The sequence below is a fragment of the Lactuca virosa genome, chromosome 8 (genome assembly GCF_052849685.1).
Source record: "Lactuca virosa cultivar CGN04683 chromosome 8, Lactuca_virosa_CGN04683_v6, whole genome shotgun sequence".
Taxonomy (NCBI): domain Eukaryota; kingdom Viridiplantae; phylum Streptophyta; class Magnoliopsida; order Asterales; family Asteraceae; genus Lactuca; species Lactuca virosa.
Genome location: NC_136433.1, coordinates 134,234,460 through 134,370,073, shown reverse-complemented (window position 1 = coordinate 134,370,073; position 135,614 = coordinate 134,234,460). Strand labels below are relative to the sequence as shown.

General features: G+C 34.6%; 9 protein-coding genes across 10 annotated transcripts in view; 4 read left to right on the top strand and 5 right to left on the bottom strand.

Annotated features, from left to right (window-relative positions):
• The window catches only part of LOC145132972 (uncharacterized), a 2,297-nt gene extending 902 nt beyond the window's left edge, over positions 1-1,395 (bottom strand). The window contains exons 1-2 of the mRNA XM_079067927.1: positions 1,094-1,395; positions 517-609 (exon numbers count right to left, since the gene is read on the bottom strand). Of these exons, the coding sequence (XP_078924053.1) occupies positions 517-609; positions 1,094-1,327 (327 nt within the window). The 5' untranslated portion in view covers positions 1,328-1,395. The remainder of the gene's footprint in view (positions 1-516; positions 610-1,093) is intronic.
• A 26,338-nt stretch (positions 1,396-27,733) lies between these two features.
• On the top strand, positions 27,734-28,346 carry LOC145130867 (uncharacterized). The gene is made up of 3 exons (XM_079065623.1): positions 27,734-27,826; positions 27,917-28,184; positions 28,300-28,346. The coding sequence occupies exons 1-3, from the start codon at positions 27,734-27,736 to the stop codon at positions 28,344-28,346; spliced, it is 408 nt and encodes a 135-aa protein (XP_078921749.1).
• Positions 28,347-54,037: 25,691 nt separating this feature from the next.
• Positions 54,038-57,098, top strand: LOC145129385 (protein GRAVITROPIC IN THE LIGHT 1-like). Its single transcript, XM_079064078.1, has 3 exons — positions 54,038-54,098; positions 54,173-54,310; positions 55,420-57,098. The coding sequence occupies exons 1-3, from the start codon at positions 54,049-54,051 to the stop codon at positions 56,897-56,899; spliced, it is 1,668 nt and encodes a 555-aa protein (XP_078920204.1). The 5' UTR covers positions 54,038-54,048; the 3' UTR covers positions 56,900-57,098.
• Positions 57,099-57,227: 129 nt separating this feature from the next.
• LOC145129386 (DNA sliding clamp PCNA) lies at positions 57,228-58,773 on the top strand. Its single transcript, XM_079064079.1, has 4 exons — positions 57,228-57,638; positions 57,848-58,000; positions 58,110-58,207; positions 58,281-58,773. Exons 1-4 carry the CDS (start codon positions 57,320-57,322, stop codon positions 58,503-58,505), a joined length of 795 nt encoding a protein of 264 aa, XP_078920205.1. The 5' UTR covers positions 57,228-57,319; the 3' UTR covers positions 58,506-58,773.
• A 1,370-nt stretch (positions 58,774-60,143) lies between these two features.
• Positions 60,144-63,667, bottom strand: LOC145132531 (cytosolic enolase 3-like). The gene is made up of 12 exons (XM_079067342.1): positions 63,285-63,667; positions 62,989-63,143; positions 62,730-62,904; positions 62,465-62,653; positions 62,292-62,372; positions 62,134-62,210; positions 61,953-62,056; positions 61,765-61,863; positions 61,610-61,695; positions 60,937-61,023; positions 60,588-60,785; positions 60,144-60,397 (listed from the first exon to the last, which is right to left on the bottom strand). The coding sequence occupies exons 1-12, from the start codon at positions 63,387-63,389 to the stop codon at positions 60,329-60,331; spliced, it is 1,425 nt and encodes a 474-aa protein (XP_078923468.1). The 5' UTR covers positions 63,390-63,667; the 3' UTR covers positions 60,144-60,328.
• A 1,227-nt stretch (positions 63,668-64,894) lies between these two features.
• Positions 64,895-69,098, bottom strand: LOC145131399 (neutral ceramidase 2-like). Its single transcript, XM_079066088.1, has 10 exons — positions 68,863-69,098; positions 67,943-68,326; positions 67,605-67,813; positions 67,205-67,525; positions 66,874-67,138; positions 66,510-66,768; positions 66,303-66,428; positions 66,145-66,208; positions 65,888-66,033; positions 64,895-65,582 (listed from the first exon to the last, which is right to left on the bottom strand). Exons 2-10 carry the CDS (start codon positions 68,275-68,277, stop codon positions 65,034-65,036), a joined length of 2,274 nt encoding a protein of 757 aa, XP_078922214.1. The 5' UTR covers positions 68,278-68,326; positions 68,863-69,098; the 3' UTR covers positions 64,895-65,033.
• A 26,375-nt stretch (positions 69,099-95,473) lies between these two features.
• On the top strand, positions 95,474-97,676 carry LOC145134592 (tubulin beta chain-like). Its single transcript, XM_079069431.1, has 3 exons — positions 95,474-95,968; positions 96,451-96,720; positions 96,799-97,676. The coding sequence occupies exons 1-3, from the start codon at positions 95,575-95,577 to the stop codon at positions 97,476-97,478; spliced, it is 1,344 nt and encodes a 447-aa protein (XP_078925557.1). The 5' UTR covers positions 95,474-95,574; the 3' UTR covers positions 97,479-97,676.
• A 3,658-nt stretch (positions 97,677-101,334) lies between these two features.
• Positions 101,335-103,956, bottom strand: LOC145134590 (serine/threonine-protein kinase BSK6-like). Of its 2 annotated transcripts, XM_079069430.1 has the most exons (10): positions 103,608-103,956; positions 103,293-103,519; positions 103,086-103,221; positions 102,855-102,988; positions 102,634-102,739; positions 102,459-102,544; positions 102,283-102,372; positions 102,013-102,195; positions 101,806-101,919; positions 101,335-101,693 (listed from the first exon to the last, which is right to left on the bottom strand). In XM_079069430.1, exons 1-10 carry the CDS (start codon positions 103,690-103,692, stop codon positions 101,451-101,453), a joined length of 1,404 nt encoding a protein of 467 aa, XP_078925556.1. In that variant the 5' UTR covers positions 103,693-103,956; the 3' UTR covers positions 101,335-101,450. The 2 variants fall into 2 exon arrangements, with proteins under 2 accessions (XP_078925556.1, XP_078925555.1); XM_079069429.1 differs by having other exon boundaries at positions 102,013-102,372; positions 103,608-103,955.
• Positions 103,957-117,484: 13,528 nt separating this feature from the next.
• LOC145132859 (uncharacterized) lies at positions 117,485-121,043 on the bottom strand. The gene is made up of 3 exons (XM_079067801.1): positions 120,559-121,043; positions 117,934-119,316; positions 117,485-117,863 (listed from the first exon to the last, which is right to left on the bottom strand). The coding sequence occupies exons 2-3, from the start codon at positions 119,245-119,247 to the stop codon at positions 117,618-117,620; spliced, it is 1,560 nt and encodes a 519-aa protein (XP_078923927.1). The 5' UTR covers positions 119,248-119,316; positions 120,559-121,043; the 3' UTR covers positions 117,485-117,617.
• Positions 121,044-135,614: the final 14,571 nt, after the last annotated feature.

The following is a 135,614-nucleotide window of genomic DNA, read 5'->3' as shown; positions in this document are numbered from 1 at the left end:
AACTTAAAGGTTTTTAATGCGATATCCTTTTTTTGTACACATTACCAACTTTTTTTGTATAGATATGACCATTAAATTTTTTTTATTCATATATGACCATTAAATTTTTTTTTTTCACATATGACTATTAAACTTTTTTTTGTTCACATATGACCATTAAACTTTTTTTTGTTCATATATGACCATTAAACTTTTTGGTCATACATGTAAAAAAACTTAAATGACTAAATATGTATACGTGATAAAGTTTATTACCCTTATAAAACATAAACCCAAAACTTTATATGTCATCATAAAAGGAAAAGTTTATACGAAGAATAATTTGAAAGTAATAAAAAAGAAAGTACATTGCTATGATAAGGATTAAATAGAAAGTATGTTGATTTTTATTGTATTTGGACCTTTTAATGGTTATATAGGGATAGAAAGCCAAGTATAATGTTGAAGAAAAGTTAATGACACATTTTTATTAAGATAAAAAGGGAAATATATTATACTTATTATAATATTATATACCGTGTGATGTTGCTTGTCAACACCATTAAGATCCTTGTAATATTCCGTCTCCACAAACTCATCACTCACTTCCTTACCTGTATAAACAATTTTCTGCAACAACAAAAAATAAAAAATCATTCACAGAAGAAAATTTTCCTTTTCTTGTCATTATTAAAAGGTTTTTTGAACATTTTTTTTTGAAAGAATTTAAAAACATGCCCAAAAAAGTGAACTTTTTATAGCTATTTATGCACCCCTGGTAGTAACTCACCATGCATTAGGATAAAGTTTCAACTATTTGACAAGTCTAGTTGAATCAGGGGTATTTTAGACATTTGGCAAAATAGTCTAAGCAATTTCTTATTTTTATCAGGGGTGTGTTTAATTGAACAGAATGGAATGGAAAAAACAAATTATTAAATTGCGTGATCTTTGGGAATAAAATGAAATTGAATATGATATTGTAAATACACCTTGTAGTTCTTCTAATATCTAATTATATTTATACAATTGACTATTCACGAAACTAAAAAGTCGAACATAATAAAAACTTATTAAACCCAAATAATATTAGAATAAAAAAAAAAGAACAAACCTCAGAATTCTGTTCAAGATGTTGAAACTCTAAATACTCAGGGCTAACACCATCATCTTCATCATTGGGCAAACCATCAACATATTTCGTCGCATACTCACTGCGTTGTGGCTTCGTATGACGCCTGGGTGCTAACCCATCGAAATAATCCCTTGTTTCCCCTTCGATCTTCGCCTCTTCCTCTTTCGACAAATGAGCATCGCTCCTGTTTGGCCTGTTGTTACCCTCTTCCATTTTATAAAATGCTAATTGAGTTGTATTTTTTTGAAGATTTTATAGAATAAAAAATAGCTTCAAAGATATTTTGTTCAATCAAATATCGACCCATCAGAGATATTTTTTGGATTGCGGGTGGTTGTGCGTTTTGATTGATGAAAGTGAAAGATCTGGTGGATAATGAGTAGACCCTTTTTCTTTCTTTAAGTTTTGGCGCCAATAGCTTGTCCTGATAATAACCATGTGAATTTGGGTCCATGTGGTACAGATAATTCAAGAGATTTATTGCTTTAAGTAACCATTTTATGAAAACATTTTAAAATAAAAACACCTCTTATATTTTTACAATGTAAAAAAAATCCTATATGTTTCGCTTGTCTAGTTTGTCTATTATAACTGATTAAACTATGAAATCAACTACAACTATTAAAAGGTATCACAAAAGTTGATAGATCTATCAGCTTTTTGAAAATAATTTAATTTGAAAAAACTTTTTCAATAGATTTTTCAAAATTTTAAAGTTTTTCGTTTGAAAAACTCACGTTGTGGATAATATAATTTGTCATCAATGGGTGTGATTCTATGTGTTATATGTTTATATTTATGTGAGAAATTTTCAGAAAACCTGACTATATTTTCAATTATGAGTGTGGAAAACAACTATTTTTTTAGTATTTTTTAAAATCATTTACATTTCTAAAAAGAAAAAATATTAATATCTAAAAAGCTAAAAAAAACTTTTTATAAGAAAATATATATATTTTTCAAAAATATAATGCAATTTCAAACATAATTTGTTAACCAAAATGTATGGGTTCATGTTTTTTTTCTCTAAAATTAAAACGCGTTCGGAAATTTTGAACTTTAACTTTGAAAAATACCAAACTAGTTTCTTTTCTTCTTTGTTTTTTGTTTTTATTTTTGTTTACATAAGTTTTTTCATCACATGGTAGTATTCAACAAAGACCAAGGTTCTAAAAAGCTCGTCATGGCTCCGTCATGACGCGCCATGGCTCCAAGGCTTGTGTCTGCCGCCAAGCTTTACTAAAACGCCGTCTTAACTTATATATGTGTATAAAATAAAATAATAGTTGAAAATACATATAAAAATATTAATTATGTATAAAATTGCCGCCTTAAGTCACGCATTACAAACGACGTGGCTCGCCAAGGCTCGGAAAAGCTTGAGGCTTAACATTGCCGTCAAGTCACGCCTTACATTATTTAGAACATTGACAAAGACACATAATTTCTTAAAACATAATACATGACGAAGCCAAAAACATGTGTCATTCTATATTTCAATCGAAACCATTAATTCATAATAATTATTCTATTTTTCAACACATTTAATCAATAAAACATATGTCTAAATTGACATAATTTTTGGTATTTTGGTTATGATTGTTTTTATATAAAAACCAAACTCAAAAGAATAATAAAGTTTATATAATAAACAAAACCAAATTGTTGTTCACATAAGACAGTGTAGTTTTCGGTTTCAAAATTTTTGATACATTTTTTTTACATCCCTGCTAAATACCATATTTATTTTTTCTTTCAATTGCAAAGCATCCCAATATACCCAATAAAATAGCATTACCGTGATTTCAATTTAAGGAAATAGACTTATTGAGGTAATTAACTTTTCAGTCTGTTCACATCTGAGTAACTAATTTTTTTTGTACACATCTAGATACAGACTTTTTGGAAGTGTTCACATATGACCATTATGACCGACTGTAACATATTACATCCGGTCATAACCGATCATAATGGTCATATGTGAACACTTCCAAAAAGTCTGTTACCTAGATGTGTACAAAAAAAAATTAGTTACTCAGATGTGAACAGACTGAAAAGTTAATTACCTTAATAAGTCTATTTCTCTTTCAATTTATATATAAAATATCTTTTTGAGCTATATAGAAACTGCCATTTTAAAGAATTTATTTATATAATTAACTAGGTTATAACCCGTGAAAACCACGAGAGGTAAGTTAAAAATTTTATATAGACCAAAAAAATTAATAAATGTAAAAAAACATTTGACTGTGGATGGTAAGTAACTACAACTTTATTTGATTTAAAAAAATAAACATAAAACTTCAACATAGATTTTGAAATACTTCCTTGAACACAACATTGGAAGTTTTATTAGTCAAATTACCATTCTTATTTAAAAAATAAACATAAAACTTCATATGACGGGGGTGTATAAAATGTAATAAAATCAAACGATTATAAAAGGGTATAATAGGAATTTTTATTATATGTTTGTTTGTTAGGGTTAGGATGCATCTTTGTTTGCATTAGGTTGAGAAAAAACTACCACAGTATAATAATTTCACTGTTAGTTTTCTCGAATTTATGTGTTTATGAGCATTTAGAAATTTCAACTTATTGTGCTTCAATTAGTTCACTATCATTACACAAGTTTACACAAACACTTTGTAGTTCACAAATTTCCATACGTATAGCTTTTTCTTGTTAAGGTAGCAAATAAGGTTTTCCTTAGGCTTTAAATATGGGTATCTATGGGAGAATTTTAGTTAGATATAACAATATATCTGTATTAGAAAATCAAAAATGATGATTAATATAAGCACTTATTCCCAAATGGCAGATCTTTCACTCCTCTACGCATAGCTGGCATTAAGATGCTATTATATGCAAAAAAAAAATTAAAAATAAAAATCACCAAAATGACCAAAAATAAATAACTAAAAAACAAAAGTAGGATGCTATTTTCTGTCCAACACAATCAGGAAAATGTCACCCATCTACCCATATTGCCCTCTAGAAATAAGGAATGAACTTTATACTTTCGTTTTTTCCAAAAATAATTAAAAATGAATAAAACCTCTATTTTCTTTAAATTTATTTAAAACATGGACATCATCAGTACCAAAACTGAAAGGCATAAAATACAAAAATGAAAGACATAAAATACATTGCATACAATGATAAACTTGATAATTTTAAGAAAGGCATAAAATTTCATAACAAACATTTAGGGACAAAAATAAATTCATATCAAAAGAAAATTAAAATAGTAGTGAATTGTACTTTTCAAAATACAATGTCAAAATACTTACGAAATGAAAAAAATAACAATATTCAATAAAATTAAAAACAAAACCAAACATAAATGTCTTAAAATCCATCAATGCAAAAGAGTAGTGAATTGTATTTTTCAAAGTACAATGTTTTAATAACTTATTCACCAAGTTTGAAGAATTATTAAAAAAATCATGGGTACTTATAAATAAGGCTAAAGCAAGAACCGTTTCAATAAATGTTTGTCTTCTTATTTTTCAACTTTTGGTATCAAAAGTTTGATCTCCTCTCCAGTTTCAGTTGAAAGACGTTGTGCTTTTGTTGATGACGAATTCGAATACTGTTCCACATCATACACTTCTTCAAACTTGCGTGTTAAATTCACCGGAGTAGTTTTCACATGATGAGAACTTGTTGGTGTCAAAATATCCCCGGTAGACGGTGTAACATTTTCATCGGAATGTGAAACCCAATCCTTAAAACAAAAAATTAAACCATATTATGTAAAAAATGAAAAAGTAAAATACTTATAATGGCATTATATTAGTGTTAAATTATACCTTGGTAACTATTTTTTCCTGGGAATTGGAGTCGGATGGTCCATCGTTTAAAGACTCTAAACTTGCAGGCTATACATGTGACAATATATGTTTTATATGTGATATATGTGCAAATACTTTAAGATAATAGTAAATGGTGTTTTAAATTTGCATAATAAATTTAAATAATAGTAAATGATAACCTGCAACTGAAGTAGCTTTCTCTCCAAAGTCTCAATTATTTGCTTTTCCTCTGTTACCCTTGAGATTGTGTAGACACTGTTTTGAAATTTCACATTATATTTCGTGACACTCAGTTTAAAAGCTAAATGCTTATTTTTCAAAAAATTGAGTTCAGGCGGATATATGGCCAAACTGAATCCAAGCTGAAAAAATGGTAAAAATAACTATTACATTTGGAGTCAAACGGTAAAAATAAATAAATTTGAAAATGTATATATAAATGTACCCTAGTATGTTTTTCTGCTAAATCTCTGGCTGAAATTCCCAAGAGCCCATATGCTTCCCGATCAAACATAGTTAAGATTGTAGAAGCAGAATCGTCTTGTACACAAACTGGAATAATGTATCTAAAAAAGAAAGTTATAACAATTTAAAATTGTTTAATTAAAAAGAAAAAACATAATTTGTTATTTAAAATGATTTTAAAAAAAACCTTGGGATAGGAACTTTAGTGGACTTGTTGCATTCAACATTTGTACACTTGTAAAGTTTCACATCTTCATTGCTATCCGTAATTTCAACTGCCTTTACGTGACAGTCGGGACAACTTTGGTAACACCAAGGTTTGTCTTGGCGGATTCCTATTATAGTACCGACAATGATGAACTCTTCAATCTGCTTCAAAAAAAAAGCAAGATGTTAATAAACATAAACATTAATATATAAATATATGTTTGTATAAAAATTGATTTAGATGGTTTTGTCTGTATAGTATTAAAAAAATTTAGATGGTTTTGTCTTTTTTTTTTTAAATATGAAGCGAAATTAGAATGCTAACATGTACAAGAAATAAAATTACAATGCTATTTTATGTTTTTAAATTTACAAAATTTTCAATAAATATAAGTGCAATGCTATTAATAAAAATTGAAGTAAACTGTTATTAATTAAATTATGGTTATTTCTGATTAAGACTACATTTTTATAATGGTTGTAATCTTTGAAGTAGCCATATCTGTAAAAAAAATTAGAAAAGTCGATGAAATGAGAATAAATATTGAAAAGACTTGGGAATTACAATCAATTTGTAGTTCACTTGAAAAGGGAATTACAACTTCTATTTTCTCTGTCCCCTCAAAATTTTAAAATAGCATATATAATCTATAATAAGTTTACTTGATATATAAGATGAACAACAAAATTCAAAAAAAAAATCAATTATATAAAATCTGAGAGCCAACAATCAGGAAATTATTAATTAACTGAGTAATGTGATTTCACTAAAAATCACCAAAATGACCAAAAAGGTAAAAATAATCGATTTCACTAAAAAAAATTTACCTTATGTTAGGATTAATTAGATAAAGTACCTGTAAATGATGTAAAGATAAAGGAGTTATTTGTTAGACAAAACAGAAAACAAAAAACTCAATTAAAGATTAAAATACACCCGTGACCATTTTCTGTCCAACACAACCATGAAAATGTCACCCATCTGGCCATTTTGCCCTCCAGAAAAAACAAAAGTAAAAAAAAACAAAAAACAAAAAACAAAAGTAGGATGCTATTATATGCAAAAAAAAACAAAAACAAAAAAATAACATAAAATCACCAAAATGACCAAAAAGGTAAAATTTATCGATTTGTTCAATTTATTTTATATTTATAGCTTCAATATCTTCAATTTCTTTTATTGACCAAAACTAAAAAAAAAAAAAAAAAAAAAAAAAAAAAAAAAAACTCTTCTTTAGACCTTTGAGGGGGTAGTTTTATGACATTCGTTAAAAATGATATCTTACATTAAAAAATTAACTTATTTGCAAAAATCAATAGAATGGAATTACAGAAAGATCGTCCATTCCAGAACTTTACCAACTTGTTTGCAAAAATCAATGAGGGTTTGATTGGAACACCATTGAAATTTGAGGGTTATTTTATGTAATTTAAATCGAATTTATACTTTTACACATTTCAATTAACTTGAATCATCCAAAAAGTGGATACTTCGCCTACTGTTTTTTATTTCTTATTTTATGGGTCAAACAAACTATTTGAAAATTGAAAATTTACAACAAATATGTTTGAATTTTAAGAAAAATAAAAAAGATTAACTACACTGATTATAAACATGCAAAAAAAGGTTATGTCAACGCCATGAATTCATAAACAACATTCAGGTAATGTTTTAATAACATAAAATTTGACATCCAAAGTAAAAATAAAAGGACCAGAGTGGTATTTAGTGTTGTGGTATTTAGTGCTGGAACTTTCAAAATTAAAGTTGTCACCAAAAAGGTAATCTGTGCATCAAAACACACACATTCAAATACAAAAACAATATCAACATTGTTGATCATTAGCAATCATACTGATCATCAATTTCTTGTTGTTGGGTACACTTTTAGTAACAACCCATCACACTTCAAAGAACATCAAAACACAAATAACGAAAGTAAAAAAAGTCAATAAAAGACTAAAATACCCCTGAGACCATTTTCTGTCAAACACAACCATGAAAATCACACTTCAAAGAACATCAAAACACAAATAACGAATAATGATTTCACAACAGATATTTTTAGCAAACATAACTGCATTGGTATTAATATATTTTAAGGTTATAAATTTTGAGTTATGAAGATGAACTCACCAGATTTCTTATGTCGACAGTATGCAGAAATCATAATATTGAATATGAGAAAGAAGAATTATAATTGATAATGGGAATGGATGTTGAAGACGACAAAGCACAATATAAACGGAGTTAGAATATTATTTTGAAATTCCTGATTTCTTGGGATTCATTTAAATCTTGAAAAGAGTTTAAAAAATATAAGATTTGTAGTCAATGAAATTGAACTTAAATTGTTATTGTTTCCAAAAAAACATGGATTTTTAATTTGAATTTTGAAAGTTATATGATCCGAAAATGAGAAAGCTGAAAATAAATCGGGATTTTTCCTACATTTATGTAATTTTTTTAAGTTTTATTTATTTTATAAAATAGGATTAAATGCATTAGATGACACGTGGCAGGTTTGCAGTGTAGAAAGGGACATATGGCAAATTATAGGCTTTGTTTATTAGATGAGGTAGATTTCAAAACATGATGATTTTATTATATGAGTGATGTGGAATGCATTATGATTGAAATAATTATCAACAATGATGTAAAAAACCACATAAAAAACAAAATGGAAAAAAATTGAAAACGAAATATCAAACTGTTTTGAAAAAAATAACAGATTAGTTTTTGGTATTTAGATAATCTAGTTTTTTTTTATTCACTTTGGTCTATTTTTTTTATCAAAACAGTAATAATAATAATAATAATAATAATAATAATAATAATAATAATAATAATATAATAATAATAATAATAATAATAATAATAATAATAATAATAATTTGAGAAGGAAAAACTAATAAAGCATTTTGAAAAAACAACGGTTTGATTTTTGGTTTTTTGGACTAATCGTTAGCCCCCTCCTAGTGATGCCTTGGGTCATAATCGTGGCCAAGGTTGCCTATAGCCAAGCCCAACTTTGCTAACATTGTGTTCAGTTTAAATCATAGAAGTTTGAAAGAATTTTTTTTATTGTGATGTGTATACTTAACTTGTGTTTTGGTGTTAATTGTTACTTGTGACAAACAATAATTGTTATTTTGGACTTTGAAACTTATTTTCCGCATGTCAAAACTTTGAATATTTTGAAACATTCAGAATTAGGATTTTATAAACCATTTTAAAATCAATCATACAAAGAGTAGAAGATGTTTCAAATATGCATTCCGTATCGTCTCGTGTTATATTATCACTAGTTGTAAGACCCATGTATTACATGAGTTTATTAAAAAAAAATAAACAAACATTAAGATCTAACAATTTAGAAAATTTAAATTTATAAGAAAAAAATAAAATATTTAATTATTAAAATTGAAGTGCTTATTTATCTTATAAATTTAAACTAATAATTTAAATAAATAAACAACTAAATAACTTGATTCAATTTAGAAATTTAGAAATTATAAGGAAATTGCATTAATGAATTAGATACACATTTATTATGATATTTAAGTATTATATGGAATTTAATAAAATAGAAAAAACCACAAAATGAAACATGGATATAATTTAATCTAAATTTATTACAAAATGACATGTGATATAGTGATAAGAAGATGACAAATGGTAAAATTATTTTTATTTATTAGGAAGGATTGTCTAGTCCCTTCAACCGTCGGTAAAAATTCATATCACGTAAATGGTCCTGCAAAAGCATCAACACATGAAATCAACTTTTGAGGAATACTTATCCAAAATCTCACTTCTCCTAAAAAAAACTTTAAAAATGTCTTATCTAAACTATAAATATAATATCTCCATCAAGTATTATTCACCTCTACATTTACTTCCTCAAAGTATTCCGAAATAAAATCTCAAACATTAAGATGTTAAGAAGAGCTAAAGAAACATTATGTAACGTCCCATTTTCACAACAAATTTTTTTCATTTATATTAAGGTAAAATTCTCAATTTATTAATCCATTATTTAAGAAAACTATTTATTCAAATTTACATTTATTGATATCAGAGTATTATAAGAAACACAGAATCTTCAAATTTGTTGATCAGTGTGTACAGTCCCGCCTTTGCGTTCCCGCAATCACTGATGATATCTGAAACAATAAACAGCTGGGTAAGCATAAAGCTTAGTGAGTTTCCCCCAAAATACCCCATACGATAACCATGTAAGCATGCATAAATGCCGCTCTTCGGCCTTCGGCCTGACTGGATCGCCTCGCAGGCCTTCAGTCTATCCGGGCCAGAATACCAGGGTTTATTGGCCTACCGCCTCAACCCAACCGCTCATCCCGAGTCTCCGTGCCTACGGCTTACAGTCGGCCTGCACCGAGTATCTTGGCCTACAGCACAAAGCAAGACCGCCTCAACCCAAACCAAACACAACATGTCGACATATAAACAATCAGGATCAAGTAGGCACATAATATAGGCAAACAGCAACCATACAGCTCACTACCGCCTACTAGCCCTCTCACAGCATACAGTCCTGCTACCAGCTAACCTCCATAGAATACATAACCATAAGTAACCAGAGGTGAGATAGCCACCCGAACTGGTGATCCTACTCTAAAGCCACAACCAAACAAGGAAAATGCAAGAGAGCCTAGACCAAGAGTTCTCAGGTTATCCTACATAACCACAGACAGTCCCTAAGGGCACTCCATAGATGATAACCAGCAAGCACATATAACATACAGTTCTACAGTTTACTACAACATAGCAACGTACTCAATACCAAAACGTAAATCAAACATATCACTACATCATAGCAGCATACTCAATACCTGAACACAGATCTAACAGATCACTACATCATAGCAGCATATTCAATATCAACGATCCAAGGAATGCATGGTCGTATATACTCAGAGGTGAGATAGTCATGTGGACAAGTGATCTTACTCTAGAACCACAACCAAACAAGGAACATATAAGAGAGCTTAGATTAAGAGTCATCAATCTATCCTACATGACTACATACAGTCCCTAAGGTATCCTTCTACTAACAGGTAACCAAAACTAGTAGGTCGGCATTGGTGCCTTCGACCCACGGGTACAATGAGGCAAAACTCGCCTCAATATACGCGTAGGTAACCACAGTAGCAATGAAGAACTCTACCAGCTTCAACTCACTTTCAATCACCTACAGGGAGATACTTGAGTCAATACCCGATCCCAGGTCATAGTCACTTGCAACAGTGACTACCTTACACGAAATGACGATTAGGGTTTCATATAAAATGACGATTAGATTTAAGTGAGAACACTTAACCCAATTAAGGACCTAATCACCTAAGGGTAGGATTGATTAAGGTTTGAATTAGTCATTATTGGTTGTAATAATAATCCAATCAATATCCCAAATACGCGCCCGATCATTGCCCAAAATAGAGCTCCCCCGTTATAGGGTTTTCCACATTAAATCATAACTAGGGTTAGTGTTCCACCTTAAACCCCTGAAGGGATTAATTCATTAAGTCCAATATCGCATTAAGTTAATTCTAGGGCATTATTGAGTATTATTTAAACTATAATTAATAGCTTTTAACGCGGGTCCGACCAACTCCAAAACTAGGGTTTTTCTTGATATTAAGGTTTTCTAAACCCTAATTAGGGTTTCCAACCCCAATCTTGTGCCACTCGGGCCAAAGTTAACTGTTTAGGTAATTTAATGCTTAATAAGTCGAGCACTACCCAATGCCACCTTGGGCAATGGTCGTTGGCGGTGGTCCGAGGCGACAGCCACCCACACGGCGGCGGCGGCGGTTTCAAGTGATAATTACAATAATCCAAGCACACATAAAATTTCCTACATCACACATACACACTAACACAAAAAGAACAAGGAAAAATGCCCAATACAACCACCAAGATGGTGGCAGATGGCGGCAAAAGGTGGCAGCCACCACCTCACGGTGGTGGTGGTGGGTTTTTCTTTGATTTTCCGGCCAACAACGTCCATACAACATGTCCTCATAAAACACGCACACACACCATATTACACACATACAGCCACCCACACACGGTGACTGGTGGTGGCAAAAAAAAAGCAGAAAGGGCGGCAACCACCATGGTTGGTTGCCATGGTGGTCCTTTTCGATTTCCGACCAACCAAGACGCATACTCCACTAGACGACCTGCAACGGCTACACACAAACACGAAACACGAGTATCCAATCACCGAAATACGCACCCAAACTCAGCCATCCTCGTGGTGGAGTGTGGCAGTCGGAAGAGGTGGCGACAACGGAACAGCCGTCGGAGCGGCGGCGGCTACGGAACAACAGAAAGAAAGGAATGGATAAGAGGAAAGGATTGTGCGACTCCAACCAAGAACAACAATATCAACCGCAGCCACGACGTCGGCTTAGTCTATCCTTGTCTTCGTCGGCAGCGGGAGCAGCGACGGAGAGACAGTGGTTGCGTCTGCCACCGAGAACAGCCGCAACAACCATGAGATTTTGGCTCAATCCAACCCTTCCCACAACAATCTTGGCGCACGGTTCTCGACGGTCCACTATATCGCCGACAACAAGGTCCATCGGTGGTCTTCGGCTAAACGGAATAGTAAGAAAGAGGGGTGGTGGCGACTGGAGAACAAGATATGGTTGTAGCCATTTCTAGGGTTAGGGTTTTGAGGCTGCACTCTTAAACGAAGAACAAGGGGAGGGTGACGGGTCTTAACCCATCTTTGATTGAACTTATGCCAGTTTCCACTTTTAGTCCCTTCTTCCCCAATATTTTTTCAATTCAAGTCCAATATTTACTCTATAGTCCCTTGCTTCCAAAAATCTATTCAATACTAGTCCATATGTTACCATTTAATCCTCAATATCCAGAAAATATAACTTTTAACTCCTATGGATAACAATGATAAATTATTACGGATTTAGGGCTAAAGTAAAATAAAAATATAAAATACATCTCGGGGTTTTTAGAATTTAATTATTTATTTTATTTTAAACGGAATGTTACACATGGTAAAAATGAGCCATGCTTAAATAAGGGAATTTGATTTTTAACGGTTTAAAAATGTAAATTTTTTTTGTTATTTAAATAGTTTTTGATTGTCACCTGATAAGACAAAAAATATTCTCTTTGAAAGGCCAAGAGTTTAGAAGGTAAAAATGAGTCATGCTTAAATAAGGGAATTTGATTTTTAACGGTTTAAAAATGTATTTTTTTTAGTTTCCTATTTATGTAGATGTGGACTTTTATCTACGAGATGCAAGAGTTGTCAGGCCGAGAAGTTCGCCTTGGGGAGCCCCGGTTCTGTTTGTGAAGAAGAAGGATGGGTCCCACCGGATGTGCATAGACTACCGGGAGCTGAACAAGGTAACGGTGAAGAACCGTTACCCACTCCCGAGGATTGACTACCTCTTTGATCAGCTACAGGGGGCATCTTGGTTTTCCAAGATCGATTTGCGTTCAGGATATCATCAAATGAGAGTCAAATATAAGGATGTACAGAAGACTGCTTTCCGGACTCGTTACGGTCATTACGAGTTCGTGGTGATGCCCTTTGGGCTCACCAATGCTCCTACCGCATTCATGGACCTTATAAACCGCGTATGCAGACCGATGATGGATCGGTCTGTGATAGTCTTTATTGATGACATCTTGGTTTACTCCCAAGACACAGGAGCAGCATGAGGAGCACTTGCGAGAGGTGTTGGATACCCTGAGGAGGGAGAGCATGTACGCCAAGTTCTCCAAGTGCGAGTTCTGGTTGCGCGAGGTGCAGTTTCTGGGGCACCTTGTCAACTAGAATGATATTCTGGAAAGTGGAGGTCGTGATGAGATGGGAGGTTCCGAAGTCTCCATCTGAGATTCGGATTTTCTTAGATTTAGCATGCTATTATCGGAGATTCATTCAGGATTTCTCCAAGATAGTTGTACCCCTGGCCCGGGTGACGAAGAAGGCGGTTGTTTTTCGCTGGGGGCCTGAGCAGCAGGAAGTGTTCGAGACCTTGAGGCAGAGGTTGTGCGAGGCGCCGATCTTAGCCCTGCCAGAGGGCATTGATGACTTCGTGGTATACTGTGATGCGTCCATCTCGGGTTTGGGCGCAGTGCTGATGCAGAGGGGGCACGCCAGCGCCTACGCTTCGAGGCAGCTGAAGCCTCACGAGGCGAACTACCCGACGCACGACCTAGAGTTGGGGGTGGTTGTTTTCGCCCTCAAGATTTGGCGACATTACCTCTATGGGGTCTGTTGTACCATTTACACGGATGACAAGAGCTTAAGGTACCTCATGGATCAGCCGAATCTGAACATGAGGCAGCGTCGGTGGTTGGATGTGGTGAATGACTACGACTGTGAGATCCTTTATCACCCGCAAGGCATTCGCAACCCCGATCAGAGACATCTGTCTGAGGATGACAATAGTGACTCCGCTTTTGGAGCAGATCCGGGAGGCCCAGCAGGAGGCTATGAAGGAGGTACATCGGAAGAGGGAGCGTATTGTGGGTCAGGTTCCTTCCTTCGACTATGATAGTCGCGGATTGTTGACACTCCATCGTAGAGTGTGGGTTTCGTATAATGGAGGTGTGCGCCAGGTTTTGGTGGAGGAGGCGCACAAATCCAGGTTTTCTATCCATCCCGGGGCGACGAAGATGTATAGAGATCTTCGTCCTGATTACTGGTAGCCCCGCATGAAGCGGGATGTAGCATGGTACGTTGAGAGGTGCTTGACCTGCAGGAAGGTCAAGGCCGAACACCAGAGACCTCACGACAAGACACAACCATTGGATATCCCTATGTGGAAATGGGAAGATATTACTATGGATCTCATCACGAAGCTTCCCAGGACCGCACGGGGAGTGGACTCGATTTGGGTCATCGTGGATCGGTTGACCAAGAGCGCCCATTTCATTCCGATCCAGGAGAGCATTTCGGCCGAGAAGTTGGCCGACATCTACATAAGAGAGGTAGTAGCTCGTCATGGGGTGCCAGTTTCCATGATTTCTGACCAAGACGTACGGTTCACTTCCAGATTCTGGAAGAAATTTCATGACGAGTTGGGTGCTCGTCTGCACTTTATCACGACTTTTCACCCACAGACGGATGGTCAGAGTGAGCGGACCATCCAGACCTTGGAGGATATGATGCGGGCATGTGTTATAGACTTGGATGGTAGCTGGTATACCTACCTTCCCTTGGCAGAGTTTTCCTACAACAATAGCTCCCACGCCAGCATCGACCGTCCTCCCTTTGACATGCTTTATGGGAGGAAGTGCAGAACCCCGATATGTTGGGGTAAGGTTGGACAGAGGGTCATGGGGAGTACCGAAGTGGTACTCAAGATGACAGAGAGGATCCAACAGGTCCGGAGTAGACTCCAGATGGATCAAAGTCGGCAGAAGAATTACGCCGACAGACGACGATCAGACTTGGAGTTTCAGGTAGGAGATATGGTCCTCCTGAAGGTGTCACCTTGGAAAGGTGTCATCCGGTTCAGGAAGCGGGGCAAGTTGGACCCCAGATACATCGGACCGTTCAGGGTTATAGCCCAAGTGGGCAAGGTTGCGTATCGACTGGATCTGCCAGCCGAGCTTAGTCAGATCCACAACACCTTTCATGTCTCCCAGCTGCGGAAGTGCTTGGTAGATGACTCTGCAGTGGTTCCCTTAGAGGATATTTAGGTAGATGACAGCTTGAACTACATCGAGCGACCGGTAGCCATCCTCGACGTGAAGACGAAGGATCTGAGGAACAAGAGGGTAGAGTTAGTGAAGGTGCAATCGCAGCGCCGCAAGGGCTCGGAATGGACTTGGGAGTCAGAGGATAAGATGAGGGAGCATTATCCAGAGCTATTTCCAGACGCATCAGACTTCGAGGACGAAGTCTAAAATAAGTGGGGGAGATTTGTAACGCCCGGTTCCCGCTTGTGAAGGAAAGAGAAGCTTGGGGATTCAAGAGGAAGCCAGTAGATCTAGAGTTGGAGCTGCATTTCTTACGCATTTGAGGTTTGAAGTCGATACATTGGCTTTCTATTACTTAGATCTTCATTTAGGGTAGTATGTTGTCACTTTTGGGCCATATTGAAGTTATTTTCGGGATTTGAGTATATCACGAAGTTGTGACTTCAGATCTAGGCACTCATGATCTTATGAGGCTTAAAGTTGCCAGCTTTATCAAGCCTTGTCCCTTCTCCATGCCCTAGATCTATTATATAGCTTAGTTTTGGTGTTTCTAGCTTCATGACACCATGCATGGACGTAAAGTTAGCAACTTTACGTGGTAACTTAGCCCTAGAGGACCATATCTATGGTTTGGAAGCGTTGAAATTGATTGGAAGTGACTAAATGGAATTAGACTAAAGAGAACCCGACGAGTTGTTCATCCAACTCGGTGAGTTGGATCGTGGTCCCCCAACCTTTTCTGTTATTAAGAAAACTCGGCGAGTCTAGGAGATGACTCAACGGGTTGGTCATGGTTTTTGGGTTTTGAAGATTGAAGAACTCGATGAGTTCAAGGAGGATCTCGACGACTTGTAGTGAAATGTGATGATTTTGTTGATAGGAGAAACTCGACAAGTTCGTGCAAGGACTCGACGAGTTGGATCACGATTTAATAGGTTTATGATTTATGGGACTCAACGATTTGATGGACCAACTCGGCGAGTTGAGTCAACCCAGAACGTTGACTTTGACCAAAAGGTTGAGTTTGACTTGGACTTTGACCAGAGTTGACCCTTAAGGGGGTTATGATTATGAAAGGGTAATTAAAGGAGATTTTTATGTGTAGGAGTTTGGGAGGAGTTGATTTCAGAGCCGAGGACGGTTCAGCTACTTCACGACGTTTGATGTGAGTTACCTTCCAGTAGAAGTGGGTCTAAGGCACCAATGTCGGTCCACTAGTAGGAGATATAGTAGAGATGAGTGTCTTTGTGATAATTGCCTGGTATGCAACTATTTGTTATGCTTTATGTGCTGGTATGCTATGATATTATGTGATAGTGGTAGGAGAGGTAGGACAGACCCCGTTACTGGTCGAAAGGACCGAAGGGGTAGGCCAACACTCTGATATGTTAGGCAGTATGTGATTTATGTGTTTTTGTATCAACATGATATATGGTAGTAGTAGGGGGTGAAATAGTCCCCGATACCGGTCGAAAAGGACTGAAGGGGTAGTCCAACACCCTGATATGCTAGGCAGTTACCGGTTGAAAGAGACCGTAGGGGTAGGCCAGCACCCTGATATGCTAGGTAATTACCGGTTGAAAGAGACCGAAAGGGGTAGGCCAGCACCTGGATATGCTAGGCAGTATGTGTATTGTTTAGTATGTGGTATGATGGGGGAACTCACTAAGCTTCGTGCTTACGGTTTATAGTTTTGGTTTCAGGTACCTCTTCTTCGAAGGGAAAGTAGTCGGCATGACTGTAGCACATCACACACTCGATTTTCCGCACATGAGACTCTTGGGATTTTTACTATGACATTATTTTATTATGATATGTTTTGAGAGATATTTGACTTATGATTTTTATGATATGAGATAACACTGGTGGCATTTTCAGTAAATGTGTTTTTATGAATCTTTAATTTAAAAATGAAATTTTTAGTCTTAAATTTTGGGATGTTACAGTCTGTTTGTAAGTCTGTGTATAATCAATGTTATATCCTCTATTCGCAACATTCCTGAAACTTGTGTAATTGTAACATCCATAAAATTTTGAAAATTTTAAAACTTTCTAATAAATCCAAAAACCATCATTTATTACATATTGTTTTCAAAATAAGTTTCACATCAGAGTTTTCCCAGAAGCCATAACACAAAATACGAGGAGGTGCACGATCAAGCCTTTGCCTTTATGCGATCATCTGAGGTACCTGAAACATAATAAAAACCTGTACACCCGAAGCTTAGTGAGTTTCCCCAAAATACCAATTACAATACAAAACCAGAATAATATCACAAACAACATGCATTGATAGCCTTCAGTCTGACTGGAACGCCCTATCGGCCTACAGTCTATCTGGTACACTCACAGAACCTACAACATGACTGGTACGCCACCTCGGGCCTTCAGCCTATCTGGAACGTTCTTCGGGCCTTCGGCCTGACTGGTACGCCCCACTGGCTTTCAGTCTATCCGGGACGCCCTGAGTCTGTTGGCCTTCAGCACAAAGCATGTCCGCCTCAACCCAACCACACATAACATGTCGACATAGACATAACAATTAAACATACAACCAGTCAATCAGACAAACAGACAGATCTTACAGATCACTAAGCATAGCATAATCCTATTATCAGGATACAGATCTAACAGATCACTACAAAACTTAATCATGCAATAATCAGGATAACAATCCAAAAGGGTCGACCTTGGTGCCTTCAACCCAACAAGTACAGTGAGGAACACTCACCTCACAAGTAGTGCTGAACCGGTAAAATCCACTCCAAAACTCGGCTCCGGACTCAAATGCCTACAACCACCATGACAATTTCTATCAAAACCCCGAAATACCCAAAATGCCCTCAAAGTCCAACTTGGTCAACCATAGTCAAAGTTGATGGGTTTTAGGTAAAACAAATAAACTAGAAAACAATTCCTAAGTTCACATGCAACCTACTTTGGATCTATGTTTTAACTATTGAACATATAACTTTGAATTGCAAAACAAGAACCCTAGAGGAGAGAGGCTAATTTCGAAATTAACAAACTAGGGTTTAGGAGTTACATACCTTTCAATTGTTATAGCAAACAATTGATAATCCTCTTGATCTTGATCTTGATCTTGATCTTCTTGGAAGCTTAGCACCACAAATGTAATGCCTCTAATGGAATCACACCCAAGAACTAGCAAGAAGGAAACTTGGAGGAGAGAGGATGGAGAGAGTATGCAATTTCGGCCTTAGGGTTTCTTCCAAAGAAATCAGTACCCAAAATGTGAGCCAGGAGGCTCCTTAAATAGTTGAGGGAACTAGGGTTTAGGGAAAACCCTAGTTATCCTTTGCTTAGGGCCTAAGCAAGACCCAAGGCCTTATCTTTGACCCCTTGGACGAATTCTCTAGGGTTTCCCCTAGGGTTTTCGTCCACCCCCTTCCAAGGGAGTTCTGGATCCTTCCATTCAACTATCAGTTAATTGCAAACTAGTCCCTGCACTTTATAATTAATTCTTTTAACCCCAAAATCAATTCTGATTAATTTCTGGCTAACAATTAATTAAACATAATGATTTCTAATTAATATATTAATCCATTAACATATTAATAAATCATTTATATATATTAATTTATTAATCTTATAAATTAATATCTCTCCTTTCATAATTTCCTTGTCCAGTTGCTAGGTTGAGGGCAACCCAAAAGGAATGTGCTGCTATCAATTCAAGTACATACCAATTATAGTTATGGGCTTAGACACCTAATCCAACAGTCTCCCACTTGGATAAGTCTGTAACTATAATTGCTAGTATGCCTTCTAAATTAGACCAGCAAATTATAGCTTCCAAAAAGCTGTTGCCGAACTCTGACCCAGTCAGTTATGTGTCCTAAGATAAGTGATCATATAACCCTTCGTTCTGCTTGATATCCCCAGACAAAAGACATGGAATGTAATCAATCTCTTTGTCCAGAATCTATGTTTCCCGATTCCTGATTTGTGATGATGAAGGACTTCTAATCGAACACATCAATTTAGTCCTGGCTGGGCCCAGCACATAAGTCAACACCAAATCATCGAGGGGCCCACAGATATCGCTTTTCCTGTTAGGGCAAAAGGAACGAATAAACGTTGACTCATATGCTTGTATCTTTTACTCATCAAATTATGCATGACAATACGTTTTATAACACCAAGTTACTGATGCGTTTTCGTATCACCAATGCACAACCGACTTGTAAATTACAACTCATATATCTTCGTTTCAAGATTATAAGATATTATCGTCTCAGTATTACTCGTGATGAATTCCATGAAGTAATACTCTGAGCGAGGGTTTATCCAATACTCAAATCTCAATTTCTGAGTACTCATGAACGTTGCAGCAATTCTATTGCCATGTCTATCCTTAGACAATCTGCAATCCAATTCATGACAGTCTTAATTCACTACTTACTTCCAAGAGTACGAGCGACTGTGGAGTTTGAATAATCTCATTATTCAGGAAGTAAAACATGCAAAAATGAAACACAATAATAAACAATTGACAAAAGGTAGTAGCCAAACTTATAAATAATACTTTATTATTTAATCACCAAAAGTCAATTACATTTACTTTGTTACAAGTTTCAAAAACTAATCTAACTACTAAAACTAATATCATCTTTCAGTCCTATGCTCCGAGCATGCTGAATATGCTTAGCCCTACTCAGACCCTTTGTGAGAGGATCTGCTGGGTTATCTTCAGATGACACCCTCTTTACTATAAGATGGCCTTCTTCTACTCTATGTTTGATGAAATGGTACTTTCTGTCGATATGTCTGGTCTTACCATGATCTCTCGGTTCCTTTGTCAAGGCAACCGCTCCTTCATTATCGCAGAACAGTTCCATAGGCTCCTGGATGGTTGGAACAACTCCGAGATCTCCGATGAAGTTCCTCAACCAAGCTGCTTCTTTCGACGCTTCACTCGCTGCTATGTACTCTGATTCACAAGTAGAATCAGCCACCGTATCTTGCTTGGAACTTTTCCAAGTAACTGCTCCTCCATTCAGTAAAAATACCCAGCCTGATTGAGAACGGAAGTTATCTCTATCCGTCTGAAAGCTGGCATCACTGTAACCATCTACTCTCAAAGTATCACTGCCACCAAGCACAAGAACCCAGTCCTTTGTCCTTCGCAAATACTTGAGTATATTTTTAACTGCTATCCAATGAGCTCTACCTGGGTTTCCCTGATAGCGACTGACCATGCTCAAAGCAAATGCCACATCAGGGCGAGTACATGTCATAGCGTACATGATCGATCCGACAGCGGAAGCATAAGGTACACGACTCATGTCATCTATTTCAACATCTGTACTCGGGCATTGAGTCTTACTCAATTTGGTATTGCTCTGGATAGGTAGCTCTCCCTTCTTGGAACTTTCCATATTAAACCTCTTTAGTACCTTATCCAAGTATGTGCTCTGACTAAGTCCAATTAGTCTCTTCTTTCTATCTCTCAATATTCTAATCCCAAGAATATAGGCAGCTTCTCCAAGGTCTTTCATGGCAAAACACTTTCCAAGCCAAGACTTAACCTCTTTCAAGGTTGGAACGTCGTTACCAATGAGTAATATGTCATCGACATACAACACCAGAAAAGTTACTATACTCCCACTAGCCTTGATATACACACAAAACTCATCTTCACTTCTAGAGAAACCAAACTCTTTGACTTTCTCATGGAAGCAAAGATTCCAACTGCGAGATGCTTGTTTCAATCCATAAATGGATTTCTCAAGCTTGCACACTCTATTGGGGAACTTTGCATCAACAAAACCCTCTGGCTGACTCATGTAAACATCTTCAGCCAACTTCCCATTAAGGAAAGCAGTTTTGACATCCATCTGCCAGATTTCATAATCATGAAAGGCAGCTATGGCGAGCAATATCCTAATAGATTTAATCTTAGCTACTAGTGAGAAGGTCTCATCATAGTCAACCCCTGGGGTTTGAGTGAAACCTTTTGCAACCAGTCGAGCCTTGAATGTGTGCACATTTCCATCCATGTCTGTCTTCTTCTTGAAGATCCATTTGCACCCAACTGTCTTACGACCTGGTGCACTATCAACCAAATTCCAAACTTGGTTGTCATACATGGACTTAATCTCGCTGTCCATTGCCTCTTTCCACTTGGAAGCCTCTGGGCCTGCCATTGCTTCCTTATAAGTGACTGGTTCATCTAAGTTTACCAGTGTTCTGTCACTTATGAATGTGTCACCATCTGAAGTAATATGAAAACCATACAACTCAGGTGGCACACTCACCCTAGTGGATCTTCTAAGAGGTAATGAGTTATCGATTGGTTCAACAGAAACTGTTTCCTCTGGTTGAGTGCTAGTGTCATCTAAGGTTCCTTCATTGGCTGATTCTTGAATTTCTTCAAGGTCAATACTGCTCCCACTGTCCTCTTTGAATATGAGCTCTCTTTCAAGAAAGACTCCTCTTCGTGCTACAAAGACCACGTTTTCACTAGGCATGTAGAACAAATATCCAAAAGACTGCTTTGGGTAACCAATGAAAACACATTTCTCACTTCTAGCTGCTAGCTTGTCGTGAGTCTCTCGTCTTACGAAAGCTTCACAACCCCAGACTTTAATATGTGCTAACGAGGGAACTTTCCCTGTCCACATTTCGTGAGGTGTTTTGGCAACCTTCTTTGTAGGGACAAGATTGAGGATGTGGGCGGCTGTCTCTAAGGCATACCCCCAGAAGTGAATAGGAAGCGAAGCCCGACTCATCATAGAACGAACCATGTCTAACAAGGTTCGATTGCGCCTCTCAGCTACACCATTTAACTGTGGTGTCCTAGGAGGAGTCAATTGTGAGACTATCCCACATTCTTTCAGATAGTCGTTAAACTCGATACTAAGATACTCCCCGCCTCTATCAGATCTAAGTATCTTTATCTTTCTTCCCAATTGATTTTCGACTTCATGCTTAAACTCTTTGAACTTTTCAAAAGTTTCTGACTTATGCTTGATCAAGTAGATATATCCATATCTGCTATAATCGTCAGTGAAAGTCACATAGAATCGATTAGCATCTCTTGTAGTTGATCTGAAGGGTCCACACACATCCGTGTGTATGAGATCCAACAGACCTTCACCTCTTTCACAAGACCCTGTGAATGGTGATTTTGTCATCTTTCCCAAAAGACAAGATTCACACATATCATCTGACTTTAGGTCAAATGATTCCAACACTCCATCCTTTTGGAGTTGGGCTATGCGTTTCTTGTTAATGTGTCCAAGACGACAATTCCACAAGCATGCCTTGTCTACACTATTAGACAAGTCAATATTAAGTACACTATTTCCTAGGCTATCAACACAAGTCACTGTTTCATACACACCATTACAAGGCAAAGCTTCAAACATAAAAACACCATTCTTATAAACAGAAATTGAACCATTCAAATCATTAAAAGAATATGTAAAACCTTGTCTGAACAATGCATGAAATGAAATAATGTTTCTCGTCATCTCAGACGAATAGCAATAATTTATTAAATCTAATCTAACATCATTACTAAGCAGAAGCTGATAAACTCCGATCTTGGTTACTGGTGAAGACTTTATGTTTCCCATGATCAGGTTTATCCTTCCTCGCTCTATCTCCTCAATTTCCTTTAGACCCTGCAAATCAGAACAGATATGAAAACCACATCCTGTATCAAGGACCCATGAACGAGAAGATAATGAGTTATTAGCAGAAATAGTGTAAATACCTGCCGAAGATGGCTTCACTTTTCCATCCTTGATATCTTGCAGATATTGTGGGCAAGATCTCTTCCAATGTCCCTTTTGGTTGCAGTAAAAGCAAACTGCCTCTTTTGGATCAGAAACATGGGGAGTGGAACCATTGGGCTTAGCCTTTGGGCCATTACTAGATGACCCAGCTTGAGCCTTGCTCTTCCAGTTTTGCTTGGGAGGACCTTTCCTCTTTTTCCCCTTTCCCTGTCCAATAGCCAAAACAGGGGCATTCGTAGGTGTGGAGGGTATACTTTTACCCTTCATCCCTGCCTCAGCTGTCTGCAACAAGTTGTGCAATTGGGCCAAGATCTGCTCAGTATTGTTCAAATGGTAAGTTAGAATAAACTGACCATAACATTCAGGAAGTGAGTTCAAAACCATGTCAATGGCCAATTCCTCATCAAAGTGAATATTGAGCTTGACCAAACGCTCTATGTAGCGTTGCATTCTTTACACATGTGATATAACCGACTCCCCTTCTTTCATCTTGCAATCCATGAGTGACTTGACTACTTCAAACTTTTCTTGACGAGCTCGCTTATGGTACTTTTCCATAAGGTCCTTGTTCATCTCAAAAGGCCAGTAGTCCTCATAGTACCTCTGCAGTTCTGGGGACATAGTTGCCATCATGATGCATGCCACTTTGGTAGCATCATCGTAATGTTTCTTGTAGGCAGCAAGATCTTCAGGAGTAGCTTCATTCTCATCAAGCTCTTTGAGCTCCTTTTCAAGAACATATTCTTTGTTCTCGAAACGAAGAGCCATCTTGATGTTGCGCATCCAATCGTTATAGTTTGAGCCATCCATAACGACTTTGGAGCATATATTGAGCAAAGAGAAGTTTTGGTTGGAGGAGGACGAAGCAGAAGTGTTTCCAGGAGTAGACATCTGAAAAGAAAGAAAGTTTTAGTTAGATTTCAAGATACCTTAATAGAATAACCCAAAGATATAATATCAAGGTTAGGATCCAACTATGAAGATTCACAACTTAGAAATGGGATGCCGAGATCCAAGTGCAAATTTCATAAAGGTAGGTGAATGACGATTCACCAATTCCACCATTAGACGAAACAAACGAAGTGAAATTCCTAATTCTTTTGAGATACATTGAAACTATTCAATGGCATGTTTTATTCTCAGATTATGCTCTTCTATTTGTGACTGGGATGCCGAGGATCACAAACAAGATGTGAATAACCATGCAAATGTGCTTGGTAACCTCATTGTCTTTATCATTAACTATTGATGTGCTGGTAAACCACACACGCTCCATCAAAATGACAATTATGAGATACCCATTGCTACTCTTTATTAGTGCCTTTTAGTGTGCTGGTTAACCACACACGCTCCACTAACGACCAATAAAGCATAATGTGCAATTTCATGGATTAGCATACTTTTCACATTTTTCCTAAAGTAACTAGAGTTGGGATTTTGAAAATAATGTTCTAGTACTTTCTTTAATATCATTATACTTTTAATGAGAAGTAGTTGTCCTATCAAATCCGTTCTGCTAACGACCCTCCACTAATCAAGGAAGCGGTGGGTGAGAGTGGACACCCATTCAACTACCATTTTATAGGCAGTTTCCTTATACCCCCCTTATAGATTAGCTTCGTGAATGAGGCATACTAGCGATTTGACTGACCATATTCTTATGCATATATAATATTAAACTTTTAATTATAATATATATATATATATATATATATATAAGGTGTGTTTTAAAACATTTTAAAACTTCAAGGGTTTATAAATTTCGAAATTTAAGCTATTAAATTTAAATTTAAATAAACCAATTAACTAGATTTAATATTTATCTTTTAATTAACTATTAATCAAATTATTAAATCTTGTAAGGATTATCTAATTAAATTAATCCATTAATTTAATCCTAATCCTTATCCCTCTAAATTTCGAAAAATAGGGTAAGGATAATTATCCAATTAATCTAATTAAGTAACAATTATCCAAAACAAGAAACCCTAGTTATCCTCTAGCATATTTCGAAATTCAGAAGGGAGTAGGCTAGGGTTTTCAAAACCCTAACCCTAATTTCGATTAGGGTTCTTTGGAGGCTAGGGTTTTCGAAAACCCTTCAATCCAAAACCCTAATTGCGAAAATTTGGCCTTTAGGGTTTAATGGCTATAAACCCTAATTTGCAATTCAACTATTATAGCAATTCAATTTAAAACAAACAATGGCACTGATACCACTGATGGGTTTTAGGTAAAACAAATAAACTAGAAAACAATTCCTAAGTTCACATGCAACCTACTTTGGATCTATGTTTTAACTATTGAACATATAACTTTGAATTGCAAAACAAGAACCCTAGAGGAGAGAGGCTAATTTCGAAATTAACAAACTAGGGTTTAGGAGTTACATACCTTTCAATTGTTATAGCAAACAATTGATAATCCTCTTGATCTTGATCTTGATCTTGATCTTCTTGGAAGCTTAGCACCACAAATGTAATGCCTCTAATGGAATCACACCCAAGAACTAGCAAGAAGGAAACTTGGAGGAGAGAGGATGGAGAGAGTATGCAATTTCGGCCTTAGGGTTTCTTCCAAAGAAATCAGTACCCAAAATGTGAGCCAGGAGGCTCCTTAAATAGTTGAGGGAACTAGGGTTTAGGGAAAACCCTAGTTATCCTTTGCTTAGGGCCTAAGCAAGACCCAAGGCCTTATCTTGGACCCCTTGGACGAATTCTCTAGGGTTTCCCCTAGGGTTTTTGTCCACCCCCTTCCAAGGGAGTTCTGGATCCTTCCATTCAACTATCAGTTAATTGCAAACTAGTCCCTGCACTTTATAATTAATTCTTTTAACCCCAAAATCAATTCTGATTAATTTCTGGCTAACAATTAATTAAACATAATGATTTCTAATTAATATATTAATCCATTAACATATTAATAAATCATTTATATATATTAATTTATTAATCTTATAAATTAATATCTCTCATTTCATAATTTCCTTGTCCAGTTGCTAGGTTGAGGGCAACCCAAAAGGACTGTGATGCTATCAATTCAAGTACATACCAATTATAGTTATGGGCTTAGACACCTAATCCAACAAAAGTCAAAGTCAACATTCAAGGTCAACAGTCCATGTTGACCCAACTCGTCGAGTGCACTTACCAACTCGTCGAATTCCTTCAGTATACAGAGAAGCGGGAAAATCCTAGCCAACTCGCCGAGTTGTTAGGACAACTCGTTGAGTTTTCCTAGTCTTAACACATTCAACCCCTTCTTGACAAATCTAATGCTTTAAAATGTAGATCTGAAACCCAAGGGTTGGAAACCCTCGTAAAGTTGCTAACTTTACGTCCATGCATGACACAAGGAGGCTCCAAGACTCAAGAAAGGCTTAATAAGGGACCTAAAGCATGAAAGAGTCCTAGAACTTGATAAAGCTTGCAACTTTAAGTCTGATGAGACCATAAGACGTCCAAATCTGAAGTGATAACTTCATGAAATACTCAACCCATGAACAATCCCAAAGATGAGCCAAATATGACAATAAACTTCAAAGAAATAGATCTAAGCAATAGATAAGTAAGTTTTTGACTTTTTACCTCAAAAGAGTAGCTAAACTCAAGGAGATTCTGGATCTATAGCTCCCCCCTTCAAGCTAGGTACCACCAACTTCAAGCTCTTTAAAAAATGAGACCAGAAGAAGCAACTTATAAGCTCACACACTCAACTTGGGGTAAGATGCACAAATTCTAGGGTTTTTGGATAGAGGAGGCGATTAGGGTGGCCAACAATGGGACTTAAGGCCTTTAAATAGGGTGCAACACCCTAAAAATTAGGGTTTCATATTCAGCCACCAACTCGTCGAGTTTTCCTCTCCAACGCGTCGAGTTGGTCCAAAAAGATCCGCGACCCAAAAACTTTAAACACGTCGAGTTGAGGCCATCAACTCGACGAGTTCCAAGGAAAAAATTGCCTTTTAATGAAAATTCTCATATCTGAGAATCGGAATGTTATAGTAATCGATGTTCTTAATATGTGAGAGTCATCAAATGTAATCATGAATCAAATACAATGGTATATATCAATGAATGGAACTGGTATATTTCTATACACCACATAAAAAATACTCTTCTACATTGAATACTATTTGCATGATGAATGAGGGCAGAACAACATCTATTTATACGTTCTCTTTACCTAAAATACCACTGCCAGTGCTGCCCCCCTTCTACTGCTTGATATTTTTTCTTATGAGCATCAGAAAGAACTTATTATACCTTACTTTATTGCCAGGTTTTCACTACGAGGTTTTTTAAAAGTATATAACATCATTCATGTTTGGATGATAAGAATTTTATTTTATTTTTATAATTTTGATTTTGTTTACATACAAAAAAATTTCTACATTATATGTTTTAGACTAAATTACATCCGGCGTCCTAGAGTTATGTCAAAAGTTATAAATTTTGTCCCTAAAACTATATTTTCACTCTGAACCTATGATTTTGAAGTGTTCCTGTTTTGCCTATTTTACCCGATCCATATTACTTGGTTGGGTCACATGTGTTTAACAATCATTAGTTTTTTCACAAACATGAACATGGCTCAAAGCAACATTACCTTTATATACCAACTTGATGCTTTAAAATGTCAATTTACCATGAGAGTAAGAATAATTTGTCTCATGAAACATCTTGCTTATGGATCTTCAACAAAGACTTACAAAATTGATATGATTATCATTGATGAACAGGTAATAACAACTTTTTTTATTTATGAATTTTCTTACAATTTCATTCTAACCACATATAACAATATATAAACTGGTTTTTTGTGCATTTAGGGAAGGAAGGTCGAGGCAGAGGTTACTAATAGATGGGTTGAAAGATTTAAAAGTTTGATTCATGAGGATGGTTGTTACTACATCCAAAATCCACAACTTGGTCTTAATCAAAACAAAAATAGTTTTGTTGATAATGAAAACAAAATCAATATTTATATCACAACCAAAGTTACACCATTCAATGAGTGGACTGGATCACTTTATGGATTCTCTTTTGCAAACTTCAACGCCATTTTGGATGGTGCCTTTGTTAAGAACACACATGTTGGTTAGTTTATATGTTACAATCTAACGAATTATATAACAATATTATGTTATTTACCATCTCTCACCATACCGAAACTTTTATACTAATTTTCCATTTTTTTTATCTTATATAATAGATGTTATTGGAGATGTTGTGAGATGCTTCCCAATGGAACCCTTGTGAACAAGAAAAATAAATTATCAAAGAGAGTCAATTTGAGCTTGGAAGATCTAGAGTATGTTTACTTTTCAAAATTTTGTGTCAAATTTTACTTTAGAATGTCATTTTATATTGTATATTTATTTATTTCTTTGGTTTTTGTAGAAGCAAACAAATAAATATAACACTATGGGATGGGTATGCATAACAGTTTGCTAACTATTTGGAAAGTAACAAACAAACTCCTATGGTAGTTGTTATTCAATGCGGAAAAATATCTTATTATAGAGGTATGTTCATTACTCTGATTAACAACTTACACCTTGAAAATTTTCAAAATATTATTCTTCCTTTTACTATAAATGAATATACATTTATACTAGCTTCATTATGCATCGTTTTAGAACGGTTCTCCGTTACAAAATGCTTCACCATGACTAGGATCTTCATCAATGATCCTATTTTAAAGCAACAAAAATAACATCTTCTTTATTGTTAAGATTTCTTGCCAAAGCCAGTCCATAAAGCAAATCCGCTAATTGTAGCAACACTTTGTCCTCCATCATCTACTCTGCAAATGACGATTTCCTTCATAAGTTTGATTTTCATGCTATTGTTGATCTCCAACAAGTAGATGAAGTTTACATACTTAACTTTCATTTATGAAATATACATTATGTCAAATAGTTTTTGGATTATTTTTACCCTCATATTTCATTTTACTTTTTTTAATTATATAATTTAAATTTATATCAATATTTCTCAAAAAAAATATTGATTGTTGACGGTACGATTAAGCATGTGTGTACTCTATAGTTCTTTCATGTCACAACAATAGGGTAGAAATAGGTGTTAGTAACTATTAAAGATGAAAATGTAAGATATAATTTAAGAATATTATATAAAGTGTAAATTGTAGATTTGAGATATTTATTTCTATGAAAAATATGTTGTTTGATTGCTAGGTTACATATCTGGGTTTTTTTGTAATTTGATTTTGACAAGTTTGATCTAAATTTGATAATTGAAGCAGGTAGGAAAGATGTGTTAACGATTTTGAATTTTTATTGCCCTTCAGAAACCAACCATAGCCTCATAGTAGGGGTGAGCATTTGGACCTGTGGACCGGACCGGACCCCCCAAGCTGATTCTCGGTTCTAAGCAAAACCGGTCCGGTCTGCCCGGTTCCGGTTAAAAACCGGTTTTAGACCGGCTTATTTAAAAAAAATGTATTCTGTGAAATTCTTTAAACAAGCATGTCTCATTCGTTTTAAGTCGGATTGACATGCGGTTTTCTCCAACGTGTAATTTAAAGTTTGTAGATGATTTTAGACTATAATTTTGTTGTTTTTGGTGTTATATTCGATGATTTACAATCCTTCAAACATGAGATATCAAAGCTGAAATATTTCAGCTTTTCAGCAAAAATTTAAACTTTTGTAATCTGTGAAATTTTTTAAACAAGCATATCACATTTGTTTTAAGTCGGATTGACATGCGGTTTTTTCCAATGTGTAATTTAGATTTTGTAGATGATTTTAGACTATAATTTTGTTGTTTTTGGTGTTATATTCGATGAGATACAATCCTTCAAAGATGAGATATCAAAGCTGGAATATTTCAGCTTTTCAGCAAGAAATTTAAACTTTTGTAATTTGTGAAATTTTTTAAACAAGCATATCGCATTTTTTTAAGTCGGATTGATATGTGGTTTTTTCCAACGTGTAATTTAGAGTTTGTAGATGATTTTAGACTATAATTTTATTGTTTTTGGTGTTATATTCGATGAGTTACAATCCTTCAAAGATGAGATATCAAAGCTGAAGTATTTCAGCTTTTCAACAAGAAATTTAAACTTTTGTATTTTGTGAAATTGTTTATACAATAATATCTCATTCGTTTTAAGTCAGATTGACATGCGATTTTTCTCAACATGTAATTTAGAATCTGTAGGTGATTTTAGACTATAATTTTGTTGCTTTTGGTGTTATATTCGATGAGTTACAATCATTCAAACAAATGGTATAAAGTATAAGCAATCAAACTTTGACCGGTCCAAATGGCACAAGAAACGGAAACATATTCATTTTTACGAGTTTTACCGTATCAAACCTAAAATGTATTTATTTTAACGAGTTGTGACGTATCAAACCCAACAACATATTCGTTTTAACGAGTTATATCAAACCCAAAAACGCGTTTTAACAAGTTGTACCGTATGCATGTAAAGTTGTATCGGTCCAAACGAGTCCAAGAACCGGAAAACCCGGACATAGACCTAAACCCGGTAAGTATCATCCGGTCTGATCCACGGTCCACAATATTCTCCTAAAATGTTCCGGTCCAAGAGCTGGTCCGATCCGGTCCAAATGCTCACCCTTATCACAAACCGCTTCCTCGTTTTCAGTAGGTCTTAAGATTTCCCCAAATTCAGCTACAAGAAGTCATGGATGCACTTCTTGAATCAATCCTCTAAACTGAATTTCATTTGTTAGTTGGATGTGGTGACCAAAATGCAAGATTTGTGAAAGTTCATTATTATTTATTAGTGTTAACATTTGGCAAATTATGAAACTAATATTATATTTTTGTTCATAACATGTTTTTTTTGTAATAATTTATTTGATCTAAATATATGTATATGTGATTGGGTGTAGCCTGAAAAATCATATTTTAAATCTTATAAGGAAAAAATACTTTAGAAATTGACCAAATTACAATGTCTCAATTTGATGTTTATGGTAATGGCAATACACTTTAATTGTAATGTTTATCGAATTTCTTTCCAGAATTTAAGGTTGCTAGTACATATAACAACTTATTGTTGCTTTTGGTTTTAGATGATCAATATGAAAAGAGTCATATGAGCCTCCATGGGGGTTGGTACACCGAATAGAGTCAATTCATAAAGCTACTACACAACATGTTTTAATCAAGGAGTCGCATCATGTCGTGATAAAACAAAGATCACGTGGATCATTTATGTTAAAAAATATTGTATTAAAAAACTAAAATTGCTCTAATATAAATATTTAATATTTTTATTTAACAAATTTGGTTCAAAAACTCTAAAAATGAATCTAACTAACATTTTTTATTGAAATTCCACCAAAGACAATGTCACCTATTAATGTGATATGTATTTAATTTATGTTCTCCACATTTAACGCGAATCATAATCTAGTATTGATATAAAATACAAAGAGAAATCACACACACTGGATAACTAATTTACAAAAGTTGGGAACCTTATATATATATATATATATATATATATATATATATATATATATATATATATATATATATATATATATATATAATGCTGATTAAAACTAAAATCACAAAATTTTGAAAGTTGATAACTTGGAATAAAATTCGAAAATTTTATCTATTTCCATCTTTGTAATAAAGTGATAATGAATTTGGAAACACTATAATCTCGAAAGTATGAGAACTAATTTATAGGGAATCATTAATAATTATACAACTACTAGATTTAATTTGATTCCTGATAAATTTATTTAAGTAGCCTGTCTCTCTATTTATTTTCGATCTTCAAAGCTCCTCTAAAAATAATTGAAGATCTTGAAAGACTCAGACGAAACTTTCTTTGGTGTGGAAAAGATTCAAATTCTAAAATTTGTTGGATTGCGTGGGACAAAGTTCTCACTCCTAAGAGCATGGGTAGAGCATCGAATATTGCTCTAATCGCTAAATGGTTTTGGAGGCTAAATCGGACCCAAACTCTTTGTGGACAAAAGTTATCTACTCTTTGTATGGTTCAAATCGAATCTGGAAGTTTATTCTAGTTAAATTGGGGGCTTATGTTGTTTGGAAAAATATTGTGAGCTCCATTTCAAGCTTCTCAGAAGTTAGTATTAATCTGCAAGATTTCTTTAAAAAGATTATGGGATCTGGTGATCAAACTTATTTCTAGTTTTATAGGTGGTTAGGGGCAGATAGACTCAAGGATAAATTTCTTATTTTGTTTGGTCTAGATTCCAATAACCATTGCAAGGTGGCTGATCGAATTAGTTTCTGTGAGAGTAGATTGAATTGGAATTGGTGTTGGAAAAGGCGACCGAGAACAGATTGTGAGTTAGATGAACTTCAAAGGTGTATTTCGGATTTAGCGAGGCTTGTGTTTCCCCTTGTTGGGGATAAATGGGTATGGGTCGCCGATACTTCTGGATCTTTTTCACTCTACGCAAGCTTTGGGAGTCATTAAAAGAGGGGTAGTTGTTGATTCTAGTCTTTGCAATTCTTGCAATCTTGTAGATGAGAATACGAAGCATCTGTTACTAAATTGTGTCTGGGTTCGGGAGGTTTGGAATCTTATTGGTACTTGGTGTGATATATATATATATATATATATATATATATATATATATATATATATATATATATATATATTTGTACCTCATCACTAATTTGGAACATCTTAAAATGGCCCATGATGTGTTCTTGGCTTCTCTTTGGTTCATATGGAAAGCTAGGAATAACAAGGTTTTCAACAACGTTTCCTTGTTCCCCTCTCAGGTGGTAGAAGAGATTAAGGTAAATTCCTTCTTATGGATTAAGAATAGATGGAAAGAGAATTCTTTGAATTGGCATGTTTGGTGTAACTTTCCTTTTGCAGTGTTTTAACTCTGTCTTGTTTGTTATGTTTTTGTCTTTAGCTCCTTGCTATGAGTTTTGTATAAAAATTTTGTCATCCAAAAATAATAATAAAAACAAAATTTAATATAGGAAAATTTGTGAAATGATCAATTGGAAAATGAAGGATAAAATTCTAAAACTGAATATTGGTATCCTAATTTATGTAAATCAACAAAAATTTTGTACACATTTATTACATTAAATGTTAATAACCAATATTAATCAACCTATCTATAAAAGCAAAAAATATAGATAAGGAAGTAAATTTTGAATAATAATTTTTCCATTATCTATTTTATATTTTTAAGAGAAATTAAATATCCTCCTACATTTTGTTCCTACAAATCATTTTTACCCATTAAATGGTGACATGTGTAACATTTAATGCTCATTTAATGAAATTTAATTATATTTTAGTATATTAACGTGACACATGTCATCATTTAAATGGGTAGAAGAGTTGGTAGGAAGAAAAAATAGGAGGATATTTAATTTCTTTATTTTTAAATAAATTTAATGGGAACGAATTTTAACAATACCACAAGACATCATTAGAATTAAAGAGAAAAGATAGCTGTGTGCCATTTGGCATATATATATATATATATATATATATATATATATATATATATATATATATATAATAAAATGTAGAATTTTATATATGCCCTTGCTAAACATCTAAATATCGTATATACCCGGCCTAAACTCTAAATATCGTATTTGCCATTCTCAATGTTTTTTAATATCATATATACCAAAATCGATTTTTTTTGATAGTTTTTATTGATTTATATTTTTTTCATAATCTTAAATTATTATAATTAAAAAAAAAACATTTTGAATGGACAATATTGCCCTTGGTGCTCACGTTGCCCAGTCCATCACACCCTGTTATGATCAACCTGTGTGATATTTCATATCTCTGCTTCTCCCCCCTGTGTCGCACACACTCACGCATCACGTAAATAAAATACAACTATTCCTATTTTCCCTTTCTTCAATTTCATGTGATATTCTTTGATTTGTTCATGTTAATGTGTTGTTCACATGAAAGCATTGTACATTCAATTACATCACCAATAGAAACTTGAATTTTCAGGAACAAAACCAACCAAAGCTCCATAACATCAAAAGTAAAACATAACAGCAATGAGTTGAAATTGTTGAAGGGTAATCTAGGCGGTAAGTTTCTTGCATTAATTCATTTTGATCCAACAGAAACAAACATTAGAATTGAACTTTCAAAAGCAAACCGAAATTATACATCTACTTTCAAGAATAAGCCAACACCAAAACCAAAACATTTTTAAAGATGAGAGCCAAAATTCCAAATCGATGTACCCCCAAAATCCAAACGATTTACCCCAAAAATCCGAATCGATTTACCCCAAATATCACTTTGATATGAACAATTTCAAATAAGCAAAATCGATTTACCGCTCAATCAATTCCATAAAGGAAGAAGATCTGCACCTAAATGAAGAGTGTGCGCATGAGATGTGTGTAGAAGACGTCAACCAGACCAGAAGGGGAATAGGAGGCTGCCCGTAAGTTTTAAGAGGTTGCAATTGGGAAGAAGTCAGGTGCAAGTGTGTGCGACACCGGGGGGAGAAGCAACGATCAGAAGTATCAACAAGAGCAGGGTCGATTGTGATGGACTGGGCAACGTGATCTGAGGTAGTAAGCAATTGGTGAATTCCTTGTAGGAGAACTCTCTCGAGCCATTGCATGAGGGCAATGACTCCTTCAGTCCCATTAAAGGACAATGGCTGGCAATTGGTGAAGTCCTTGTAGGATAACTCTCTTGAGCTCACGAGGACCTCACCTCGAGTAGAATCAGTAGGCGTTTCACCTCCGCTGGTACTGATGGTGTGATATTGAGCCATGGCTGTTGCCACAGCCGCGGCCACTGCAGCGTTTATAGCTGCCATATCTATTTGCGAAGGAGGTGGCGTTGGAGTTATCGGAGTAGTGCGTCTGTTTGATCTGCGAGGAGGCATCTTTGCTAAAAGAATACAAAGATGAGACGGAATAAGTCTAAAGCAATGGACACGAGCCGAAAGCTGAAAAGAAAAGGTTATCCTAGTTCTGGGTGTATCGGGTCCTGACTTCCATAGGGTTCTAGAAATAATTCATAAAAGAGTCTATACCTAATAAACTCTATGAATTTGAAATAACTATCCTCGAATGAATATATGTTTCCTGAATAACTGTTACCAGCTGCATGTAAGAAAATAATCTTAACATGTAATGTGAGCAGTGTTTCCACTCGCTCATTAAATTAACCAGATTATTATTTATTAGTGTGACGTGTAAGACGTTTTGGTTACTTCGGTTGATCCCTCTTTGAAAACTTCTCATGAAATTGTTCTTGTTCCTCCTGGACTCTTCTGTTGTCTACTATGAGGAAGTGGTTACATCTATCTGGGCTTGTCGTGCAAGAATGAAAGTGACTAAAGAATCTATGAGCTTTAAGGTAACTTTATGGGGTGATCCTTACGGGGTCCTCCTATAATTGTACAAGGTATACAAGTCTGTATATAATTGAAGATTAAAATAGACCTTCGAATAAGTGATCCTACTCCAAAACTACACCCTTAAGAGGAATGGATAGCGAAGCGTAGACCACAGATTCTAAGTCTATAAGATCTTGATTATATATAAAACTTTAGGAATATACCTTGCAAGATTATAGACCTATCCGTAAGGGTCTCTTAAGTTATCACATAGGTTATTTATATGGACTAAAATACTCCTATAGTATTTTACCGTAATGTACTTGGTATGTTCTAAACTCGTTATCGCGCTATCGTATCATAGAATACTCATATGGTATTCTAACTCTAAATGTACTTGTTCTGGTGTTCTCTTGACTGGTGTTCAAGTAAGTTTTAACACTGTTGCAACACCACATCATTCCCAAACACATATCGGTCACATCTCGAATGAATATAGTTGATCAGGCTATATTGATCCTAGCTATGATTAAATACTGTTCAGGTTGACGACAGTGCCCAACCTTTAAATACTTTAGTTCTGTTCTCCTCGTGACACTAGTTCTATTATGTACATGTATAAGCAAGTAGTTATATTTTTATAACCCATAGTTATATTCTAAAAATATATCATTATCCAGAGCACTTAAGCCCCATTGTATTTATAGTTGTATATCTTTTATCGGTTGATATACTTAGTTCACTATAAACAATGCTCTGATACCAATATGTCACACCCCAAAACCGGAACGGCGGAATCGTTCAGGGGTGGAGGACGTCATGTTTAGTATCATGAGATATGTATATGGTAAGCAAGTAATGAACAACCATTTCATTTCGAAGGAAAGTGTTTACAATGTGTGTGTTCACAAAACATAGAATTCATACACAAATAACAAAACAAGACTTGAAGCTATAATGCTCCATCTTCTGAATCCCCAGCACGAGCACCTGTCTAATAGTCTCCTAAGAATACAAGTTATTTGAAAGAGTTGATCAGCAATTAAGCTGGTGAGTTGATAAGATTTTAGTGATGTGAGTAAGTTGTAAAGTGTTGTTGAAAGTGTAGATGTAAAATGGTGTTGAAAATGTAGTTGTAACATGTAGTTGTAAAATGTTGTAAGTTGTAAGTTCTGTTTTGAAAAGTTCGTCTGTTCCTCTAGAAAATCCTATATTTCTTACTTTGATGGAAGTTTAAGTAAAATGACACTACAACCCTTTCTATGGGTACTAAGCGGATACGAGTTATATAAGACTCAGAGTAAACAAACAATCGATTGTGCGCATCTGCCCTAAACTCACAAACAAAACGAGGAACAGAAATTAAGGCGGATATCACACATCCCATTGGTTGTTAGATCATCGTCGTATATTAGCCTAGTGTAAACACTTGTTACTCATGGAGTTAGTTGTAATGGTTCCTTTATATCTAATGAAAAATTCTTTAAGAAAACCCATATTTCTTATAATAAAATGGTGACCACAGTGACTACTTTTATAATAGCTTAGTTTATACTGCTATATATAATCTAATATCGGATAGAAAGTTAATTGAGTGAATCTGCCCTAAGCCCACAACCAAACGAGGAACAGGGAGTAAGGCGGAAAGCACACATCCAACTACCTATTGGGTATTAGTTTTATATATAAACATGGTGTATAAACTAAGGTATCATAGAGTTACTCACCTAAGGTCCTTTAAATTGTACTGGTTTAATAAAATGGATTAAACCCTTTACTGGGAAGTTTCTAGTTTTGAATACCAAAAGTACTGATTTTGGAAAGTATGTTTTGTACTAGAAAACTGTGCTTTGACTCTGTGTCCTATAACCTGACCCATACCTGGTACCCTTATGATGACTTAATGTATAATAAGCATACATATATATATAGAATCGGGTAGAAAATAGATTAGGTAAATTCGTTCCAAGCCCACAACCAAACAAGGAACAGGAAATGAAGCGGAGAGCACACATCCTATTACCTGTCGGACTCTATTGGTATATATATATCCTGTGATGTATACATTAAGGAATCATAAGACTAGCATTATGGTCCTTTCTTTTAAACGTAGCCTTCTACCAAGGCATCTTCTGTTACGTGCTAGACTCGACTGTTCCGTTTGTCGATTGTAAAAATGTATATTTTCCCTAGTTTATAACTATCTTGACTCGAAAATAGTTTGAGTTTGACTTTCAAGTGGTACTGTCACTTTATGAAAGTAATGGGAAATGTAAGTACACAGTTGTCATTTATAATGACATGCAGATGTACTAATAACCTAAAAACATATTTGTTTTATTACGGTTATAATGTGAAGGCTAGAACCCCTACTAAACGCTCTCCCTGTCAAGAGATTAAAGGAACCAAACGCGACCTCTACAAATTCTTGCAAGCCGTGTAAGTCATATTAAAGTATATGATCATGTATACCCAATATAACTATCACCTTTTGTTTAAAACAATGAGTTAGTGGTTCATTGGTATAATTAGATCATGTATGTGTTCTCATGCTATAGCAACCTAACTTGTTTGTTTTGTACTGTATATTGTACGTTCTGTTTGTTTCTCGTAATTGTGTGTTCTCTCTGTATGGTATTGTTTGATTCTCTTCACTATATGTTCTGTATGGTATTGTTTGATGTTTGATTCTCTTCACTATATGTTCTGTATGGTATTGTTTGATTCTCTTCACTTTGTGTTTGACTCATGTATGAACTGACTCTTTGTGTGCTTCATTGTACTAGAAGTAATGAATAGCATTCTCCTAAACTATACCTATTATAGTTTACTAATGTTCTACTTGGACTGTTATTGAAAAGACTCCTTTATCTACTAAGTTATGCTTGTACTTTAAAAATGGAGTTTTGTATAACTATAAAGTAACATAACTTTAAAAGAGTTTTTGAAATGTTTTGACAACTTATAAATGACATAAGTAACATTTTGAAAGATGTTTAATAACAAACATTTACACAATTATCATTGTGTTCAACTTGTATTCCCCCCTTAAAACAGTTAAAAACAGTTAAAAGATTCATTACGGGGTATGAACTCACCTGATGTGGGTGATTCAAACGGGTATGCGTGTAAGGATGAGAAGTTCCACGAATGAAGTCCCGAGACACAATAGGTCCTAAATGACATATAATGACACATATTGGCATGAATATAGTGTTTATAAACAACTATATGAAAGGAAACACCTTCCGGGACTAGGAAACACCTTGATCAAGTGTTGGAATCACATGTGATTCAACAAAGGAAGGTAGAATGACACTCACATGAGTTTACGGTCATGGGTTTACGGCCCAAGGGAGTTTACGGCCGTAAAATCATGGTCAAACATGGCTAAGTGTTGGTTTGAAAGCTAAGGAAACTTTAGGGACTTTTGTTCTACACTTGTATGAGGAAGACCACCTCAAATGAGGCTTTTGATGAGTTTACGGCCCAAAGGGGTTTACGGCCGTAAACTCATGGTCATTATGGATTTGAGTGAAGTTTAAGGTCCTTCAATCATCAAGGAAGGGTTCTGGGTCACTTTCCTTGCATCTTATAGGGTTTATGGCCCATGCATGCTTCAACATTGAGTTTACGGTCCTGGAAGATCTTGGACCGTAAACTCAAGATGTCCTGGGGAAATGCATGTTTCAAGTCTCTAAGCATGATTCCTAACTAGATATGAAGTATAGGGAAGAGTACTTACGATCTAGAAGCTTGAAATGATTGATACTAGCCAAGAACACTGGTGTGTGTTCTTGGTGAAACTTGAAGATCTAAGAAAACATGATTTCCATGGATGAATCATGAGGATGAAGCTAGTTAAGAATGATTAACAACTAACTGGAGAAAGAACACTTACGATTTTTGAAGATCAAGTATGAAGATCGGGATGATACTTGAGAGAAAACTCATGTGTTCTTGAGGTGAAATTGAAAGAATGAAGAAAAGTGAAGGAAATGAGGTTATAAGGTGGAGTTCACGGCCTACCTTGGGTTTACGGCCGTAAAGTCCATGTTTACGGCCGTAAACTCCACATGTTGGAGTTTAGGGCTTTAGTGTTGTACAGAGTCTCTAGCAGGTGCTTTCTAATACTTATTTCTTAGGTGTATTAGGCTCAAAACTCCTTAGAATGACCTTTAACCGGGCTAGAACTCAGTACTAATGAGTTTGACACTCATTTGAGTTGATTGACTGGGCTTTAAAATCAAAAAAATTTCCGGGTTGTCACAGATGGAAAGAAGAGAAATCTGGATCAAGTTCTTGTTTTAGGACAACAATCATGCAAGAAAGAAAGATTGGGCAGATCTAGATCTTGAGGTTGAATCACCACCACTCCGCCAGTTATGGATCTTGAGGTTGAATCGCCACCATAGCTCCTCTGCCAGTTCTGGATCTTGAGGTTGCATCATCACGGTGGTCCAGTGGGTTTTCTGTAAAGGAAACAGATTTTCTGGTGGCCGACTGAGAAAGAGATCGATCAGATCTTAAGCTTGAATCGTCATCACCACTCTTCATCCAATTCTGGATATTGAGGTTGAATCATCACGGTGGTCCGATGGGTATTCTATGAAGAAAACAAGTTCTCCGGTGAGAAGGGGAGAAGGGGTGGTGTCCGACTATGTGGGTAAGGAAGTGATAAGGATGGAGGTGAGGGTCACGGAGGAAGAGTTAAGAAATGTGGTGGGCCACTTATTTCTTATTTTATTTGCTAAATGTAAAATATTTATATAAATAATTAAAAACAATATAAATAATTTCTCAAATAAATAGATAAGGGTAATATAGTCTTTTTATGTCCGTGAGGGACGAAAAACGCAAGAAAACCAAACCACGGGGATGATCCGAGTGCAAAATAAAAGTTAGGGACCAAACGTGTAATTTTGACCAAACCATAGGGACGATTTCAGTAATTTACTCTTTTGAAAAAAGTTTTTATATAGAAAATATAAGATTTTAATGTGAAAATACATTTTTTTTTGTATAAATATGATGTTATAAGGAAAAAACATATTAGAAACAATTTTTTGAGAAAAAAAGTTGTAAAAAAACTAAAGTTAGGATGAATTCATAATAAAATTATAAAATTTGGGCAAAAAGGGTAAAGTTTGGACCAAATTAGTAACAAAATTTAAAATAAGGGCCAAAAGTGTAAATTTTGGACCAAATTTGTAATAAATTTTGAAATCTAGGCCAAAAATGCAATTTTTGAAAGTTGGATAACCTGTTGACCGGGTCAAAGGGTTAAAGATAATAACTTTTTTTTATTTAGACAATATTATCTTACAATCTGTCACATCCCAAAAATTCGAGCCAATTTAAAACTTTTTAATTCAGTTGAAACCATTCAATTATTACAATTTGTTTTCAAAATAGTTCATACATTAGAGTTCCTAGAAATCATAATCGTAAATCGAGGAAGTGTACGGTCACGCCTTCGCCTACCCGCGCCCTCCGCTGAACCCGAAACAATAAACTGGAACTGTAAGCCCTAAAGCTTAGTGAGTTACCCCCAAAATACCAACCTCATATAATCATAATCATATTATATCAACAAATACAGAACAACCATGCATCTCGAGTATACAGTGTGACTGGTCCGCCCGCACCGGGCCTTCAGTCCACCTGGTCCACTCTCTGAGTCTACAATATGACTGGACCGCCCGCACCGGGCCTACAGTCTATCTGGATCTATCCCGAGCCTTCGGTATGACTGGACCGCCATACGGGCCTACAGTCTATCCGGACCGCTCGTACGATATATTGGCCTTCAGCACGAAGCAGGACCGCCTCAACCCAAACATCAAGCAAATGACCATGTGCACATATAACAGGTAATCCCACAACAGCCCATAGACAGACAAACCGATCTAGCAGATCATATAGTATAGCAACATCCTAACCAGGATACCGGCCTAACTGGTCACTAACATAGCATCATCCTATATACCAGGATACCGACCCTAACCAGGTCACTAAACATAATACCGTCCTAATTACCAGGACGCCGATCTAACAGATCAATAAACATATCAACAATCCTATAACCAGGATATCGACCTAACCGACCACTAACATAGCATATCACCATCCTAACCACCAGGATGTAAATCAGTAAGCATATCATGCAATGATCCAAATACAAACCATAAAGGGCCGGCATTGGTGCCTTAGACCCTGTTGATATAGTGATGATAACTCACCTTGCAATGCCGGACTGAACCATGAAAACACACTCCCGAAACACTGCCCCAAACTCCAACACCTATAACCATCAATGATCCAATCATAAATACCCATAAGTTCCCAACCTTTCAAGGTACCCCCATAAGTCAGCTAATCAAATCCTGGTCAAAGTCAAAGTCATCAGTCAAGGCCAACAGTCCATGTTGACCCTAACTCGCCAAGTACCCTCGGCTACACGCCGAGTTCCTTGAAGTACTTGCCCACTCGCCGAGTCATCGGGGCGACTCGTCGAGTCCCTTCGGTTTACGATCGAAACTCTATGGCCACTCATCGAGTTTCCTTCATGCAACTCGACGGATATGCACGCATACATAACTTGGGGAAATCTCATCCGACTCGCCGAGTTGTTCATACGACTCGTCGAGTCTATAGAAATCTCCAACGGACTCGCCGAGTTGTTCTTCCAACTCGTCGAGTTCATGCCTATCTTCATATGACTCGCCGAGTCGACCATGCGACTCGCTGAGTCCCTTCAGTCCTTTTTGCCATACAGACTCATTTGAGCCATGCAGCGACTCCAAACTACAGATCCAAGCTTCTAAGGCATGCTTTTCACGTAAAGTTGCAAACTTTACGTGCATGCATAGCTATAAAGGCTCCAAATGTCTAATCCAAGCCCGAAATGGGGTTTCCTACCCAAGGAAGGCTTCATTCACGCCCAAACCAGAAACTTTATGACTCTAGGACTTAAGAAGGGTCCAGATCTGAAGTTACAACTTCAGATCTAGCCCATAGTCCACCTTATCAACTCAAAGATCCATAAAAGCCCCAAACTCAACCAAAAAAGAGATCTAGAAGGGAAAAGAAGTAAAGGTGACGACTTGATACCTCTGGAAGATGCTAACTGAGGTAGATTCTGATTCCCACACTTTCCTTGCTCCAATTCCCTTGCCTTCCAAGTTCCTTTTCTCCAAAGATCTCCCTCCCAAGCTTAATACACACACAATAGAGCACCACACGAATTAGGGTTTCTTAAGAGCTCTCTAGAACTGCAAAGAGGCCAAAGGAGGCATAAGTCTTCTTAAATAGGGTGCAAAACCCAGGGATTTAAGGTTTCATCTGCCAGCTCCTACTCGTCGAGTCCCTTCTTGGACTCGGCGAGTAGGTCACTTAAACTCGCGGACTAACCCGCTGCTACTCGACGAGTCAGGCCACCAACTCGTCGAGTAGACCTTGAAATCATGAGAATTTATAACCATAAATTGATACCCGACAATCGGGGCGTTACACAATCATTTTAACCATCTTCTGTTAAAAAATAAAAAACCAAAATAAAATTATGAATTTTTTAAGTCTCATTTATTAGTACAGTATTATCCAACATTGACAATCATACTTCAATATAATTTAGTATTGAATTTTTAAAGTTCTCTTATTTTATCAATCTATTTTCATTGTCTACCTTATAAATCATTGGTTTTCATGGGTCTCTAACCTAATATATATATATATATATATATATATATATATATATATATATATATATATATATATATATATATATGGTGAGGTTCAATAGAGAACCATAATTAACAAGGAACAAGGAACCAATCGTGAGCGTCAGAAATCATAATGATCAACGACCAAGGAAATAGATGTACATTTTTATATTGGACGCACACACACCAGATTATACCAAAAAATTCATCTCGTTACCAAAAAATTCACCTCTTTTTTTCGTTTAAATTTTTTTTAGGCCGCATTTTTTATAAAAAAAAAAAACCGAATATACCGTTGTTCTCGATTTTTCGTCCTATTTCCATAGAGATTCATGTTGATATATAAAAAACATTTTTTTTTCGAAAAAAACCACTTCATTTTGTTAGTTTTTTCAATATTTAAGTTTATTTTTATAAAAAAAAAATTATACCAAAAATATTAATTTTTTTACTCTATTAATAAACATCAACACCGACTCTAAAAAAAAAAAAAAAACTCGAACAGTGTAGATTCACATTGTGAATCTAAACTGTAAATATTTCAATTTTCAACATTCACAATGTGAAAAAGCTCGATCAGTTCAGATTCACATTGTGAATCTGACTTACTATTATGCACACTGTGAATCTGAGAATGTTCAAAAAAAAAAACCTCGATCAGTGTAGATTCACACTGTGAATCTAAACTGTAAATATTTCAATTTTTAGCATTCACAATGTGAAAAAGCTCGATCAGTTCAGATTCACATTGTGAATCTGAGTTACTAGTATGCACACTGCGAATATGAAAAGGTTCACAATGTGAATATGAACAGGTTCACAATATGAATATGAACAGATTCACAATGTGAATCTACAATGTGAATCTGAACTGAAATATCGTTTTTTTTACATGAATATGAATCTATGTTTAAAAAGTACAAAAAAACATGAATTTTGATATATTTATTAATTTTTTTATATAAAAAAATAGACTTTAACTTTTCAACAAAGAAAATGAAGTGAATTTTTTTCGAAAAAAAAAAGTTCGTTTTTTATATATCATCATGGATCTTTTTGGAAAGAGAACGAAAAATTGTGAACAACGGTATACTCGGTTTTTTTTCGATAAAAAACATGGTCTAAAAAAAATTTTAAACGAAAAAAAGGAAGTGAGTTTTGTTATAATCCGGTGCATGTGCGTCCATTGTAAAAGTGTACAATCATTCCTTTTGCCATTGATCGCTTTAAATTTCGACGTTTTGGATTAATTTCTTGGTTCATTGATTAATAATGGTTCTCTATTGAACTTTTATATATATATATATATATATATATATATATATATATATATATATATATATATATATATATATAACAATTAGAGCTCAATTTATTAAATTATAGTGACAATCAGATATTATGTATTTTCTAAACAAACAGATTTGTATAATGTCTAGTCCAACCACAGGAGAACAAAAATGGCAATTTTAAAAAAGTAGATAAATATCTAAGTTCATTTAATTCAGCTCTTGTTTAAAGCAAAATTATAAAAAAAAACATATATAAAGGGTTATGCAAAATAGTCCACATAAATAAATTCATAAGCATCACTACAAAATGGCATGGTATGTGACCCCAAAATTCAAGATTTAATAAATAATTCATTGATATTTTTTTTGTTAGTTTCCTAATGTTTATGTGGCTTGTATTTTGACATGTGACATGTTAGCGACTTAAATAGATGTAGAATATAACGCATGATTTTACAGCTGCTTTAACGTGGTCAAAAAAAGAAATATTTGACTGATAAACTATGTAAAAAAAAACATCCAATATGAATAAAAACTTGTTTATATGATTGCATGAGTGATAGAATATCATGTAACAGTTATGGTATTATATATGATGATTTTTTATCATTTAAACTTATTACATAAGTTTATAAAGTATTAAGTTTTGGAATAATTAGTGTTATTCGAGTAACACAGATAACCACTTAATAATTGAATTTTTTATGTTAAAATTGTCTAAATAAAGACATACCATAACAAATATTCATACGAGAGCATAGATCCCAATGGTAAAATCATTTACTGGACCTCTTTTTTTTATTAGGGCGAAGTATATATTCCCAAGGACGGTTTTAAGGGGTTCCCGGTGTGGCATCGACAATACTTAATTTTTCTGTCTGCAATGGAAAAAATTTCGACTTTTTGATTTTTTTACCTATTTTTCATGTATCGACAATATTTATTCATCCCGGCAACATCTACTATGAACAACTAACACCACCACAAGCCATCATTGTGGTTGCCGGTATACTCCCAAATAAGAAGAAGAAAAGAGAAAGGAAAGAAGAAGCAGGTTGCAAGAGAGAAGAAAGGAGAGGAAGGGATAAGAAGAAAGTGGATTCGTCCATGCCGTCTCGTGCCACACTCTACGAACCACCATAACAGTGGTAACAGTGGCACATGAGATAGTGTGCACGACACCACACCCTCCAACTGGTCACAAGTGTGTCACGTGACTTATATACCCTTAAGCCTTATAATAATATTTTCATTTCTTAAATGAACTTCGATAATATATGACATATATGTTTGTATGGGGCCTATACACACTAGGGTGGCAATTAGGTCGGGTTTGGGTTCGTGGGTCACAGGTTGGCTGGTCGGAATATATCAACCCAACCCAACCCATATTTGTATTCGGGTTCGTGGGTCAAAAACTACAACCCAACCCAACCCATATAACTTGTTTAGTTATACAAGTTCACGTGTAACACTTGGATTTCTGGTATGTTCCTTATTACCCTTTTATTTTGAAAATGTTGCATTTTAGCCCTTGGAGTAGTATGCGGGGTGTACCACATGGTACGCTTAGCGTACCAGCTGAAAAGCTAGTACACGGGGGCGTACCACATGGTACGCTTAGCGTACTAAGTGAAATGGCAGTCGGGATTGCGAGGCCTCATACGTAGGGCGTACAAGGGTTACGCTTAGCGTACTCAGTGTTTATGAAACCCTAATTTTAGGGTGTTGTACCCTATTTAAGGACCTTAAGTACCTAGGGCTAGCCTCTTTACCAGCCCCCAAACCTCCTAAAACCCTAAAACGACCCTTAAGCCTTCTTTGTGGTGTTCTTGAGCTCTTGAGAAGATTTTGGTGGTTATTTTGCCCTTTGTGAAGGAAGTAAAGAAGACTGAAGGTGCTTTGCTTGGTGAGGAGTCTATAGATCCAGAATCAACACCCTTTTTGCAAGAATTTGGAGGTATCAAGTTCATACCTTGACTTGTAAATGCTTAGATCTCTTTATGGCTTGATTTGTTATGCTTTTGGTCCCTTTTGGGTTGGTGGATGAGTTAAGATGTTTGAAGGACTTGTTCTTTTAGATTTGAGCTTATTAGGAGTTCCTTAAGCATAAAGGTGCCAACTTTATGGGGTATTGGGCCGCATGCATGCATTAAGTCACATATTAAGTCCTTTTTAAGCTTAAGAACTTCATTTAGCCATGCATGAATGTAAAGTTAGCAACTTTACTTGATAATCCAGCTCAGGGAATTCAGATCTACGTTTTGGAGCAACGTCTTAATGGATTAAGGGTTAAAATCGAGTTTTGGGTGAATGGGTGAGTACGTTGGGCGTACAAGCAGGTACGCTTAGCGTACAAGCCCTCAAGCGAGTACGGTGCGTGTATGTGCTGAGTACCCCCTGCGTACTCAGTCTGATGGGCTTCGTGTTTTGGGCTTCGGGTTTGGAACATTCTCTTATGGGCTTGGATGCTTAGGGCCTTGTTGAGCCATCTGAGTGCAAGTGTTTCGGACTAGGAAAATTGGTGAGCCTTAGGGTAAGGACCATGTATGTGTTTAGGGCCAATTTGGAAAATTGGGCCATATATGGGCCTTGGATGATTACTTGGTTTTGGGCCTTTTAGATTGTAGGTTTGGGCTATGTAAGGGGTAAAATGGTCTTTTTACCCTAAGTATGGTTTGATAGATATAGATTGGAATCCAATTGTTAATTGGGTGTTATTTGATATTGATAGCTCGAGGATTTGTCGGACCAGCAACCAGGGATTTATCAGTGTGATTCAGTAGTGCGATGTGAGTTTCCTTACCATGTTTAGCGGGTCGAAGGAACCAATGCCGACCCATAATCTGTTATGTTAGAATACTTGTTGTATGTGTGACACTAGTATGTGTGTATGCTTGTATGCTTGTTATTCACTATGCTATTACATGTTATGCTTATATGAACTGTATGTGTGCAGGGCCCGTTATGCGAGTTAGGGCGGGGCCCATTATACTTATTCGGCCGGGCCCGTTATAGTAAGTGGGTGGGGCCCATTATGTGAGTTAGGGCGGGGCATGTTACACTAATTTGGACGGGGCCCGTTATGTGTTATATACAGTGTTCTAAAACTCGCCGAGTTGGCCGATTACTCCTCCGAGTACTCGCTACTCGGCCCCTTACCGAGGCGAGTTAAAGAATCCCGAGTACTCCCCGATCGGCCTCTTACTAAACTGAGCAGTGTTGTAAGAATCGTTCAACTCGGTGATTAATATATATAATATACTTAATTATTTGTTATTTAACACATATACATGTGATTATTACTACATATATATCGTATACTTTCAGTAATTATTCACGAAGTGAAAATATTATGTGTTTTTCAGTTTTTGTGTATTCACATGTATCTAATTTTGTTATATATTCAATAAATTTATGATTTTGACATATATAATTTCCTTAAAATTATTTCTTCATGAATTACCGAATCCGAGTACTCCCGAGTACTCGCTACTCAGTAGTCGGCCGAACAGGTACCGAGTAACGAGTTCTACAACCTTGGTTATATATATGTATGGTATGTGGTGTCTTGGAGAACTCACTAAGCTTTGTGCTTACAGTTTTCGGTTTATGTTTTAGGTACTTCCAGTTTTAAAGGGAAGGGCTCGCGATGATTGCAGGGCACACACCACCTCGTTCCATATTTTCTTGATTTACTCTGATATGTCATGATGATTGATAAATTTGTTTATCTGTATTTGTATGACAATGTTTTGGAATACTAGTTTTATTAATTTTAAAAATAAAATTTTGGGTCTTATTTTTGGGACGTTTCATCATAGATTCACGAGTACATTTCATTGACGGTGGTGATTTAGGGATAGAGCGACGAGCGATGGTTGGTCGGTGGAGCGCAGTTGTACTGGTGTTTGTGACTTTATACGATGGGATAGTGGTGTGGGACGCCAACAAGAGGTGGTACCGATGGGTTTATGGTCTTTTTTGAGTAACAATGAGTCATGGATTGAGTATGACACATCACACTCGTATGTAATAACTCATAAATAAATAATTTTTTTTTATAAAAAAAACATATAATATATTTTCACGAGTTGACGGGTTGGCTCACGAACCCAAACGCATAACCTAACTTAACCCATTTATTTTCATATCAGATTAGAAATCTCAACCCAAACCCAAACCCGTTTATTTTCATATCGGATTATGGATTGTATCAAGAATTGTCACCCCTAATGAACACATTAACCATCAATGGGTACCAACACCCTTATAAAATCTTCTTCATACAATAGAATCCAATATTTTCAAATGCTTTTGTAAAAAAAATATATAATTGATTTCTTTAATAATAATAATAATAATAAGCCTTACAATATTTACCTTTTCGTAGATGTTTAATACATAGCAGAGCAAGTAAGGCTAGTTCAATAATTTACATTAAGTGTTTACTCTTGAATCATTGACATTTAACTACTTTTGGTATTTAGTTGCTTCATTTAGAACCACAAATAGTAAGTTTCATATAGCAATTTCAGCTTAAAACTCAAAAGCTCAACAATCTTAAAATTTTATCACAATTATTTTAGGGAATTGGATTCGATTCCAAAATATTAACATATACATAGTACACTAATTACTCGATAAAATTGCATTCCATCAAATTTGAATCGTCAATATGGGACTAGTCCATTTTGTAGAGATAGAAGTCTCTTAGATTGGAGGTCCCTAGTTCAAATCTAGCCATAGAATCGTCAATGTGGGACTAGTCCACTTTGTCTTATTTTAAATTATTTAATAAACAAAAAATCTCTCTCTCTCTCTCCAAGTTCATATTCTCCAACCAAACCACCCGATTAAAGTCCAAAAAATTAATTATGGTCATAAACAAAAAGAAAACAAAAATGTTTGAATGCCCATATGAGCTTACTCTTCCGGATCCATCGATTCCTTCCTCCGGTCACTGCTGTCCACCACCAAATTCACCAGTTCATGTAGCCGCTCATTTTTCACGTACCACTCCACAAGTCCACTCAAGTTCTTCATGTTTTCCAATCCATCCATAGTGAATGATGCATAACCAAAAAATGATGAAGAATAGGGGATTTTCAGTTCCAAAGACGATAAATTGTATTAGTGATTGCCTGTGATGGTTGTTGATCGAGATGGGTAAAGAAGGTGGACAAGACGATGAACAGTAGACGTTGTCCGAAATTTCTTCACCTTTCATCAGAAAAGCCCCATGTTTCAACCGCTTTCTTGACCTTCATACACAATTTCGAACCCAAATAGAGATGTAGATGTCCTTGGATGAAAATGGGATACAAATGGGTTAACATCGGATTTGAAAAGCATTGGTGGTGATGCAGGTGGTAAAGAGCCACCATAGAGGGTGGGGATTTGTTGTTGGTTTTTAGAAAACTCATCGCCTCCTTCTTTTTTCTATTAGAAACTCCATCTTCTTCGTTTAAACTAAATTAGGCCTAGAGTACAAGTTCTGAAGGAAAAGGGGGCAAGATTGGAAGAGGACCAATGAGAAGATTGAGTTAATGAGAAGCTATAGAAAAAATGAAGTTATAGTGGATGTTCTTGCATCAAGGTTTGATCTTCACATTAATATGTTAGTTTTTTATATATATTATTTTTGAAAACTCTATTTGTTGGTTTGGATTTGTGAAATACGCTTAATTTATGGTCGTTCTATCATTATAATCAAGATTTTGTGTTCTTTTCTGTTGAAAAAAATGTAATATTCATGTTCGGGTATGTCTCTTCTTAAACCTAAGTGAAAATTCCTCTCTTTTGGCCTTTAAGCTAGTACGCGGGGCGTACAAGGTGGTACACTTAGCATACTAGCCCGGAGTGATTGCACCTTTGGTCCACGTATGTTGGGCGTACATAGAGTACGCATGGCATACATGTGGTTAATGAAACCCTAGTTTTTAGGGTATTGCACCCTATTTAAGCCTTATGATGGCCTCATTTGGTTATGTTTAGACAACATCCATCCTATCCTTTCTAGAAATCGAACCCCTAGTGAGATCTTGAGAGTTTTGAGCCATAAAGTGTGTTTATTGGTGCTTTGTGAATGTGATGAAGAAGTGAACAATTTGGAGTTGTGCTTGGAGCTTGAGGATCTGAGATTAGTTCATCATTTGCTATCTTTGTGAGGTAAAAAGCTCATATCTTGCTAATCTATGATGCTAGATCTAGTTTTGGTGCCATTTTGTGCTTTTTGAGTCCTTGGAATGATTGTTGAGCCTCTTCATTCACTCCATAAGTGATTGATGGTAGATATAAGGTTCTTTTGGTCCCTTTGTCCATAAAAATGCAAGCTTTGAGGTGTTTATAGACTCATGCATGTGTTAAGACCCTTTGTTAAGTTCTTTTGAGCCATAAAACCCCATTAAGCCATGCATGCACGTAAAGTTGCTAACTTTATGTGATAATCCACCTTAAGGCCCATGAAGGGATTTGGTCCCAATGGAAATTTGGGCCATAGTTGGGCTTTGGGTGATTATTTTGGAATTTGGGCCTTTTAGACAGTTGGATTGGGCCTTGGCCTTGGGCAAAGTTGGATAAAGGGTAAAAAGGTCTTTTACCCTAGTGTGGGCTCTTAGTGTGAGTCGAGATCCAATCATTAATTGGATGTTATTTGTGATTGATAACGCGAGGACTTTAGCGGGCCAGCAGCCAGAGATTTATCTGTGAGATTCAGTAGTCTGAGGTGAGTTTCCTCACTGTGTTTAGCGGGACGAAGGCACCAATGTCGGCCCATGATTACTATGATAGGATGCTAGGTGTTTGCATGACTCTTGCATGTGTTATGTGCTGGTATGTATACTGAGCGAGGCTTGATGTCGGGCAAGGCCCGGTGATTGTATTGTTTTGTGACTATCGCATGTGTTAACATGATTATATGTTATATGTTTATTATGTGTACCGGGCGGGGCCCGATGTCAGACGGGGCCTAATGAATGGCAGATCTGTAATCCGAGCAGGGCTCGATGTCAGGCGAGGCCCGAGGCCGAATGGGACTCGATGTCGAGCGAGGCCCGATGTGGGGCGGGGACCCAGTATGTGTTTATTATGTATGTTATATGGTATTTTGGGGAACTCACTAAGCTTTGGGCTTATGTTTTTCAGTTTATGTTTCAGGTACTTAAGGATCGAAAAGGAAGAGTCCGGTATGATTGCAGAGCACACACCACCTTTTTCCGCATTTGAGATTTACTCAGATATGTTATGATGTAGTGACATACTTTGGTCTTTTTGGGTTGTATGAAAATGTTTTGGATTACTGTTTTATAAAATTAAAAATGAAATTTTTGGGTCTTAGTTTGGGGACGTTACAACAAACATGGAGATTATTGAATGATCTTTTGTTTAGATCACGTTTTTTTCTATCTAGTGATATATGGATAAATTGCACCAGTTCCAGATTGCACAAAGTCCATAACCATGTATCAAAGTTTTATTTCTTTCTTCTATATTTACAACCAAGGTAGCATGACCCACGACAGTGATACGCGTTTATAGGTAACTTGTTGATTCGATAACCTATAATAGGAGTTAATTATCTATCTCATCTATGGTTGGTAAAAAAGAATCAAGAACAAAGGACCGACTTTTTATTTGTGTGTGTTCTTCAAAAAAAATTCACAAACCTCATTTTATTGGATTGAAGGTGTGGTTCACATAGAAGATGGGAGAGAGAGAGAGAGGGGGAGTGAGAGAGATAGATAGAGAGAGAGAGAGAGAGTTTGTTTATTAAATAATTTATTTCATTTTTTTTAAATAAGACAACCTCAATTCATAAATGGTCAATGTGGTAGTGAAATGACGAAAAAGCCCTCGTATTATTTTAATAAAGTGTGAGTTAATGGCCAAAAACTAACGAAGTTAGCCAAAATGACCTTTTACTTATATGTTTATACATTTCAAACATTTACCACAAACTACGTTTGAACTTTAAACATATGACATATTTTCATAAATTCTTGATATCGGTATCCTAAAATTCTTTTTTTTCTTTTAAATTAGATAAATTTTCATAATTGGTTCTTGTGTTTGCAAAATATCGCACTTCGCGAATTTTTATGGAAAACATTATGCCACTGGTCCTTGTGGTTTTAGTTCTTGCATGGTTGGTCCTTCAGTCAATTAAAATGACTTTAATACCCTTTTTTTATTAATTACATTTAAAAATAAAAGAAAATAGTAATAAATATACCCACCTAACCTAATCCCACTCATACTCTCTCTCTCTCTCTCTCTTTCTCTCTCTCTCCCTCTCTCCCTTTATTTCTTAATCGGAGAACTAATCTGCCCAACCCCTCACCTTCACTCATATTACCTTTCTCCCTTTACAATGGCTACCGATCACCACCCATGAACATCCACCCCTTCCATTGTTGCAATACCACCATGAACCCTCTTTTCACCTTCCTTTCTCATAAACAGAAAGGAATAAAATGTCACCTTCTTCCATCCCCTTCCTCTGCTCCCGCCATCACCCTTCCTTTACCACCTTATACCATATAGAGATGGTGGTTTCAACATCACTTAAACCAATAATCATTGTCCCCCCTCATTCGTCACTCATCTATGCCATCATTTTCCGTATTCTTCGGTGTTGAACCCGATCCACCGCCATTGTATTTCTCTAATTTTGGGTCGGTCGCTTCCATCCCCAAATCCCTACGTGATGGCTTTAGCAATGGTCTCAAGATGAAGGCCCAATCTGCATAAAACTAATGTTGAACCTGAGAAACAACTTTTTGTTTCAAGATGTCATGAATGTTTGATGATGGAGGTACACATCGAGAATTATGTTGAACTCATACATGAAGAGGGTGAATCGATAACGAACAATTACACATATTCTCATCTTTGTATAAAAGTCAATTTGTATAAGAATTTGAGTCTCCATCGATTGTTGAAGACGTAGGCAGATTACCACCCTTCCGACAATACTGTTGCCTAGAGATGAAGGCGACGATGAGAGAATGGAGAAGGGAGGTCACCGATGATGTTAGAAGGAGTAAAGACGGAAACAAAGGTCCCTTGTGGTGGTTCTGGGGATTAATTCCAAATGAGGGTTAACATTGGGAAGATGAATTCAATGAGGTGGGAGCCAATAGAAGGGGGGGATTTGGTTTAATAGGTTTTTTCTGTTTTAAAATAAAATGGGGTTTTATTTAATTTATAATAAAATATAAAAAATAGAAACCAATAAATATTTAGTTATGGGTAAAATAGTAATTTTATATCAAACATAATCAAACCACAGAGACAAACCATGCAAAAATTGAAACCATGGGGACCAATGGTGTGATATTTTCCATCGAAATTATACAAGTGTTATATTTTGCAAACCACAGGGACCAACTATACAATTTTGTCTAAAAATTATGTATGAAAATCTTTTAGAATGTAATATTTAAAAGTGGAAGGACTTGATTGCAAGTTTTCTTAAACATAAAGGTCCTTCATGCATTTCTAAATTCTAAGCATTACTTCTTGGTGGTCTATAAATAAACTCCATCGCGTTTGATCTCAAACAGCGTACACATAAACCGAAGGAAATATGTTTCCAAGCATGTTATGTGGAGCATGCAAATCTCATCATAATCACAGGTGCAATTTCATTATTTTCTCGTATAAACATTTATTTTATTTAGTCATTAATGCAACAATAATTTTTGTATCAGGAATTTGAAGATGAATAACTTAAAATCATTGGAACCGATATCAAATATCCGGTTTCAGCACTCCATTCCATTGGACATGGATCCCGATAACATCTTGATCACCACTATTTCGTCAAAATCGAATAAAATATTAAACAAGTAAGAGTTAATAATTTTTTTGAATATTCCCTCTATGCCAAATAATAAATGATTTGTATATAATTTAAAGCAAGATTTTACTAAAATATAAAATTCACAAGCGCTCATGCATGTAATGTAACATAAATTATCATTATAAGTTACAGTTCCAAGTTTTCTTTCATATAATATTAATTTTTTTATTTTATTTTATCCGGAAACATAACGATCATGCAAAACATGTGCTACTTTTGATATCGAAGTAAATTTTATAACAAATTTTAACATTACAAGCTTCATAAATCTACATCTTTTTGTTTCAAATTAGATTTAAATTTTCAATTTTTGGTTGAAGTGCATTTTTCTAGACAACTTATGATACGGTTAAGCTATTCATTTAGTGAAAATAAAAAACATACAATTACTTTATATATTATACAAGTAGAATGTATGTATTAAATTTACATAAACTATTTTTTTGACATCTTTAGGTTTAAATTTATAGCATTATTTAGTAAAAAGAAAAAAAGCATACAATTACTTTATACAAGTAAAATGTATGTATTAAATCCAATGTATGTCTAACTGACAGTGGATTAAAAATCTCACTGTGAATGTTTTGTTGACGTTCAACTAATATTGAATTGGATAGTTATTGAGCTGTTCAATAAGAAAAACGTAACTTTTAGATTATTAAATACTATGATAAAATATACTGTATTTTATAAACATATTTCAACAAAATATATAAATAAGTTATAAGTAAGGAATGAAAACATGACGTTTCAACAAAATATATAAATAAGTTATAAGTGTCGTGACATGCCGTGTGTGGCTTGTACCGTATCCAGGGCCGGTCCTAAAAAATGAAATATTCTTAAAGGCCCAGGACGAACAAGAAAAAAAAGGGCCTTATTTTTATTATAATTTTATATTTTTAAATAAAAATATATAATAAAAAAAATTGAGCCCTGTGCACTGTCCACTTTGCCCCCCAACTTATCACTATCAACAAAAGTTTACATCGTATGATTTCTGAGATCGCGATACATGAATTGATAATCTTTTTACAACCCAGTCGAAATCTTCAACTACTCCGAATTAATTGCTTGATTGGTTGTTTTTGACAGAAACGGCGGAGGGTTTAGGAAGATGGCCAACAAGGTTTCTAATTTCTCCGACATGATCCACCGTGTCACCGCCTCCTGTTTGCTCCACCCACTCTGTTCCGGCAGCAACAACACCGATGACATTTCGGAACACGATACCGGAGAAGACGGTTCTGAAGAAGAAGGCACGTACAAGACTGAAGAGGGAAATGAAGAAGAAGATGCAGAAGAGTACTTGGAGGCTGCGGTGGCGATGGTGGAGGAGCAAAGTGGTTACAGAACCAAGAAGGAGATTGAAATGGTGTTGTTAATGGGTGAGGTGTTTGAAGCGGTGTCATCTATGAAGACTGCGTATGTTAGTCTACAGGAGGCGCATTGTCCGTGGGATGCAGATAAGATGAGGTTATCCGACGTGGCGGTTGTGGCTGAGCTGAGGAAATTGGGGGTTTTTAGAGAGAGGTTCCGGCGGAGTTTCGGGATGAACATTGACAGGTCTAATAAGACGGTGTCGGGGCCGACGCTGAGGGACGTGGTGGCGCCGTATGAGGCGGCGATGGAGAAATTGAAGATGGAGGTGAGAAGCAAGGAGGCGGAGGTTGATAACTTGAGAGAGAAATTAAAGACGGCCACCACCATCAACGGCAGCGCCGGAAGGAAGTGTAGGTCTCATTCGCATCAATCAAAGAGAAGAGTCAGCTGCAGTAGTCAATTCCAATGTCCATCCACCGTTCCAGTTTCTCCGGCGCCGATGGTGGTGCCGGAGCTATTCGAAACATGTGTGAAATCCGTTAAAGAAGGATCGAGATCCTTTGCGTCACTACTCCTCTCGCTCATGAAGGCGGCACATTGGGACATCACAGCCACCGTCAAATCCATCACCGGCACTAACTCCGCCATAACAGAGTCCATTGTCGGACCAAAACAAGCCAAATACTCACTCGAATCATATGTAAACCGAAAAATCTTCCAAGGATTCGACCACGAGACATTCTACATAGATGGGAGCATATCTTCTATCCTAAACCCTAACCAATTCCGATCAGAATGCTTCACGCAGTACTCCGACATGAAATCATTGGATCCGATGGAGCTACTTGGGATCCTACCAACATCCCAATTCGGAAAATTCTGCTCGAAGAAGTACCTTTCAATTGTACATCCAAAAATGGAGGAATCGCTGTTTGGAGATTTAGAACAGCGACGGCAGTTGTTAGCCGGGAACCATCCAAGGAGCCGATTTTACGGCGAGTTCTTGGCGCTGGCGAAGGCGGTGTGGCTGCTTCATTTGGTTGCGTTTTCGTTGGATCCGCTGCCGAGCCATTTTGAAGGGAGTAGAGGGGCGGAGTTCCACCCGGAATATATGGAGAGTGCGGTGAGGTTTCCCGGAGGGAGGGTAAGTAGCGGACTTATTGTTGGGTTTCCGGTGAGTCCAGGGTTTAAGCTCGGAAATGGACATGTCGTAAAAGCGAGGGTATATCTTGTACCTAAGACTGAACTTTAGGCGAAGATTTGAAATATTCAACAAAACAATAAACAAAAAAAATAAAAATTAACATGTATCTTGAATAAGTATTTAGTATATTTTAATTTCTGTATTAATTGTATTTTAATTAGCTACTTTGTGTAATGTCTTTTTTTTTGGTGCTATTGTTGTCGAATTTAACAAGTATATTTTTTATAGCACAATCTCAATCAATTCATATGAATGTATTATGTATGATATAGTGCGTATTTAATATTTAGCCCAAAAGCCCAATATTCCATAACCCACCGCCAACGATGAAAAAAATTGTGGCGGGAATACATTTTACTATAAAACCCAAAACCCTTGCTACCCATCTTGACATTTTGGTTTCCCCGCGTTTTTTATTGAGCCCTAACCCTAGTTTCTCAACCGGAAAGTTCATCTGTCGCCGGAAAAATGTTGGAGCTAAGGCTAGTTCAGGGGAGTCTCCTGAAGAAAGTGATGGAGTCGATCAAGGACCTGGTCAACGATGCCAACTTTGACTGCTCCGCCACCGGGTTTTCGCTTCAGGCGATGGACTCGAGTCACGTAGCGCTGGTGTCGCTCCTTCTTAGATCCGAAGGATTTGAACACTACCGATGTGATCGTAACCTATCTATGGGCATGAACCTCAGCAACATGTCCAAGATGCTGAGGTGCGCCGGTAATGATGACATCATCACTCTCAAGGCCGACGACGGTAGCGACACCGTTACTTTCATGTTTGAAAGCCCTAGTAAGTTGCTGTTTCAATTCCTAATTGTGTTCACCATCAATTTGATGGTTTTGTTTGCATACCTTTTAATCAGAGTTATATAGCTTGTATGAAGTTTTTGTCAATTCTCTGAAGTTATATCATGTCAATGACGAAGATTTGGATTTATAGATGCTAGATCCTGATTATATCTTATTTTAGAAGCTAAAATTCGAGAGTATTTTCTGCAGCTCAAGATAAGATTGCTGATTTTGAGATGAAACTGATGGACATTGATAGTGAGCACCTTGGAATTCCTGAAGCAGAGTACCATGCCATTGTTCGAATGCCTTCAGCTGAGTTTGCAAGGATCTGTAAAGATCTCAGTAGTATTGGTGATACAGGTAGCTCTTTCGTCCTTACTTGGATGTGATTCGTTGTCTCTACTCCTGGTTCTTTGAATCAATCAAAGATTACAAATGTATAAACTTAAGAAGCTGATTTTGCTTGCAGTTGTGATTTCTGTGACGAAAGAAGGTGTGAAGTTTTCAACAAGAGGTGATATTGGAACTGCAAATGTTGTTTGTAGGCAGAACACTACAGTAGATAAGGTATGTATACTAACTACTCTTTGTATCATAAATAGTTTTAGAATGAAAATTTGTTAAAAAGATGAATTTGCAGCCAGAAGAGGCGACAGTTATTGAGATGAATGAGCCTGTGTCTTTGACATTTGCATTAAGATACATGAACTCGTTTACAAAGGCAACTCCATTATCGAGTACTGTGACAATCAGTTTGTCTTCAGAGCTTCCTGTAGTGGTGGAGTACAAGATTGCAGAGATGGGGTACATTAGGTTTTATTTGGCTCCTAAGATTGAAGAAGATGATGAAGAGAACAAATCTTGAATCAACAAGACACAAGTGAGCTGTGAGAACTAAAATACTAAATGCTTTGTTAGTTGTTTGCTAGTTGAAAGTATATTGTGTACTATGTACTCGCCTGAACTTAGCCAAGTTTTCTTTATGCTACTTTTTTTTAATCATTTTGTTAGGATTTTTCAGGCTTATATGAGGTGTATGTTTTGTTTTTTATAAAATTGCTACTTGGTATTGGTACTCTTATTTCTACCACATTTGAATCTGTTTTTGTAATTGAAGCCGATTTTTGTATTCATTGTTTGGGATTAAAGCGTTTTAGATGAATTTGTTCTAAGTTTGACTTTTACTTCAAGCTTGGTGTAAAATTCACATGAATCAACTTATCTCATTGATAGAGCCTGTCAGCCTGGCCAGGGTTGTGCAAAGAAAACTAAACACCAAAAGACTGAACCTTTTTAATAAGCAAGAGTTATTGTTTTTTTTTTTTTTTTAAAAAAAACAAATAACTTTTAGGTTTGACTTATTATATAAACCAAAAAACCTAATCAAACTAAAATACCCAAATGATGTCGTTTTATATACAAAGCTCAATTGGTCAAGTATGTTACAAATAATTGTCATGTATTTATGGTTTTCATTAAAAAATAAAATAAGCATTGTTAAATTGTTGTGTTATTTTTTTTAGTATATAACTTGTTTCTTTTTTATGAATTTTCAACATTTTTAATGAAGAAACCCAAAAATAAAAATAAAAGAACAAAAAACTTAAAATTGAAAAACGAAAAATAAACCGAAAATGGGCTTTAGATTGTAGATCCAAACAAACATCTTCCTTCTAGCTATGCACAATAACCGTGGTTCTAGACCGGTTTCGGTTTCGAAACCGTATGGTGTTTTTAAAACGGTCTTGTAATGGTCTGGTATTTTTTCAGACCAGTCTCACGCTAATTTTTTTTTGGCCAAATTGGGACTGGTCTCGCGTTCTTTGCATGCCCCTTTTCAGTTTAGTTTTGGTGGGTTTTCGGTTCGGTTTTGAGTTTTTTCGAAGTCAGATAACGTGTTATTAAAAAATATGTAATGAAAAACAAAAATTATATGTAAATAAACTTTAGCTTCGGTTTTTTAGAACGGTCTCGCATCGGTCTTGGAATGGTCTGATCTTTTATTGAAACCGGTCTCGGAACGGTCTATTTTTTTTTCAAATTGGTCGGTCCCAGATGGCCTTGGGCTGATCCGGTTTTTTCTTTTTCGAACCTATCTTTTTTCGGTCCAGACTCAGTTTTTTTTTTGGGACCAGTGCGAGACCTGTCTTTTTGTTTATGTCTATGTTTCTTCTGTCATTTAAGCCGCATAAAGATTATTTATTATTATTATTTATAATATTATTGTATTAGTTGCAAAAATTATTTAATTTTTAAAAATCAAGTCAAATTTGTTCATTTAATTAGTACCTGATTTGACATACCCCATGTTTAAACTCAAATGTGCTATATAAATTATATAGCCCGGGAACCTTAATAATAGTCGAGTCAAAGATCCAAAAACATTAAACAAAGAAAACAAAGAATACCCTAGTTTCTGGTTTAATCAATCGTATTTTACACATATTATATCATTTATATGCTTGTGCAGGGAAAGGGTAGTAGTATAATGAGTAATAACAACTTGAAGGTAACAACATGTGCAATTTATAAATGACTAAGATTGGTTTCAGTTTTACATGAAAATTTTGTTTACACAATGATAACACAACACAAAACACTCCTCCATACAAATCAGATCTAGAAAAGAAAGATTATGACACAACAAACTGGTATCGGTATTACCTTTGCATTGAAAGTTGAAAGTGTTCAGGAATGCCTCCAGTCGTCACCAACATATCTTGCTTGATCCCCAATCTCTTCTTCAATTCTAATTAACTGCACAAAACTTGAGATTATTATTAAACCCCACATATCCTCCTAATATTCTGGAGACTCTGGACTAAGTGCTTGTTTCTTTTTTACTCAATGTGTTAAGCACTTAATCTCAACAGCTACACATGGCCATGGGTGTTAATTTTTTTGACTTAATTTGGACAGAATGACTAAAAAAAAAAAAAAAACGAACCTGATTGTACTTGGCTAAGCGCTCTCCTCTACAAGGTGCACCTGCTTTTATCTGACCCGTGCCAAGACCCACTGATAAATCAGCTAAAAAAGAATCATCTGTTTCTCCACTTCTTTGTGATATTACCACACCCCAGTTACCATCTTTTGCCATCTTCACTACTTCAATGGCTTCTGTCACACTCCCAACTTGGTTCACCTGCATGTGTGTGTTTCTTTACAAATTATTCTTAACACTTAACATTCATTTTTGTATACATCATTTTCCCATTTTGTCCTTGTTGAGACGTGTTTTTACTTTTTACATATTTAACTAATACTCATTTAGGATTTTTTTTTATTTATTTAACCTTGAGAAGAAGTGCATTGCAAGCATGTTCTTGGATGGCTCTTTCAACACGTTTAGGATTTGACATCAACAAGTCATCTCCAACAACCTGCATATAAAATAATAGTCATGTAAGACATTTAATGGTGTGTTTGGTTCGTGGATTCCGATGGAATTGGAATTCAAGATTCCATTTAATGGTGTGTTTGGTTGCCAAATGGATGCAATTCATTTTCATCAAATTCGTGTTTCATGGAATTCAATTACATTCTTCCTCATTGTAATTTGTCACCGAGTATTAGCTGTTTTTTTTTTTTTGAGTTCTAAAAAGTTTCTTCTTGCAAATTTGGTCCGTATTGAGTTTTTTGTAATGTTATTGGTCCCTGTTCCAAGAAAAATGACTATTTTTGGGACAAAAAGTAGTCATTCTCACTTGGAACAGCAACCAAAAACATTATGAAAACTCAAATAAGGACCAAAATTGTAAAAGTCAACTGTAACCAGGGACCAAAAATGTAATCTACTTGAAATTATATTAAAAGTGAAAACTTTAGAAAGTTAATCAACTTTTATTGTTAAATTCAGTTCAGTTTCCTTCCAACCAAATGTGTAACAAATTACAATTTCTTCATAATCCAATTCTTTCCAAAAACATACTCTAAACCAGCCAACATAATAAGGATTCATAAACAAACCTGGCAAATTCCAAGCCCTGAAAAATACTTCACTTGTTCCCAATCCTCCTTGTCAAATGGATCCTCGATAGACACAATAGGATAGTCTAAAAAACCAAAATAAGTCAAAATTAATGAATCATTGTCTCATAAAACGTGACAACATGTTCATATACCTCTACATAGTTCCTTATAAATCTCAATCATATCTTCTCCTGATTTAAAGTTTTGTCCCGACTTTCTTGGAGATTTGAAATCTAAGTCATACTTTGAACCTAAAATCAAGAGTAATATAGATGTCAAGTTTTTTTGTTTTGTATTTTCAAAAACTATAGTTAAAAGAGTTATAGATTTGTAATATTACCTATGCAAAAATCAGTAGCAGCAATGTCAACTGCAATCTTTAGTTTATCAATATACCCTGTTCTACCAATTGCCTCCATAACAAGATCTAGTCCTTCTCTAAAGCTGCAAAAATAGAATACCAAAATCATAAATTGAGGTAAAAAGATCACATCATATTAATCAGAAGACAATAGACATGCCTGGTGATATCAGGAGCAAGGCCACCATCTTCACCAACATTACATCCATGTGCACCATATTTCTCTGCAATAACAGCCTGCATTTCAACAGATAACAATTTTTTAAAAAGAAGATAGGATGAGAATGACACAATGGATTGGTATGATGAGCAACTCACCTTCAAATGATGATATGTTTCAGATCCCATTTGCATTGCCTCCTCAAATCTTTGTGCCCCAACTGGAAGAATCATAATCTCCTGATCATATTAAAACAAAATTCTCAGAAGATTTAACTACATTGAGAAATGGGAATTGATCACATATATTAATATATAAAACATCAGCTTACTCGTATAGCCAAATTGTTCCCAGCATGTTTTCCTCCACTTATTAGAGTGAAGGCAGGAACAGGAAGAACATTGCTTCCTCTTCCAGAAAGTTCAGCAATATGTTTGTAAAGTGGAACATCCTTTTCAGCAGCTCCAGCTCTGCAAGCAGCAATTGACACTGCTAATATTGCATTTGCTCCAAGTTCACCCTGGATACATCATAAATGATTAAAACATATAAGATGATACCAGAAAAAATGTTATAATTGCAGTTTGGATAGCTACCTTTTTCTCAGTTTTGTCCAGATCTATCATTGCCTGATCAATTTGGTTCTGAAGGATTGGATCCATGCCAACTATAGCTTCAGATATCTTCTCATTGATATTCTTAACAGCTTTGCTCACACCATTTCCAAGATATGTGGATTTATCTCCATCACGTAACTCAATAGCTTCATACCTGTATTATGTAACAATTAAGGATCATATATATGTATTTACCATCTTGTATTTAAAAAATATAGACTAATTATAAAGAATTTACATTCCAGTAGGAGCACCACTTGGAACAGACGCTCTGAACATTCCTTTATTGGTATACAAATCAACTTCAACAGTTGGAATTCCTCTACTATCAAGAATTTGCCTCGCTTTAACCTTGGTTATCACCGAAGGAACAGCTTTCCGCATATGATTAGACTATACATAAACAAGCAAATTAAATGTTTAGGATGATAATCGACGTGGTTTTAAGGTTAGTATAATCTTCTTATGACAATAATCGAGCTGATTGCAAATTCAAAACTTAAGAAGTGATTAGAAAGATTAGAAAAAGCTCACAATGAATAGAACGGGATCGGGAGTTTTTGCCCTAACAGCAGCATTGACAGCGTCTTCAATCTTCCGAGAGAGCGTGTGCTTATCTAGATAGTCCTGAACTGACATTTCAGCTTATGGTGTAACTACTATGGCTACTGCTACTGCGTACACCTCGCTCAATGGACCTCTCTATTCGATTACTCTTGGACTAAATCGGATATGGCAAAATTTGCAGAGATCGGAGAGAATAACGTCTGGGAATGAAGAATTTTTCCGGCAGGTTAAAACCTAAACACCATGCTGAAATTCGAATTGTTTCCGGAGAGTTGTGCTTGTTGGATTTGACTCACAGGTCAGAGGTGCAAAGAGTATTCCTGTCTTTCATGTTCTAAAATTATTTTTAAGTTTTCCTAAAAACTTAAAAGGGGAAACAAACATATATTTATTTTTATTATAAATTTATACTTTTTTTTGTTGTACTTTCAACTTTTTTATCAGAATATTGTATATTATTTATAAAAAAATATTATAATAATGAGATTTGAATATAATGACATAATACAAGTTAAGATATTTTTTAGGCAATGTTTGCAAAAAGAAGCTATATTTTGGGAGCAAATATAGTCATTTTATTTGAAACTCAAAAACTTCAAATATGGACAAAAATACAAGAGAATCTTGAGACACCAAAATTACAAAACGCACCTATACTTATAGAAATACATGTAATTTACTTTATTTTTTATAATAAAATGTCCATATCATATGAGATTTACACCATTATTTAATACAATCATGACATAGAAGAGTTAACGTGTAAAATTCCATATAGAAGAAGGTCTATGGTTCATTAGTAGTGATTCATGATTTATGGGTTTTGAAAAATATTCGGTATAGACCGTTCATATAGTACACTTTTATCATTTTTTTAGGACATGACCCAAGTTGATATGTTTTATATAATGTCATGTAACTTTATAGCGGAATGTGGAAGTCCTAATCTCTTTCATATCCTTTTCACTCACTTCTAACACTTTCATACTCCATCTAATGAACATAATAACAATCTTTTTTTTCGAAAGAATCCAAAATAACTAACTTATTTGTGAGTAAACATCAAGATTGCAAAATGGTTGAATTCTATTTTTATATCCAATTTGTCCATTTTTTTGAAGTGATGGAAGTTACAATTAGTGATGAATGCAAAATCATCTGGCTTGTGCTTCCTTTTTCTCATTTTGGCTGCAATTACTTTTTAAATATCCAATATGGACAGTTTTTATAATAATAAAAAATACACTTTCTATCACATAACAATGACATTACATAAAATCATGCTAATTTGTGTCATGTCAGGATAATTCAAATCTCAATGCTATAATGGGTAAAATTTTGTTGTAATAAGGAAACAATGCTATAATTAGGAACTATAAGAAACTACATTGTTGTTTCTTGCATTTTGCCCAACATTATGCCCTGTTGTTTCATCAAGAATTTATTGCCAAGTAATTTATGTTCCGCCGAATAACAATAAATGACCATTATAACATTTGTTTAGAATGAATCTTAAACACAAACAAGTGTAGAATATTTCCCCTTTCTTTATGAATATTAAAAAATTTGTAAGATGATTTTATAAGAAGTGGAGATCTTTATGATATATTTAACTTAGTTGTATGAACACATAAATTACATGATACATGAGCTCGTGTACAATGAATTTATGGAATAACAAGTTTTTAATCTCAAATTGTTAAAACAGTCCAAAAATTACTTAACCACAAAAGCACTCGATGAGCCACTAAAATGGCTAATGGAACCGAATAGACTTTTAGATGCACCAAAATGGCTCACCCTATAAACCCCGGGAACAGTTGATTGTGGGATCCGCCATTCTATAGTAGCATGACTTTGAGCACTAAGCTTTGAAGGCCTTGACCACTTAAACCGAAGGCAAATATCATCATCATCATAAACCGGGACCCACGTGTCCTGCCCTTGAAGCAACTCCACTAAAGCAAATGTCCCTTCAGTCATGAGATCGTTTCTAGGGCACGCTGACCAAAACACAACGGTCAGCGTGTCACCTTTTTTAAAGGTGGAATTTTGAGGGACGTCAGTACTGACATCCCCGAATTTGACTCCCAGTGGGGTTGAGTCCACCACCACGGGTGGTAGCAAGCCTATCTGCTTGCTTAGTAGATCCGGTGGTGGTGGGCCCGCTTCTACAGTTTTTCCGGTGACAATAGCGGTTGCGAGCTTTGTGAACTCCTGAATGTAGGCGCTTAGAGTATGCGGACCGTATAGCGTAGAAGCTCCCTTATAAAAAAACATAAAATATTCATGGTCACTTATGCACATACAATTTTGTACTTTGTTTGACGTACATTAGACTGAAACCGATGTCAATAGATAAAAATTGTCTGAAACAATGAGACAAAAAATTAAAACTTTTTGTCCTACCCAAAAAGGCAAGATTTTTTGTCCTACCAAAAAAGGTGGGATAGGTGTGCAAAATACGGGAATACCCTCCTCATTCTGATCATGGAAAATAGTCCTAGAAAGCTTGTCGAGTCCCCTTGTAACAAATGTAAATTTATTGAACAAATCATCAATTAAGTTACCTCATATCTTTGCATCTCATACTCCTCAAAAGTGGTAATATATTGAGAGTAGGTATTAGTTAAACCAGCTATGACAACATGAACTTTTCCTTTAAAAACAGCACTAACAGCATCACGCAATCGCCTCCCAGCCATAGTTGTAAATTCTGTTATTTTTCAACAATGTTATAATTAATCAATTTAGATTTAAAAGTTACAAAAAATTTAAAAGTGTTTGATTATTGTTTAAATATCTAAATTGTTCATCTATCATATACCTCCAGGTACACTGAGAATCACCATCTGCCCTATCTTTAATATTTGAACTGGGAGAATTGATGGCTGTCAAAGACAAAAAAAAAAATGTTATATAAATTCAAATGTTACCATTTTTGTAATTTTATGGGAATTTTGAGAAAAAAAATATGATACTCACCGCCCAATCATATGGCACCTTCATTTCTCCTGTATCAAGCAAAATAGGCTTTGGCTGTTGACAGTCTTTTTGCTCCTGACTTGGTGTTTTTAGCAAGTTCCTCACCAATTTCCAAAATGGATTCCCCTAAAAAGTAATTTAAAATTTTCAAATATACTTGTAACAAAATTGAAAAAACTCATAAAACCATGATTCGTTTTAACTTACAGTGTTGTCCCCTTGCTTAAAATCAAAAGCCCCAGGCCCATCAGTTGTTCCAGCTGCAAATGCAAATCCCATGGCAGCAGGACATGTTTTAACACTCTCATTCCCTCCTTTTTTCACCACAAGCTGTGAAAAATCCAAATAACTGTGACGAAAATCAATCTTTCCATTTAACTTTTCAGCAGCACTGTTAAAAAGATCAGCAGCTTTCTTGAATTGTCTCTCCCCAATTATACGCGTGCTTTCAAATTCATCTGGGTATCTGTCATTAATTGAAAAAATTCAAGATTCATACATAAAATAAAATAAAAAGTTAAAAACACATCAAGAGAAGGATTATAATGTATAAAAAAATAAAAACACAAACCCTGGTCCTCTTCCATAACACAACTCATTCTTCCCACCACAAGTACTATGATTAAAATCACAGGGTACCCCAGTATCTGTGCAAAAAGCCCCAAGCACATTTGGACTCACATCCCCACAATTCGATTGACAAAAAGCAGATACAAATATCGGCCTATCTGCAGATCTAAGAACACTTCTAACACGTCTTGATATGCTCAAATACTTGGTTGTTGGTTGACCTGAAGTTGACTGAAATGAAGAAGCGAGTTCCAGCAACTCATGGTCTGTATAAAAACACCATAAGATTAAAAATAAACAATTTTAACTGGTAATTATTTTAATAAACTTACGGTTTGTTTGTGAAACTTGAACAATATTGGAGACTCTTCGTGGGTTTTCATTTTCACTAACACGTTTCTGATTGAACCAATCTTCCATGAGGCGTGCAGCTGTTCCTTTATTGTCCCCACTGATTAACTCATTTGTACGACTCATTGAAGTCCCATGAGTAGCAAACCAGTTAAAGGCACCCACTGGACCCCACTGATCATCTACAAACTTCAAAAGTGTCATTTCTTTATCCACATCATACTTGTACTTTGCCCTTTCTGTTGCAGGATTGTTAAGATAAGAGCTAGGGCTACGATTCACACCCGCATCCAAGATCTCTCCTGCAAGTTTTATACCAAAATTATCATATAAATAAATGGCCCACAGTTTATAATGGTAACAAAAGTAAGATATTTTTACCTTTGTTTACAAAAACTGATCCAGGATGAAGGTTTTCATGAGCACGAATGATGCTTTGTTCAATGCCATCAACTATTACATCAAAGGATTGGCGTACGAATCCTAAAGATGTAACAATATACACCACATATTGCAGATAACCTCCAGGGCCTGCATGGGTGTGTATACCACTAATGGCAACGTTCTTTTCTGTGTATAAATCCCCATACCTATAGAGCAAAAAAAGATGTTTTATTTGTAACTAGCTATAAAGACTATAACTTCATCACCAATTATAAGTTTTAAGAAGTAAAGATAGAAGTATAGAACATTAGAACTACAGTAAAGTATTAAAATACCTTGCCTTCAACCTCTCTAGGACTTTGATGGTTATAAGCTGTGAGGCCATGCAAGCATCAAGATTTACAAATACCACACGGTTTCCCTGTGGCTCTGCAACAATAAATGCACGAGCTCGCAGCCGAAAATGGATGCCAGATGCAGTTTGATCTGAGTTTGCATAGCCCATCATGTTGACATCAGCAGCAGGCCCTGTGATGTCATAGCTTCCAAGTCCTACTAAGTAATTAGAAGCTGAGATTGTTGTTTTCCCATTCAGTACACAAACTAGTAATAAGATCCAAAACCATGCAATTGAATGTTGTTTCTGGATGAGAGCCTGAAAGAACTCCATAACAACTCCACCAACGTGTAGAATCTAGCTCTCTCTAGGTATTTCTTCACTGAAGATAACAAAATAGGAGTAAAAGTTATTCACATAATTGAATGGGTGAAACCAATCTTAACTTGATATACATGCCCTAGATTGGCTAGATATCATATCATACGTTCATAACACATTTGTATACATATTCTCAAAAATCAATATATCTCGAATAGGTAACATCATGAAGTCACAGTAAAACCAGAGGAAACAATTAAGTTTAGTACCAAATTTGCAAGTTTCCACGACAAACAACATCAAACAGCATGAGCACTGAACGGAATCTATTAACAACAATATTCAATCATCCAGATTTCCAAAGAACAACACCAGTCAACCAAGGCAATTGCACCATGAAACCGTTATAATTTTTGAATCATCATCGATAATCTCCGAATAACAAAAAAAGAAATACGTCTCAAATCACTATAATACTATATCATCTGCAACCGACAGATTATTATAACCAAAAACATTAAAATAACCTGTGTATTGAAATGGCAAACCAGATATGTCAAAATTGGAGGTTTAAACTAGAATAACTGAGATTTATACCTGAAATTTGACAGATTCAGCCGTGTATAGTGTCTACTCCATTAAATTGAGTGTGATTGTATCGTGTGAGTCTGATTGAGGTTTGAGTGGGAGAGAGGGTTGGAGTAATGGAGGAATGCGGGTATGAATGGAATTTATACATAGAGTGGCGTTGAAGTGAAGAGTGGGGAACATCGTTGGCGTTATTATAGTAGTAGGTGGAAGTCTGCGATGAATTAAATTAGGAGTCCACACATGATGCGTATGATTTTCAACGCTTTAGGGTCTAGATTTGTGATTATGATTATGATCGCAACAATATTGGGTTCAAACGTGATGTATATGTATCATATATTATATATGTTTGTTTCCTTTTTCTAGAAAACAATTAGAATATCTTTAGTTTAAGTTATAGTACTATACGGTAACGTTTATGGAAAGCTTTTAATGTTTTTTACTTGTTTGTTTTTGGTTAATAAAATGTAAACATTACCAACAATTATCAATTTTGACAGTTTTGACTTTGGTTAACTTTCTTTCACTTAACAGTATGATGTCTGATCTATAAAATAATATTTTTATTAAATCATATGCCAAGCGTTGTATAGTTTATTAATTGCAATATTATTCTTAATTCCATTACTGATTTCAAACTAGTTGTTTGTATGCAAGTCGTTTTAAATATGGTGTTCACAACTTCACATTGACTTAATATATTGCTATGATATTTTTCTTAAACTCAAACGTAAACTGGAAAATTATATAAGTTGATACCAAAACTAATCGGTTTTTCAGTTTTCCATAACGGAGACATAACCCAAAATCTTGTTGCGCAAATATGAGGTCTAACAAGATGCAATTTTTTTTGAAAATTCATACGTTAAAGAGATTTGGGAGTTTCAAATCAAAAATATATTAAATAAAAAAATTCCGTACTCCAACTTTATCTTAATCCAAAACAGGTTGTGAGATAATATTATAGGGCTTCGACACATTTTTTCTTGTTTTTACTGAAAAAAATAACATAATACAATGAAAGTTAGCCTAGAAATAAATAAGTATACACGAAAAAAAAAAACATATCACATAGTATCTCATTTTATCATTTTATAAATCATGTAATTTGTAAACTCTAGATCTAGTATTTTCTTCTTAATCTTATTAAAAAAACTATAAGTATAACAGAGCTATTTTTTTCGCAAAACACGAATCAATTGATCAAAACTGAAATACACAACTAACTATGGTATAATCAACAAATCCGATCCTTCAAGTTTTTTTGCTGAAAAGATTTCATTTCAACAACTAATAAGACAATTCCAACTACACATTTATTCCATTTAATCCACATAATCATTAATACTCGTATGTTAGTTGACTAATCTTGTCATGTGAGTGAGTGAGTCCCCTAATATAAAACCATAGATAATTTATTAGGAAAAAAAATTCACAATTGGTCCCTGTGGTTTATAGAATATCGACTTTGAGGACTTCCTAGCAAAAAGTCAAGCGACTGGTCCCTGTAGTTTGTAAAATTACATGAAAAGTCCTCCTTCCGTTAAATCTAACTTTTCAGCTGTTAGGTTTTAATGAAAAGACTATTTTGCCATTATACCAATATTGCAATACACTACAAACCTCAAAGACCATTCGTGTAATTTTCTAAATTTGAAATTTTATATATATAAATTATAAATTTCGCATTTTGTACATATATAAATTATAAATATAAACTATATATATATATATATATATATATATATATATATAATTTCAACCATTTGATAATTTTTTTTTTATCATTTTGACATTTTGTTTTCTATTTTTATTTTATAGTTTTAGTTATTTATGGTTTTTTTTTGTTATATTTTTATTTATTTTGATTCAAGTAAATAAACTTAAATTCGATAAACCATGTCGAAATTATTTTTTCTTTAATTTTTTTTATTTGTGAATTGAAGCGTTAATGTTTTTTTATTTTTTTATTTTATTTTTTATTTTTTTTTAAATTTTATTTCGTTATTGTTCATGTTGTTTTTGGATGATCCATAGTTAATATCGTTAGCAAATTTATGTTTGCATTTATCATTATCATTATTTGACATTTTGTTTTCTATTTTTGTTATAATTTTAATTATTTATTATTCATCTATTGTTTTTATTTATTTTGATTCAAGTAATGAAAAATAAAAAAACAAAAAATAAAACTCAAACACCAAATTCTAATATACTCTAATATATTAATACATTTTACATTTTCATCTTTTTTTGTTTTTTTTTTGTTTTTTTTTACTCTTTAGTATTATTTTTTTTTATTTTTTTCATATTATTTTTTAATTATTTCCTATTTTTATTTTTTTCGTTGTTTCGATTTATTTTTCATCAACTTGATAAATTTTTTTTGACCTTTTCCAAAAAATGTAAAATGTATGAATATATTAGAGTATATTACAATTTTGGTGTTTGAGTTTTTTTTGGTTTTTTTTTTTTAATAATTTTGGTTATTTATGGTTTTTATAACTTTTTTTATGTTGATTCGCGTAAATAAAATAATTATATTTACAAATATAAATAAAGAAAATAAACATAACTTTTTTATTTACACAAATCAAAATAAAAAAAAGTTACGAAAACCATAAATAACCAAAATTAAATAAAAAAAATCGAAAAAAACCAAAAAATATGAATAGTGTAAAATATATTAATATATTAGAGTATTTTACAACTTTGGTGTTTGAGTTTTTGTTTTTTTGTTTTTCTATTTTTCATTACTTGAATCAAAATAAATAAAAACAATAGAAGAATAATAAATAACTAAATATATATATATATATATATATAAACAAAAGGTGAAATAATGATAATGATAAATGCAAACATAAAGTTGCTAACGATATTAACTATGGAGCATCAAAGTAAAAAAAAAACCATGACAACATTAAATTAAAAAAAAAACATTAACGTTTCATTTCATAATTAAGAAAAAAAAAGGTTTCGATATGGTTTATCGAATTTAAGTTTATTTATTTGAATCAAAATAAATAAAAACATTAAAAAACCATAAATAAGTAAAATTATAAAATAAAAATAGAAAACAAAATGTCAAAAAGATAAAAAAAATTATCAGGTTGTTGAATATATATATATATATATATATATATATATATATATATATATATATATATATATATATATATATAGAGAGAGAGAGAGAGAGAGAGAAAAAAAAAGAGAGAGAGAGAGAGCTAGGTTCAAGTATTCTAACTAATTATTGTACATCTATCGTATGTTATGAGAATGATAAATAAAATATGTTGTTTGATAATATAAATACGTTCAATCTTACATAACTATTGTCATTAACATACATTCTCACTAATTAAATCATCTATAAGGTTATTATACACTTACTATTATTATTCTCATTTCTGTCAGAATGTTTTATTGGGTCGTATTTTGTCAGAATGAAAATGAGTGAAAATCGATGTATGAGAACAAAAAATAATAATAATTAACGAGAATGCATGAAATTGACGATATTCTTGTAAGGTTGGACGTATTCGCATTGCTAAACAACTTATTCTCTTAGTAATCTCATAGCATACGATAGTTGGGGGATACTTGGTTTAAAATGTGCATGACCACGGTCATGCACATTTTAAACCAAGTATCCCCAACTATATTTATAACAACTTATCTACTCGAACATGCAATCTTATTTTTAATGTTCAGATTGATAACCAACTAGTGTAAATGTTGTGGTCTATAACAGGTTTAAGGTTACAACTTATATGGTATCAACATGTCGTCGAGGTGGCACTCATGTGACATTTAAGTCACTAATTTTTTATATAATTTATTTTAAATTAAATTACAAAAATGAAAACTTTAAATAATATTAGTATTCACCTAAAATAAGTGTCATTGGGGATAACATGCACAAATCAAGAAAATAGTCCAAAAGAAACTAAAATAAAACCACACCATGTTGTAACACTCACCGGTTATTCATCTATATGTGATTGAAACGTCGGATATGGCATAGGGGATCAGGTTCAGAGTCGATGGAGGACCGAACTATTCTAATTATTGGAAGCAAAAACCAAGCTTGGAACTTCAATCTTATATGTCTAGAAGAAAGACAACATAATGTGAATGCATAACGACTACAGGACCGAATAAAGTGTTGGGGAAGAAAAAAGATACATATTACCCATGATCAATAACTTATTCCTTTTCGTTGTATCTGACATATTATATTTCTAAGATTGATATGAATCGATATCACCAACTGCGAATGTGGGAATACGACACTTAAGATAAGATATTGTCATTTTGAGTTTTTTGTTGTGTTATTCAGGCTAATTAATGTTCCAACAATATTTATATTATGTTAATCGACATCAATTTTATTTACTTTAAAAGCACTGTTTTGAAAACCAAATTGGATCGGTCGGTTGGATTAGGAACCGGTTCGGTTGAATATAAAAATCGGTTGTTTTCAAAACAATCAAAACAAATACAGATCAACCCTTAAAAATGAATTTTGTAAATATAATATTTAAATTTTCATAAAAACTAAAAAATATGGGATCTCATAACCTTTATTGTGTGCTAGAATGAATTTAGTAAATTAAATAATTATCTAATTAAATAAAAATATATATTAAATTATTTCCATAATTTTATGTATATTGAATGATATCCATAATTATAATTTTCTTTTTATGGAAACTAATTAAATTCGTTATTAATGTCAGCAATAACATTCTTTCAGAACGAATTCGCGTCTAGGTTTTTATGTATGGGTTCGTTTTTTGTTTTAGGACTCACTCACTTAAAATACAATAAAATTGCATGGAATATGAAGAACGAGAGTGTATTATACTAGAATACACTCTCATTCTGCTAGAATACACTCTCATTCTTACAGATACGAATTCATTCTGAAAGAATATTATTGTTAGCATTAATGACGAATTTAATTAGTTTCCATAAAAATGAATTATAAGTATGGATATCATTTAATATACATATAGTTTTTACTAAATTTTTATTGGTGCATTCTAGCACACAATAGATGTGAGAAACATTTGAACCTACCTACACACACACACACACACACACACACACATATATATATATATATATATATATATATATATATATATATATATACTAGCTGTTTACTCGCGCTAAGCGCCGGGTGCAAATAGTTTTCAAAAACTAGATCCGAGATGACAGCTTGTCATGAAGTTTAGGGGATATTAATGTCATAATGTTTAGGTTGAAATGGACCGATTCATTCAATGGGAGCGGGGGAGTCATCGATTTGATGCAGTGGTTCGAAAAGACCGAGTCTGTCTTCGAGATCTGTGCGTGCCCCGAAGCAATCAAAGTCAAATTCGCAGCTCGCACTTTCTCCGGCCGGGCCCTTACTTGGTGGAACGGCCACGTTAAGTCACTGACGCTTACAGTGGCTAACTCGATGAGTTGGGAGGACTTGAAGGTAAGGATGTTGAAAGAGTATTGCCCAAGGGGCGAGGTGCAAAAGCTAGAGCAAGAACTGTGGAACCTCAAAATGACAGACTTTGACCTTGCAACCTATACCGTCTGATTTTGTGATCTAGCACTCCTTTGTCCCGCTATGGTCACCCCGGAAAGCAAAAATTTGGAGCGATACCTCTGGGGATTGTCCCCCCAAATTCAAGATAGTGTGTTGGCCTCAAGACCAACTACCTTTGAGAGTGCCAAGGAATTGGCACAACAACTCATCGACCATCGTGCCAGCCATGACACTACGATAACCACCCCGGATCAAGCAAGAGGAGGAAACAACAAAAGGAAGTTATGGGACAACAAGAAGGACCAACCAGCCCAGGACTTCACTAAGAAGCAACAAAGTGTTGCTGTTCATGCTGCCACGACCCTCGCCACACCAGCGCCCGTAAAACAATACGCTGGAACCCTTCCGAAATGCAACGAGTGTAACTTCCATCACACTGGGGCTTGCCGAGAGATGCATTGCAAAAATTGCAACAGAAAGGGGCACACCGTCCGTTTCTGTAAGGCACCAGCACGACCCATCAACCAGGTCCCTGGCTTTGGAGTAAGCCCAACCTGTTACAAGTGCGGCGAAACAGGACACTTTAAAAGGGATTGCCCAAGAGCACGAAATACCGGTGATGGTGGAAGGGTGCTCGCGATCACTGCAGGAGAGACCACCCAGGAACCACCCGTAAATATCAGTACGTGTTTCTAACATCGACGTTTAAATTCTAAATTTCTTTTTATTACTAAAACTAACATCGATTAAAGAATGCCAACCATAAATCTCGAGAACACGTCAAAACCCAAATAAGTCTTACCTTCTATATAAAAATGCAGGGTTTTTACTAGTGAATCTATGATGGCTAGTGTAAACATTATAGTCATATATCATTAAGATTCTATGGACTTAGAATGTGTGATTCTGCCTCATTTCCTGTTCCTTGTTTGGTTGTGGGCTTAAGGCGGGGTCACCCATCCGAATGCCCTTGCAATCTTAATTATATACGACTAGTTTACACCAAGCGATTATAAAAGAACTGGTATGACTTATAATGCAAATTTCGTCACAATTTGTTGAAACATTCGTAATACTAGTACTCACAAATTACATTATAAAATATTCATAGTGGTAATACCAAGGATAAAACAGGGAGCATAAAGGCACACATTGAATACACTATCATCCCAAAACAATAACTCCTTTTAAATTGACTCAGCTCAAGTTACAATAAGAAATTCCAAAGTCGTCAATTAACATCAGGCGGGTTGGTCCCCGCCATATCAATTCCTTGTACTACGAAGAATTCCCCCATCTTTCCTCCAAATTCTTGAAGTCCCAGTCGAAACGCTAATTTCGGGACGAAATTCTTCCTAACGGGGGGATGATGTGACAACCGTCAATTTTGGCCAAGTCAAAGTCAACTAAAGGCAACAAGTCAAACCGGTCAACTCATCTAACCCTTGTATATTAGGGTTTCCATTATGTTTCTTATTGAACAACTCGCAATCTTAATACAAAGTATCACTTAGAGTTTTCACGTGTTCGGAAATTCTAAACCCTAATCAGGGCAAGTGATGAAACTACTCGATAAAACATTATTCCTTAACCCTCGGGGGCATATAACAATCATAACAAGACTTAACGAGGTTTACAAACCTTGCGTTTCAAAGCCAAACACTCAAAAAGGTCACAAAAGAAGTCTCTCCAAATCTCTTTCACTCTAACTCTCCCAAAACTCTCTAAGTAGAAGAAATCTCTCCAAGAATGTGAAATCTCTCCCAAATCTCTCTCTGTATGAGAAATCTCTCCAAGAATGTGAAAACTCTCCCAAATCTCTCTTTGTATGAGAAATCTCTCCAAGAATGTGAAATCTCTCCCAAATCTCTCCAAGTATGTCAAATCTCTCCCAAATCTCTCCAAGTATGTCAAATCTCTCCCAAATCTCTCCAAGAATGTGAAATCTCTCCCAAATCTCTCTCAAAACCTCTTTTGATTTTTTTGTAATCATTTGGGTCATACCGACACTTGACTTGGTGAAAAACCATTCGAAACGGGATGATACCTTGGAAAATAGCCTTTTAGGGCCGAAGTCTCTCTATAGGGACCAAACCCTCCTTGAGCCGAAGCCCCAAGAACCAAGACCGAAGTACCTTTGAGTAGCCGTAGCCATCGGACCGGACCGGATCTGCTGAGGACCGAGGCTGATGAAGACCCGCACTGCCGAACCGAACCCGAAACTGGAGCACCACATCCGACCTTCGCCTGCGGTCCCTCCTGACGAGTCCGCCTGCGGTACCTGCTCGGACCAAAGTCATTTCCCCCTCGGATCCAATTCACCAACCAAACCACCACTGTGGATCTAAGGCTGCTAAGACCGGAACCACGCCCTGACTTCGGATTTTCCACTTTCCACCCGGTTTTCGACCACGACTCCGTTTTAAGCCCATTTTTAATTATTTTAACGAGGGATTTTCACCTAAACTTATATTTTGACATATAAGGCCCCATATATTCATAAATTCAGCATATTTTTAGGGAAATCCTTATTTAAGAATAAAATCTATTAAGTAAGATCTTGTGGTGGAGTGTTGACTTTGCCTTAGTGTATGACACAAGCAACCACCCCCATGCCCACTCCATGACCAACCATTGTCCTTCCACCATAACTGGTCACTTCCATCGTCCTTCCCATCATTTCTTCCAGCCATACACTTGAACAAAAGATAGAATCATCATCTCTCCTCTCTCATTTTCTCTCATTTCCACCAAAGAACAAACACCTTTCTCTCTCACTTCTCTCTCTCTCAAATTCGAGATTCAAGGGCTGATCATCAAGTTTTCTTTCACTTTTGGTAAGTGATATTATCTCCTTATGATTATTTCACTTTCTTCTTCCCAAATCATAGATTACTTACACAAATTTCATCACATTTGTGTTAGATCTTCAAATCTTCAAGGCATCTCCCAAGTGTTATTGAGTTGAACACTCCTTTTCTCCATCATCCATCGACTGAAATCACTCAAGGTGAGTTCATAACCCTTCATTTTCATGTTTTCTTCAAGTTTTAGGGGGGGGGGGAATACAAGTTAAAACACCAAGAACACAACTAAACTCAAACAACAACTTTCATCAGAAAAGTTGAGTCTTATTCACGGACTGTTTTGACTATCTTAAAATTAATATCTTTCAAAACTGTTTAATATGCAAATAGTTCAGCTTCATATCTTTAAAATGACTACTTGCATATCTACATACGATTTTTCTACGATTTATGGTGATTTTTACAAAACTGCCTATCATTTCAGAAACGAATTCGGACCAGTCTGTGAATATGAACATTTTAACACAAGTTAAAGACTTCTAAAAATCATAATAAAAATTATGAATAAACTAGACATATTTTGTGAACTCTCAGAATTTACGGATTCAGTTTTTGACTTCGTATGATTTTTCTATAATTTTTCTAAAACAGTGTAGAAAGGTCAAAATCTAGATAACAGCTTATAATTTTCAACACACTTTGTAACATGTTGAGCAAAGTGTTAATCTTTAATGACTTCATATTTTACATGTGTTTCTTGTTGTGGGATAATTGTATAACAGAAAATACTCACTGAATTGTAAGAATCCTCCATCATTATCAATAGTACAAAACAAGGCATGATAAACATATTTATATTTTGCTATACATTCGACGTACATAGAAAAGGGTGCTTATACACCACAAACAAACATACTAAACTATAATAGGTATAGTTAGGTTGCATATACATTACAAACATTTTGATAGACTATAATAGGTATAGTTTATGTTCATTTACATTACGAACTCATTACAAAAGGTTTTCAAACAAAAAAGGGTACAAATACAAAGTATCGGATTCATACAAAGAGGGGTACAAAAACAAAATATCAGATTCATATAAAAAGGGGTACAAATACAAAGTACCGGGTTTATACAAAAAGGGGTACAAATACAAAGTACGAGGTTTTCATACGAAAAGGGGTACCAATACAAAGTACCGGTTTCGTACCAAAAAGGGTACAAATACAAAGTACCAGGTTCACACAAAATGTTTTTTATGATATTAAAACTATTTCATCTAGAATTGTTAGACTTCAGCTATAATTGCTAAGTGTATATGCTAGAGTTATATAAGAATCTAGTCATAATCGACTTAGAATTGGTGGGTCCGCCTTATTTCCTGTTCCTTGTTTGGTTGTGGACCTAGGGCAGACCCATTATATTCAACGGTTTATTTAACTTAAATTTTATATAACTTATATACACTGGACGATTATAGAAGGAATCTACGGGTCCTTCTAGGGTTCCTTATCGCATAACATAGGAGCATTCATTCCACACTTAACTAAGAAAATATTTGATTTTCTGGAAATCATACTCTATCGCTTTTACAAGGAAAACGGTTTCTTCCTCAAACAAAATTCTTATGAACTCACCAACTTAATTGTTGACACTTTTCAAAATTACTTGTATTCTCAGGAAATCAGTGAAACAGGAAAACATCAACACTTTGAAGATGGGACGTTAAATCGTCAAACAGTTTATTTTGTCATCATAATGTAATTGATTTTGAAACATGTAAACATATACTATGGTGTAACCTTTTCAATTATATTTATGATGGTTGTATTTACTTTGAGCACTATTATACTCGTTGTTGTGATACTTTACATGAAGTCCTCCACCCCCGAACGTTTCCGCCATCCTTGGTTTGGGGGTGTGACAATTCAGAATTCACTAAACCTACCATTGTAGGAGGAACATAAGCATCTAGTTTTATTTCTAGCATTCAACCCAATCATGGGATGAATGCAAAAAATAGCAATCGACTTTTATTTCGTTATCTAATATATCAACCTACTTTGACATAGCAAGAAATCGTAATGTACTTTCAATGCTAAATGATAATAAGTTGTTATATTAGACATTAAAGTACATTTACAGTAATAAGATATAGAAATCAAAGTATGATGCTATATTTGACACAAAAATGAGAGTAAGTTGCTAAAAAAACAGCAACGCCAACCAACCCACATAGGTGCTTAATGGTTGAAATTTGAAATATCTTAGGAAAATGAGTATTTGAAAATATGAAAAAATATTTGAAAATTTGAAAATTTTAATGTAATTTTTGAAAACTTGAAAATTTGATTTTTTTTAATTAGATATTTAGTTTAATAAAATTATCATTGATTCTGTTGTTGAAAATAATATAAAAAAATTATCTAAGTATTTGAATTTTTTAAATTTTTTGTTAACTATTTAAGTAGTAATGTTCAATTGTATTAAAAACTAAATAATCAAACAACAAACTCAAGTTTTAAGTCGGTCTGTTGCGATTTATTACATAGGAACTATTTCTTTAGTTATGTCTTGCACACATGGACCATTTTTATAAAATCAAACGTGACCATTTTTCAGTTGATAGTGTTGAAAACTAATATTTATTATGAGATTCACACACCATATACTGTTATTGTCCTAACATTGCATATTATGATATTAAAATAATAATAATAAACCATTTATCTCATTTTTAAGAATAGAAGCAGCCAAAAATTAAATACATTAAAATTAAACAAAGATATGTTTTTCAAAGATAAGATAAATTATAACATATTTAGTATGTATAGATGGGTCTATAGCAAAATTATCTTACACAGTAATGGAATTAATAAACCTACAATCCTTGTAGATTTATGTGATTATGTCTCATAAAAGAATTTTTTTTGTAAGGTGGCTAGATATAAAATTTGACAATCCAACTTCTAACATGACACAACTAAATTGGTTATAAAAAGATGGGTCCTGACTTGATAAGGCTTGAATACATTTTTGGATGATTTTGCCATTGCTGGTTGATACATGGCTAGACAGATTTGCCTCTGTTGTTGGTGATTTTGAATACCGAAGAGGTTATTTTGGATCTTGGATTTAGCCTTGTTGTACAACTTTTCCCCAGAGCAACTAATGTCTCCCATGTTCTGTCTTTCCCATGAATTGGACAATTTTTGCCCTTTTCTTATGGTGTTGCTATTAATCTCCAATCCACTCTACCTGGAATTGGACAAATTCTCCCTCAAACAACTAATGTCTACTTTACTTGAAAACATGGTTGTTATACTTGGTTCTGCATATAATAAGACCATAAAATTAGCGTAAAAGAAATCACAAATAGATTAACTTTGACGTTCATTATTTGGTTATAACATCCATCTCATTTAAAAATATGAAAAAAATTAATCCATATCACGATAGCTTGTTGTAACTAGGAATTCAAAAATTAAAATTCTAGGATGGCTTTAATGATTCAAAAGGATCAATGATTGTTTTTTCAATATAGAATTGTGATTTTCTGTTGCAATCTTTGAGCCTCGGTAATTTGGACTAAACATTGTAAACATCAAAATGAATGGGGGACATCTATCTATGTAATTATATTAAAAGTTATAACTCTTGATTAAAAATATAAGAGAATTTTATATAATTGTTCTATGTGGTAACTGTTTTTTGTAGTTTTGGTATAAGGTTAAAATAGTAATTTTAAAATTAATACAACAGGTGAGTAGTTAAATTTAACAATTTAGGACCTGTCGCCTGATATGTCATATTTCACTTGTAATGGATGTTGCCTGATATGTCATATTTCACTTGTAATGGACATGTTGCGTGATATAAAAACAAAGGGTAAACATTAGTTATCTTTTTCTGTGTGTCTATATACTTTTTTGCATTTAGTTAGTAGATATTGCTTGATTACACAATCATACATAGTCATTTGTTCTCGTTCACATGGTTTATTTAGTTAAAAACAAAACAAACGTTGGTAGGAGAACTTACAGGATCATAATTGGTAATTGCATAAGCCTGTCCCAAACTGAATTACTGCATATAACTTCCAGAAAGGTCACTAATACCATATAGGGGCAGAAAGGTCATTAAGCAACAAAAATTACTTCTTTTCAATATGATTCATCAACGAAACCAACTAATGATGAGAGCTTACACGACACAAATGTTTGTTACCAAATTCACCACTCCTACAAAACACAAAGTTTTAAGAAGCATCTAAAATAAATCCATATCTTACATACCTTCCAGGGGAAAAATGTCATTAATCACCCAATTAGTTAAACTTTGATCCATTGTAGCCAACATCTATGTTAATAAAGTCAATCTAAAATCAATTTATGATATGCAACACCTAGGTTAGAAATTTGTTAGTTAATCTTATATTCGTAAAGAAACCAAATACAAAAAAAAAAATGAAAACGAAGTAAATAGAAATCACCCACATAAAGGTTAAATTTATCAGGTTCACTATTGTATAGATGAACAAGGGGATACCTCTTGATTTGAGAAATTTTATTTCTTAGTTGATGGCTTGGGTAGAGATACAGTCTGTAACAAAAAAAATTCACAAAATTAACATATTTACAATTTCAATTGACGTTCTTGGTGGATCCGGTGTTGGGTTTTATACGCATCAAATACACTCTAAAACTAGGCAGCGGAAAAATCGAAACAACGATATACCTAAGTGTACATGCATCATATGGATCTGTGGCTTCATGCTAATTACATCAACCCTGGGAAAAATAAAAACAAAGAAGAATACATACCTCTTATGTTGCCCTTGATCTCCATGCTTGAGATCTTGAACATCCATGAAGTTGCTTGGATGAAAGGACCCAAACCAGAATCCCTCTAATGGTATCACACCCAATGACACCAAAGAGTAGAATAAAAAAAACTAGGAGAAGGGTCAATTTCACAAACCCAAAGGGATTAGAAATTGTCCCTAAGAGGGGGAGGAAGAAGGGTTGGCGAAACTTCAAGCCAATGTGCAAGGAGGAATGAAATCCCTAAGGCCCTATTTATAGCCTTGGATGCCTCCTAGGGTTTAGTACTCCTTCCCATGTGGGATGGGAGCATAACCACGAAATTTCACTCCTTTCCCATGTGGGATGGAGTGATTTTCATCCAACCCTAATCCTATAAAAGTTCTGGAACATTCCTGATTAACCAACTATCGATTAATGAACATTCAACCCTTTAATTAATTAAACTATTAATTAATTCCCATAATATATTTCCAAAATATATTTCAAATTAGTTTCTAATTAATTATTAACTATAATAATTAATAAACCAATTTCTCCTTTATTTATTCTACTCAATTTGGGTATTGAGGGCAACCCAAAAGGACCCTGCTATTATTAGAAATATGACCAATAGTTAATGACCTGGGACATTATTCCAACAGTCTCCCACTTGGACAAGTCATCAACTATACGAGGACCAATATTTCTCAATAATCAACAGAGAGTTAGCCATCCAATGCAACTACCGAGCTCTTGATCTAATCAAGATTCAGCCCTTAGATAAGTAATCAACTATCCCTTCGTTCTATGATATATGTATGAATTCGAGACATGGATAATGGTCAATATCAGAATTCAAATTTATGTTTCCCGATATAGATTTGTGACGACTGCATCTGACTACTAAATTGAACACATCAATTCCAGTCAGGGCTTGGCCAAGCACTTTAGATGTCAGCACCAAATCATCGAGGGGCCCATAGATATCGCTTCTCCTATTAAGGCAGAAGGAACGAATAAACTTCGACTACATAGTTTTTGTCTATTTCATCATGTTACACATGGACATACCCTTTATAACTACCAGTTACGGTTAGCATTGGAGTAGACCAATGCATAACAGAATCATAGAGCAAAACCCCACATGTATTTAGGTTTGAAGAATAGAAGATATCATCGTCTTAGAATTACTTGTGACTGAATCCATGAAGTAATCTCTAAGCGTAGGTTGGTCCAATACTTAAATATCTATTAAGCACTCATGAGTGTTAGCGCAATCACTATGCTATGTCTAATCAATATAGACAATCCACCAATACTCATGACAGTCTTGAATCATTACTTACTTTCAAGAGTATGTGTGGACGTTTGAGTAAATTAATACTCGGGAAGTGGGTTCCAAACATGCAAAAGTGAGAACGCAATGATAAGCTAATTGAAATGACCGAACTCCATCATATATTAAGATCACCACTTAATAATCGCCAAGTCAAATTAAACTTATACCGCTTAAAGTTCTCGGGTTTTTAAAACAAACCAAACTAAGAGTGTTTAAGCCAATTCATTTACAAATCTAATGCCTCTCGACTTTGTCTGACTGTCAGACATGGTCAATGACATCGACTTATGGAATGGATCGACAAGATTATCTTTCGATATGAATCATTGACTATGATGTCTTTACATTTGACTCACTATCAAATGTGTTGGTACTTACTGAGTATGTTTCATGTGATCTCGTGTGACTTGGGATCCATACTCGAGGTAAGTTCACCCAAAGTCACAAGAAACTTCATAAGGACCATCAATGATTGAATTTCAACAAAGATGTCACTAATGAATCTCTTTCAGTCGCATTGTGCACTTTGCAATTTAACCAACTGCAATATACTCTAAGTATGTTAAATCCACTATGGTGTATTACATGGTACTCTTTCAAGCTAATATATCACCATTCAGTAAAAGCACGAATTCCGACTGCGAACGGAATTGCCTTTATTAGTGCGGAACTTACTATCAAGATCATCTCTTCTGTCCTCCAAGGACACTTAAGAATGTTCTTGATCTTGATTCATTGATTCTTGCCAAATTGATCTAATCAAACTTGTCATGCTCAAGGCATACGAGTCATTAGATCTAGTACATGTCATGACATTTATGATCGATCCCATAGCAGAAGCATGTGGGACACGACTCATTTGCTTTAGCTCAATAGTAGAACTAGGACATTAGCATTGCTCAATGTCATGCCAGCCTAAACTCCTTTTTGAGTTCTACATGTCAAGTTTCCTCAACATTCCATGTACTTTGGCTTAATCCAATGAATCACTTTGATCTATCTCCATAGATCCTTATTATGTACGTGTGTTGTATCTCCCATGTATATCATAGTGTAACAATTCCCATACCAAGCTAAGCTTTTACACTTGCTAAGTTAGAATATAGTTTCCTATGAATCGTACATAATCTATGTACAACACAAGGATGACTACAGTGCTCCCACTAGAACTGACATATATATGGACTATCTATGTTTCTCGAAATTCAAACTCCTTGAACTTTTCTCATTGAAACAAAGATTCCAATTACTCCCACTAGCTTTGACATATGTATGGCTCATCTTTATTTCTCAAAATTCAAACTCTTTGAAATTTCTTATTGAATTAATGATCCATCTGCGAGATGCTTATTTCGGTCCATAAATGAACTTGTTAAGCTTACACATCCTTCAAAATCTATCATGGTTTAATTATGTGTTTGTTCCAATCTATGATTGTCTCTACTTGAAGATCCACTTTCACTTAAGGGCTAAGTTCAAGTGCTTGATCTACCAAATTACAACATACATGGATTGAATCTCGCTTTCCAATTCCTCCTTATATGTTGTAGCCTTTAGGGCCTACCATAGCTTCCGATAGCTGGTACACTCTACCAGTGACTCACATACCTTAGTAATATAAACTCTTATATAACAAGGTGTATGACGTCCTCTATTAGATCTATAAGAAAAAAAGTGGAAATATGTCAGTTTCCTTAATAGCTCTTTCAATTCTAAATTGAATGCCATGTCCAACTTTAGGCTCTTCGTTGGTTGACTCTTGAATATTATCAAGATCAATGTGGCTCCCACTATCCTTTGAGCAACATACACTTTATTCTCATAAGGTTGTTAAACAATTATCCAAAATGCTTGATGGGCTCTCCAATGAGATAACACATCTCTATTCAAAGTTCTAGATCGTCGAGCGCTTCACGACGAGCTTAAGCCTCATAATCGTAGAATTCCATATATGACAGTGAGGATAGAATCCCACTTCACATATCATATAGTGTCTCAAGAACCTACTTAGTTGGCACAAGACCAAAGGACTTCTTGTAACACTATTCATGGTACAATTCACAAATTGTTAGTGTGCATAATGTGACTCATCTAGTACAAAATCAATGAACGATTTGTTTCTCTATCCAACTAACACTTTATAGTGGTAGTGTTTTGGATGGAGATAGATCATGAAACTCTTTCATGATCACTTAGATGATCGATAAGGTTTTTAACTGAGATTCTCACTATGAGTGTCTCATCCTATTGCCCAGTTGATTCTTAACCTTGCTTTATGAGAGCTCTGAACACCTAAAAGGTTCCAGACTCACATTCATATGAAGTTGGTCTCACCATGTATCGTGGTTGATCTGAACGGTCTATTAGTGTGAACTAATTCCAACAGATACTCACATCACCCAGTGACGTATTCATCATCTATCTTGATAAACAAGATTTGCATTTATCATAAGACTCGAGGCCAAATGATATCCAAAATCCGATCCAACTGGATATTTGGTAATGCATTTCTAATTTATGTATCCAAGACTATGATTCCACAAATACATTTCACCTAAACCTTTGGATGTATTTGAATAAGTACATATTGTGATTAATCTGAACGATCCATTCACAATAATACACCTTATTCAAATATTTGAATCAACTTTGAGCTATTGTTACTATACTAGTTTCATAGTATAAACAATTTCAAATTATAACACCATAGACTACACATTTTGAAAAGAGTTGTCTTTTGATCCTATGAATGTAGCAAGGGCTTGACATTCATGATCAACTTATCTTCTCCATGTTTTAGTCTTTTTACTTCATTTTAGTAACTGCACATTCTTGCAAATGTCAGTACTAATCCTTAGTAAAATACTCAAGGTTTATAAGTAATGTTATGACGACATTATAAATCCATATATTTGATTGAATAACAAACATGGAGGAACTAGTTATCTTTTGATCCAATGGAAAGTAGCACGGGCTCGTGATCCATGATCAAATTAAACTTCTTTATGCTCCAGTCCTTTCACCTCAAATATACATTTGGGCAAGTTTGATTTCTTAGTCCTTTTCTTGTTATGGAAACAAGCAGCTATCAGAACATGTCTTAGAATAAGCCTTCCTTTGTCCTAGGTATTAGGGCCTAGATTAGGTATACCCACACTAATCGCCTTTTAAACCGTGGACAATTGGCTTTCTTCTTCTTGACACTTCTATTCATAATAGTAAAATATGGGAGTGTTTTGAAGTATGAGTTTCTATGATTGGCCATGCTAGTTCCAAAAGGAAACCTCAACATGCTACACAACTCCTTAATGGATATTCCAAATTGTTCATATCAAAATCATAATGAACTGATCATATGTACATGTTAGCTAGTCGACTAACCATAGTCAACTCCTAACTCAAGGAAATTTCATTTTACTTCAATATGTCAATTTACAACGTACATTTGATAATTGCTCTTTCTAACAATTTAGAATGCAATGTTTAAAGTAACCTAGGAAGAGCTTTAATAAAGGCATGATCTTTCCTTTCGTTTATGAGAACTATTCCCAAAATACGAATTTGATAAGATTGATCATCCTCATAGCTAATCCTCTCAAAGGTTTATAGCAGTAGATTTTAGTGGATAGGGTTATAGACATCATTCAATGAAAAATTCCATTATAGTTTGTTTTACTTATCCTTAGAAAATAATCACCCTAAATAAAATTATTTTAGAAGGCTAGGATCCATATTTGGCTCCATGATGTGTAAAGGGATGCCGTAAACACACCATAAAATTATTTAGGTAGGCAAAGCCCTTTGCCAATTTCGATCACTACGAAATTCCTAGATCTTTTGAGATTCATTGACTATCAATGGCATGTTAATCTCGGATTATGTTCATCTCAAATTCAATGACGGGGTCACTGCGGATCATTGAACAGATGGTGAATCGACCATACAAAATCGCATGGTCCCCGGCTCAAGTTACGCTTGAGATTCGCGAGTTCCACATCATTCTCTACCTATACTCTCAAATTGACGTGCCGGTTAACCACGCGAGCTCCATCAACAAGTTATAAAGAGAATGTGCAACTTTTATGGGTAACATAAGATTCACATTAAATAGATTGAGAATTAACCTTGCAAAATCGCATGGCCCCCGGCTCAAGTTACGCTTGAGATTCGCGAGTTCCATATCATTCTCAACTACACTCTAGATTGATGTGCCGGTTAACCACACGATCTCCACCAACAGAATATAAAGAGAATGTGCAATTTTAATGGATAATATGAACTCACATTCTATTAATAAAACGGGATTTTGTTTTATACTTGTATTTAGAATACTTTTAGATTGACCATTATCACTATCAAACCCTTTCGGTAACTCTATTCTCAAAATGCAATAGGGCAGTGAGGGTGGTAAGCGCGAAGCATATTAAAAACCGACCTCATTAGGAATCAAAGAGACCTCCTCAAAACCCCTACATTAGAACGGGTGAGCCTAGTCGAGGTAAGACTCACAATCAATATTTAAACATACGAGGGTGCATGTTGTAACTTTCTTATACATATAATAGACACAATTCTAATATATATAGAAACAAGGGGTAAATTTAAAACTCTTTAAATTTAGTTGTCTGTTATTAATTCTAATTAAGTGCGAGGACGCAAAATAAACCATGAGGGGTAATATTCAAATTTATAAATCCATATTATAAATAATATTAATGATTTAAATTCACTATTTAAATAATTGATAAATATTCAAATTCAAATAAACACATTTAAATAATATATATCAATTAATAAATATTCAAATTCAAATAAACATATTTAAATAATATTTAACCATTTATCAAATAAATATTCAAATTCAAATAAACATATTTAAATAATATTTATCAATTTTCCAGATTCAAAAACAATTTAAATTTGGTATTTATCCATATTTAATAAACCTTCATATTCGAAAAAATGGCAAAAATCTGAAACCCTAATTTCTGCCAAGCTCACGTCGTGACCTCCTTGTTCACGTCGTGAGCTACGACTAGGGTTTTTATCAATTACGAATTTTTCATCTAATCTTCTTCCATTAAGTTTCAAACACGTTTTTACAGAAAATATGGACATACGGTGAAAGTAACCATGAACCAATAGCTCTGATACCACTGTTGGGTTTTATACGCATCAAATACATTCTAAAAATAGGCGGCGGAAAAATCGAAACAACGATATACCTAAGTGTACATGCATCCTATGGATCTATGACTTCATGCTAGTTACATCAACCCTAGGAAAAATAAAAACAAAGAAGAATACATACCTCTTATGTTGCCCTTGATCTCCATGCTTGAGATCTTGAACCTCCATGAAGTTGCTTGGATGAAAGGACCCAAACCAGAATCCCTTTAATGGTATCACACCCAATGACACCAAAGAGTGGAATAAAAAAAATAGGAGAAGGGTCAATTTCACAAACCCAAAGGGGTTAGAAATCGTCCCTAAGAGGGGGAGGAAGAAGGGTTGGCAAAACTTCAAGCCAAGGTACAAGGAGGAATGAAATCCCTAAGGCCCTATTTATAGCCTTGGATGCCTCCTAGGGTTTAGTACTCCTTCCCATGTGGGATGGGAGCATAACCACGAAATTTCACTCCTTTCCCATGTGGGATGGAATGATTTTCATCCAACCCTAATCCCATAAAAGTTTTGGAACATTCCTGATTAACCAACTATCGATTAATAAACATTCAACCATTTAATTAATTAAACTATTAATTAATTCCCATAATATATTTCCAAAATATATTTCCAATTAGTTTCTAATTAATTATTAACTATAATAATTAATAAACCAATTTCTCATTTATTTATTCTACTCAATTTGGGTATTGAGGGCAACCCAAAAGGACCCTGCTATTATTAGAAATATGACCAATAGTTAATGACCTTGGACACTATTCCAACATCCGGCTACACCCAAAACCATAAATTAAGATAAAAAGAAGTAAAGAAAGACATTGAGTGTTTTTGTCTCTTTGAACCAAGTTGGAAATAGGTTATCTGGAGGAGATAGATTTAGCTAGCAACTGTAATATCTTTATATATTCCTCTTGTATGGGTGGTTGAAGAATAACTCTATATATTCCATTTTATCATCAAACTTGCTTTCAAAAGAAGAAAGTGTTCCATTTGGTAAATGTGATCCTGTAAAAAGAAACAACATATAATCAGCTCCATTTAGCATCTAGCATATACTCATTCACAATTTTGGTTTGAATAAAATGTCATTAACATGATACCATCTCAATGGGCTTTTGGATTGTTGATTATTTCAACAAAATCTTTACGGTGAACAAAAAACAACCATTGTTAAATAACTGGCCAAAGAAAGATGTTAGCACTAAAAGTTTCAATAAGTTTTATGGTCTGAAACAGAGTTTACCTGATCATTCAATAGAGAGTAAAATCTATGAGCTTTGGTCGAGCTGCAAGCAAAAGAAAAATCACAGCCAAAACCAAACTCTAATTATCAACATGATAAAGGTTATTGTATGAAAGACTACCACAAAAAATATAAAAAACAGAAAATAAATAACAAAATTTGAAGACAACTGCAGAATCTACGACCAGCAAAATGTTTAAAATTTATACCTTTAATCAAACTAAAAAAAATGCAGGATTGGCTCCAGAAAATCACTACATAAATCATTTGTGTGTTTGAGTGATAGAGAAGAGTAGCAACCATGTCTAGGGTTTAGAGAGAAGTGTAACGAATGTTGTGGGGTTTTCTGTGATGGTGGCTGAAGGCGAACGGGGAGGAGGTTTCGATTGAACCGGTTCTCTGTATATCAAATTATTAGGGTTTGAAAGAGGAAAGAGGCGGTGTGTAGGGAAGAAGGAAGGTGGTTAGGGGAGCCTATGGAAAGTAGAAGGCATAAGGAGATTTAGTACAATTGTGGTATGGTGGTAGTGGTGGTGTTGTTGGCGGTGGCTAGTGGTTAGGATTCGTAGGCAATGAAGAAAGCTTATAGAGAGAGAGGAGGGAGTGAATCGTAGAGTCTGTGGGGGTTGAATTTTTTGAAGGGGGGTGTGTAGTTGTGATGTGTGTGTCTTTCATCACACCAGCGCAATGATGAAGGTCGCTGGTGGGTGGTTCGACCATGTAGAGGTGGATACAACAGTGATTTCACAGAAGCAGAGTTGGTATTGAGCAATTGTCGCCGATGGGTGGAGAGAAGGAGAAGATGGGTGTTGTTGGTGACGACGGATAGGGTATGAACGGAAACAAAAAGATTATTCAATATAATTTATGCAATCTATTGTGAGCAAATGGTTTTTGTAGGCAACGACTGGGGAATGGTGTTTCATGGTGGTGCAATTCCATTTACCAATTATAATGGGAAAATTATGCAAGGAATTCAAATGAGAAGAGCAGGTCAAAAGCCAAGATATCTGCCTAGATATTTGCCAAGACGTTCGTCAAATGATCGATGAGGGGCAACACCATCTTAATTCTTAACCAAACTGAGAGAGGAGATGCCTTATAGATTGTATCACTCGTTGACCGATTCAATCGGCTAAATGTGAGGAAATACCAATTCAATTTGACTGATTCATGGTTTAGAAGAGTAGAGATGACCCGACTATAGTTATTGGCTTTTTGACTTTAATGACCAAATAAGATTTGAATGCATAAATTAATTGTACATATAGCAGTATGATTTGTACCTCTTAAAATTCAGCATTTGACCAAATATATATATATATATATATATATATATATATATATATATATATATATATAGAGGTATATTTTTGTGAGAAAAATGAAAATAAGTTATAGCTAATCATTTGTATTTTTCAAATTTATTTGATTAAATTATTAAAATAACTAAGTACCATTTTTAATTAATATGAAACTAGTAAAAAGCTCGCGTGTTGCCGTGGGTTTGTACGTGTTTGCTAAACTAGAGACATTTTACAAAGTTTAAACTTTAGGGGGTCAATGTAACAAAATTTGGATTTTCCGAATAAAGTGTGGTTATATTATGACATGATTAGCTTCAAAAATAGAAAACCATGCAGAAACCTTACTTGGAACCTCTGATATCTGAATACCACTATCATCCATCAATATATCATTAAAAATCTGCATATAAATATATATTATTTAGTAATTATAAACATCCAAAACCTGACAAACCATTATTAACGACATTAGGTTTTAAAGGAGACGTATGACACCAAATCTTGTCATCCAAAAAGATGAGACAAGATGATAGTGAAGCTTACAGATAAAAACATAGTATGGTATACAAGCGGAGACCATAATCGCAACATACTTTCATTTTTTTGTTTATTATAACATCTTATGTTCATTTATTTCCACTATACTACTGCATTCCAGATTTTTCCTTTAAGTCTACTATTTTAAAAAGAAATCTACTAAATACAACATTTTAAACAGTTGAAAGTACAATGTTATTTATTAAATTGAAACCTAAATTTTATAGCAAACAATGCACCTTGTTATCCTCCATCAAGAAGTTTGGATCTCATCTGATGGTGATCTATGGTGCTACATCCAATCATAATATGTCAGGTGGCAATATCGGACTTTGTATCATCATGGGGTCCCGGAGTAGAACTTTTCTTCCTCTTTTTCTCAAACTGAGGCTATTTCGCTTTTAGATTGTATGAAAAAAGTCAATAGATTTGTAATAAAAACCTGCACAGGAAGTAGAAACATTAGTATCCTTCACCTCAACACTCTCAGTTTGGCATGATTGTTCAGTCTTAACCGAAACTAGCACAGGGGGTTGGCCATACTGAGCAAGTATTTCTTCCTCATTGGTTTCAAGGGGTGGGGTATAATTGACATTGAAAGGAGGTGGAACACCGTGATACCCTAGACCCTTATTTTGATTATCTTTAAACTTTAATTGTTTTTCAATCATGGATGCAACTACCTCACTCGACACATCAAATTTCCTAAAGTTGAATTCAACATCTTTATATTTATCTTTCAATGCATCAAGTTCGACATTTAATTTGGCAATTTCCTTTTTAGCATAATTGCAATTTACACATTTATTACTATATTCTTCTTGAAGTTTTCGGAAGTCCTTGGTTTTGTGCCTTCCTAAGTATATATCCTTCATATTTAAGGTCATCAATTTTCCTTTTTTAGCAAATCATGTTGATCACGATACAGTTTAAATTTAGCTTCACAAGACTGAGAACATGAAGCTTCATCGACCTTGGTGTTTGAAGAGCTCATTGTTTACCAAAAATACCCTTTAACTATAAACCTCAAAAGTCAACATTAAAAGTCAAATTTAAAAGGTCAAACTTAAAAGTCAAACCGAATAGTCAAACTTAAAAAGTTAAACTTGAAAGTCAAACTTAAAAAGTTAAACTTGAAAGTCAAACCGAAAAGTCAAACTTAAAAGGTTAAACCGAAAAGTCAAACTTAAAAAGTTAAACTTGAAAGTTAAACGAGAAAGTCAAAGTTGAAGGTCAAAGGTTAAACTTGAGAATCAAAAGTCAACTTTGAAAGTCAAATATTAAAAGTGAAAGTCAAACGTCAAATTTTAAGGTCAAAAGTCAAACTAGAAAGTTAAAAATCGAAAGTCAAAGCTTTATGCAAAAAACGGGACTTCAAAATTCGAAAAAATGAGTTTTTGGCCGAAAATGCAAGGCTTCTTGATCCTTATCGAAAAGATTCGCACCAAGAGGATCTGCTGACCGAAAACGAGACTGAAAACCTAAGACCAAACACGTGGACTGAAAACCTGCGAAGCTGCGCACCGAAAACCCTCGCACGCTCCACTGAGAACCTCGTTTTCGACCGTAAACTCGCTTCTGACCGCAAACTCCGAGACGCGCCACCGAGAACCCTCGCTTTCGGCTGTAAACAAGCTTCTGACCGCAAACACCTCGGAAACCCTAGCTGCTGACCGAAAAATAGTCGCCGAAGTCTCGCTGGGAACGAGCAAAAACACGATTTTTCAATGTTTTTAGTGCAAAACTCGATCTAAAACTCAATTTTATGAAGAACACGAAGAACAAACACCCAATATTTCTTCAAAAACATATCTAGAAGAATGAGTGTGAAATTTTTTAAATATAGATTAACATACGCATTAAAAATAACTTGCATAAACGTATCCAATAATAAAACCAATTTACTGAAGCATAACCATAAAAAATTTAATGACATTGCAACTAGTCTATAATAACATGTTTGTCTGAATTTGCTCGGGTATTATCTTTCGGAGTTCTATCTGCTTTAAATTTAAGCTTTAACATCCTTTCCGATTCTTTTGTAATTTTATAGGTGACTGTGCTTGTTTATTATTTATTTTAATTTATAACTCAACATCCTGGTTTTTTATTTGCAACAATAAAATCTCAACAACATTTTAATACATTACTGCAAAACCAACTTTTTTAACAACATTTTAATAGCTTTTATCTTTATCAGATGCAATTTTGAAAGATTATATAAATGAAATACAATTTATTCGTCCGTAAAACCCATTTTTTTAACAACATCCACACAAATTTGTTTTTAGACTAATAGGGGTTATTAAACAATGTTAAACACAAAAAAAAGTAATAATCATTTTTCATTCCGACTTGTTATTCCGAAACATTATTTCAGACCAAGTTCTTCTTATTTTGGAACATAATTCCGGACCAAGTTCTTCGTATTTCGGACCTACAGGACCTTTCCGGATTCCTTAGAAAACAAAGTTCCGGACTAACAAAATGGTCCTAAACACACTATAAGATACTTACATGCACCTCATACATGTACAACAAAAAACATACAAAAAATAGATATTCCGAACTCGTTCATTGTTTTCCGGAGTGTTTGAAAACTCAAATGCAAGTAACTTAAAGTAACTTAAAGAGTAGAAGTCACTTGATTTGACGAATCCATGCTGAAAAGTAGATTCGAAATGAAGGTAAAACGAACTTTGGAATTGCAGAATTTAGGGGTGTTCGTTTGGATGGATCGGTTTGATCCGATCCAATCAAGTGAATCCAAATTGATTTCGGTTTTCAAAACATGGATCCGAATAGTCCAAACTAAATTTAAATCCGATCCGATCCGATCCAATTACAATTCGGTTGGATCGGTTTTTATAATTCGGTTTTCAAAAACCGAAACATTTTAAAACGACAAATAATTATAATATTACTAAACTTTACACAAGAAGCAAAAACAAATTACTTAGTTGTGATTTGAAATTTATAAACAACTAATAAGAAGATATATTATAGTTAAATATTTTATAGATAAAAAACTTTTGAGTGAAAATGCGTATTAATGTTTTTTATCGGGTGAAACGTTCCTATTTGAAAAAATAAATTACACAATTAATAAATAACTATAGATATATATTATAAATAGATAAATAATAAATGTTTATTCGGTTTTTTTGGACTATTCGGTTCTTATTTTATAAACCAAAACCAATCCGAAATCCAAAATAATAAATCGTTTTTTCTTGAAAACCAATCAAAAAATCTGAATATCCGAACCAAATAGTCCAATCCAAATTGTTCAATTGGATAATTCGGTTTTATCCGAATAGTGAACAGTCCTAATAGAATTCGAAACGCGTATTCCGGGTTTTTGTGTGTGAGACCCATATATATAACATGAGGCTACAGTAGTGAGCTTGAGCTAGATATTCTGGTTCAAAATGGTACATTCCGAACCAAATGGTTAGTTTAAAAAAAATGATTAATTTTGTTAACTAGAACTCAAACTATGGTTTCAATTTCCCAATAATTATCCTTATAAAAAAGTTTATGCCATCATTTAGAAAAATATGTCGACAATAAACATACAAAAAATTACACAAAAATAATATTATATCTCCTTAATATTCTAATAATTAGTCGAATCATCACCTAATATAGTTTAAGTTCAAATGTCTTACTCGTAAAAGAAAATAATTACATCGGTCATCAACCATTTCAAAATTTAAATTAAGATTTTGGTATAACCTTTTAAAATATATTGTATACTATTATCTGTCTCCGTAGATCTATACGTATACAAATCTAAATACGTATATACGGTTCTCCCTATATAAAAGGTCGTACTGAGAGACTGCAGACATCCCTTCTGTTTCGATCTATATCCAAACCCTATTTCCGCTCCAGTAACCCTAATCCTCTCTCTCTACTCTTCACTCACACTCGAAAATGCGTGAGATCCTTCACATCCAGGGTGGACAATGCGGTAACCAGATCGGAGCTAAGTTCTGGGAGGTCGTTTGCGCCGAGCACGGTATCGATGTAACCGGAAAGTACACCGGAGACTCCGAACTCCAACTCGAGAGGATCAACGTTTATTACAATGAGGCCAGCGGCGGAAGGTTTGTTCCACGAGCGGTGCTCATGGATCTGGAGCCTGGTACGATGGACAGTCTCAGATCTGGTGCCTACGGTCAAATCTTCAGACCTGATAACTTCGTCTTTGGTCAGAGTGGTGCTGGTAACAACTGGGCGAAAGGACACTACACCGAAGGCGCCGAGTTGATTGACTCTGTTCTCGATGTTGTTAGGAAGGAGGCCGAGAACTGCGATTGCTTGCAAGGTATACATACATATCTATCTATGTTTATTTGTGTTAAACATTTCTGTTTTGATTAACTAATCAGTTAGAAATGATAGATCCATAACATTTGTTGACGAATGTCTCTGTTAAATATCTTCACATCAAATTTAAGTTGGTAGATAGTTCTTTCAGATCTATTTATCGTTTCCTGTATATAAAGCGATAGATCTACGAAATGTTTGTTAATCTGGTAGGAGGCATTTGATGTACTCAAATCCTAAGACATTATCTATATATGGCACACTTCTTTGTCAAAGTGTTGGATCTCATTTTAACTTGTTTCATTTAGATAGATCTATCATTTTTCATAGTAGCGTAAACGATGATAAATATGATGAATAATCTCGTTACATTTTTTTCTTCAGAGTCGGTTATAATCCTTTTACTGAGACTTTCAGATCGCAAATTAAACTTATTGCATCCTATTTACCATTTCATATTAACATTTTATAATTTTGCAGGTTTTCAGGTGTGTCACTCTCTAGGAGGTGGAACAGGATCCGGAATGGGAACACTTTTGATTTCAAAGATCAGGGAAGAATATCCCGACAGAATGATGATGACCTTCTCTGTATTTCCTTCTCCCAAGGTCTCAGACACTGTTGTTGAACCTTACAACGCCACATTATCTGTCCACCAGCTTGTTGAAAATGCCGATGAGTGTATGGTTCTTGATAACGAAGCCTTGTACGATATCTGCTTCAGGACACTCAAGCTCACAACTCCAAGCTGTAAGTTCTCCAAATCATAACTTTCTCTATCTTCTTTAATTAACCTCTACTAAAAATCTTAATCAAATATTACAACAGTTGGTGATCTCAACCATCTCATTTCTGCAACAATGTCCGGAGTCACATGCTGTCTAAGGTTTCCAGGTCAACTCAATTCCGACCTCCGAAAACTCGCAGTAAATCTGATTCCATTCCCTCGTCTCCACTTCTTCATGGTCGGATTCGCCCCTCTCACCTCCCGTGGGTCCCAACAATACCGTGCTTTAACCGTCCCTGAACTCACCCAACAAATGTGGGACGCTAAGAACATGATGTGCGCCGCCGACCCCCGCCACGGCCGCTACCTCACCGCCTCCGCCATCTACCGTGGCAAAATGAGCACGAAAGAGGTGGATGAACAAATGCTAAATGTTCAAAACAAGAACTCATCTTACTTTGTGGAATGGATCCCAAACAATGTGAAATCAACTGTTTGTGATATTCCACCAACTGGGCTAAAAATGGCGTCTACTTTCATTGGGAATTCAACTTCCATCCAGGAGATGTTTAGGCGTGTTAGTGAGCAGTTTACTGCTATGTTTAGGAGGAAGGCTTTCTTGCATTGGTACACTGGTGAGGGAATGGATGAAATGGAGTTCACTGAAGCTGAGAGCAACATGAATGATTTGGTGTCTGAGTATCAGCAGTATCAGGATGCTACTGCTGATGAGGAGGGAGAGTATGAGGAAGAGGAGGAAGAGGCAGAGTATGAGGGTTGATTGGGGGTGATTGGTGAAGGAGACTAGACTCTATTATGTGGTTATTATATTGTTTTATGTGTGAATTGTCTTGTGGTTGTCAACTCAACTTCCATTTTGAGTTGGTTTGTGAAAAATTTGCAAGAAAGCTATCGGTTTTGCTAAACAGTGTGGGTGTAATTCTGTTTCTGGATTATAACTAGTACTCGTTTTTGTGCTTGTTTTGCCCCCCTATTTTAGGTGACATTTGTGTAGATGGTTGTGTTCTTTCACTTCTTTACCTCGCTAGCTTTCTTCTTTTTAAAATCTTATTTCTACTGGTTTTGAGAGCTTTCAACCATGCACTCATGGTTTTCTATCAAAAATTTGCATGAAACTTTTATTGTATGCATACATCCTGTATTTCTGAATTTGGGAAAGTGGATTATTACATCATGGGAGGACCACTATACTATACATTTTTATGATTTCAATGCCGTATTTTCTACTCCATAACTCTTTATACATCTCATGATTTCAATTCTGTATTTTCTACTCTTCCAAACAATTTTTTTCTTCGTAATTTTAATTTATTATCTCGTAATTACTCAGTTTTTTCTTTAATATATAATAAATCTGACACTGAGAGCTTTGTTTTTTTTTTATTTATATATAATTATTATTAAAAAGTTGTGTCGTTGCCGGCTAACAAAAACTCAACACCTGAGCAACCAAAATACATCTCCAACCTTGGGTTGATTCTGTGGTCCCACATATTTTCAAAGGTTGTCCCATCCATCGTTCTTTTCCTTCTTTGTGTCCACCCTGATCTGGGATGGTCATCCTCCGTTTTCCCTCTTTTCTCCTGACTAGTTCCAATAAAACAATGTCCACGATAGTGCTTGAAAGGGTGGAGACTGAAATTCAATAAAAAAATGTATTGGGTTTAAAATCCAAACATGCTTTCTATAAAGAATGTGTAGTGAAATCCTATAAAGAACGCCTTATTCAAAAGTGGACATACATTGGGGACAACTATTCCTGATGAACTATATCTGCTAGCTCTCGTTATTGTGTTGGTTAAATAGAGGTATTTGGTTCGAAATATGTATATTACTAACGTGTTTTTTTAACATGTAAAAATAAGAATAATGGAGTGTATGATCTCATCATATTTAGCACATAATGTATTTTTATATTATTCAATTTATATGTCACATGCCATGGCAACTCAGACATTATTGTGACAAGTAAACTCAGACATTGAAGAAAGCGACTTGGGTGAAGAAATCAATGAAAGGGGATCCAACCTTTGTGCTGGATGATGAGTTGGATGACAAAGACAAAGATGAAGAATATACACTTCAATCAAAGGTGCCAATTAATGCGTTTCTTTATGAATTCTGCCATCACTGAGGGACTGCATAAAGGAATGAAGATGGAGCAATTAAATAGGAGTATTCTGATTATGAAGGAATTAGAAAAAGGAAATGGAGGATGATTCACTAGAAGTTAGTGCTGGATATGGTTTATATGCTGGTATAGAGGAATTACGTTTCTGTTCTACAAATTGGCAAGATATATGCTAGTATAGAGGAATTGCGTTTCTGTTTTACAAATTATGCAGAATGAGTATCCACTATGGTTTGTGAAATCTTTTACAAAAAGGCTAAAAGAGAAATGTGTAACCAACAAGAAACATTTATTGTCCCTTTAAACTTTGGGCATCATAGATAAACTAAGAAAGATCATTCCAGATTAAAGGACTTGATGATACTCACACTTGTATTACGGAGTTCAACCATGGTACATTGGTGAATCCTAATTGGATTGCTAAGAAAATACATAAAATATTTGAGTGCAAGACCTAGGATGAAAAGCAAAGAGATAAGAGAAGGTATGTGAAGTGTCAATGGCACAATGTTATAGAGCAAAGAAGAAAGCTTTGGCAATAATAAATCTAAAGCTGACAGAGCATTATGGGCTTGTTTAGGACTATGCTCGTAGGATTATGAGACCAATTCAAGAAATATTGCAGAAAAGTAGGTGTTACAGTCAGATGGAAGGACATACTTTCACATATTCTATGTTTCTTTTAGATGCGAATGAAAAGGTGAGTTATTAACTGCAACTAGAAGGGATAGGAAATCATAACAACAATGAGAAACTATAGATTAGAGTTGGGATTTTCATTTGAAGCTTCATAAAAAATAGGAATCATTTTCATTAAACTTTTTCTTGTACCATTCATTCAGAAGTTCTTCATCATACCATTCAAAGTATTTACAATCTTTTTTACCGTACGTGAAATACCTACAACCAGAATATCTTCTTGCAGGGTTTTTGTGACTCCAAGAGAAAGAAAATTGAGCTGATAATCCATAATAACACCTCTTAAAGGGTTGATTCCTTACTATTCGTAGACTTGTCTGTGATGTTGAACCACATGATCGACCTTTAAAATCAAAGAAGAGGAAAAGAGGACGAAATGTCGAAATGTGAAAACCTAGATTTTAGCTTACATTTAAAGATCTCTCCAGTACATTCAATTAATGCCAAGTAGGAGTCCACATGGCTAACACATCACCTACTTGACACGTCAGATCCAATGAAATTGAGTAACCTGAAGGAAATTGGATATGTGGTCAACATTGAACAAAACTGAAACAAAATTGGAAAATACCATGTTCAATTTATAAGAAAACTTAAAACAATGTCAAAATTGATTTTTTTAACACTTAGTGTCTTTTGTACCATTTATCATAATTTTTTTTTAGCAAAATAGCCACATATTTTGCAAGAAGCCCATTAGGAAATGCATATTTGCTAATACAAGATCACGTTTTGACGAGTTTGTTTATAAAAGGTATTGTTTCTTCATGAGAATTGAACTCGTTGATCAGTAACATCCACATTAGATTCTGGGCTAAATGGAAAAATAGCAACACACTTTCGATATTTGTTTATTATTCTTTCTATTACAGCATTGCACATTTAATTTTTTCTTATTAAAACAATGTACTTTGACAAATCAACCCGATTATAACATTGTACTTAAAATTCTTTTCATTAGGACAATGCATTTTGATATACTCAATTTTAGCAATAGAAACTACTTTGTATTCAGATGAAATTGTTATAGTTGGATATAATTTTCGAAATATAATTTTTTAATAGGAATAAATGAAAGTAAGATGCTATGATAAACAAATGAATGAAAGTACATTGCTACTTACATATAATCCTAAGATTCCTGTTATTATATATATATATATATATATATATATATATATATATATATATATATATATATTGATTGCATTCAGTTACATATGGGATGAGTTGGATATAATAGAAAGAAATTTGTGTTTCAAATATGGCGGATCTAACTTCAGAAACTGGCAGTTTTAGTCTGTACATCAAAAACTTGGAGTTAATTTTCTTAAGGGTTAGGTGCAGAAAATGGTAACATACTTAAACTGATTTGTTTTCTCATAGCATCCTATTTTCATTTCTTCCTATTAAAACATTCAACTTTTAACTAATCTACTAAATTGTAGCATTATCATCTAAATACAAAACAATTTTCATAGATTTTTCAAAGTACAGTGTCATAATAATTTTTTCTTGAAAGCATAATGCCTTAGTAAAGAAAAAAAGTCTAAACTACAATCTTGTAATACGAAGAAATGAAAGTATGATGCTATAATATACAAACGAAAGTAATATCTATTTAGTGGTTTTTAAGAGATTATAATTGCATAATATCAAAAGAAATGAGTGATTGACCATATGACACATCATGCTTGACTTGTCATTGCAAGCTAACCATTAATCTTTGAATAAATGGCAAATTAATCTTTTAAGCAATGTAAAATTATCAAATTTAAACATATAGTTTAATAAAAATAACTGATAAACACACATTCTCTCGTTACATATAAAATAACATTTGTTCACAAACCAGTTCCAAAAGATATTGAATTAAGAAAATATTTACAAAACCAAAATGTTTCATTTGCCTTTAGTTTTGGCCTCCAAAATTGAGCCATCTTTAAGCATTTCACAAGCATCATTCTCCATTCCTAAGCTAAAAAGAGCAGCAGCTTGGAGATAGAGTGCGGTTGACCAATCAGGTGATGCCACCTGTGCTTGCATCGCATCTCCTAAAGCTTCTTGTGCTTTGTTGTTCATCAAGTAGCACAAACATCGCCTCGCATACACAGTTGGTGAAACCATGCTTCCATTCTCAATAAACTAAACAAAAGAAAGAACCGAGTTTTAGATCTCAAACGAAGCGTATTTTAGACATTTCCAAGAGCATCATGTGAGATGCAAATTCAAAAAAAAAAAAAAAAAAATTACTTACAGTTGTGTATGACTCGATCGCGGTATTGAAGTCCTTGGTTCTGAAAGCAGTGTCCGCATGCTTCCTACCATTCAAAGCCTCTTGTAATTCACTTGTCCACATTTGAAACGAAAGCTACAAAAAATAAACACAAAAAAAAATAAAAAATAATAATAACAAAAACCCTAAACGCTAAAACAAGAACAAATAATGAGGAGAGAGAAAGACCTCATTTGTAGCCCCCTCATCATCCTTGTATCCACTTTTTTCCAACATCTCATGTATAGCAGTTAGATCCATTCTGGAGCAAGCTTCTCCAAATGGTGATAACGAGTCAATTTCTTTTGCAGTTTCCACCGGGGGCGGATTTGTAATTTCCATCAACACAACGGATGACACCTCTGTTTGTTTCTGAAGAGCATTGAGAGACATGACAACAGATTTTGGATTGGGCCTATCACGAGGCTCATATTGCAAACAACGTGAAGCTATCCTTACTAATTCGGTTCCATCTTCAATGGAAAAATGACCCTCTAAGCATGAATCCATTAACATTTGAAAGTTCTTCTCACGTATTAAATCAAGCGCCTACAATCACAAAAATAACACCAATTTAAATCATAATTTATAAACAAAAAAAAAAAAAAAGGAAATTGAAACTCTTTAAATTTTACATGACTCGGAGGAATGTGCTTTCCACTAAGAAGATCAAGAAGTATGGTGCCAAAACTGTAAATCACACTCTCTGCGTTTATTCTACCTGCCATATCGAAAAACATAAAGAAATATATATACAAGTTTAACCATATTATATATATTTTTTGTATGATTGTATCTCTATTTTTATACCTGTTTTCATATATTCCGGAGGTGTGAAAGCTAAATTAGTACTGTAGCTCTTCCCATCTCGGCTATTTTTCATTAGCCCGAAGCATGAGAGCCTCGGATTGCAATCCTGCAATATTAGATTGTCAGATATGTGGAGTCCTAGATTTTCTTTTCAAAAGAGCCCACACTTGACAGTCTAACTATGTGGGCCATGAAGCTAGGCTCTGATAACATGTTGGTACCTTATCAAACACTACTCTATAAGCATTAAGATCATGGTACAGGGATCGGCCTTTGATGCTGCAATACTCTAATGCTTGTGCCAAATACAAAGCCACACGTAATCGCATAGCCCATTTCAGTGGTTGGCTTTCCCCTAAATTCGTACATACAAGTTTATATATAAATCAAGAGCTCAAATTTATTAATAGAATTTTTTGGAGAAAAAAAAAGTGGCAACAAAATAGACCCACAATGAAACAAATGCTTCGATAAAGTCTCGTTAGGCATGAACTCTGCAACCAGTAATCTCTCGTCTCCTTCGTAGCAGCATCCCAACAAATTTGCCAATCTTTGGCTTCGAAGTTGGCCTACTGTTTTTGCTTCATCCTATAAACATAAACATCGCATCATTATTCAGAATCAGAATTAAATAGGGAAGGATGCTAGAGATAACGTACGAGGAATTGACGAGTATCAGGCCAAGCTGATTTGTTGAATCGTTTAACGGCGATCAGAGAGTCACCGTCGGGTAGCTTTCCTTTATAGACGACGTTGGGCGCCTTCTCGCCGTGCTCCGACACGACATTTTCGATGGAAAAGCCACCGGTTGCAGCTCTAAGCTCGTCTAGTTTGTACTCCCTGAAACATGGCCACTTTAGCTTGTCGTCTTCACCACCGCGGTTCTCTGAAGCATATCGTCGAACACATTATGTATATAAAGAAACGAGTATGAACAGAGATGTTCTAATGTTATAGACTAGATTTTGACGTACCCGGATCGGAGGAACGAGGAAGCTTGGATTTGAAACGACAACATCCACATAAAGAGAAGGAAAAACATGAACAACGACCACCCATCTGGAGAAGACACGAAACTAAGAAGTGCTTCAGTTATACAGAGGCGATTCTTTAATGTTGAATTGCCTTTCTTTCCCTTTGGTAAGAACTCATGAAAAGGTTTCTTTCTCTGAAAGTATAAAGGGTTTGCAGAATGAAAAGGGTTTTTGTCATTTTCATAAAAATGAATGATTAATGTGAGAGGCATTGAGGAGAAAGTAATGATGATGGGATAAAAACAACAGCGATATTTCTGTAAATCCAGGGATTCCATTCTCTCTCCAACTCAGGTTCTACACATTTTCCTGGTGTCAATGACATTTGTTTCATTTTGCTAGACAGGCTGGTTGAAAAATCAATCAATAGTTTTTATTAAAAGTATCTTATAAATTAGATCGTAATGTAAATTCATATAAATAAATAGGTATTTAGATATATTATATATAATTAATAGAAAAATTAATATAATTAAAGGATATATTTAAAATATTTTTTAAAAAAATCAATAAATTTATCAAAAACTATTTTAAAATAGTTTAACAAAAACTGCTTCATAAACTAACATAAATTATTTTCATAATTTTATCAAATATTAAACTACAGTAAACTAATTTATTTTTATTCAACATGGTTCAATAAATGATAAATTATTATTTACATTGTATAGACATGCAATTAAGAAACTAAATAATTTCATTGGTTAATTTGTATAATTTGTTATTTATTTCTAAGGATATATATATATATATATATATATATATATATATATATATATATATATATATATATATATATATATATATATATATATATATATAGAAAAACACAATCAGTTATATATGTATTTACAAAAAAACTTTACATTATTTTTATGTTTAAAAAACGCTTATATTAATATTTACCATTTAAATAAAACTAAAATACAAATTTTAAGAGAAATTAGAGGCTAAAAATGTGATGTTGCAAACATGTTTGTTTTTAATATGACCTTAATGTTAATTGGGATAAAAACAATTAGCTAAGAAGAGAAAAACCAACCATATAATTCTATATAGAGAACACACTCGAGAAAAAGTAATCGAAATAGATGTAGGGGTCGATATGTTTTCACAGACAATCGAGAAAATGTAAAAGATATGTATGTTATATCATCTTTTTAGCCGGTCAATTTTTCTAAAAATTTGCAATTTTGTTTTATTTAAAATGAAAATAATAACTCATTTTTTTAACATAAAATTAATATAAATATTTTATGCATATACATTGGTGGTTCTTTTTCTTATATATCCCTCATTTCTACATGAAATAAATTTTAGTCATATTTATAATTATTTTGGCGTTCAACGCGACTATTTGACAAACTTGTTCTTGTTCTTTTTTTTGTGCGCCGTTTCTCCTTAACAATCTAACGATGTGCCCAAATATGTTATTTGATAGGTACATAACATAAATAAAGTTGTTCGAATATGTTATCTGATATTCATTAATAAACATACCTAGAATTAAAATGATATCTATAAGTCGAATAATGTTTGTTACAGATAAATTTCAATCCATAACTTCTAGTTATTTCTTGGAATATAAATAAGTTTTTTTATATAATTACAAATTTTATAAAAATATGGGTTATTAAAAATTATATATATAAACATATATTACCAATACAGGACAAAATCATCTTTGGACATCCTTCATGAAGATCCAAGAAATCACATCTAATTAGGTAAACATTATCATATGTATATTGACTAATCTTAATAATTTATTGAAAAATACCACAATGTACAATAAAACTCAAAGCCTTTAATTCTCGAACAAGCTTTTAACAATTAGTACCTTTAAATGAAAAAAAATGATATATTTGAGACGAGCTTCAAATAATGGAGATATCATGTATGATAAAGGGGGTCATTTTGACATTATCTATATTTGTGAAGGGCCTATTTGGTAATCTTTACAAATAATGAGGTAATGTACTGGCGTAGTGGCCTGGCATGCATTTCTCCGGACAACCAAACCCACCATGTCCAGAGAATCATGAATTTTACCAACAGGGTCCCTCGTAATTTTCCATTTAATATAGGGTTGTGCTACCCCTATCCAAATTTACCCTCTTAAAATCAATCAAATCAATTATTTCATATTTGATTTGATATCATTGTTTTTACATTTTTTTTCTTTTGTTGTTGTTTTTTCCTATTCTGTTTTTTTTTGTTTTTTTAATTTTTTTTAATTATTATTATTATTATTATTATAAATTTCGCACAAAATTTTAACATTCGGACGACATTATAAATTCGAACGGCTATATAAAATCGGTTATTAATATTTTTTTATATTTTAATATTAATATTATTATTGTTATTATTATTATAAATACGAACGGCTATATAAAATCGGAAAAATAGTATAGTGCTCAACTAAAATATTTCAATCCGCATAACGCACCACGCAATTGTAATACCGTATCAATTAATATCCGTAATTAATATGGACAAACTTTGTTTTTGTTCCAATTTTATATAGTCATTCAAATTTATAATGCCCGATTTATAAAATGTTATTCGAAATTTATAATAATAATAATATTAATATTAAAATATAAAAAATATTTAAAAACCGACTTCATATAGCCGTTCGAATTTATAATTTCGTCAAAATGTTAAAATTTTGTGCGAAATTTATAACAATAATAATAATAATAAAAATAAATTAAAAAAGAATTAAAAACAACAAAAAAACAAAATAGAAAAAAAACAACAAAAGACAAAAAGTCAAATCAGGGGGTGGAATTGGAAAAAGAGGGGATACTTTTAGAAAACCCGTTAATTATAATGGCACCTTTTGTTTTGACCAGAAGTAGAGCTTTTACATATGATTTTGTTAGCTAGTGATATTTTCGGTTTATACATAAATAATCTCTTACCCAGCAAAGTAATGCGATGGTTTATACATAAATAATCTCTTACCGAACCGGTCAAAGAAAAACCGCTCAAACCGCATCCGAAAAACCGAAACCGATGCAAAAACCGATGGTGCGGATTTTATTTTCACAAAAACCGAATTTATTGGTGCGGTGCGGTTTTTATAAGAAACCGGTCCACCAAAACCGAACCGCACCGCAAGTGTATAAACAATAAAATAAATCAGTAATTTATATTATATATAATTTTACATATTATTTAAAAAACAAATAAATTCTACTATATAAACAATAAAATAAATCATAAATTTTTATTATATACAATTATACATGACATTTCGTGGATCGTTTATGATTACATAATATATATTACTTAGAGAAGTGAATTTATATTTGTTCTTTTTGTTGCTGATAAAAATATGTTTGTAGGAATTTACCTTAGTTATTTTATTTTACTTTATCATAATAATAGTTATACTTTGTGAGTTTCTTACTTTGTGTTTGTAACTTAGTGACTATGTGTAAATTGTAAGAGTACGTGGGATACAACTTGCATGTTTGTAGGTGCAAAATGAATGAGTTTGAGATTATGAGTTGTAAATGAAATAATCAAGTGAGATTATGAGTTGCAAATGAAATAATCAAATGAGATTATGAGTTGGAAATGAAATGATCAAGTAATCAACCTTAAAAACATAAAAGCGTGGTTTCTAAACCATTGCATACAATTATAAATCTTTATATGAATATCATGATTAAAAAAAATGCACCGGCGAACATAAAAAACCGAACCATATGCTTGACTCGGTTTAAAACCGACACCGAACCGATACAAACCGAAACCGCATTTGAAAACCGCAAAAACGAACCATTGAAAAACCGCACCCAACGGTTTCTAAAATGCAAAAACCGCACATTGCGGTTTGCGGTTCGGTTTGATCCTAAAACCGCACCAAACCGCACCATACTCACCCCTAGTTGTTTTATGGATTAAAACTTCTTTTATGGTTATCTTTTACATATTTACCCTCTCACTTCCCATTTATGACTTTTATGACAATTTTTTGTTTTTGTTTTTGTTTTTACTCATAAAGGAGTTTTGCTCTACTACGTTTTGTGTTGATGAGTTGAATTATTAATGGATTAAAATAAGAAGATAGCAAAATATTTTGTTGTGTGCATATTTTCTTCCTAGTCATGCAATATGCATCTTTGTTTCTCCATATAATAAGACACCATTGTTAATTTTGTATGTTGATGTGCATTGTCGATGTTATGTATAATTAACAACATAGCTTCACTTTAAGTTACCAGTCATGTTGTAATCACTTTAAGTTATCAATCATGTTGTAATTAAGTTAACAAACGATGATGGTGATCGTTTGGAAACACACAAACAATTACAGGTATAACTTCCTTTAAAATATAGAGTGTAACACCGTAATTTTTCGAACATATTTTTCATTTTAAAATCGCATACTTTTCATAACAAATTGTATGGAAATCTCGTTTATTCAAATTACAAAACACAACTCCATTAAAAATCCAGGATCCTCAAAACATAACTCTTTCTCTGGTGTGTACAATCAAGCCGGTGCCTTCCCGCGATTCCTGAGAACAACCTGAAACACATAACACATAACACGGTAAACACGAAGCTTAGTGAGTTCCCCAAAATACCACATACAACACATACGCCACTCGAGGCTACAGTGCGACCCTCCAGTCCCGTAGCTCGTTGGACCCTCTGGTCCGGTCATAGATCGTTGGACCCTTCGGTCCGGTCTGTATCATTGGACCCTTCGGTCTGATCTATATCGTTGGACCCTTCGGTCCGGTCTATATCGTTGGACCCTCCGGTCCGGTCTATACAACACATATCATACATATATCACAATGCACATAATCTCATACATACACATAGCACACAAGACCCTCCGGTCTACATATAGATACCACTCTAGGTAATGTATAGTGAGAAGACTCACCTGGCCAGCAGCAAGTAAAGACCCCGCTCTCGGATCTCGAACTAGCATCCACCTAACACAAGGGATGAATATCTCTAAGTGATACTCTAATCACAACTCTAATGACCGAAGGCTATTCTTCCTCTCTTTAACTTTTTGAAGTGGATAAAAGACCATTTTACCCCTCCATGGTCTCTACTACTTATGTTGATCAAAGCCCCAAAGTCAACAGAAGTCAAACTCGAGTCAACAGTCCATGTTTGACCGGACTCGCCGAGTGCACCCTTGCGACTCGTCGAGTCCACTTACTTTCCTCAGAAGTCTCATGACAGTCCAGCTCAGCTCGTCGAGTTAACCCCCTAACTCGTCGAGCTATCGCATGCTCAAGCTCATCGGGACAAGCCCTCACTGACTCGTCGAGTCAACTCATGGACTCGACGAGTCCCCTCGGTCTGATTCCTCATTCAGACGTCCAAAGTCAGATCTCTCATTCCAAACCTTAGATCTAGCCCTTTAAGACACCAGAGGCACATAAAGTCTCGACCTTTACGTTCATGCATGGTACAAATGCCTCAAGATGCCAAAACAAGCCCTTCTTAAGGTGTTAAGCACAACAACCCTCATTTGGATGAATAAAGTTGGGACCTTTGGACTCTAGGGACCTTACAAGGTCCAGATCTTAGGACTAGGCTTCTAGCTAATCCATTTTACTCAAAGTCCCAAACCAAAGGTGGTAAAAGCCCTAGAACTCCAAACACATGAGATCTAACCAAAATAATGAGAAAGGTGCAGACTTTTACCTTCCTCAGAAGCTCTGGACGATCTATCACTGGATTCAACTTTCCCCCTCTTGATCCTTGCTTGATCTCCTTCTCTTCTTCTCAAATGATGCACTAAAAATCCCAAGATAGCTTCTCTCTCACTTTCTAGCTCAAATGACCTTTAGGGTTTGCTTCTAGGGAAAGGGTGGCCGCAAATGAGGCTATAAGTGCCTTTAAATAGGTCCCAAACCCCGGAAATTAGGGTTTCTCTAATCAGCGCCTACTCGGCGAGTCCCTCTCCTCGGACTCGTCGAGTCCACTCATTAAATCCACGGGAGAAACCCGACTCGACTCGGCGAGTTGGACCCTCAACTCGTCGAGTCCCTCCTTTAATCACAAGATTAACCTACACCATAATACCTCTGAAAATCCGGATGTTACATAGAGTATCTTAGTAAAATCAATGACAATAAAATAAAAAAATAATCGAAAAAGTAACCATTTGTATGTCAGTCATATGTGAAACTGTCCAAGTCAAATAGTCATCTCATAAATTTGTCCAGGTCCATGAATTTTTTTTTGAACGGCAGAAAATTTTATAAAAAAAGAAAAAAAAAGAGAACAACAACAACTAGCAAGGAGTTAGAAAGAATCCATTACAACATAATAGACGTTAAAACAGGATTATGAAGTCAGGGGCTCCAACCTAGTTTAGCATTACTACTTCTATTAAAAATCCAGAAAAACGATCTATCAATAATATCATAAAAAAGAATGGATTTCCTAGGATTAGCCGTTCCAAAAATTGTGGAATTACGAAAATTCCACAAAAACCAAAAGATCTTCAAAATAACCGCATCCAAAGCCTTGTGTTGACCTCCCCGCATGTTAGTCGAATCGGCCCAAGAAAAAAGAGATGGAATGGTCAATTGATCAGGCAATTGCACATTCCACCAAATAGAAGTTTGTCTCCAGATATCATTTAGCTCCATACACCCAACGAAAATATGGTCAATCGTCTTCACAACAACATGACAAACAAGACAGATGATCGACTCTACCTCAATGCCCCTATGCGATAATCTCTCCCTAGTAGGAATACCAAGATGCTTGATTCTCCATATAAGAATATTAATCTTAATGGGGACCCAATTATTCCATCTAGTCTCCAAACCAGTCACATCAAACATACTACTGTCAATAAAATCCTGAGCCGACGAAACGGAGAAAGTGTCAAAAACATCAGCGGTCCATCCCAATCTATCAAGTCTAGGCTGAAGCTGAAGATCCTGCATAATAAACATAAAATATTTCCACTGAGTCTGCTCAATTCCACCCTTAGGCAACCGACGAAAGGTATCAGGACCCCAACCAAAGGAAAATCGATCTTTAATAGACTCCATTTTATAATTATCCAAAGAAAAAATCCTCTGAAAAGTATATGCAAGAGGTAAATCACTCACCCATCTATCCTTCCAGAAGGACGTATAGGCCCCATCCCCCACTCTAATAGGACACATAGACATGATGTCAATATGACGGTTACGCAAACTAGAAAGCATACAAATAATATTATTCCAATGCCCATTGCAAGAACTACGAGGCTTCAAAGAAGAATAACCACCATCCGAACCATAAATAACTTTAATTACTCTCACCCACAATAAATCTAGGTGATGAAAGAATCTCTACCTCTATTTAAAAGTCATAGCCCTGTTAAAAGCAAACAAGTTACCAACTCCCAGACCTCCAATACGTTTAGAGGCCAAGATTCTATCCCATTTAATCCAATGCAACCATCTCTCATCCAAATCAACACCCCAAAAGAAGTTAGCTCTCATAGACTCTAATGATCTAAGAACCGTGATCGGAGTAGGAAAGAGCGACATCAAATAGCTACCTACAAAACCAAGAACCGACTTAATTAACGTAAGGCGACCTCCCACCGAAAGACATTTAGCCTTCCACCCTGCTAATCTGGAACGAAAGACATTTAGCCTTTTACCAGGTCCATCAAATTTTATTCTCAGCTTCTACCAAAACATATGCAATGAGATATATCATATTATTTCCATCAAACCCAACTATTTATAATACTTGAAATGGATAAGGTCCATTCACAAAACATCCATCTATCCCTTAAAAAATCCATTTTACATGCCATGAATCCTTGCTTAAAGCCTCTAAACATATGTAAATTCATTTAGATTTCCATGTCTCAAGATTAAAGTTGGGCTCACACTCAACTTCCAACTTTACTGTCGTACCTTGTTTACTTGTTTACACCTCAAATATGGTGTTTTGGCTTTTATTTTTGTACAAAATACTTTCATTTTTTAGATCCCAAAGAAAGGTCTTTTGCCTTTTTTTTTTTGCACAAAATGCTTTCATTTTTTTAGATCCCAACTTAGTACTTATTTGTCAAGTGGTCTCGTAAACCTCTAGTTGAGATATGGGCATCTATCTCAATTTGATTCACCAATTCATTGGCCAAGAAAAATAAAGTATAAGCCTTTACGGTTCGAGTTGGCAAGCATTATGCACATCTTTGTACGTTTTCACCATCCGTAGGTTGTTTTCATCGCGTCTAGAAACATGTAGTACCCAAAGACATTTACCATCTGAACATATCCCTAAGGATAAAAATGAACAAAAACTAAAAAACCTTTGACTTACCGTAAACTTCATTAACGTCTATTTCAGAGAATGATCTATGAGTACTTCACATTGTTGGAAGCATTTTCAGTTTCGTTAATGAAAAAAAGTTTTTAATCTTTTACGAATGAGGGTTTCCTAGTTCATAGATCGAGTAGAAGGTTAAAGGAGGAAGGAGTGTAACATTATTCATCCAGGTAATTTACAAATTTGACCCTTGGTATTGATTTTATTTGTAAAATGGGTCGTGTGGCTCTTTAAGTGGAAATTGTGTGGCTGCCTAGTACGCTGGGCGTACTCCTTGTACGTTAGGCATACATGGCTGATGGCCAAACCCTAATTTTTAGGGTTTGGGCCATATTTAAGCATCATTATCTCATTGAGACTCCTTCTTTCATCAGCCTCCATTGCCCACTTCGCCCCTTACAAACCCTAATCCATTTTGTGAGCATCTTTGAGCCTTAATGTATGTTTTTGGTGTTGTTGAAGGAAAAACACGCCTTCAAGTGAGTACGTTGGGCGTACTCACGAGTACGCTGGGCGTACGTGACTGATGTCCAAACCCTAATTTTTAGGGTTTGAGCCATATTCAAACATTCTTAACTTCTCAAGACCTTTTCCCTCATCAGCCTCCATCTCCCAATTCGTCCCTAACAAACCCTAATCCATTGTGTGAGCATTTTGAGCTTGAGAGAGCGTATTTTTGTGATCTTCAAGGAAGAAGGAAAAAGTGGAATCATCTTGGAAGCTCAAGACATCTTGGATCCATAAGTATCTCACCCTCAAGCATCATTTGAAGGTAAAAAGCTTGGATCTTGATGTGTTATTTGCTTAGATCTTGCTAGTCTAGAGTTTGTGTGCATTTTTGGTCCCATAGTTTTGGTCTAATGGAGTATGAGCTACTCTAGGTCCTTGAAATGTAGTTTCCTATAGTTTTGAGCTTATAGATTCATTAAAATGAGAGCTTGGATACTCTCATTAAGCCATGCAAGAGAGTTGGCGCTTTGGATGACTTTTGGACCAAAGGTTTGAGTTTATACCCTCTTGTATGCATGAAAATGGCTAAAGTCAAAGACTTTATCCATTAAGACGGCTCTTTTTACCTAGATCTGAAGTTTGGTGCTCTGGCTTAAAGAAATAAGGACTTACCAAAGAAATGTGGATTCAACGCTGGTACGCCGGGCGTACCTGGAGGTACGTTGTGCGTAGGGGTGGCAATTGATGACACGGCACGACAAAAATACACGACACGAAATGAAATTGGGACGAAACTGAAATTCAAATTCGTGTTCGTGTCAACTGTAAAAAAACACGATATTGTGTCGTGTCGTGTTCGTGTTCAAAATTCGATACGAAATTGACACGATTTAGCATTTGTTTGTCGTGTTTTTCGTCTTTTTCGTGTTATGTATGATTAAAAATTAATTAAATAAACTAATTGTTATATTAAATTATCTTTGTCGTGTAGTGTCGTGTCGTGTTTGTCGTTTTTTAATTGGTTCGTTTTCGTGTTAGTTAAAAAAACACGACATCGTGTCGTGTCGTGTTCGTGTTACATAAAACCTTGTCGTTTCGTGTCGTGTCAGACAAAAACACGACACGATAGCCCGATTTGCCACCGCTAGCTGCGCGTACCAGGTTTGTGGCTCGTAACTAGAAAGGTACCCTCTACTCTAGGCGTAGAAGGGAGTATGCAGGGCGTACTCAACCTAGGTGGAATCTTTGACTTTTTGACTTCATTTTGACCAGGATTTTGACCAAGTTTGACTTAGGGGTATTTTGAGCAGTAGTTTGATACTAGGTTATTGCTTATTGTATATATGATCTGTAGAGTTGGCATTTGGAGCAGTATTCTTTTCTGCTATCTTTTCAGACTGTAAGGTGGGTTTCCTCACTATACTTGTGGGTCGAAGGCACCAATGTCGACCCATTTGGTTATGTATCCTGATATATAGGATGTTGCTATGTTGTAGTGATCTGTTAGATTTGCATGATTATCTGTTTGTTGGTTATAAGTTTATCTGTTGCATATGTTGACATAGTGCGGTTGGGATAAGGCAATGCTGCTTTGTACGGAAGCCGACAAACCTAGGAGCAAACCAGACATAAGCTGTGGGCCGGTTAGGCAAGCCAGACTTATGTTGTGGGCTCGGGAGCAATCCAGACATGAGTTGTGGGCGAGAAAGGCAAGACAGACTCATGCTGTGGGCTCAGGGATAATCCAGCCTGATGGATGTGGGCCTAGTATGCATGTTATTATATGTTTATGTGGTGGTATTTTGGAGAACTCACTAAGTTTTGGCTTACGGTCTAGGTGTTATGTTTCAGGTACTTCAGATGATCGGGAGAAAGTAAAGGCGTGATCGTACACATCATTTGGTGTCATGTTTTGGAGATGTTATGATACATTGATTTTGGATTATTTGTACTTGATCTTGGGTTCTTATGACTTGGGTTTGACTGAAAACAATGATTTCTCCTTAATTAAAAATGAAAATTTTTATTGTGATTATTGGATGTTACACAACAAGTCGTGAAAGGGGAGCGAGAAAGACAAACCCATATTTGATTAATATCATGTTCATTAAAACCATGTTCATATCTTCATCTTGTTCATCAAATTCAAATACATCTCCCCCACTATGCCCTCTTCGGTCACCCCTTTCTCCAATTTGTTGTAAAAGATCAGATGGTGATTAAGAATCACAGAAGAATCAAGAACATAAAACATAATATGAAAACCAATGCTTTCTCTTCCCTCTAAACTAATATCACATGAAATTTCTAGGGCTAAAAATCCCCAAAAATTGTTTCTGACAAATTCGAAAAATAGGGATGTGTTGTGAAATTGTTCAATTTTGATAACATTTTATGCCCATTTGGCAAATAATGAAGCAATTCTCTAAAGAACGGAGGTTGTGGATGGAGGTTTGATGGAAGTATAAAGATCATACGAGTTTTGATCAATGTGGGTCAGGTTTGAAAACGAGATTGATGAGTTTAAGCATATGGGTAACTGGAAAAGGTTGAGGAATCAGGTGGGGTTCCATTGGGCTTTGGCCTTCGGGATTCTAGAGTTCATTAGTGACCTCCTTTTCCAAAAATCATGAGAGAGAGGGGTGTGGTGGGCCCCACTTTATTTATTATTACATTTATATTAAAATAAAAGATAAATTTTTTAAGAAAACAAATTAAAATGGCATATTAGTCATTTTAACTTTAGCGATGACTAAATCCACATAAAAACACGGCTAAAAGGGACCATTAAGCAAAAAAAATCAAGATTTGGACTAAAACCAAAAAAAATACATACCCTAGGGGCTATTTTTACAGTTTTATCAAAATAAATTGGTGCGAAAGTTGGGTCCCATAAGGTTGACTGAGATGAAGTGGGAATAATGTTAAGAAATCATTGGCCTTCACATGGGTTTTATTTCCCGCCGTTCCCTTTTTGGAAAATGTATCACGTGATTGGTCTTTCTCCCTTCGTTACTCCCTCCGTTAAATTTGACGGCATATCTCATAAATGATACTCTTACAAACTCAAAAACAAAGGGCAAACCTTTATTCGATTGAAAAAACAAAACAATTTCGAATCAATTCATATATGGTATAGTAGCTATATTTCGTATTATTGATTTTTTGTCTAGGTGAAAATATGTTTCTCTATTTCTATCTCGCATGTATGTAACTACTTGGTTCTTCCTGTTTATATACATATATGAAAGAGTGCCATTCATTTGTTAGAATTCTAGACGGAGAGAAAGAACAAATTTATTATTAAACTTTCATGAGTATCTTAGGGAGGGATCATGTAGAGATCACTTTACTTCATCATATCGGTCCTATACCTAGGTTTTCTCGAAATACAATTGTAGGATAATCCACAAAATAGCATTTCAAGTGAGCGTATCAATATGTGTAAGGAGTGTAAAAATTCATAGGTGACAAAAAATATTGATTATACTAAAATTCAATATATACATACTCGAAATATTGTAAAGTATAAAAATGATGAAATGGTATTTTCAAGAAGTTACAAAATTTGTTTCCAGTTGTTATAACAAATTTTAGAAGGTCTCATAATGCAATACACCCTAGAGATCTACGAAGTGTCTTGAGATGCTCATGTACTTGAGTTTTTGGGTTAATGTCATTGTTCACCATCAAATTATTTGGTTCGATCACATTTGGTCATTTTTATTTTTGGTATTCTATGTCCCTAAACTATCAAAAATATATGTCAAATAAGTCATTATTGAAAGGAAGAACGTGAGTAGTATGGTGAACTAGCTCACCCACGAAACAAATTACAAGTAAAAAAACTAGATAAAATCATCCTCAAATCGATCAAAAGCAAATGTGTTATAAATATAATTTTTTATTTAATACAATGTTTGTCCTAATAATGTATCAATTAATTTGAATAAATTATATACAAAAACTTATTTGGTTATATTTATTTAATTAATAATTTATAAATTATTGCAACAATAAAAATTTATAAATAGCTAATAGATATAAAATGTATTTGAAAAATCTAAATAAGTTATAAAAACACAATATATTTATTGTTTTTGATTAAAAAAAAGTTTAATGGGATGGAGATGAATACGGGTTACACCATTTTTATGTAAAACGATAAAAATTAATGATTTTCACACAAATAAAACGGAATCAGAACCGCTGAATAATCAATTTCATGAATTCGTGATAAAAGTCTATAACCGATCATTTTGTCATAAAAATAGAACAAAAAGTAAAAATGGTGATGAAGTCATTCCATTCTTGTTCACTTTTAGTCCACTCGTATATCAAACAACAAAAACGAATAATTAGAGTTTCATTTAAACTACATATTTGGAAAGATCAATTAAAGCGTAGTGGGTAATTTCTATTTTTACAAACAACTATATAATATTTGGTATAAATTGATAGAAAGGGCAATATTTGGTATAAATTGATAGAAAGGGCCTATGGCCCATAAGATCGAACTGTACACTATACACTACAACAAACTATATAGCCCAATGCATATTTTTGGAGAGACTTCAGGTCTTTTAAAATGCTAAAGAACATTCTCATCACCAACCAAATGTAAAGAGCATTTCACACAAAATGGTTTAGATTTGTATCATAAAGTCTATGATTTACTATGCTTTCTCAATCATAAACATCTTCATATGTATATGTATTAAAAAAGCGAACATAAGCCTTGTATAAAAATATTTAGACTTTGTCTAAGGAAATTAGAACTTGCAAATTTGCATCTCACCTTTCTATTGCAAACACAAAATCCTGATAAATGTTGATAATTTTAATGTCATCTGATATTTGAGGTAATTGAGATTCACGTGGAATCAAAAAGATTTCGTCGTGATACCCAAACATATAAGGGTCAAAATACTACTTACAAAAACTGTCTTAACATAATCCAAATTAATATCCAAGTTATATAATTATCACTACACTCTATACACAAATTCCTCATTAACAAATACAACCCATAAAATAAAATATAAAAATAAACAGGTAAAGTTGCCTTTGTTACACAAAACAGGAACAATATATGCACAAAGTCTACTTTTGCTTTTATTTTCTCAAAACACTTTAAACAACACAAATCAAACCCTTTTCAAATTACAAAGAAATGACCTTCCCATTTACATTTCTCTTAATACCCGGAATCGGTGTGTAAATTACCGGAACGCCCTCATGACAATGTGTTCTGAGTTGTATATTTCGTGACATTTTTCTGCATTCCACAACCGATATACATATCGAGAACGCCTGTAAATCCGACAATGATGAATTATAGTCAACCGAAAATATACCTTCCTTCAATGGAGACAAATTAAACATCGGTTTCTTCTCCCCAATTTCACCCTGTAAATTAAAAAAAAAATTAAATAAAATTACATTGTATTTCTTCCATTTATAACTCTTCACAATATACCTGAACAAAAAGCTCAAACTGTGCACTAGTGTTCCGGTTAGTAAGAATTTTCAATTTGCACCCCTCATCCCAACCACCGCAGTCACATACCCCGCCAGACCGCCACCTGTCAGTCAACGATGAAGGCTCTCCTTTACTTGGAACACCATGGGTCCCGCCAGGTAGGACAACCGTTGTGTTAAACTTTTCTTGATTTCTTGAAAGCTTCACAACAATGGCTTCCAATTCTTCTTGTGGTTGGACATTCGAATTCACAGAGAATAAAACAAACTCCTGACTTTTTGATGAACTCAAAACCTTCATTTGAGCTGTTACATTAGGGACATAACCGTAATCTTTGCTTTTTGTCCCATGTGATAACCATTTAACGTTTTTTTTCTTAACCTCGTGAACTGTGAAAAACGTATAGATCGAGTTCCCATTATTGGATTTTCCCGAAGAAGTCAAACTGGTCAACGTGGCTGCAAGAATGTCGTTGCTTTCAACTGCAAATGTGAATAAAAGACGATCGTTTTTAATGGTTGTTTGAAAAAGAGCTTGTTTTCTTCTTGTTGTTGTTGATGATGATGATGATGATGGCACGACATCATCAACCCTAATTTCCTTGAAATCGAGTTTCAGTTTTGCTTTTGTTCTTGAATCTTCTTGGCTTTTTGATGGAAAAATCGGGTCCAATAGCCTTTTTAATGGGCTTGAATGGGCCCGGTTAGATGGAGACTCATGTCTTTCAGTGGGGCCCGTAGATTTTGAGCTAAAGCTAAAACGACGAAGTGGGGAAATACTTCTTGTTTTGACATCTGGACTCTTGAAAGAATTTGAATTTCTTGTTTCTGGGGTTTTGTTTATAATGAAATCTTGATTTGGAGATGATGTGAAATGAGATTGTAGAGTTACCCGGTTGACTTTTTGACTAGAAGGAGACCAGGTTTGACTTTGACATTGACTTTGACTTGATTGAGGAGACAATCCATCGGTTGAAAACAATGAAGAGGAATTGCTGCTAGATGATGAACATTTGTTGGTTTTAACAAATTCGTGTCTATGAGTTTGGAAATCTTGCCATTTTTGTAAGCGATTCCAATCCATGACTCCAAAGCTTAAAGCTCGATCATGTTTTCCATTTTCAAGATAATTTGGTAAATGCTTCATGTGTTTGATGATTTCTTCCATTTCCATTGAAGGTGTTGATGATTCCATTTCCATCTTGGGTTGACTTTTTACAACTTTGGAACGGAAGTCGGAATGGGAATGGTGACGTTTTTCTAATTCGAATTTTGACCGGAATGTGGCGCGATTAGATGCCAGCTCACCCATTTTATGTATTTCGGTTGTTTTTTCAAGAAAATTTCACATGATTTTGTGAACAAGAGGGAGATATGTCATCTGAAAACAACGATTAAGATTACAAATGAGAAACAATAGAAGAAAATTATAGTACATAAAGAGATAAAAAAGAAAAAGAAATACCAAATGTGTTACAAATAATTCAGAACATATGATATGTTTCCTACAAATAGCCAAAATCTTAAAAGATTCTTTAAAATCAAGAAAACACCAAGATAGCTAATGGTTTAGATTCTCCTCTATGGTCCCCCTTTACCCATTTGAGGTACAGAAAATTATTGCTTCAAAATACGAAATACTCCCTTCTTTCTTGTGAAAGTTTTAAAAAAAGTTGGCGACTTTGTTAAACATCACATCATAATCATAAAGTGGTCATTTTTTGGGATTATTCCTAATATAAAAAATACAATTATTTAACAAAATTTAAAGCTATTGTTAAAAGTTAACAATATTCCCAAAGACATTAAACAATTAAAGTACCAATTGGATATCGAAAAAGAAAAATGGCTTCACTAGTTTTAATTCAAGATGCTGAAATAAAACCTAGGAATAGTCTCTACACAAGGACTACGACAAGAAAGAAAATGAAATTAAGAATCTTGTGGTCCTAAAATTATTAACATCAGTGATGATGAAGATAAGATGATGACATTTCTGTGTATCATAAAAAAAAACTCCATAATTTAAGATTCCCTGTTGATGAAAAAGAAAGATGGATAACAATTCAAAAGAAGATTTTGAATATTGAACCTTTGATTAAGACAGGGGGAAACAAAAACAAAAAGCACAAAAGTAATTGAGTGGAAAATAAATCAAGAGGGCATTGAGCACATGCTTGCTTCAGTTTCCTTTTTGGTTATATCTACGCCATGATAGAATTATTCTCTGAATTAATCAACAAGCATATACACACTAAAGTAATTAGTAGACCCGAATCAACAAACATACATACAATAAAGTAGACCCAGATTCAAGTTATGATTCAACTTCAAAAGCAAGAAATACGCATAAAAAGTGTTTCTTTGACCATAACAATAACTGAATAACAAATGGAAATCAAGATCTTCAGTTGAAAATGCTTGTTACTTCAAAACCTGGGTGCTAATTTTTATTAAAACAGGGAAATTTTCTTCATTTTTCCGGTGAAAATCGTCGATTTTTTTTTCAGAGCTTTCAAGAAACATAAGAGCAGAACAATCACTCAAAATTTCTGCACTAAACAAAAACCATAAAAAACATAAACAGTAACAGTTTGAGTATTGATTCAAAAAGAATACTCACTGAGGCATTTAGTCGAACAGTTGCCTGGGGTATGAAGAAAATGCAGACTTTAACTGGTTCTTCAAAAGGAAGAACAATATGTCGGTGGGCGGTGGGCACAAAAACAAGCTCCTCACAGCAACCAAAGAAAACCGAACTTAAATCTCAATACTCAAAAGAAATCTCCTTTTCCCAAGAAAATCTCACAAAAAGATTTGACTTTCTACAAGTTCTTGTTCGTCATCATCTTCCTCTCCAAAATCCGAAGAAATTTTCACAGAAAAGTAGTGTGTGTAATAAGTGTGAAAATAGAGTGATGAAAAGTATTTTATGGGGTGTGAAACTGAAAGGGTTTTGTTTTCCTCGTTGGGGCTGGAAATCACTCGGTTTCTAGAGCAGTGTCAGAGGGTCGTTTTCGATCGGACGGCTGATGGAGGTAGAGATATTCGCGGGAGGTGGCCATATCAGAAGATTAGATGGGTGAATCATGTGGAACCCACTTCACGACTTCCTTTTAGTGCAAATGCGATTGTCTTTATTATTGGATGCTTAAAAGGCTATGCTTTTTTATCCTTTTAAAGTATAAAGTCTTAAAGAATAGAAAAACCTTACTCCCTTAAAAAATATTATAATATTATGCTAAGAATCGGTTTTGCATTACCCAAAAAAATACATTTTGTACGATTTAAATATAAATCCTAGGTTTTTACTAAGGGAATGTTTGGATTTGCTATAAAAAAAATTATTTGTTTCATAATACATGGCAAATCTAGTTTTTACTCTAAATAGAATCAAAATTATCATTATTTTGGTGATCTAAGTTGTTACAACGGTTCGTTTGAGATGTGGATTACTTATTTAATTTTAATTTCAATCTGTTCTTTCTAGTTTCTACTCTTAATAGAATCAAAATTTCAACATCACAATAATGATTTTTTAAATCATACATATAAACATCTCTAAAATATATGAAATATTTACAACTATAACCATATATGAAGTTATTCTTAAAGGGAATAATCAATAATTTTTTATTTTTTTTTACGAAAATGATCTATTTTTCTGGAATGGGTCATTTTGGATCCGAAATAGGTCGGACACACCATTGGTCCTTCTATTTAAATTGCTTCCGGATATGATATTCGCCACATCTTGGAGTTGCATTTCGGACGCTCGGGTTGTTGGCGAAAATTGGTTATAACGATGAAGACCTTATACGTTTTCTTAACATTTAATGCGAATTGTTACTTTCTTCGCATTTTTGAACGAACTTATGTTTATTTGGAGTTTGGGACATATTTTTTGAAATATTAAACTATGGTACATTTATGAACTTTAAAAGTGAGATTTTATAAAGTATTTTAAAATCACTCATGTGATAAATGTTTTAGAATAATTTTAAGTCATAACATAGTTTTACCATTGAATATGTTCTAATTATATTTTAAAGGAAAAAAAATGAGATGGACACCCCACCCCACCCCTTCCATGACTTTGTCGAACCATATCCTCACAACCATTTTCCTTCGTTCTCCGTCTCTTTTCTCTCATTGTTCTCCTTATTATATGAAAAGCATAAAAAGTTGAATATATTTTGTTGACGCACTTTGACAAACGTATATGGACCTCCTCTATATTGCTATTCCATCAGTAAAATTTATTTCCTCCATGGTGGAAACCCTACATACATCCATGGAGGAGAGATCGGAGGTGGCGGTGGTTGCAGATGAGTAACTAAAGATATGATCGCAAAGGCGTTGTTCTCTAAATGCTATTATTGAGGTGAAAATCTCACTTACTAAATCAGTATTGGTCGTCTCAATGACACCATAATAAGTTTAGAAAATGTCTAGTTGAGAGTCTTTGAAGGCAGCGATGGGATACTATGAAGCTTATATTTAACAAGATCTTAACGTCGAGGGTGATTATAGTAGGAAAATTAGGAATAGATCATGCATTATTCGGTTGTTGTATGTCGATATAGAGAACAAAATGGTTGTAATTACGAATACAAATGATATTAATTTGTGTTATTATGGTTTTGTTTCTATTAAATATTGTTAATAAAAAATGTTACATGTTGATGATGATATGAAAATTACATTACAAATTTCAACAATCGTTTTTACCTATGGAAGTTAGTACATGTGAATAATTGATTCTATGTAGGATTTATGTACATCAAAGGAAAGTTGTGTGTTTTTTTATTGTGTGTGTAAGATCGATTGTAATGGTTTGTCATAGGGATGAGCATTAGAACCGCCAGAACCGGAACTGGACCGGAACCGAAATTGGTAATAAGGACCGGTTACCGGTTCTCCATTTTTATGAAAATCGGTCCCGATTCTAAAAACCGAAACCGGTTTGACATTTTTTCCGTTTCCTAAAATGCGTATAACTCACTCATATGAAGTTGAAATTATTTGATTTTTTTTCCAACATGTAATTTGGAGTTTGTAATTTATTTATTTTACTGTACAAACATATTTTTTGATTAGCTATTGAATCAGACACATGCCCCAAAAGAAAGATATCGATGTTGTGTTTTTTCTATTTCAACATTTTTTTGTTTTTTTGAATTTGTCCTGTTTTTTTTAAATGTGCATAACTCATTCATATGACGTAAGAATTACTTAATTTTTTTTCCAACATGTAATTTGGTGTTTGTACTTCATTTTAGACTGTATAAAAACATATTCTGGTTAGATATTGAATCAGCTATGGACTCCGGAAGACAACATATTAATGTTGCATATTTTCTGTTTCAGCATTTTGTTTTTATTTTATTGGAATCTGTCCCGCTTTTAAAATGCGCACAACTCACTCATATAAAGTCGGAATTACTTAATTCTTTTTTCATCATGTAATTTAGTGTTTGTACTTCAATTTAGAATGTAAAAAGTCATAATTTGGTTAAATATTGAATCATTTACAAGCCCCGGAAAATAACATATCATCTACAATATTTCAACCGGTTCTAGTTTGAAAAACAACCGAAAAACCGGGACCGAAACCAGAACCGGCGCTAGAACGGGCGGTCCTGTTCCCGGTTTTTATAATATAGAAAAACCGGTTCCGATTCTGAACCGGTCCGGTTCTAAAGCTCATCCCTAGTTTGTCATAATGTTAAAAATGTTGTCAACGACTATGGAGAGCGACATTTAGGGTTTGTTGGATGAAGTTGGGGTAGAGGTGGGGGTGTGGTTGTGATCACATTTACAATTATTTTTATAAAAAAAATGCAAAAAAAAGACAATATAAAATGCTAAAGAAAATAAATAAGAACACTTAAGTAATTTTACATGACTTAAACATGACATTTTTCGTAACAAATGACAGACGTAGAACTCGTATGGTTTGAAAAAAAAAATTGTGAGTACAACAAACATACAAGCAAACCAATTTTATATTTTACTCAAACTAAAATAGCTAAACATGTCTAAATAATTAAGATGTTTTTATCGAAGGGATTGTAGCCCAATGATATAGATTTTGGTGAAAATGTGTCATTTAACCGAAGAATGATGGTTCAAATCTTGTTGAAGACAAAAAAAATAGTTTAAAAATAATATAAAAAGTATTTATGTTTGTCGTTCTAAATAAATTATTTTTTTTATGATAATTCTTAGTTCTTGTATTTGAGCTTTATGCTTAGTTATTGGTAATTTTCTAAATTGTATAAATAAATGTCGAATAACAACCCTACACTTAATATATATATATATATATATATATATATATATATATATATATATATATATATATATATATATATAATCGAATTATATATACAAACTCTAATCTGCTATAAAATTACAATATGCATTCGTAATTTGAATCTTTATCTTTTGAGTTAATGATCTAAGAGGGTAACGAACATTGATATTTGTCCATATTTAGGTAACCATGTTTTTTTCGTATATATTTGACCATTAAACTTGTTTGACCTATTCAAAATATGGTAATATGAGTGGTAATTATCGGTGATATTTCCCTATTATGAACATGTCAAACTAATTTTACTGGTTAAAAGTGTACGAAAAAACATGGTTACCTAAATGTGGACAAAAACAAAGTTCCTTACCTGTTTTGGTGATATTGGGTTCTTTATGCTAATTGCTAAGTGCAAGTAGCCATAAGACCCATTGATGTGACATGGAATCCGGTTATCGGGTCTTGGTGTCAGATCTGGAGTAGGTGTCGTTAACGGGTTCCTGATTTTATTCATAGTTGCCATTAGAGAACAAAATTGTTAGAATTGTCTCAGGGACTTCATGGAGATTAGTGTCCATAGTTATAACAGACCCAATAGTATTACCATAAACAGTAGTGTCATTTTGGTTACACGCAAGAACAAAATAAAACATATCTGAAAATATATTTATTTGAGGGACCTATTTTGTTAATGATTTAATAGTTTAATTAATTAATAGTAAGTAAAAAATATGGAATATTCTAGAATGAGTTGAATTCCATAGATAATTATAATTAAGTTTGGTGATTATCTATAGGGTTTCAAATCACTTCTCTATAAATTGAGGGCTCCAAATCCGATTTTAACACATGAGAAAAATATCTCTTAGTCTCAAAAGTTCGGAATCCTCAAAAACCCTAAGAAATCCCGAAATGCAGTTTTCACATCATGGTAGTTCATTTACCACGTTGTGGCCCGCGAAAAATTCGTGTTCTTGGCTTCTGTTTTCTGTTCTGGTTCGAGAGTTGCTCAATATCTATTTGTATCTTGTTTCTTGGGTGCGATTTCAGAAGAGGAACGTTATGTTGGGTTCTCTAGTCCATTCAACTGGCTCTTCAAAAGAAGAAACCTACAAAGAAAGTAAAAGTATGATTATATTCTATTGTGTTTTATAAGTTGCATATATTAGTTGAGTTAGATCTTGTGTTTTGAGTCTTAGATCATAATTGTTTGTTGTTTCCGACGCCCAATTATTGACCTTTGATAGGTTCGAAACCCATCAATGGTATCAGAGTGAGGTTAACTCAAGTCTATTGCACTTAGACTTTGTCTTGACACGTATGTTAGGGTTTGTATGTGTAGGGTTTTTGTTTTAAAAGACTAGAAATTTTCCTTGATAAAAATCGAATATGTTTATGCTTGAAAAACGATGTTCTTGGACGTTCCGCCTCTTCGCCACGTTGTGGTTGGTCCTCCGCCACGTCGTGGACTCGGTTTGGATCGCGACTGTCTTCGTCGCCACGACGTGGTCTTTTCTTGGCCACGTCGTGGCCATATGCTGAGAACTAAAATAATAATTCAATAAAATCACATGTTTTCTGTGTGCCAAGACGTGGCTATTCGTTCCCCACGTCGTGGAACATGAAGTTCCACCATTTTCTAAATTCATTCTTATTTTGGTTGCTCATCTTTTGTTATTTTAAACACATAAAAACTAGCATTTATACTAGAAGATAAACTCAATTTGATTTAATTATGAGATTAACTAAAAGACAAAAGATTAGGACACTTATAATTTAATTGTTGACTTTTAGTCAATTGAATTAAAAGATATATCAATGTGTGTGTGTATATATATATTGTAAAATTATATTTATATGTATTACATCATCTACAAACATTGCATCATCGCGTGTTTCTTAAATGTGCATTGTTAGTCTTACCTCGATTAGGCTCATCTACTTTGATTGCTATAAGAAAGGTTTAAGGTAGGTATCTTTGATTCCTATTGAGGTAGCTTTTAAGTGGCATTCATTACTCGCCACCCTTACCGCCTTCTTGCGTTTTTAAATGGAGTTACCGAAAGGGTTTGATAGGACAGTTGTGCAAAGTTAAAAGTATTAACTTTATAAGTAATAAAACAAAATATTGTTTTATATTAACAATGTGAATTTTATGCTTCCCATGGAAATTACTGATAGGTTTTATAGGCTACGAAAATAAACATGTACATGCGGAAAAATCACATAACTTTTAAGGGTACATGCAACTTATAAAGATCTATGTCATAACACTTTGAAGGTAACATACAATGAACAACAAAACTAACATGAACCCTAATGTAATCGAAAATACCAAGTTAGGGTTACATACTTTTGAATTGTTGTAGTACACAATTATCTTCAATACCTTGTAGTAGATATTGGAAAGCCTATCACCAAAATTATAATGTCTCTAATGGTTTGTACCCAAACCCTAGAACTAGAATACTATTGAGGAAAGAGGAGGGATAGGTAAATTTTAGCTACTATCTAGGTAAAGGAGTGTACAAAAATAGCTAACCCAAGGTTCTTATTTATAGTTGCTTGGAAAACCTTGGAAACCCTAATTTGAACATATAAAAATAATATTTCAAATCCAGATGGTTATCCAGTTTTCTTTATATCATGAGGCTTCTAGAATAACCTATTAGGGCATCCCAAAACCATCCCTATGGGAAGGTTCTAGAACCCTTCCCTTGTTCAACTTTTGAACAATTATAGTTTAGTCTCTACACCTTTAACTAATTATAACAAACCATTTATTACAATTTATTAATCTTATAATAAACTAATAAATTTATCCTCTCTCTACAAATGTCATTCTATCCAAGTTCTAGTTATGAGGGCAACCCAAAAAGGATTTTGCTTTTAATAACAGATATATATCAATTTAGTTATGAGCTTAGACACCTTAATCCAACATTCTCCCACTTCGATAAGTCTATAACAATAATTAAAAGTATAACACTGAACTAAACAACAGAGTGTGCTTTCCAAAGCCACTGCCGAACTCTGATTCAAAACATATATTGGCCCTAAGATAAGCGATCAACTATTCCTTCGTTCTTCATGATATCGTATGAACACGAACGACTATGGAATTTGAATAATTAAAATTACTCGGGAATTAAACTTGAAAAAAATAAAACACAAGAATAAATAATTGAAGAAGGTAGTACACGAACTCATAAATAGTTCTCTATTATTTAATCACCAAAATACATTATATTTATTTTGTTACAAAGTTTCAACCTATCAACTAACTACTAAAACTAATATCGTCTCTCAATCCAATGCTCCCAGCATGCTGGTTGTGCTTGACCCTGCTCAGAGCCTTCGTAAAAGGATCTACATGATTATCTTCTAATGATACTCGTTTCACCAGGAGATGTCCATATTCAACCTTATGTCTGATGTAATGGTATTTTTGTCGATGCTTGGACCTCCTACTAGGGGTGTTCAAAACCGGATATCCGAAAATTCGGATAGTGGATTTTTGGTATCCGAATCCGTATCCGAAATTTCAGATATCCGAATTTCGGATATCCGAAATTTCGGATACGGATTCGGATACCAAATCGGATATCCGAAAAAAAATCACTTTTTTATTGTTTAAAAAACTTGTAATTTCTAAACCTAATTAAAAGTTAAAATAAATAATAATGGAATAAACCAAATTAACAATTGGAAATTTAACTTTTAAGCAACGAAATTCAACAAACTCTCGCCTACTAGAGCATTTACGCCTCAAAACTTTTGTTTCCTTTGTTTAATAAACCAAATAAAGTCCGGTAATTAACTATCAAATATTAAGATATAGAATAGTTTAAATCAACATCCATTTACTATGTAAAATGATTCACAGTGAGAAAGACATAAAAGTTAAAACACATTCAAATACCAACTCCCACTTAAAATCCATCAACTAATATTGTTTGTTTTATTTTTTAAACAACAATTAATAATTCCAATAATTAAACTCTAATAAACTAACATTCATTTGTTAAGTAAAACGTATTTCACATTCAATCAAACAAAATACATATTCATACACTAAAGATATACATAAACGTAACAAAAAACATGTAGGGCACTAACCCTAAGTAGCTAACAAAGTCTTTATAATCCCATTTTCTTATAATAAATTCTTTTTAGATATTAATAAAAAAATTATTTTTCGGATATCGGATATCCGAAATATCCGAAAATTTATAAAATCAATATCCGTATCCGAATCCGAAAAAACGAATATCCGAATTTCGGATATCCGAAATTTCGGATAATTTCAGTTCGGAATTTCGGAATTTCGGATCGGATTTTCGGATACGGATATTTTTGAACACCCCTACCTCCCACGATCCTTAGGTTCTTTGGTTAAAGCATTCGCGCCTTCATTATCACAAAACAATTTTATTGTCTCTTGAATGGTTGGGACTACTCCGAGATCTCCGATGAAATTCTTCAACCATTTCGCTTCTTTCAATGCCTCACTAGTTGTGATGTAATCTGATTCACAAATAGAACGAGCCATCGTTCTTTGCTTGGAACTTTTCCAAGTCACCGCTCCACCATTCAACAAGAATACCTTCCCAAATTGAGAACAAAAGTTGTCTCGGTCTGTTTGAAAGTTGGCTTCACTATAACCACTCACTCTTAACTTATCATTGCTGCCAAGAACTAGAAACATATATTTTGTTCTTCACAAATACTTAAGAATATTCCTAAATGCAGTCCAATGGGCTCTACCATGATTGCCCTGAAATCGACTAACCATGCTCAAAGCATAAGACAAATCAGGGTGAGTGCATGTCATATCATACATGATCGATCCTATAGTCGAAGCATATGGGCCTCGACTCATGTCCTCTATTTCTTCAGTGGTACTAGGACTTTGAGTCTTACTCAATTTAACAGTATGATGAATGGGAAAATCCCCTTTCTTGGAATTTTCCATACTAAAACGTTTCGATATTTATCCAAGTATGTACTCTGGAAAATACAAATAAGACGTTTCTTTCTATCCTTGTAAATCCTTATTCCAAGAATTTAAGTTGCTTCCCCTAGATCCATCATAGCAAAACACTTCCCAAGCCAAGATTTTACTTCTTGCAAGGTTGGAATTCCGTTTCCTATAAGGAGTATGTCATCGACATACAAGACTATGAAAGTCACTACACTCCTACTAGCTTTGACATATACACATGACTCATCTTCACTGCTAGAGAATCCATACCCTTTGACTTTATCGTGGAAACAAAGATTCAATTGCGAGATGCTTGTTTTAATCCACAAATGGATTTCTCAAGCTTACACACCTTTTTAGGAAATCTGGTATGTTCAAAACCTTCTGGCTGACTCATATAGACGCCCTCAATAAGTTTCCCTTTAAGGAAGGTAGTTTTAACATCCATTTGTCATACCTCGCGATCATAAACGACAACAATGGCAACCATTGTCCTAATCGATTTGATATTAGCCACTGGTGAGAAGATCTCATCATAGTCAACCCCTTGGGTTTGAGTAAAGACCTTACTAACCAACCGAGCTTTTAACGTGTGCACCTTTCCATCCATGTCGGTCTTCTTATTGAAGATCCACAAGCAACCTATTGTCTTTCGACCAGGTACATGATCAACTAAGTTCCACACTTGGTTATCATACATGGATTAGATCTCAATTTACATAACCTCTTTCCATTTTGCAGCCTCAAGGCCTGACATCGCTTCCTTGTAGTTAGTCTGTTCATCCAAATTTACAAGTATCTTATCGTTGATAAACGTATCCCCATCTGCAGTTATATAAAACCATAGAACTCAAGTGGCATGCTAACTCTACTGGATCGACAAAATGGTAATGAATTGTCAATGGTATCAACATGTATCTCATCCTCTGGTTGAGTGCTAGTGTCATTTGAGGTTCCTTCATTGGATGACTCTTGAATTTCTTCAAGATCAATAGCACTCCTACTAATCTATTTGAATATGAGCTCTCTCTCTCTCTCTCTCTCTCTCTCTCTCTCTCTCTCTCTCGTGAAAGACTCCCCTTCAAACTACAAAGACCATGTTCTCGCTAGGTCTATAGAACAAGTATCCAAAGGGCTTTTGTGGGTAACCAATGAAAATACATTTCTCGGCTCTGAGTTCAAGTTTGTCATGACTTTCTCGTCTTACGAGAGCCTCACAACCCTAGATCTTGATATGTGAGAGTGAGGGAGCTTTCTCTGTCCACATCTCATGAGGTTTTTTGGTAGCCTTCTTTAGGGGAACAAGATTTAGGATGTATGCGGTTGTCTCTAAGGCATACCCCCCAAATGATATATGAAGATAAGCTCGAATCATCATGCAATGAACTATATCAAGTAAGGTTTGATTACACCTCTCAACCACACCATTAAGTTGTGATTTTCTGGGAGGAATCAATTGTGAAACGATTCCACATTCCTTAAGGTAGTCGTTGAAGTCGATACTAAGATACTCTCCACCTCTATCAGATCGGGACATCTTTATCTTTTTGCCCAATTGATTCTCAACCTCGTGATTAAACTCCTTAAACCTTTCAAAAGTTTCTGATTTATGTTTGATTAAGTAAATATACCCATATATGCTATAATCATCCGTAAATGTCACGTAGTATCGATTAGCATCCCTTATGACAGATATGAAGAGCCCACACACATCTGTATGGACAAGGTCCAACAATCTTTCACCTCTTTCACATGTTACAGTGGAAAGTGATTTTGTCATCTTGCCCAATAGACAAGATTCACATTTATCATCTGTCCTTAAGTTAAATGATTACAACACTCCATCCTTTTGGAGTTGGGCAATGCATTTCTTGTTTATGTGCCCAAGACGACAATGTCACAAGCACACTTTGTCTACACCATTAGACGAATCAATATGGAATACATTATTTCCTAAGTCATCAACACACATCACAGTTTCATACATACCATTACATGGAAAAGCTTTGAATATAAAAATGCCATTTTTATAAACCAAAATCGAACCATTGTTATTATCAAATGAATATCGATATCCTTGTCTAAATAAAGCGTGAAATGAAATAATGTTTCTTATCATATTTGATGAATAACAACAAGTAACTAAATCAAATTTAACTCTACTATCGAGCATAAGTCCATAAGTCCCAATCTTGGTAACATGTGAAGAACACATATTCCTCATGATCAGGTTCAATCTTCCATGCTCCACTTCCTCACTTTCACTTAGACCCTGCATATCAGAACATATGTGAAAACCACATTCCGTATAAAGGAACCAAGAATGAGAAAGTTGTGTGTTATTGATTTGGATAGTGTATGTACCTGATGAGGAGCCAGATGGCTTGATCTTCCCTTATTTCAATTCCTACAGGTATTTCAGACAGCTTCTTCTCCAATGCCCCTTTTCGTCATAATGAAAGCAAGTGGTCTCTTTTGGGTCACTGACAACAGGAACATCAAAGTTGAGTTTTTCCTTTGACTTACTGCTAGACGCTCTAGCATGGGCTTTCCTTTTCCAATTGGGTTGGGAGTTTGCCTTTCTCTTCTTTCCTCTGCCATGACCAATGGCCAGGAAAGGAGCACTTGTCGTAAAAAGGACATGAGTTTTCTTCAGTCTCGATTCAGCAGGTTGCAACAAGTTGTGGAGTTGGGTCAATGTGTTCTCCGTGTTGTTTAAATGATAAGTCAAAATAAACTGTTCATAACTAGCAGGTAGGGAGTTAAGGACCATATCAATGGCTAGCTTGATTTTCTCCAACCTCTCCACATATCTCTGCATCCTTTGCACATGAGAACATATAGATTCTCCTTCTTTTGGCTTACACACCATAAGGGACTTGACGACCTCATAACATTCTTGTATCGCCTTCTTGTGAAACTTTTCTACGATCCACACTTATTTCATATGGTCAGTAGTCCTCATAGAACTTATGTAGCTTAGGTGCCATTGTTGCAATCATGATGCAAGCGGCCTTAGTGACGTCGTCAAGATGTTTGTTATGAGTAACAAGTTCTTAAGGAGTGGAAGTCAACTCATTAATATCAAGAACAAGATTTTCAAGAACGTACTCTTTGTTCTTATAGCGAAGAGTCGTCTTCAAGTTACGCATCCAGTCCATGTAGTTTGGACCGGTGAGCTTTTCCTTCGATATAATTGACAATAGAGTGAAGTTTGAGTTTTAAGTGGAGGTTTAAGTAGCAGGAGCATCACCATTTCCATACATCTATAATAATAGAGATAGTTTTAGTTAGTTGATATAAATCCTTAATATTTTAACCCAAATTAATATTAAAGGCTAGGGTCCAAAATACAACTCGAAATTAAGAAAAGGGATATCATAATCTAATTGCGAATTTATCAAGGTAGGTAAGACACATTTACCAATTTCAATATAATATGAAATTACTACATCGTTTGAGATTCATTTAATCTTATCAATGACATGTTTAATCTCGGGTTATACTCTTCAATTTGTGAATGGGATGCCGATGATCACAAACAATATGTGAATAGCTATGCAAACCCGCTCGACAACCACAATGTCATTTGTCATCTCATATTGATGTGTCGGTAAACCATACATGTTCCATAAATAATGATAATTTTCGATTTGTTCCATTATTTGAACTTCATAGTCCCAAATTAGTGCGCCGATTAACCATACACGCTCTACTAATGACTTATAAAGAAGTGATATGCATTTTCAAGGATTAACATACATTTCACATGAGGTTTAAATATGAGGTTTAAATATTAATTATCTAAATTAATCATATAACTAATTAATCAATTTAAAACTAATATGGATTTTATAATTATCTATTTAGTTAATCTTATAATTAATTTTATTATTAAATCCCTAAGGATAATTCAATTTAATTAATCTTATAATTAAAAATTATATCTTCAAGGATTATCTCATAATATTTAGGGTTATATATTTAATCATATAAGACATTCAAAATTCGGATTTCAGCAAAATAAAAATAACCCTGCTAATAAGATTAGGCAAAATAATAGCACATAAATCGAAAAAAACGGATATCACTGATAGGTTTTATAGGCTACAAAAATAAAGTGATATATAGTCAATGTTCGACACACCAAGGCTCTGATATCACTGATAGGTTTTATAGGCTACGAAAATAAACATGTACATGCGGAAAAATCACTTAACTTTTAAGGGTACATGCAACCTATAAGGATCTATGGCATAACACTTTGAAGGTAACATAAAATGAACAACAAAACTAACATGAACCCTACTGTAATCGAAAATACAAAGTTAGAGTTACATGTTGTTGTAAACAATTCTCTTCAACCCCTTGTAGTAGATCTTGGAAAGCCTAGCACCAAAATTGTGATGCCTCTAATGGTTTGTACCCAAACCCTAGAACTAGAAGACTATTAAGGAGAGAAAAGGGAGAGGAAAAATTAAGCTATTCTCTTGGTAAAGGAGTGTAAAAAAATAGATAACCCAAGGGTCTTACTTATAGCTGCTTGGAAAACACTAATTTGAACATATAATAATAATATTTCAAATCCAGGTGGTTATCCAGTTTTCTTATTAGCAGGAGGCTTCCAAAATACCCTATTAGGGCATCCCAAAACCGTCCCTATGGGAAAGTTCTAGAACCCTTCCCTTGTTCAACTTTTGACCAATTACAGCTTAGTCTCTGAACTTTTAACTAATTCTAACTAATCCCAAAACTAATTCCAATTAATTCTTAAATAATAGTTACTATTTCAAATTAATATATTAATCATATAATATATTAATAAATCATTTATTATAATTTATTAATCATATAATAATAAATAAATTTATCCTCTCTTTACAAATTTCATTCTAACTAAGTTCTAGTTATGAGGGCAACCCAAAAAGGACTATGCTTTTAATTACAGGTATATACCAATTTTGTTATGAGTTTAGACACCTTAATCCAACAATCACGCCTTGTGGTATGGTCTTTTTGATGTAAGTGTGTGTGGTTTACCGGCTCGTCAAGAGAAGAATATAGTCAAAGAAAGGTATATGTTGATTACGATTCTTAAGCGTTACTTGAGTTGGATATCATTGTAACTTCGCATGGTCGATCCACCATTTGGATTCATGATCCTCAGCTAATCCAGTCGTGATTGTCAAATGAGCATTATAATAGATTAACATGTTATTGACATAAGTCAATAAATCTCTCTTCTAGGAATCTCATAGATATTGAGATCGACAATAGTTTGTCCACCTAAATAACTTCATTTTGTAATTTTCGGCTAAACCACTTTACATTGTGAAGCCAAATATGGATCCTGGCCTTTTGTTTAATAATTTACCATTAGGTAATTATATTAGAAGGATTTACTGATAAACTAATTGTGTTTTCTTTTATTAATATATGGCTTATGGTGCTACTAATCCTCCTGCACCAACAACTTCATCAAACTTCTCACTACTCTCACTCCTCTCGTGAGATAAGCTCACTAGTCCAAACTATCTTGATTGGATTCGTAACCTGATGATTAGTTTGAGGTACGAAAAGAAGGAGTATATGTTGGACGTGTAACATCCCAAAAACCATGCCAAAAATTTTCATTTTTATTAAAAACAGTTTCATAAACCACAAGATAATCAATCATTATTTTCAAATCAAATCCTTAGAGTCGGAGTATTAAATAACCTCTTAAGGATAAATCGGCAGGAGGATGTGTATGATCAAGCCTTTGCCTTCCCTTAATCATGATTAGTACCTGAAAAACAATTACAAACAACTAGGTAAGCACAAAGCTTAGTGAGTTCCTCCAAAATACCTGACATAACAATACATGCATATCGGGCCCACAATATAAAACTGGATTGTTCCTGAGCCCACAGTCTCCCGAATGGATTGCCTCCGAGCCTACAACATAAGAATGGAATGCCCTCCTCGCCCTCATCTTATGATTGGATTGCTCCCAAACCCACAACATAAGACTGGAATGCCCTCCCGGCCCTCAGCTTATGACTGGATTGCTCCCGAGCCCACAACATAAGACTGGAAGGCCCTCCCGGCCCTAAACTTATGACTGGATTGCTCTCGGGTTTGTTGGCGTACAACACAAAGAAGTATCACCTCAACCAAACCACACTATGTCGACATGTGCAACAAATATACAATAACCAACAAGTATAGGTAATCATCCAAATATACCAATCTAACAGATCACTACAACACAGAAACATCCTATATTCAAGGATACATAACACAATCTAGTGGTCCGACATTGGTGCCTTCGAACCACGAGTATAATGAGGAAAAGTCACCTCAATCCTGAAGACAAGATAAACTACGCACTCGAGTC

What these genes read in the sequence shown, in the direction of transcription:
- LOC145130867 (XM_079065623.1), top strand. Translation starts at nt 27,734, where the DNA reads ATGAGAGTAAGAATAATTTGTCTCATGAAACATCTTGCTTATGGATCT. An exon ending in TGATTATCATTGATGAACAG is followed by an intron (nt 27,827 to 27,916) that starts GTAATAACAACT and finishes TTGTGCATTTAG; the next exon opens with GGAAGGAAGGTCGAGGCAGA. An exon ending in TGTTAAGAACACACATGTTG is followed by an intron (nt 28,185 to 28,299) that starts GTTAGTTTATAT and finishes CTTATATAATAG; the next exon opens with ATGTTATTGGAGATGTTGTG.
- LOC145129385 (XM_079064078.1), top strand. Translation starts at nt 54,049, where the DNA reads ATGTTTCCAAGCATGTTATGTGGAGCATGCAAATCTCATCATAATCAC. An exon ending in AAATCTCATCATAATCACAG is followed by an intron (nt 54,099 to 54,172) that starts GTGCAATTTCAT and finishes TTTTTGTATCAG; the next exon opens with GAATTTGAAGATGAATAACT. An exon ending in TCGAATAAAATATTAAACAA is followed by an intron (nt 54,311 to 55,419) that starts GTAAGAGTTAAT and finishes TGTTTTTGACAG; the next exon opens with AAACGGCGGAGGGTTTAGGA.
- LOC145129386 (XM_079064079.1), top strand. Translation starts at nt 57,320, where the DNA reads ATGTTGGAGCTAAGGCTAGTTCAGGGGAGTCTCCTGAAGAAAGTGATG. An exon ending in TTTCATGTTTGAAAGCCCTA is followed by an intron (nt 57,639 to 57,847) that starts GTAAGTTGCTGT and finishes TATTTTCTGCAG; the next exon opens with CTCAAGATAAGATTGCTGAT. An exon ending in AGAACACTACAGTAGATAAG is followed by an intron (nt 58,208 to 58,280) that starts GTATGTATACTA and finishes ATGAATTTGCAG; the next exon opens with CCAGAAGAGGCGACAGTTAT.
- LOC145132531 (XM_079067342.1), bottom strand. Translation starts at nt 63,389, where the DNA reads ATGTCAGTTCAGGACTATCTAGATAAGCACACGCTCTCTCGGAAGATT. An exon ending in CAGGGCTTGGAATTTGCCAG is followed by an intron (nt 61,024 to 61,609) that starts GTTTGTTTATGA and finishes TTTTATATGCAG; the next exon opens with GTTGTTGGAGATGACTTGTT. An exon ending in GCTTAGCCAAGTACAATCAG is followed by an intron (nt 60,398 to 60,587) that starts GTTCGTTTTTTT and finishes AGTTTTGTGCAG; the next exon opens with TTAATTAGAATTGAAGAAGA.
- LOC145131399 (XM_079066088.1), bottom strand. Translation starts at nt 68,277, where the DNA reads ATGGAGTTCTTTCAGGCTCTCATCCAGAAACAACATTCAATTGCATGG. An exon ending in AGGTGCCATATGATTGGGCG is followed by an intron (nt 66,209 to 66,302) that starts GTGAGTATCATA and finishes TGTCTTTGACAG; the next exon opens with CCATCAATTCTCCCAGTTCA. An exon ending in ATGAGATGCAAAGATATGAG is followed by an intron (nt 65,583 to 65,887) that starts GTAACTTAATTG and finishes TTTTTTTATAAG; the next exon opens with GGAGCTTCTACGCTATACGG.
- LOC145134592 (XM_079069431.1), top strand. Translation starts at nt 95,575, where the DNA reads ATGCGTGAGATCCTTCACATCCAGGGTGGACAATGCGGTAACCAGATC. An exon ending in GAACTGCGATTGCTTGCAAG is followed by an intron (nt 95,969 to 96,450) that starts GTATACATACAT and finishes ATAATTTTGCAG; the next exon opens with GTTTTCAGGTGTGTCACTCT. An exon ending in CAAGCTCACAACTCCAAGCT is followed by an intron (nt 96,721 to 96,798) that starts GTAAGTTCTCCA and finishes ATATTACAACAG; the next exon opens with TTGGTGATCTCAACCATCTC.
- LOC145134590 (XM_079069429.1), bottom strand. Translation starts at nt 103,692, where the DNA reads ATGGGTGGTCGTTGTTCATGTTTTTCCTTCTCTTTATGTGGATGTTGT. An exon ending in TCCGGAATATATGAAAACAG is followed by an intron (nt 102,545 to 102,633) that starts GTATAAAAATAG and finishes TCGATATGGCAG; the next exon opens with GTAGAATAAACGCAGAGAGT. An exon ending in ATGAGGGGGCTACAAATGAG is followed by an intron (nt 101,920 to 102,012) that starts GTCTTTCTCTCT and finishes TATTTTTTGTAG; the next exon opens with CTTTCGTTTCAAATGTGGAC.
- LOC145132859 (XM_079067801.1), bottom strand. Translation starts at nt 119,247, where the DNA reads ATGGGTGAGCTGGCATCTAATCGCGCCACATTCCGGTCAAAATTCGAA. An exon ending in AGTTTGAGCTTTTTGTTCAG is followed by an intron (nt 117,864 to 117,933) that starts GTATATTGTGAA and finishes TTTAATTTACAG; the next exon opens with GGTGAAATTGGGGAGAAGAA.